This window comes from Taurulus bubalis (genome assembly GCF_910589615.1).
Source record: "Taurulus bubalis genome assembly, chromosome: 12".
Taxonomy (NCBI): domain Eukaryota; kingdom Metazoa; phylum Chordata; class Actinopteri; order Perciformes; family Cottidae; genus Taurulus; species Taurulus bubalis.
In genome coordinates, this window is record NC_136600.1 from 8,608,591 (window position 1) to 8,751,140 (window position 142,550).

At 41.1% G+C, this 142,550-nt stretch overlaps 14 protein-coding genes and 1 long non-coding RNA gene across 18 annotated transcripts in view; 5 read left to right on the forward strand and 10 right to left on the reverse strand.

The window, feature by feature from the left end:
* Positions 1-6,645: 6,645 nt before the first annotated feature.
* Positions 6,646-13,649, reverse strand: zhx1 (zinc fingers and homeoboxes 1; the record flags this gene model as incomplete). Its single annotated transcript, XM_079228167.1, has 8 exons — positions 13,542-13,649; positions 12,248-12,559; positions 11,681-12,144; positions 11,226-11,432; positions 10,813-11,028; positions 9,867-10,031; positions 7,693-8,925; positions 6,646-6,927 (listed from the first exon to the last, which is right to left on the reverse strand). Exons 2-8 carry the CDS (start codon positions 12,438-12,440, stop codon positions 6,646-6,648), a joined length of 2,760 nt encoding a protein of 919 aa, XP_079084293.1. The 5' UTR covers positions 12,441-12,559; positions 13,542-13,649.
* A 1,319-nt stretch (positions 13,650-14,968) lies between these two features.
* On the reverse strand, positions 14,969-34,335 carry atad2 (ATPase family AAA domain containing 2; the record flags this gene model as incomplete). The annotated part of the gene is made up of 30 exons (XM_079228137.1): positions 14,969-15,144; positions 15,944-16,072; positions 16,285-16,418; positions 16,594-17,316; positions 17,400-17,561; positions 17,733-17,855; positions 17,970-18,129; positions 18,250-18,446; positions 18,890-19,025; positions 19,209-19,394; positions 21,586-21,772; positions 22,004-22,136; positions 22,314-22,450; positions 22,604-22,781; positions 23,069-23,159; positions 23,312-23,471; positions 25,092-25,180; positions 25,398-25,572; positions 25,942-26,057; positions 27,642-27,750; positions 27,980-28,081; positions 28,532-28,546; positions 28,795-28,915; positions 31,460-31,624; positions 31,787-31,871; positions 32,026-32,113; positions 32,283-32,469; positions 32,596-32,651; positions 33,084-33,238; positions 34,132-34,335. 30 exons carry the CDS (start codon positions 34,333-34,335, stop codon positions 15,112-15,114), a joined length of 4,536 nt encoding a protein of 1,511 aa, XP_079084263.1. The 3' UTR covers positions 14,969-15,111.
* A 920-nt stretch (positions 34,336-35,255) lies between these two features.
* psma2a (proteasome 20S subunit alpha 2a) lies at positions 35,256-39,971 on the reverse strand. The gene is made up of 8 exons (XM_079227235.1): positions 39,919-39,971; positions 39,323-39,399; positions 38,903-39,035; positions 38,448-38,570; positions 38,243-38,324; positions 37,161-37,234; positions 36,320-36,377; positions 35,256-36,229 (listed from the first exon to the last, which is right to left on the reverse strand). Exons 1-8 carry the CDS (start codon positions 39,957-39,959, stop codon positions 36,113-36,115), a joined length of 705 nt encoding a protein of 234 aa, XP_079083361.1. The 5' UTR covers positions 39,960-39,971; the 3' UTR covers positions 35,256-36,112.
* A 677-nt stretch (positions 39,972-40,648) lies between these two features.
* On the forward strand, positions 40,649-42,353 carry mrpl32 (mitochondrial ribosomal protein L32). Its single transcript, XM_079227012.1, has 3 exons — positions 40,649-40,795; positions 40,979-41,178; positions 41,700-42,353. The coding sequence occupies exons 1-3, from the start codon at positions 40,693-40,695 to the stop codon at positions 41,949-41,951; spliced, it is 555 nt and encodes a 184-aa protein (XP_079083138.1). The 5' UTR covers positions 40,649-40,692; the 3' UTR covers positions 41,952-42,353.
* Positions 42,354-43,724: 1,371 nt separating this feature from the next.
* LOC306744929 (uncharacterized protein) lies at positions 43,725-44,980 on the forward strand. Its single transcript, XM_079227633.1, has 2 exons — positions 43,725-43,988; positions 44,243-44,980. Exons 1-2 carry the CDS (start codon positions 43,855-43,857, stop codon positions 44,583-44,585), a joined length of 477 nt encoding a protein of 158 aa, XP_079083759.1. The 5' UTR covers positions 43,725-43,854; the 3' UTR covers positions 44,586-44,980.
* A 366-nt stretch (positions 44,981-45,346) lies between these two features.
* Positions 45,347-48,402, reverse strand: ccdc127a (coiled-coil domain containing 127a; the record flags this gene model as incomplete). Its single annotated transcript, XM_079226983.1, has 3 exons — positions 45,347-47,348; positions 47,452-47,696; positions 48,273-48,402. The coding sequence occupies 3 exons, from the start codon at positions 48,400-48,402 to the stop codon at positions 46,902-46,904; spliced, it is 822 nt and encodes a 273-aa protein (XP_079083109.1). The 3' UTR covers positions 45,347-46,901.
* A 783-nt stretch (positions 48,403-49,185) lies between these two features.
* sdha (succinate dehydrogenase complex, subunit A, flavoprotein (Fp)) lies at positions 49,186-59,139 on the forward strand. Its single transcript, XM_079227115.1, has 15 exons — positions 49,186-49,267; positions 49,927-50,010; positions 50,316-50,477; positions 51,155-51,298; positions 51,786-51,950; positions 52,045-52,193; positions 52,324-52,448; positions 55,316-55,484; positions 55,571-55,766; positions 55,879-56,050; positions 56,290-56,408; positions 56,544-56,655; positions 57,449-57,579; positions 57,703-57,816; positions 57,925-59,139. Exons 1-15 carry the CDS (start codon positions 49,205-49,207, stop codon positions 58,009-58,011), a joined length of 1,992 nt encoding a protein of 663 aa, XP_079083241.1. The 5' UTR covers positions 49,186-49,204; the 3' UTR covers positions 58,012-59,139.
* Positions 59,140-62,442: 3,303 nt separating this feature from the next.
* Positions 62,443-75,784, reverse strand: LOC306745074 (proline-rich transmembrane protein 1). Its single transcript, XM_079227808.1, has 3 exons — positions 75,561-75,784; positions 73,748-73,960; positions 62,443-63,673 (listed from the first exon to the last, which is right to left on the reverse strand). Exons 1-3 carry the CDS (start codon positions 75,747-75,749, stop codon positions 63,518-63,520), a joined length of 558 nt encoding a protein of 185 aa, XP_079083934.1. The 5' UTR covers positions 75,750-75,784; the 3' UTR covers positions 62,443-63,517.
* Positions 75,785-86,007: 10,223 nt separating this feature from the next.
* On the reverse strand, positions 86,008-98,449 carry fxyd3 (FXYD domain containing ion transport regulator 3). 3 transcript variants are annotated; one of them, XM_079227073.1, is made up of 8 exons: positions 98,316-98,449; positions 90,576-90,638; positions 89,577-89,609; positions 89,152-89,175; positions 88,868-88,942; positions 88,714-88,750; positions 88,583-88,626; positions 86,008-87,095 (listed from the first exon to the last, which is right to left on the reverse strand). In XM_079227073.1, the coding sequence occupies exons 2-8, from the start codon at positions 90,607-90,609 to the stop codon at positions 87,076-87,078; spliced, it is 267 nt and encodes an 88-aa protein (XP_079083199.1). In that variant the 5' UTR covers positions 90,610-90,638; positions 98,316-98,449; the 3' UTR covers positions 86,008-87,075. The 3 variants fall into 3 exon arrangements, with proteins under 3 accessions (XP_079083199.1, XP_079083201.1, XP_079083200.1); XM_079227075.1 differs by lacking the exon at positions 98,316-98,449 and adding an exon at positions 96,042-96,172; XM_079227074.1 differs by lacking the exon at positions 98,316-98,449 and adding an exon at positions 91,419-91,508.
* Positions 98,450-99,811: 1,362 nt separating this feature from the next.
* LOC306744511 lies at positions 99,812-102,681 on the reverse strand. Its single transcript, XR_013771101.1, has 5 exons — positions 102,644-102,681; positions 100,778-100,822; positions 100,462-100,494; positions 100,169-100,183; positions 99,812-99,886 (listed from the first exon to the last, which is right to left on the reverse strand). It is a non-coding gene; the product is annotated as an uncharacterized lncRNA (long non-coding RNA).
* Positions 102,682-106,290: 3,609 nt separating this feature from the next.
* On the reverse strand, positions 106,291-110,700 carry LOC306744848 (uncharacterized protein). 2 transcript variants are annotated; one of them, XM_079227542.1, is made up of 7 exons: positions 110,625-110,700; positions 110,436-110,507; positions 109,687-109,801; positions 108,847-109,085; positions 108,376-108,523; positions 108,105-108,227; positions 106,291-108,017 (listed from the first exon to the last, which is right to left on the reverse strand). In XM_079227542.1, the coding sequence occupies exons 3-7, from the start codon at positions 109,769-109,771 to the stop codon at positions 107,968-107,970; spliced, it is 645 nt and encodes a 214-aa protein (XP_079083668.1). In that variant the 5' UTR covers positions 109,772-109,801; positions 110,436-110,507; positions 110,625-110,700; the 3' UTR covers positions 106,291-107,967. The 2 variants fall into 2 exon arrangements, with proteins under 2 accessions (XP_079083668.1, XP_079083669.1); XM_079227543.1 differs by having other exon boundaries at positions 110,436-110,626.
* A 1,967-nt stretch (positions 110,701-112,667) lies between these two features.
* Positions 112,668-114,872, forward strand: LOC306745228 (cell adhesion molecule CEACAM6-like; the record flags this gene model as incomplete). The annotated part of the gene is made up of 4 exons (XM_079227982.1): positions 112,668-112,695; positions 113,188-113,490; positions 113,729-113,950; positions 114,502-114,872. 4 exons carry the CDS (start codon positions 112,668-112,670, stop codon positions 114,870-114,872), a joined length of 924 nt encoding a protein of 307 aa, XP_079084108.1.
* Positions 114,873-116,820: 1,948 nt separating this feature from the next.
* Positions 116,821-121,394, reverse strand: LOC306745230 (igLON family member 5-like; the record flags this gene model as incomplete). Its single annotated transcript, XM_079227984.1, has 9 exons — positions 116,821-116,884; positions 117,254-117,332; positions 117,691-117,987; positions 118,114-118,377; positions 119,307-119,512; positions 119,919-119,950; positions 119,999-120,141; positions 120,693-120,898; positions 121,360-121,394. The coding sequence occupies 9 exons, from the start codon at positions 121,392-121,394 to the stop codon at positions 116,821-116,823; spliced, it is 1,326 nt and encodes a 441-aa protein (XP_079084110.1).
* A 3,344-nt stretch (positions 121,395-124,738) lies between these two features.
* On the forward strand, positions 124,739-137,243 carry hpn (hepsin; the record flags this gene model as incomplete). The annotated part of the gene is made up of 12 exons (XM_079226941.1): positions 124,739-124,775; positions 132,231-132,338; positions 132,479-132,520; positions 132,915-133,044; positions 133,131-133,250; positions 133,449-133,489; positions 134,291-134,456; positions 134,580-134,770; positions 135,904-135,999; positions 136,248-136,390; positions 136,642-136,806; positions 137,199-137,243. 12 exons carry the CDS (start codon positions 124,739-124,741, stop codon positions 137,241-137,243), a joined length of 1,284 nt encoding a protein of 427 aa, XP_079083067.1.
* Positions 137,244-139,844: 2,601 nt separating this feature from the next.
* Positions 139,845-142,550, reverse strand: part of LOC306745231 (B-cell receptor CD22) — a gene marked incomplete at both ends in the record, with an annotated part of 15,805 nt that continues 13,099 nt past the window's right edge. Inside the window, 4 exons of the mRNA XM_079227985.1 lie at positions 139,845-139,923; positions 140,937-141,006; positions 141,126-141,413; positions 142,518-142,550. The exon at positions 142,518-142,550 is cut by the window's right edge and continues 240 nt beyond it. Of these exons, the coding sequence (XP_079084111.1) occupies positions 139,845-139,923; positions 140,937-141,006; positions 141,126-141,413; positions 142,518-142,550 (470 nt within the window). The remainder of the gene's footprint in view (positions 139,924-140,936; positions 141,007-141,125; positions 141,414-142,517) is intronic.

The window sequence follows — 142,550 nt, forward strand, 5'->3', positions numbered from 1 at the left end:
TGTCTATGAAAGGTCCAGTTCTCAAGGGAAGTCAGTCACACGCCTGCGCACTTCAACACTCACACCTGTTTATCAGTATGTTGACATTAGTGAAGCAGACGGGTCGTTGCACGGTCCAGTCTTGTGAGAAAAGATGAGAACATGGGATTCTCCTCCTCTTGACAGGATAGAGCCAATCAGATGTTAGGACGAGGCGAGACGAACCTGTGACGATAACCTGTGTATGAAAGGCCCCACTTCCGTTTGGGGGGCAGTGGTTCTTGACCCAACCTGCGTATTGGCTGTACCACTCACTGCTTTTGCAATTGCAGCGCTGAGTACTTTGCTTGTGATCATTTAGTAAATAAATATAGAGAACGAGAGAAGTTGTTGAACTGAGTTCTTCTGGAGGCTACACCAGGCATCCAATAATTAGCACGCATTAACAAACCTGTTTTTCAGATGCTGTTCTTCAGAGACATGTGTCTTCCATAGGCCTGCAGACAAGATGAGCCATATAGCCAGATAGGCCTATCTCCCTCAATTACATTCAAATGACATGTTTTGTAGCCTAGTTTGTTGCAAACCACTCCAGTTATTGAATTGTTTATATAGGCTACCTTTAGGAAAAATGACACCATGTCAATTTAATAGGCCTATAATTATTGTTAAGCACTGCATTAACATTTTTCTTTCAATGAAGTTCCACTTAAATGTTGTACCTGCTGAGAAATGACTAAACACCTTTGATACTTTTATTTTTTATATATATCATTATCAGTCATAACCAGTGAACCAGTCATAACCTCCCCTTATTGAAGTTCAACAAAGATCCTTTAAGTTAAACTAAACTGACTGACTGGTAAAACACCATCATTAAAATGTTCCCAAAGTCCAGCCATTATAAAGGATATTGAATAAATATCAACCTTGTATACATATTGATGCATTTGCTGTCATCTCTTTGAATCTCTTATGGCTAACGCAGGCTTGTGGTCATTTTCGGCAGGTCGCGTGGTTGCGAATTGCTCACAGTGCTGAAACATGCGCTCAGAAAAAAAAAAGTGCTCAGTGCTGAAAAAAATTAGAGGGAACATTGCTCACAAGCGCACTTCTTTTGATCAAAATTTATTGGGTTTTGTCCTCAAACAAGTATAAAATATAAATCGCATCTAAATCAAGCGAGAAATCAAACCAGAGCCTCAATAGAAGCTGGGATTTTAAATTAACATTGTACAAATTGTCTGCCTCTCACCTGTTAGCTACAAACTGATGCTTGAGGGACCACAAAAGGAATAGTTAGTTTTCTAAAGCAAGCCTGGAGAGGCGAACGCACTTACATACCATGTTTAATCAAAGCTTATGGCAGGTACTCTCAGTGTTGAACACATTTCAGATATACAGACACAGTGTAGGAATAACTTAGTGTGGATGGAAGTGTCAGTTCTGTAGACACAGAATATCCCCAATTTGAACTTTTTAGCTGAGGAGCTTTTAGGTCATCATTAACAAAGGACTCTTTGCCTGCAACCTCGAATAAGTCACTTTCATATTCCATTCCAACATTTATTAGGAGTAGACAGTTAGATCATTGTACCCTTCCTGCAGGATCTGTGTCTACGGAACCAACTAACTTAATAGAGGAGCTGAGAGATCACCGTCATTGTTCAGTAAAACATCGAGAAGTAAGAGTTGTACTGGAGCAGGAACAAAGTGGAACATGTTAAAAGCAAAGCACGCCCTTGAGAAGCAAGTACTTGGGGGTAAAAACTGTCAAAAATTACAGCAGAAAAACCAGAAGGTGAAAAACTCACAGTAAAAAAAAAAAAAAATCATCAAACAGTATATTACAATTCTGACGTGTTTTTCTTTTTTTTGCCAAAAAAGCTGGCTGCTCTATAGAGAAAACATTTGAATCTCTGATTGCTGTAAGAAACATTCAACCAACTAGCTGTCTAAATAGAGAAAACAAGTGAGGACTATAGCAGAAGTAGAGCGGAGGTTACAGACATGACATGTGCACAATAGGACATCAGGTAAACTACTCAAACACAATGGTAGCTCTTAGCTACACTGCACAAAGTTAACTGGGATACATGATGACTGTTGGATGTAAAACCACAACTCAAGGAGCAGACATGTCACCTCAGCAACCTGGGAAAAATATTTAAATGCATGATTCATATTTAAAATAGAGGGTAATGCCACTCCATAAAGCTGAGGGGATTTACGAGACATTTATGAGCAGAATGTTCAAATTGTGTGCAGCAGAAGCTGAAATGTCCAAAATATTAAATATATTTTTATGATCCTGACCGTTTGTCTCTAGCATGGCTCAAGCTTTTACGTTTCCTATAATCTATTATTCGATTTTCCGAAACTTCTAAATTACCATATTTGTTTCAAAGCCCACACCTGCATTTATAGTGCACAAGTCCGAGTAGTACTCCTTGTGTCGAGTAAACTGCTTTTAGGATTTAAAATCATTTCACAGTTACATTTAATGTACCTGTATAAAACAAGTTCTCGACTAGAGCCTTCACATTCGGACACAAGATTAGCAAATAAAAACATTTTCCCAGTGCTCCCAGGACATTGCTTACAGCCATTCCTTCATCCAGGAACATGTCTTTTCTGTTGAGTTCTGATTCTACACGTTTGCAACCAAAGTACCAAAAAGCCACATGAGCTGAACTCTAAAACTGATTCTATTTCTTTCTTTTTTTTAACACTACTCTATTGTACATATTGAATGAGTCTGCCTTGTTCACAAGCAATCCACTGATGTCTGGAGAGCGTTGTAAAGACGGTTTTCATAGATAGAAACATACAAAACCATTCAAAACAGACTGACTATAGGAAATACAGAGCATACTGTAAAATACTGTGGACTGGATACCCGGATTAAGCCTAACCTGTGGATTAAAACAAGCAAATTGTAGACAGACACTTTGAAGCGTGTACAAACTAGCATACATATTAGCACGTGTAGTTCCAGGATTCAACAAAAGGGCACAGAATGGCTGCTGTACATTGACTGCAAATGTGGTGATAACGTAGTTCCAAGCAAAAGGACTACAACGTGTCCATTACTTTAAAGAAAAGAAAGAAGAAAAAAGAAAGAAAACAGGTCCATAGTTGCAGCTGACTTGGTAATGAAAAGAAACTGGTATTATTAAAGAGACACAAATAATGAATCCCAGATTAGGCTTCTACTGTTCCAAGTATACCAACCCAAAATATTGTATGTACAAAATGAGCAGTTGTTTGTCTTGGTTATTGCATGCAGTATTAGACAAAAAGGTATACCTTTACATTTTGAATTTGTTATTTTTCATGGTCAAGCACTTGTCACATTACGACAAAATGTATCACGGTTCCAGCTCTCCTGCGGCTGCTGGGAACTAGCTATCCGAGCAGACAACACTGCTTTCACAGCTAAATGCTTTCTGGACGGCTAAAAAGGGCCAACATGTAGTGTGACGAGTGCTCGGCGAAAGGATACAGTACATTTCGGAACGCCGAGGTATCCGTTAAAGGACTCACAACTGATGTTTCCAATGTCGGCGTCAGAGTATCGAGGCATCTTCTCGCGTCAGCAGGAAGCAGAGCTCGGCCATGCATCAAAACTTAGTTTGAACAAGCCTTCCTCACAAATCCTCAAACAGGATGCGATTCCCAGAGCGTTCACAAATTCTCTCTCATCTTCCGTCAAGAATTGGGTGAAATTCTGTTCCAACTGGTGTACAAGCCATGTAGGCACATAGGTTTATCTGCAAAGCTTCATCCGAGTCTCTCCACTATTTCTGAAGAACTGCGGTCGAGACAGTTTTCTGTCCATCGTCCCGTTTACTGCAGTAAAGCGCAAGGAGAACGGTTAGAGAGAGGATCGATATTTGGTAGACGTCCCACCACAGAGGGAATGCTGCGCGGTTTCTTCACGCATCGAAACAATTCCTTCCACGAGAGAAAGCGAATTTTCCAAGAAATGTCTGTTTTAATTTGCGGAACAGTTTCAGTCTTTTGAAGATGTTCGTACAGCCCTGCCTGTTTTGTAGACAATTTAATGAGACAGAACCAACAGGACACTGCTTACATTTACAGAAACATATCTTGGGAAGTGCACATCATGAGTCGAGGCATTCATTTTACAAAAGTGGACTGAAGGAGAGGTGTAAAGAATCAGACGGGGCTATTTGGGAGGGGAGGAGAGATGGGAAACAATTCAAATGGTTTAAAGCAAGAATACAAAACATGACAAGTATAACGCGTGTGCATTTTTTTCTATTGGATAAAAGCTTACAAATGATGCTCAAATTGTGCAATATAGCGAAAGAAAGTGGTGGGTGATTGTTTGACTAGTTTTTTGAGCCTTATAAACATCCAAATATGAAACAACACATAGTATTAGAAAAGTGGATAAATTGATTCCTCCTCCTGAAAACACATCAAGGATTAAAAAAAGGCAAAATACTGGTGCAGTTTGTATACAAAACAGAGTCGGTCTCTCAGAGCCATTTCATGGTATAATAAGAGAATAAGGTGCCAAATCAGGATTTAGTCCACTATGCATACAAGTGGACAAAGTGCTTTTTTAAAGTTTACTTTAGGTGCTTCATGTTTGTCTCTTCAGTGCTGACTTGGAGTCAAATTATTATTTGAAATACTGCTTAAAGGTCTTTCTTAAAGTACGGGTCAAGATCATAAAGGATCACAGGCCTCATTTGGGACACGAGCCCAATCCTCAAGGCAAGGTGTTGGTGATAACTTGTGGATTTAATTACTCTAAATTGACACTGGAGCTGCAGCTGGCGTTACATTTACATGGTTTGGGTAAAACTCTGCAATACTGCATTATTCCCCATCTTAAAATTAGACCCAATCGAGACCCACTTTGAATAAATTCTAAGCGAAACCCTGCAGAAAACAATTTCTATTTATGTTATTATTTCAGTGGACCCAGATGTCTGCCTCACAGTGGCCATTATTTAGTTAAAAATAGTGCCCCTGACCCCCTGTACCCTTTCAATTAAAAATCTATAACACTAATGAAGCAACAAGTTGCTGTAAAGGGAAGACTTGATCCTGTGTTTAAGAGCATCATGGCATTCAGCAGTAAGGTACTTTTTTTTACTATTGTTTTTTCTCGAGATAAAATGCCTGACTCTCAGTGTAATTATCAATCCATGTTAGCTCAAAGAACCTGCTGATTTATATCCAGTCCTTTTGATGAACTTCACAGGTGCTTGAAAAAAAAAAAAAAAAAAAAAAAGATGCTGTCATATGTAGAATCAACCAGTTCCACAAATAGATGTATGCTAGTTTCATTGGGGACATTGCTCAGCAGTGACATCTAGCTGTGATGTGTGTGTGTGTGTGTGTGTGTGTGTGTGTGTGTGTGTGTGTGTGTGTGTGTGTGTGTGTGTGTGTGTGTGTGTGTGTGTGTGTGTGTGTGTGTGTGTGTGTGCGTGTGCGCACGCACTGTCAGTTTTGGACCAGGGATAGAATATTCACAACATTGGAGATTAACGTTTGAATTTAGGCCTGTGCTCATAGCAGGCTCCAAGTACCTTCTCAAGGAAATGCAGCATAACTGGATAAATAAATCTCCCTTACTGGCTTCATTTGAGCAAGCAAGGAGTGCAACTTTAACAAGGGGGCACGTCGACATAACATCTCTCATACAGTCAGTATTCATCAATGACAATCGAATGTACAAATGTGTCTGGATCAGTGTTGGGCAGAAACGAGTTACTCAGTGACGCATTACTGTAATATTATTACATTCCCAAGTAATGACTCATGTAAGGGATTACATTTTCCTAAACATTAGTTATATGTACAGTTATTATTACAAGTAATGCTGCCTTACTGCTTCACCAGGGTAAGCGCGTGTTACGATGATGTGAACACACGGCAGGTTGGGATGCGTCTTTGGACAATTATCTGTGATCGTGCTCTGAGAGAGGTTGAAAATTTGAAAAACTCAGTTGAAAATTGAAATAATACATCCCACTGAGGACTGTGTGGCCTTCTCCACTCGCGCCTTCTATTTTCATGTCACGAATATTGTAGAATATTGAGTTATAAACCAGTCTGATGTCTGTATGGTTATTTTGTAGCAGATTGGTGTCTTTCTTAGTTGTTACCATGTCATTGTTACCTTTCAAATAAGTGTTAAGTAAAATGTAATTTTTTACACTTCCTGAGTAACTTGCTCAACACTGGTCTAGCTACACCTTTTTTTAGGGGGGAGAGGTTAAATATCTAATCACAACAGATTTCATCATCAGCTTGAAGATTGCACTTTATGGTATTCCTTTTGTCAAAATATTGTGTAACTTTTCTTTAGCTTTATCAAAGTAAGGTGTCTTAGGGTTTTCTAAAAACTCATACTTTACCATAATTCTTGTGAGTAACTGTTACACATTACTTACATTAAAATAAGATAAGTATCGATAGAGTGAGCTAAAGCTAATAGTCCATAATGTTAGTCTCATGTGGACGTGACATCAGCAATAGTTTGAAAATACAGTGAATTCATGTTGCAAATGAGTAAAAATCAGTGGCAAAAAGACTTGGTTTAGCTAACTGTCTTCCAGCATTGATCATACCGATATTTCTCTTGTAACATTCTGTAATGTGTCACAGAGTTTTCCACAATCATTAGTCTTCAGAGACTGACAAGGACTTCCTGACGCTACGTGACGGCTCCCAAACCTCACTGTCGTCTGTATCGTCACCGCCGTCCTCCTCATCTCCTTCATCCTCATCCTCCTCTTCTCCCATTCCTGTGCCGGCCTGCTCCTCGTTGGCCGCAGACACCTCTCCCTGCGCCTCCCCTCCCGCTCCTGCTTCGCCCCCGTCCATCCTTCCTGCGGCCGCCTCCAGGAAGGGATCGGCCCCTGTGTCCAAGCGTCGCTGGACCTCGGCAAACCACTCCCTCACCTTTGGATAAAGGGAAAAAGGAAAGTGTATGAATGTGTGTGTGTGTGTGTGTGTGTGTGTGTGTGTGTGTGTGTGTGTGTGTGTGTGTTAATCAAAACTTTTAGTGCATGTCTGTGCATGCGAGCGTGCCCTACTGGCTAGCTCACAGCCGCCGCTGTGTCCTGCACTCACAAAACTACCGCCGGCTCAGCTATTGTCTTGTTGAAAAGCCCTTGAGAGGCAATTGGAAAATTCCAAACCCTGCATCATACCCTGTATAATGCACAATAAACATTTGTTTGTTTCAGGCAAAAAATTGAATATATCAAAATTGTAAGTATTTTGTGCCAAAAGGAAGCTGCTTGATATCCTCCTGGATCCACCTTACAGTCTAGGAATCATTTTTGTCATGCGATTGTCATTACTTTAATTTCACAATGTTGATTATTCTGTAACACATCCATTGCACGTCTGCCTGTCCGCCCGTCCAGGGAGAGGGATACCACCTCAGTCGCTCTTCCTGAGGTTTCTTGCATTTTCTCTGCTAATGGTTTTAGGGGAGATTTCCTGATCAGAAACGAGAGCCTCAAGGATAGAGGGTGTCATATGCTGTACAAATTGTAAAGCCCCTTGAGGCATATTTGTGATATAGGGCTATATAAATAAATAGGGGTATGTTTCCTGATAATATATAAATAAAATAAACTTTGATTTTACACAGTAAAGATATGGAGGAATACAATGACACAGAAATCCTCCCATCCCATTGAAAAAGCATGTAATTACCTGTTCGTAGCTCATGTTGGTCTTGGTGACGAGCTCATCCAGATCTTGCTCATTTAGAAAACGGTGCTTCACGTAGTACTCCTTCAGAATCTCCCTCCCAGTCTTGAACTTCTTCGACGGGGGAGATCTATCGACATCTGCACTGGAGGAGGCCGACCTTCTTGGCTGTCTTCTGGTTCGGGACCGCCCCCACCCACGATTTCGGCCGCGTCTTTTTCGACCGGTACTGCTGCTGCCGCTGCTGCTGCCGCCTCCTCCCATTTTATTGCCTCCTCCGCCATTAGGCCCTTCGACGTTGCCACTTTGGTACTGGAAGAACCATTTTAGGTTACTGTTCTTCCACGAGTACCGAGAGTCCCCGAACCAGCTGACTATGTAGGACCGAAGGAGGCCGCTCTCTTCAGCTAGCTGGTCGTACTCCTCTGGCGTGGGCCACTGGGTCCGCACAAAGGCACTTTTCAGAATATGAAGCTGCTCTGGAGTCTTTTTACTCTTATCTTTCATGTCTCTGTTGCTGCTGGTGGGCAGCTGCTTACTGCGACCACCGGGAGGTGTCTGACTACCTTTACGAGAAGAAGAGGCGGAAGAAGAAGAAATGGCTCCTCCGCCTCCTTTTGCGCCGTCTGTCGTCATCTTTCCTCCCTCTGAAGAATCCGGGGAGGAAGTACTGACAGATGGCATTTTTCGTCTCTCAGTGAACCAGGCATCAATCTCCCTCCGTGTCAGTTTGGTCTCCGTCCTCAGGCGGCTCAGTTCTTCATCCGACGGGATGCTGCACTTCTCAAAACTTTCCTCCAGCACCACCAGCTGCTCCGGAGTCCTCTCCTTAAACTTCTGCAGAGTGAAATCTGGGAATGGGTTCCAAGTTTTGGACCGCGTCTCCTTGTCCTTCACAGGAGGAGTGCGTGGAGGATGGGGAGATGTGGGGGTCTCATCGCTCGAGTCGATAATAATGGTGGTGCTGGCATTGCTGCCGCAGCTGCCACCTCCTCTGCCCCCTCCGTCATGGAAAACAATGACATGGCTGTTCTTGGAGTTGCGCTGGTTGTACCTGGTGTCACTGAACCATTTCTTGATCTCTCCTTTAGTGAGGTTGGTGATATTCATCAGTCGGGAAATTTCTGCATCCGTGACAAAGTGGTTTTTCAGGTAGCTGTTTTTCAGCTCTGCCAGCTGCTCTTTGGACTTTTTGGGCCGCAAACCGAATGCGTCGGCGCTGAGGGCCGAGTTCTCCTTCGAAAGGGGAGGGAGATTTACATGTTTAATTATGGGTTTCTATAATGCCATTATGCCTACAGAAGAACCAAAGATCTGCTAGGACGAAGACAAAATGGCTACAGATGAGATGTGTGCAACCATTCTGTGTTCAGACACATTACATACAACCGATAGAGACACAATGCTGTAATTGTGTGCATTGTAGGGGTGGGGGAAAAAATCGATTCAGCATAGTATCGCGATAGTTTGTGTGGCGATATTGTATCGATACACAGAAGCCAAGTTTCGATCTTTTTTTTATGTAATCAATTATGGGAGGCATCGGAGAAAGAAATGAGAAATGCGCCGTCCGCGTGTAAATCAAACGACTTCCTGTCACTCGTAGCGGCGCTGCTGCACAGCTGTTGCAGTGGACAAAGTCCGCGACACCCCGCTGGTCAAAGACGTTAACTCAAGCATAAATCAAACTGGCTGCTGGTGCTCTCGTAGCGCTGGAAGCGGCCGGTGTTACGGATTAACAGGCGGCCGTGTTAACTGGTGACTTCCGGCCGAAAGTCGCCAGTTAACACGGCCGCCTGTTAATCCGTAACACCGTCATCCGGACGCAGTTCCTGGAGAAATAATATTATGAACCCAGACACAACGGCGTTTGATGCTCCGACGTCTTTTGGATTTCCACAACAAGTATGAAGCAGAAATAGTAGTTATTTTCATGGTGGATGGCAGAAATTGAAACTCTTTGCACAGAGATAAACCACAGAGATAAGCCCCGGTGAAAAAAAGGGAATAAAATCGCACTACTCAACATATCGCAGAATTGTGATAGTATCGAATCGGGACCCAAGTATCGTGATCAAATCGAATCGTAGGACCTCTGGTGATTCCCACCCCTAGTGCATTGACTGAGATAAAAAACTTTTTTTTACCTGAAAGGCAGCAAGCAGTTCTGTCCCTACCTGTGGAGATAGAGAAGGGGGCTGGATTGTTGTAGCCCGTTTCAGCTCACTGTTGGTTGGGGTGGGCTGGCAGGAAACTTTGCTGGAGCTCTGGGACTGACTGGGCAGCCCTGCCACGGTCAGAGTGATGGGACTGGTCACTGGAAGGTGCCCTCCTGGGCCGACCTAAACAGAGTCAGAAAATAATGACACGGAGAATGTGAGGATGGGACGGACAGCCAGACAGGAACATATTTGTATTTTAAAGTGACCGTAAACATTATCTATACATTATTTCTATTGGCCAGCCCGACTGCAAGGTCATTCAAATTGAACTAGAGAAAGATCACAAAAGGCTAGACCGATCTACCAACAGAGAACCAGCATTCTATGACCTTGAATGACCTGGTAAAAAACAAACAAAAAATCTGTCTTTAAACTGTCCTATAAGAAGGCCAACTATTTACACAATATTCAGAAAAACAACATAATGGAGAGTGCAGGGACGGAGAGTCAGTGACGAACAGCGGCAAGCGAACGTCACTCGTTGAGAAGCTGATAAACTATAATTATGTTTTTTTTTCTTCTTTTGTCAATACCTAAGTGTACAAATATATATAATGTATTTTTGGAGACTTAATACTTACAATATGCAATACTGCTGTACTATACTGAATATTGTTCTGCTACTACTACATTTCACTTCATAATATTACACTTATATGCCATAATATGTCAAATGTACCAGCCTTTTTATTTTATTTTGACCATATTATGTCACATTGTTATACCACTTTACTTTGAGGAGACGGCACTGTTGGTGAAGATAAACACTGGAATAATCTTTCCAACTTGTGAATAGGAGTTACAAATAATTCCACCACAAGCCTTAAGCTAACTGGGTTCAAGGCAAAGTAGGTCCAAGCCGAGTCCTGTTAGACATGGCGTGTTTTCTTTCCTTACCTACCTGTGTGAACACCAGGCCAGGCTGGCCCACTATCTGGCAGGTCTGAAGAATGGACTGCAGGCCGTTGGCAGCTGCTGAGAGCTGATGGGCTGGTATGACAGTGATGGTCTGGGGCACGGTGTGCACCGTGCCATTGAACTGTTTCCTCCTGGCCTCCTCAACTTCTTCAGGAGTCCAGCTCACGCCGTGCTTAAGCCGCTGGGCTGAGAACCACACCTGGGTGGAGATCAAGTACATTTGACTCCACCATTTACAAAATAAGCAATATTTAGTAGACCTTAATTCTCAATCAAGATTGAGGTGTCTTTTAACTACCTAAACATACCGTGTAAGGAGCTTATATTTGTAGTGTATTGATGAACACAACATCCTTTGACAGCAGAGGTAAGCTACACACAATATCTTTCCCCTACCTTGATCTGCTCCTCTGTGAACTGTGTCCGTGCGGCCAGGCTGTTGATCTCGGCCATGGAGGGGTAAGGAAACTTCTTGTATGTGTTGCCCAGCAGGGGGTTGGTGTCCATAGCAGCGCTGTAGGATGGTATGCTGCTGAGGGGAATCAGCAGCTGAGACTGAGCTGCTGCTGATGCACTCTGCTGGGCCTGGAAAGCAGAGAGCACCTGAAATAAAGGGAGACAGGGAGGAGATAAGAAAAGTGTGGACTGAGGATGCCACACAGTGGCGAAAGTGAAAAAACTGACCGCTCAAGCTCTTTTTGGCAAGCTCTGCACGAGACAATGAATATCTATCAGCAGCTGTAGCTGGAGTTTACATCTAACCTCTCTGTTGAGGGAAGGGTTATGGAGTATTCTACACACATGCTACTGCAATGAGGCTTGTAAACTCCTGTATAATCGAGACGTTCTACCTGTGCCAGGCCAGCAGGCAGAACTGTGGGGTTTAAAGTGGCTGCTTTCCTCTGCTGCTCGGAGTACTGGCTGACCAGCAAGCCGCCTCCCCCGAGCTTCATGGAGTCGTGCAGCAGCATCTCCACAGGCGTCATCGGCCCGAGAGGAGCATCGATAGGCTCCTGATCTCCCTCCATATCGCCCTCGCCACCCCTTCCAAAACCCTCAACCGCCTCGTCCGTGGATTTCAGGGAAACGGCGATCCTTTTGGGTTCCGATTTGGTCTTCATCCTCATGATGGGGGTCTTGCTGAGGGAAATGGCCGCAATCGCTGCAGGGTCTGCGCCTCCCTCTTCGGGTGCATCACACGGTTGTTCCTGGGCCGGATGGTCGCTGCTCAGATCCTCAGGAGGGTTTGCAGCGCTGCGCTTCAGCGAGGGAGCAAGGACTTCACTGTCTTCTACAGCGGAGACACTGGGCTCATCTGTGATTATAATAACACATTCATTGATAGTTTATGTATATGTCGAGCTGACAAAGTGCCATTGTCATCTACACATGGGAGACTAGGCCAAAAATAATCTCACCTGTATCTGGAGGGGTGGGCACAACCAGCACTGCCTGATCCAGCTCCTCTGCACTCGGCCCCTCCTCTGCGCCCTCTTTCACCTTTCCTTCCTCATCCTCCGCCTCTTCCTCATTTGTCCTTTCGGTTTTCTCCTCCACTACATCCGAGGGCAGCACCATGCACGGCGTGGTCGATTTCCGGCGACTCGACATTGTCCAACCACACTCGGTTTACTTCTACTAAGGGTAAAGAAGATCTGGGACCGAAGTGTCGGGGCTCACATGTTTTAGGTGGTTTTGTTCACATGCAAGACTTCTTGATTCATGTATTTCTGGTGGAGGAAACCAAACAAAAATGCAAAGGTCATGGAAAGGATTTGTGACAAAAAGAGTTAATTGCACAAAATGTTTGGATGTTTTATTCTTAGATACTTCTTCCATAGATTATCACATTCTCAAATGCTCCCGTTGACGACTGGCCTTCCACAGCTCAATCGTATAATAAAAAGCAGTTTCACAACTGTGAGGACCAGTTCACCTTTCGTGCTTCTTATCTGTAGAAATTTTATACCTTTAGGAAATATGACTCACTTAGACAAAGTAAGTGTTTCTAAGCTAAAACTGTACATCTGAAGACAATCAAATATGTTTTGAACTGTTGGTCAGACACAAAAAGCAATTTGAAGATGTGTCCTTCGGGAGCATTTTTCAGTCTATCTTTACATTGTATGCAGCAGATACTTATCATTTGTTGCAGCCACTACATGTTATAAAATCCCAAAACAATATTCCACATGAAGGACATTAACTACAGTACCGACTTGTCACCCAAACCTTCATACACAGGGCAAAATCCACCAAAAGTCAGTTTATTGGTATTCCAACACCCGCAGGGCCCAAATTATACCACTAATTAATTCAAGCAACAGCAGGGTACACTTAGATTATCCAACTAACGTCACACATTGCCTGGTAACTGTGAACATATGTGTAATTCACCTTTCAATACACCGCCGTGGGCTTCGTGACTCACTGCCGGTAAAGTTGAATAGATATCACAGTGGTAACAACAACGTTAACTGTACTTTACGCACTGCCGCACTGCCATCGTGAGATCGTTTGGATGAGCAGCTAGCACGTCAATAACAATGTGGAGGTGTGCGCTAGCTCCGAATGACCAAAGTAACGTGAATAAATGAAAACAGGAGGACAATTAATGTCGCTGTCCGGCACCGAGCACGTCTACGAGGCGAGCCAACTAGCCGGTGTTAGCCGGGGCAGTCGGTCTGTGGTCGTGTCTGTGGGTGAACTTACTGGAACTACTGAAACGTGCACCGTGTTGCTACCAGGCGGTGGAGGAGGAGTGAAGGTCCCGGGAGCTTCGGGTTCAGTCCGTCGGTGTCTGTCCTTCCCCCGGTGGACCGTTCAGCCTCAGCCCGGCCGGTTCGAGGCACAGTAGCTAGCTCGCGTTTACGTTTTTTTTTGGGGGGGGGGGAGGCTTGCGGGTCTCCAAGCCCCGACGGAGGGAGGTGACAGACGGGCAGACGGGCCGGTCTAACGGCTACGGCTACGGCTGCGTCTTCTGAGGCTGGAAACACCGGACATCTCTCGGCTCTCCGGAGCAGGTTACTTTGTGGAAGTCAAGTCATCAGAAACACGGCGGTCTCTCTCCTCGCACTGCCGCTGACCCGCGTTAGCTCGCTGACCTAATTCTCTGATATTCTTTTTTTTTTTTTAATGGCAGTTTTTTTTTTTAATGATCTAACGGCGTCATCATTCAATGCGATACGTCCTGACGTCATTCCTCGGCGACTCTCGGTGCTCGAACAATTTAGGAAACCTGGTATAAAATAAACAGTATTTGTACCATTACTGTGTATTAATTATGAGGTGGCTTGAGCAATGCGCTGCCCAGAAGAAGAAGAAGAAACGCGGCATTGAACGCTGCTTCGAGACCGTAACCTCGTTGGTTTCCCGACCGGCTGTCTGCCAAGATGTCCTGACGTGACCCGTCAGGCGGGAGAAGAAGCTACTTGAGGACACTGGCGGTACAAAGTTTCTTCTCCGAGACTTGATCCATCTTTTGTTGCAGTTCTGTTGTTCATTTCAACTCCTTCCTCCCACACATTATAATTATTATCAATATAATGTGTGTGTGTGTGTGTGTGTGTGTGTGTGTGTGTGTGTGTGTGTGTGTGTGTGTGTGTGTGTGTGTGTGTGTGTGTGTGTGTATATATATATATATATATATATATATATATATATATATATATATATATATATATATATATATATATATATATAACGTTATAGCCATCACAGATGAATAGTGACATTTTCTTTTCACGATGATCAGGAACAATTTATTATTGCACTTTCATTAAGTTTGGCTTCTGTTGCAGGGGACAGGCTAAAGAAGATGGTCAAACATTAAGCAGCAGATGCAGATGTATACTGAAGCTTCTCTAATTGGGTGAGACTTCAAGATCCCTGGGTCCTACACTTCCCCCAATGCAACTCTATAGTATCTTTGGAGACGCTCCATGTAACAGGAGCCCAGTGTATAACACCGGCTGTTAAAATGTGTGGTCCCTGCGCACAATACAAGATAACTCAAGTGATTCTTCCAGGAGGAAATCTTGACCCTTTGTAATAGAAATCCCAGACACACTGTAGTGGCCAAAGGTGGTGCAGCAAAGGTGATGTGGTGAGCACATACAAAGTCACGCCATTTAGAGGAAACACATTTAATTAAATATAAAGAAACGAGGTAATATAAACAACATGCAGAGAGGTGCCTGTAGATTTCTATGAAAATAGAAACAATGTATATTTACATAGTTGAGGATGAGTATGCATATAAAACATATTTAATTGAAGAAAATCAACAGAAGTCTTCAATCTCTTGTTTCAGCTCCTAATCAAATGAGAAGAGAAGGAAAGGAAAGGACAATAGATTAGAAACAGTAAAGTAGGTTCGGCAAAAGTAATCATCTACTGTATGTTAATAGTGTACAATATTAATTTAATTACTACTGGATAACGATGGCAATATTCCATGTTCAGGCTACAAGTAATCATTACATCTCACTCGGATACCATTGCAATTATCAAACATAAGGCTGCAATACCAAGAGCCTCCTTTACTGCAGACATGTTTTACACATCATCTTTAAGGTAATTAGTTTGTTATACATGTGCCTAACTTGTTATTGTCTTAAAAATAATAATAATAATACTAGACTCTTCTAAACATCCCTTTTGGTAATACGATGGCTCTCATACAAGTATGTCTGTAGTACATATTTATCCCCACTGCCCACCATGCAGGGCGGTGGGGCCCATGAACTACAGTCACTGTGGCAGCCATTTTGGCCAGTGAGGTCCACTGAAAAGGACACACTGAATTTGACACGGCTGCAAAAGTAGAGACTACTATTTAGTCTATTTCATAATCGATCAAGGGCCTGTTTAAATGTAGAGGACTGAACTTCAAGACATGTCATTAATTGCTAAATGTTACTAAACACGTACATTAATAACAATTCAACAGTGTATTATTTTGTGCATTGGTGTCTCATTTACCTGAGCACAGACATTTTTTACACATCATCTTTAAGGTTATTAATTTGTGATACATGCCTGTCTTGTTATGACATGTCAATATCTCCAATAAGAAAGGTTTCATCTGCTCATCAGTACAGTCCAATACTAACCTGTATTAGTGAAGTTTTGTTGTAGTCTCGTCTGTGTCTATAGATGCTCTGGCAGAGCAGAGCATAGAGTTTCTCCAGCTTGCAGACCTCGAACCCTTCAGTCTTGACCACTACTCTCTCCAGCAGCTCCTGAATAAAATGAGGAAGAAAGACAAGCGAAAGAGGAAAGACATCCAGATTTTATCTTTTTAGTTGTCAAAAAGAAAGAGACAAAGAAACTCGGTCTCTTGATCTGTTTATAAAAAAAGCCTTTTAGGAATAAGGTCAAGATGAAGAAAACCCTTCTGACCACCAACTATAAAATGTCAAAAGAATAAGAATAAGCCACAGATCCCACACACCTGTAATTTGTCTCCGTCCACTACCAGAAGAGGAGTTTCCTGGTGCAGGATCTGCAGAGCTTTGTCCACGTCGACCACCTGCTGCAGCAGCACAGAGCTTTTTAGAGCCCGAGTTATGCGCCTCGCGCTCTTCTCTGGAGAGACGGAAAACATGCAAAGTGTTTAGACCAGTGTACTAGATGACAGTCTGTTGACATAATAACTCTGAATTATTGCAAGTGGCTATCTCTAGAAACACCACTGCCTTTCATTAGCTAAAGATTTAGCAGATTGGAGCTCTGCATTACTCTTAATATTTTCTCTACAAACCTGGGCCTGTGTCTTCTCCTCTGATGGCTGCAAAGGCGTCTGTGGTTGAGGCATCTGTTGCTTCCACCTCCATTGGTTCAGCAGGGCTGTTCTGCTCTGACTCCTCTACAGTAACTACTTTGTTGTTCCTGTCGTCTGCCTGTGTTACAGTTTGACATTTCTCAGTTTCCGTCAGCTTTTGTCTATCAGTTTCAGCACTCTCCTCTGTGTTGCTTGGCCCCTGGGTATCTCGTTCCGTCTCGGTGTGGCTGTTCTGATTAGTGTTCACTGAAATGGTTTCACTGTTCTCGTTTTCTGCATTTGTCAATGCTTTCTTTTCCTCTGACTTTCTTGGTTGATCTGTGACAACTTCATCCACCTTTTCTTTTTTATTCTGTGTCTGGTCATCTGCTTTTCCTGATTCACACTGGATCAACGAATCTTCAGCAGCTTGACTCATCTCCTCCCGTCCCTCCCAACTGCCCTGTTCCTTCAAAGTGGGCCCATAGCTACCTTCCTGGACCGGTGCAGGCCCCGACTCTACATCAACCATCATTGGATCCTCCTCTCCTCCAGTCCCCTCATCATACTCCGCTCCTCCTTCCTTCTCAACCTCCTCTTCCTCGTCTTCCTCATCAGACCCCAAGTGAGCTTCATCTCTGGACATGTGAGGAGAGCAGGAAGACTTCTTCTTTGGATATAAGCCAGCGGCCCAGCGACTCTTTCGCCTTTTCTTCTTCTGGGCTGCAGGAACAAAAGACGTTAAAAGAACTATCACAAAATATTTAAGTAAATAATTTAATTTGGTTAGCTACAGTAGTTTTTACCTGTGTTTTTACGCGTTGTAGAAGCAGAGGCACTTGTGTTGGGAGTGACTGCAGGTCTAACCGCCTCTCTTTGTGGAGTTATGTCAGTGGCTTCAGCAGGAGATTTGGACTGTTTGGGAAGGACGTGGTAGAAGGAGGGAGCAAACCGGGCAGTGGAGCAATCTGAGGTAGTCAAAACATAATTCAAGTTACACCTTTGTGACACACTATTCATTCCGAAAATGAAGGTTTCATTTTAGTAGATGCAATTGTGCAAATGTATACTTGAAGAGAGATAGGTGAGAAATGAATACACGCTCAAGTTACGCTCAAGTGTTATAACACAGCATTTACCTCTGGTGCTGCGTGACGCTTTGGTCTCCACACAAATCTTCTCAAAATCTTCATCCAGTTCATCTTTGATGATGGCATGGACGGTGTCCTTCAATGCACATGCTTTGTGGCGGATCTGACGGTCTGAAGGAAACGCACAAAAGAATGGCATTACACTTATTGGTTATTCTGAGTCTTAATACTGCATATGCTTCTGTGAGGGTGGTGAGCATGTTTTTTGCTGCTCACTGTGTGTACCTGAGGGGTCACTGTCTGGGTTGTATTCGAGGGCATTCTGCCAGATGAGATCCACGTCCTGGAGAAACTCCTGGACCGTCCCATACTGATGGCGGTCGATGTTAGAGAGAACTGTTGACAGGTCCATAGGCTTCTTGATCACCTCAGTGTAATCCGGCACCTAAAATACATGACAAAGAGGCTCCTATGAGTGCAACAGTGGAGAGAAATCTGAACACTGGATAGTAAAGCTTTATGAGGGAATATGAAATGAGACAATATAATTTAATGGAACAGCTACCTCCTCCAAATCCACAGGCTTTGTAAAAGCCTTGAAACGTTTGTCTTGGGACAGGCGGTTGGTGACATCCCGCAGGAAGAGGCGGAGATCTCTGAGGGTGTCTTCTTCCTGCTCCTCCAGTTTCCGGGTCTCCTCTTCTGTCAGCTGACGTGGGGGAGGTGGAGCGGCGACAGGAAGCACCTCCAATGCATTGAGTACTTCAGAAAGTGGAATGTTGATACACATTCATATTAATATAATCATATACATAAAAACATAAACTTTCAGCATGCAGCCATCTTCCACCTAAATTGCCTGTATTTGCTCTATTTGGGCTGAATGTGAATACCTGCATGTTCTTTTTCAACCCCAAAAATCCCTGACACATTATCTTCTGTTGCCCATCTTCCCAGTTTCTCTCTTCCTCCATGGCAGGTTTGATGAAAACATTTCAGGTATTTTTTAAGCCAATAGGTGGAATGGGTACGTCACATATCAATGAAATGTAGACTCTACTGTGCTGCCAAACCAATAAAAAAAATAAAAATAAGTATGGACCATGGACAATGCTATGCTAGCCTTGAAGTTAAGACGGACTAAAGCCCCCTTTAACAACAGATCAAACACAGCTAGCTAAGACCTCCAGAGTCATATTTCTCACCAGCTTTCTTTTTTGAGGCAGGGGCTTTGGCAGCCTGATTAAGGATTAGATCCTCAAAGAAGTTTCTTCTTTCTCTGCTGGTGGGGACCTTGACATGAAACACCTCTCCGTACTCCATCCGAAACAACTCCTGCACCTGATACAAGAAAAGTGAAAGGGGAGAGAAGACTCATAGATGAGCATTGTGTCCTGTCGAAGAAAACCCCTTTTTGAATATTTGACTTATTGACATTATTTTCACACCACAACAATGTATTAAATGATGTGTCCTCATGTGTCACCTCTAAGAAAACAGAAGATCACTCCTATTTTTCCATACCTCCATACTCAGTTGGTCATACTGCAGGTTGCACGTAGCCAGAAGCAGTATCGGGGCAAAGGGAGGGATGGAGCTGAGCAGGGAGAGGAAGGTGGCTCTTAAGGCCGGACCCACTGTTTCCCACCACTGTCCGATGTGAGGGATGTACAGGACACTGGGAGAGGTCCGCTTTGCTTCAACAAAGATCTGCGGAACATATGACAGACACAATAATGAATGGGGTGTTTTTTTTTGCTAAATCTGAATGTAAAACAACAAATGAGCATACAGCACAGTTGCACTTTTCACAGAACATGATGGGATGATAAAAAATAAATGCAAAAATCAAAAAAGGTACGGTGAGGAAATTAGAGATTGGCGAGAAGACTGCACAATGGCAGAGGCCCCACTAGTGACTGCTGAAAAAGTTCCTCTTGAATCTGCAGGATTTCCTCTGATTTCACCAGAATCCGACCCGGTGGTACAGTGACAAGCATTTAAAATAACTATATAGAAATAGCCAGCTTCTCGCTGATGGTCTCGTTTACTTATGTTGGTCATATAGAGGCATTTCATAACCACTTAAATGTTCTGATAATAACTTAAAGTAAAAAAACAAACAAAAGAAAACATTTCCAGGTTACAGCTTCTCTCGAAAGTGAGGATTTGTTTGCCTAACTCCATTTTATGTTACTGTAAATGTAATACATTTGGGGTTTCTGACTGAACAAAAGAATACTAGACTCTTCTAAACATCCCTTTTGGTAACAGATGACTCATTCACCACTGCCACAATGGCTGCCACAGTAACTGTGGCAGCCATTTTGGCCAGTGAGGTCCACTGAAAAGGACACACTGAATTTGACACGCCTGCAAAAGGAAAGACTACCATCTAGTCTATCTCATAATGAATCAAGGGCCTGTTTAAATGCAGAGGACCAAACTCGAAGACATGCTAAGTCATTAACCCTATGCCCACGGGGGCCGCGGTATGACACTAAATGTTTCTCTACATTTCTAAAATATTCTTAGCGTCGCGATAATACATAGCAGAAATATCATTTTACGTCTGGCAGAAAGCAGAGATTTCCTGCTTCCGGTGCCTGCCCAGACTAAGCGCAGCACTATTTTAAACCCATAAGACAATCAAAAGGGCAGCAGTGTGTCGTATGACGCTGTGCCCAAAAAGTTTTGTCAGACGAAATACTTCCCTAGGGCGAGGAAGAGGACTCCCGTGACCACGAGGAATATGCAGACAGGAGGGATCCATTTGAAGATGGGTAAGTGTATTTAGATACTAAACTTTGTGTTGCAATAGCATATTTACGCTAGCAGAGTGAGCATGTTTATCTGCTCCCTTTCTGCTCGAGTCTGATGTAACGCAGGTATTCACGTAGTCTGTTTACGTTCGCAGTTAGCACAGTTATCTCATGCTCTGATCATAGTCCCTGCTGGATCTTTGTTACTGTTTTGGTGTGCAATCGTAACTTTCTTTCAGTGAACTTAGTAGTGACCAGTAGTCATTTATTTTACAGAGAGGGTCCACATCTGCAGCAGTGGACAACATGCAGCTTCGCTCCAGCCACTACCAGCACCTACGTCGTCGTGAAAGACTGACGATGACCCAGACACTGTTTACCAGGTAACGTAGGTACACAGCTCCGCTGCACATGTACACCTGTGAACTGTTCAAACTGTGTGTAGTTAGTATTGACTAGTAGTCATTTATTTTACAGAGGATTCACCACCACCAGCCCCTCTAGCACAGCCATCCCCACTTCTGAACATGTATATTGTGTAAATATATATTTTAATTTATAATACATATTTGTATTTAAAAAAAAATTCATTTGCACACACACCCCATGAAGCTTTATCTGCAGCATGAAGTCATTTCTCAGTCCCATTTTTATCATTTTGGTGAAAGGTGTGACACCACATTTCTGCTCAAAAAAATTATAATTTTTCTTTTAGTTTTAGACATTTATTTACATGTATCTACCATTTTATTCATATACTTCACTGCTTTTGTCCAATTTCCATCACCAAAACAGAGTTACCGCCTGAGTAAAGTTAGGTTTTCACAAGCGACATGAATAATTTCCAAGAATCTAGATTCCATTTTTCAGCTTTAGTGTCATATTGTTTTTCTCTTTACACTTTTGCCTTATGACAATGGTGCCTCATTGTATAGATAGCTGAGATTGTTCTGCAATTTATGATGTAAAACATGGGTATGTATCTTTTATGCAAGTCGCTTAAAAAGGTGAATTTAAGAAATTATGTCAAATCGAGAAAATCGACAGAAAATGACCTCAGTGTTGGAAGAATATTACAAAACATGTACATTAATAACAATTAAACAGTGTATTATGCTGTGGACTGGTGTCTCATTTACCTGAGCACAAGTCTCTTCAGGTGCAGTTGAGCTTGCTCCAAACAGCACGGCCATGTCCAGTGTGTACACAGTGAATTTCTCCAGCGCGTGGAGGACAGCAGGAGCCAGGTGGGAGCTCTGACCTGAACCCAGTCTGCCCTCCAACAGCAGCCTGGGACGGTAGGAGGTTGGGTGGCTCAGCACACTCCTACACACCGATAGCAAAGATAAAGGGAAAAGAAGTGAGACAACTACAAGACCCAGGAGTACATAGTGTGAATAGAGAACAGTTTTCCCATAAATAAAATAACAACCAACATTTTGATTGAGATATTATGTGAAACAATATATTTCATAACAAAGACAGTAATAATCTGAAAGGATGAGGAGACAAATTAACCCCTGCATAACACTCCTTCATGAAAAGCTGCTCACAAACCTGTTGAGGCTGATGAGTCCCTTTGCAGCAGGTGTTATGAGTTGGGAGTGAGAGGTCTGTCCATTGGAGCAGACTTCTGAGTCCTCCTCCTCACTAAACATCAGCTCATCCTCAGACACACCACAGGCCGCATCTAGGAGATAAACAGTGTAGCAGTTACTCCGGCTGCCCCAAAAGGGCTTGTCAAATCAACAGTCAATCTGTAATTACTTATGGACAAATAGGAAATTAATTTGCCATATGAACAAAACAGACGAGCAACAGAATAAATTAATGCAAAACCAGAGAAAAAGACAAAGCAAGACTGCACCTTGTTTTCTCTTCTTCTTTAAAGCCTGCTCAGCATGAGGGAACAGTCTGCTGACCGTATGGAGGATGTTCTGTAGGGTGGCGCTCAGAAGAGGACGACTGGCCGGTATCAGGGCCTTGGCTGGTGACACTACTGCCCTAATAATCACAATTAGCATCATATTTACTTTAAGAACCATAGGCAAGAACCAGGCACTGCAAATGTAAGAATATTTTTTTATACTTAAAAAAAAAAAAAAAGCAGACAGCACTATCATTATTTTTTAAATTTTACTGTTAGTTTGGTTCTACCTGTGGGCAGCAGGCACCATCTTGGACTTGGCAGACAGAAAGTCTTTGCTGGTGATAGCGATGGACTTGACGTCAAGCACAAGTTTCTGAGATGAGAAGTAGATTTGTGGGTAGCGGCGTCGTAATGCACACAGGGCAGCCTCTGAACAAACTGCCTTAATGTCTGCTCCGCAGTAACCTGGAAAAACAAAAGACAGACAGATTGGAGACAATCAGTATACAATCTGTAGTTGTGGGTGTTTCCTATTTAAATGGATGGAGATAGTTCAGGTTCTGAGACACAGGTTTTGTCCTGGGCTCATACCAGTACACTTCCAGTAGATTTCTCAGATTTTTAACCAGCTATATAGTTTTGACAATTTAAACTTAATGCAATTTATATTTGTACTGGCGGCATTTAGCAAGATGTGTATTTTTTTCAAGCTGATGGACCACTATTTCTGCGACATTATAACGGACACATACCAACACATGTATCTGCCAATTCTTCCAGAAAAGTGTGGGAGGGTGGTGGAGTCCACTCTCTGGTGTGGATCTTCAGAATATCATTTCTCGCCTGCCATACAATACAACATCACAGAGAGTTCAGATCATGTATTTCCAAGCTGAAAGGTTTTGACTGTTTTAGCACAAATATTATTTCAGTGTCAATTTTCTTTCTCTCATTTAATTTCTGCCAAACATTAAAGGAAATCTAAAGTTTCTCACCTCTCTGTCTGGGAGGCCGAAGAGGAACTCTCTGTCGAAGCGCCCTGGTCTTCTCAGTGCTGGGTCGATGGAGTCCAGTCTGTTTGTCGCTCCTATGACAACAACCTCTCCTCTACCATCTAATCCATCCATAAGAGCCAACAGGGTCGACACAATGGAACTACATGGAAGGGAAAAGATTTAAGATTAAGTTTTCCAATCGGTCAACACTATCTATCGGTGTCAAATACAACCGCTTATCCGGGTTCATCATCCGCGAACAGCAGAGAGGCGATCCCGAGACTCCCGAACCTGATTTTCTCCGCCTAGATATCCTGTTCGTGAAGATTACGAACAGGACCGGTGATAAAGGGCAGCCCTGGCGGAGGCCAACACCTGCCGGGAACGTGTCTGACTTATTACCGAGGATACGATCCCAGGACCGCTCCGGTAAAGAGCTGGTCCACTGTTCCACGGCCGGCACGGAATACACACTGCTCGTCTTGAATCTGAGGTTCGACAAGCGGTCGGAGTCTCCTTTCCAGCACCCTGGCATGAGCTTTCCCTGGGAGGCTGAGCAGTGTGATACTACGATAGTTCGAGCACACTCTCCGGTCCCCCTTCTTGAAGATGGGAACCACCACCCTGGTCTGCCAGTCCATGGGCACCGTTCCCAACCCCCAATGCGACACTGAAAAGGCGTGTCAGCCAAGACAGCCCAACAATGTCCAGCGCATTTTACACACTAGTCTACAGCTGCAACTAACGATTATTTTAATAATTGATTGATTATTTTTTTCGATTAATCGGATAAAAAAACAAAAAATCCCAAAATCATTCATTTCCAACCCTTTATTCAAAAACAGAACTAACAGTGCAAAACATCTTCAGAAAGCACAAACAGGTTGCTCCTTGAACATCCCTGAGCTAAATAAATAAAAAAATTGACTAACACTAAAAACATACACATGTATGCTTTACATCTGCCAAATGTGAGCCCTTTTTACTGTAATTGATCTCCTTGGAGCACAGGCTGCATTTAGCATGCCCTGCTTTATCAATATTTATGAAATACTGGGACAGTGGGAAGCTGCACTGCTCCTCTCACGTCTGTTTGGACCTCCAGCTGCCTTAAACTCTTTCATTCACATCATCTGACCAATATCTGGGTCTCTTATGACCACGACATCACGTAAGCCCAACTACGTGATTTGCTTCATTCTACTTTGAGTAAAAAAATAAAAACCTGCAGCCAGATCCGCCAGTGTGCCGGTTTAACGTTAACGAGTGACAGCACGAACTGAACCAGACCGGGGGGTGACGGCATGTTTCATCACGTTACGTTTTTTTACAAGCAAGACTGAACTGTAACGGAACATAACGAAACTTTAACGCAAACACAACCCAAACACGTTAGCTAACGTGATAGCAAGCTGACTAGCTTCCATTAAAAACAAGTTTGAGGGAAATGAAGACCCTGAAGACATCTTAACTCTGATTGGCCAAGACTCGACACGTCAAAGATGTTCTATTTTTGCGAAGATCACGATCTAAACTTTTCTCAGTGTCTCACTCCAATCTCAGACACGCTGGCAGGCCAGTTGCTCTGCTCCGCTTTTTTTCTTCTTCTCTGTGACTTATTGACCGGCGTAATAATCGCGCGACACAACGAATCGATAATGAAATTCGTTGCCAACACTTTTGATAATCAATTTTATCGATTCGTTGTTGCAACCCTACACTAGTCTCAGTACAATCACCAAAAAATGTGCTGTAAAACATAAACAGGGGTACTGCTCACCTGTGGATCTGGTCCTGACGACTCGACCTGACTGGAGCCAAACCATCAATCTCATCGAAGAAAATGATGGACGGACGCATCTGGTACGCCTAGAAACCATTCAATAAGAATTCAATCAATTAAAGATTGCATTATCTTTAGACCTGATACTTGTTAATGTGAAGGAATTTAATAAATTTATCCTAATCTACAAGCGAGTGGGTTGAAATCTAGTGAGTTAACTTGACAACAGGAAGACGGGGGGGAAAATGTACACTCCATCAAGCCCTAAAAGTGCATCGTATGTTGATGAGGAGTTTGGTTTACCTGGTCGAAAAGCAGTCGCAGCTGTCTCTCGGATTCTCCTACCCACTTACTGAGGCAGTCAGCTCCTTTCCTCATAAAGAAAGACACCTTTCTTTCACCCTGACTGCACTCATTGGCCAGCGCTCTGGCTACGAGGGTTTTTCCTGTTCCTGGAGGACCGTAAAATAGACAGCCCCTGAAGACAAGAGAAAATATGACAAGAAATTGGGATTTTAATAGGGTTTACCAGCCATTACAATCGAACCATAATCTTAAATGGTAGAAAAGAGACTAGAAAGCCTCAGACAGAGAAAGGGTTAGATAGCTTTGAACTAAAATTACAACATGGGACGTTTGATATACAACTTATTTGACATCATAGGTCTGCTCTTTTCGGGTGTTTGATTATTTTTTTTAACATAGTGAATGAAATAACAAGTCGCATGAATGTAAAATAAAAGCTTAATCCCATGTTACCTTGTCAACACACACACACACACACACACACACACACACACACACACACACACACACACACACACACACACACACACACACTATTTACCTGGGAGGCTGTATCTTGAACCTCTCAAAGACTTCTGGGTAAAGGAGAGGAAACACCACCATCTCCTTCAGCGCTGAAATGTGTTTGCTCAAACCTCCGATGCTTTCAAACCGCACCTGGATGACAAAAGGAGTTATGTTTAGATTGTTTGCTCAAAATATAACTACTGACTGTAAAAGCATTCATTTATCAATATTTTAATAGCAGGAATACAAGCTTTGTTTTTGTCTTCAGTAATTACCATACAAAAAAAGTGTTGTTGGCTACTTTTTTTCACAGGCTTTGAGACTGCGGCTTTTACCATAGGTACCATAGATTTCCATAGGCTAACTACCATAGTGCAGTGTTTTAGGTTTTAGAACAAGGCCTTCAATGACATGTGTCCACATCAGGTGCAGACTGGGGAAGAAAAAAAAAGTGTCCCGGGAGTTCCTGTCTGACCCGTGCATGTATTGAACACGGCGCTGCCCACGACACGGCGCGTTCATACAGACTGTCATGTGTGGACAGCAGACGCTCATTCTGCTATACGGCCGATTTCTTTGCACTATTACAGGCATGGAGGTCACACGGTGTGGACCGACCTGCGGAGCTGTTTTAACCTTATAAGCACCAAGACGCATATGGTTTACCATTTTGTATTTCCCCCTATTAGCAACTATAAAGTCACAGCCCCCGTGAACAGCGCACCCTCCGCCTCTCCAGCGCCATCTGCCTTCTCAGATGCAGCACCCCCATCTGCATCTCCAGCAGAACCTCCAACAGAACCTCCAGCCAGCACCACCCGTGGCTGGAACCATCGGGCTATGTTAATCCCTTTGACAAGAAGAAAAGGCGCGGCCACTGTTCCATGACGCAGTGCTCGCCTCGCGATGTTGTGCACCATGTTGTCCAAATAACCACCAAACAACCAGTCACATTTAGTAATAACGAAACAAGCCAAGAACATTAAAACACTGCAGTGCCACACACACACACACACACACACACACACCCAGCCAGCCGTCTGACCAGCCGTCTGACCAGCCGTCTGACCAGCAGCAACAAAAGCGCTGTGTATAATTAAATACGACTGCAGATTTATTTATTTTAAGTAACACAGCAAGCATTTAACTCACCACATGCCCGTAATCCTCTGTGCGAAAGGCGTCATTAGTAAAATCCACCAGCAAGGTAGCTTCTAGGTTCTAGGTAGCAGCTAGAAGTTTCTAGTAGCTTTGTGCCCCTTTGACCAATCACAGCGCATGTTAATGGTCACGCTGGCCCGCTGACCAATCATACATCTACGCCACCTCGCAGGCTCTGCACGTCAAAGAATCCGCCCAGTTTGTCAAACTAAAGATCTGATTTGTTGAAGACTACGGCGTAGTGTAACGTCCGCAGGAACGACCCGCAGACGTTGGTTGCGTAAACTTGCAGGTTTATTGCACGAGTGTTCACAGAGTTGGCAACAGGCTCTTTGCTAACAGCAGCTCCGGCGTAACAGCTAACAAGCTCAACTAGCAGCCCCACTTTAGCATAACATCAACAACACAACGTCACTATATATATATATATATATATATATATATATATATATATATATATATATATATATATATATATATATATATATATATATATATATATATATATATATATATATATATATATCAATGCAACTCTCTGTTTGCGCAGCCCCACCTGTAGATGCAGCTTACCGTCTTGTCAATGTGCATGGGGTCCACATCAGCAAGGCTGGCTCCAATCTTCATCCTGTCCTTGTGGACACCCAGCAGATCGTCTTTCAAAAGGTTCATAGGCAGACATCTGCAGGAAAAACATGAAAAACATAAATACACACTTTTCTTCGCTAATATAGTGAATTTTTACAATGTACTATATTCTGTAATCTTTTATGGTTGAGAACTGTAAATGTGTTGACATTTGTTCAAAAGTTGCTTTTTAAATCTTCTGTCTCCCGCCTTTGCTTTCCACCCATGTGCTGAAGAACACTTTCTGTTGTCTACCTGTACCATATGACAGCTGCTGCTCTCACCTGTTGACTGACAAGCTCCTGTTCTTACTTCTACGTCTCTGGAATTTATCATCGTCTGAAGATGAAGAAGTGGAGTCACTGCTGTGGATGGCGTGTTTCCTTCTGCGAAGGCAAAGGAAGCAACATTATCTCTCGCCCTATCTGCATCATTAGGGCTATCAGCTCATCAACAACAAAGAATCTCAACCAAATTTAGTTAATGGTTGTTTATTTTTTCAAAATATTGTTTTGTTATGCTGTCCTCGGCAAAAACAAAAAGGTCAATGCCAATGATTGCTAGTGAGTACAGACACAATAGTCACAACAAAACACTATTACAACTCATTAGTAAGTATTGCTGTTTTTCATATAGAGTAATATGTATGAATTTAGAAAGAAAAGGTCAGTATTTGATTATGTTTAGTTAAATCATCACCATGCATGAACAATACAGTAAAATACTGGTAAATAAAAAGTCAGCTTTCAAACAATGGCTGTTTATTTGTTGCAAGTTCACAACAGTACTAGTAAGGACAAACTAACACCAACATGGACAAGTTGAGAGGGTCTTACCTCTCAGAACTACTCCTGAGGGCGGGATGAAGAGAATCAGAAAAAAAAAAGAGGGGGAAAAAAGCATTTTACATGCAGTGATAATACCAATGGCTACTGGAGACAGTGCTCCGAACCACAGGAGGGAGATTATTGTGATTCTTCGAACGGTATTTCATAATGTATTTTATCAGAACATCGAGTGTTGCTGAGAAAACAGATCCCTTAATAGTAGATGTTTTGTTTCTCAATGGCTGATGGCAGGTGTCTGAGCTCATACTAACCTGATGGTTCTTCTCCTGTTGTAGGGGCTCCTGGGGGCCGTGGAGCTGAATCTAAACCTGCGTCTGGTAGGAGACGAGTGGTCCTTAAAGTACATGCTGCTCTTCCTGGGCTCTCTGGGTTCTAAGATACAATGACAAACATCAAACTTGATCAAATGTATGAAAATGCGAAGAGGTTAGAAGTACAGTATTTAACTGGATACATTCATTCAAAAACCATTAGTAAATTAATCAACAAAGAAAGGCTAAGTATTGAATGTCATTTATATTATTTATTTTTTGACAAATCTAGTGCTAATTGCCAAAGAGGGGTATGCGAGATCTCCAATTAAGTCATTAAAAACCAACTTGAATGCTATCAGTTGTAATATTGGTTGAAACAAAGAACACTAAATAAAAAAAAAGCCCTGGTGGAATTTACCTAATTTTGCATTTACGACCAACTGTCATTTTCATGTGTTTCAGGCAGCGTATCTGCTCTTATGCCGTGTTCACACTGGACGCGACACGAATTTGCGGCGCGACCAGTTTACATGTTAAGTCAATCCACAGACGCGCTGCGGCGCGAATTTGCGGCGAGATAGACGCGTTGGATGCGGCGCGAAGAGAACGTTTGACCTGGGGCGAACAAAGCGAAGGACGCGGCGCGAATTCGCGTGAGTTGAATTATCCCAACTCTGGCGGAGAAATCGCGTGACGCAAAGTTGCGGCAGCCAATCAGCGTTGAGAATCAGCGTTGAGAAGCTCCGCCCGTCACCACCGCCGTCTCCCCGTTTCTGAATGAAACTGCTGCTGCTCTGCCTGAACCAGCGCTGGTAGCGGCTTCATTGAGACGCTGTTGTGGGACTACGGATAATATTATGAACCCAGACACCATGGAGTTTGATGTTCTGACATATGTGGAGTTTACACAAAAAGTATAAAGCAGAACTAGTGGTTACTTCCATGGTGGATGGCATAATCGGTATCGTTTTACGGAGATACGCGAGACGCAGTTCCTGGAGGAGTCGGTGAAATTCACCGAGCTGTGTGCGGCTACGGATGATGTTATGAACCCAAATACGAGGGCGTTTCATGTTCCGACATGTTTGGGACTTCCACAACAAGTATAAAGCAGAACTAGTGGTTATTTATTCCATGGTCGATAGCGGAAATGAAAGCTTCGTCGCTTGTCTCTCACAGAGGCAAGCAACAGAGCTAAGCCACGCCCCTTTGGTCGCGCCGCGAATTCGCGTTTGGTGTGAACACCCTCTTTCTACTCGCGCGAGTAAACTTCCGCGGTGGATGCGGCGCTGCAAATTCGCGTCGCGTCCGGTGTGAACACGGCATTAGCGTTCCTGTACAATTTGAGGAAAAACGCCTATCCAGGTATACCCAAAGTAAATTGGAAGCTGTACTTGAACTATTTGGAGTAAATGCATGGTCTTGGTCTCTTTTGAAAGGTAACAATCTGAAGCTTTTTCCCGCTCAATAGTCAGAATCACTTTAAGTGCTGCTGACACTGAGTTATATAAGTTTGAACACACTAAAGTATAAGGTTTTTATTTCCGCCTGAACATTTCTTTGCAAATAGATGCCTGTAGATGACTATAAATGGGACTTATGGACTGGAAAACACAATGGGACAATAGCCTGAAGCCTTATCTAGTCTAAGTAAAAAGCAGATAACAATATCTTAGAAAATGAATATTTTACATGTTTTTCTAATGAAATGTCTAGGCGTTTTTCCATTTTGAGACTGAAAATATTCATGATATATATACTATATACCTATTTAAAAGGCGTATAGTCTTGCAAACGTATAGAGGTACTAGTCATATTTACTACCAGTATTGCTGACACAGAGTTCAAGGCCAAACTGAACCTCTATCAGCAGCTGTCTCTTCTCATCAAATTGAAGGCTGTTGGGATTATTCCCTGCCCCCTCTTCCTGGTATTCGTTTTTTAGGCAATTTCATTGGCTGTACGAAACACCTGTCATCTGAGCTGTATGACGTGACAGGCTTGATCCACGTAAGGAGACAGGGGTTGACTCTGTTCTTCAACGTAGCTTCTGGTTGGGTAATGTAGCCTGTCAGTCAGGACATGAAGCTTCTATTGGTTCAAGTGGGGATCCAATAGAAAGCTTAGATTTCGGCGGTCATTTTGATACTGAGTTTGTAGTTGTGCTCTCATGCAAACTTGCTTTTCTGCTAAAAACAAAGCTGCTTTCTTTCATATCTTCCAGCTGATATGAAATGATGCAACGCCAGTTGGTGGATATTTATGGATGTAATCACGTGTTTTGGACTAAATCTTTTATGGGATTTTTTTTTGTTGGACCTTTACGACGTAACAACGCCGTTTTTGTTGGAATGTTATGGATTTATGGATCAATATGAGGCGTCATCAGTGAGTTGCCTGGATTTTGCTATCGTTTGTTTGTTGTTGTTGTCTGACAAAAGTCTGGTTTGTAGCTGCTGTGGTAGTCTGATCTTGAAACGGATTACACAGCTGGAATCACAAGAATCGTAGGTTTCCAGAAACATATGGCATTCGTACCGAACTCGTACCAAACTATAAATAGGGGGTACAGTGTACACTAGAATGTCCAGTAAAAGACGCCTGCGGTGGGGCAGAACGTTAACAGGTTAAACAATATGATCGAGTTGAGGAAAGGCATTACCATCCAGTGGTGCCTGGTAGCGAACCACAGTCTTTCGCTGTCGGAAGTCATAACGCCCCTGACTTTCTTCTTCCTCATCCTCTTCTTCTTCTTCCTCCTCCTCCTCCTCTTCATCCACTTCTACATCTTCTTCCTTCGCTTTGTTGTGATCATCCTCATTCCCTCCTGTGAATTAGGAAAAGGGGCAGAATTATTATTTCAAACAATTTTGTTTTTGATTAGGTTATAAAGGGGTACGTCTGAAATATGCCCTGTAGTTAGTGTAGTAACTTGAAGCATGCAGCTGTATAAAATTGATTTTATTTTATTAAACCTAATCCATCTCACCTTGATTCTCTTCCTCGGTGGCTTTAATCTCCACATCTGTCCTCAGAGACTTGGTAATTCTGCTGCTGGTGTACACACTGAGCTGCTGAGAAGAAGCAGGTCAAATGCTGATTAATTCACAGTTTAGAAGCTTGTTAAGCATCATCAAACAGCAAAATCACCTGCCGTCTACATACACACGAGGTGTGCACAACACAACATAGAGCTTGAAATTACGTTTATTGTGTTTTTCTTTTTACCTCTTCTTCATTGCCCCTATCTCTGGTCCTCTGTCTACGTCTCTTCTTTTTCATGTCGTCCATCTTCTGGAGAACAGCTTCAGCAGTGCTGAGAGAAACATCAGAGGAAAAACCTGTTAGAGTTTATCAAATTGTATCTCTCAACTACTTTGTATGTCAATATGTTTGTTAGAAGCCACTGTGATAGGCTCAGCTTTATTGTGAACTGAAGCAGTGAGGTAGGAACCAAACGAAACTGGAGTGATTGTTGAACTCACTTGGTGATAAGGCGGTCGTAGAGCACTGACTGCTTACGGGAATCCAGTTTGTATCTGGTGATTCGGGAACTACGTCGCACTGAGCGATCCTCTTCTTCCTCCTCTTCTTCTTCTTCCTCCTCTTGGCTCTGGAGATCAAAGCGACTTCTCTTGGGAGTGGATGAGCCCTCCACCTTATCTGGAACATCTGGGGCAACGGGAACATTTATTATCAGCTTAGTAGTAATATTGACTCTCAAACACACCAAATGCTGCTAAACAAGCTTCGTCTGCGAAATAATTGTCATAATAATGACACTGAAGCGAACTGTACCTGCTTGCTGCTTGCCACTGGATGTTTTTCCCTCTCTCTGCAACCTGGAAGATTTCCTGAAAATAAAAAAATTAAATTAAAAATGTCCTCATGTATATTCTCATTATTTTAGTTTGAAAAATGTGCATAGTAATGTAGTAAATTATGCATAAATATTATACTCCATTCAAATGTTATATCGTAAGCATATATTTGGAGAAGTTATTCATCTTCATAAAGAGTCACATGGTTAGCAGCCAACATACAAAATTTAGAAAATTATCTTGACAATTAATAATATTCAGGTTTCAAGGAATCTTTTGACTCACATTTTTCCACAGTAAAACAACCTTAGACATGCTCGCAAAAGTAGGCCGAGCGCATTTCATGTAAAGTTTGCTGGGAAAAATCTCCACTCTTTTGACTGCCAGGACAACAACACTCGTACCCCTATAAGAGCAGCTGGTTAAAACGTATCAATAACATCTAGGTGAGTGGGCTTGTATTACCTGAGGCATCCTTCTACAGAGTTGGCTTCATTCACAGGGGAGCTGGTCTTTGGCTCCATGTCGGCAAAAGAGACCTCTAGTTTAACTCTCTGTCCTCGGGTCCTCAGAGAGTGATGGAGTCCACTTCCCGCCTCCTGCTTCATATCCGCATGTCCCTGCCACAAAAAACATTGTGAGTTAAAGGTTTACAGCATATGCACAACTGATGAGTGTCTGCTTGATTGAATATGAAATTCCCATTAGTCATGAACTGAACTTCTAAGTCTGTGCAAAACTGAAGTGTACATGATACACATCATTTTTGTTTTACTGTTCACAGGTGACATTATCAATAACCTCATTTCTTTGTCAATTTCTTGATGCTTTTGTATATTGGATTTGAAATTATATTTTAACAATGTGTAAATGTTCATTCAACATACACGCATGAACTATTCTTAATATAATATATATAGATTGTTTAATTACTAGAAATACATTCGTTTTTCCAAAATATATAAATATATTCATCTAACTGCAGAGACCAGACTGCACATCTAATAATAATAATAATACTTTAATTTTATATAGCTCTTTTTGAAATACTCAAAGACGCTTTACATAGAACGTCAATAATTGAATTTATATTATGAAGTAACAGTTAAGCCTGATACGAAGTTAACAAAAGAATGAATTAACACATACATCCCTCCATAAAAAAAAAAACACATTTACCAAAACAAACCACAAAAACAGACACGCTTTACTCGGCAACCGAGTAAAGTAGAGGTATAACATAGGTGTAGAGGTATAACATAGGTGTATGGCCATGACACATAACACTAAACCAAACAACACAGTATAAACTGTCTGGCTGTGTAAATCGATAGACATGCGAGTTTGAGTAAACTATTAACTACAAGCGGAACCGTTAAGTGACAAGGTGGCTAGTTAGCTTAGCACGCTAGCAAAACTAGCACAGCAAAGTTATGCTCATCGATCATTTATACACCAACTAATTAAATGGCAATCTAGTTGTTTAATCAGCCGCCTCGGTGTTTATCCTCACATTCAGCATGTTGCTTTCCAAACTGCTGAAGCTGTCATCCATGGCCTGGGAGGACCGGGTCAGCTTGGCGGACTTTCTGTGCGACGCGGGAAGCAGGGACAGAAACTCGGAGCTCGCGTCCAACTCCATCGACCTTCTCTTCGGAGTTGGTGCCACCGGCTCAGCTGCGGCACTGCCGCCGCCGCTGCTGCGTAGGATCACCATCTTGACACTAAACCGACCTTAGCACGAACGACGGGTAAGTAGCCGCTGCTCTGCCTTGAGCTTCCTAATGTTTACGGTGCCGCCAACATAGCACAAATAACGGTATACACCCGCCAGCTGACGAACACGAGCTCCTCACTAAACCCTTGATTTCTGGCGCCAGAAACGTCATCAGAGGTTGTGCGGTAAGTGCCTAAGCACGACCGCCAGGAAAAATAGATCTCTTGGCAAAATTGTGAAAGAAGCCTATGTTATATGTTTAAGTGGTAGTATGTCATACTGATTTGACCACATCTACGACGCAGCTCATTTTACTATTTGACTGCTGTTTTCATTGTATCAGTCGTGGTATATGTGTTTAAACAGAACATGAGCGTAGGGATACAAACACAATTTGAAAAGGTGTACCGGTCTATGTTAGAGCGCGTTCTTCACTAAACTGCGCACTAGCGCGCGCTCATTATGTACACAATGTGGAAACCTATTTCTGCCACTGTAATGAAAAAAATAAGTTCCTGTAAGTCATTATTATAAGATACTCAGAATTATGACTTACTATCTCAACTTGTGATAGTAGTACCCATCTTACTACTATTCATAACGTCTGTTATTTATAGAAACGGTCCGTTTTTTCATAACAGAGCTCTGCTATGAGATACAAAGTCATAACTATGATAGGCTAATTCTACTGGCTTCCCAACTAGCAAATAATACAGTTAAAGATTTGTATAACCTGCAAAGCCCTTCACAACCTCGCACCTTCATCACTTTCTGACCGCTTGCACCGACATCTCCCGCCTGCAGTCTTTGTTATTGCTTCTATCGTTTCTGTTTTTATTTTGAAAAGTGCTTTGAGTACCTTCATTGCTATAAACTGACACTCTCCAATAAAAGCATTGTAATTCAAAACAGAGTCAATACCAGCTTACCATCTTTTATTTGAACAAGTGACAGATACCAGAAGAGAAAATACAAACTCTAGAATTGCTTCTAGCCTGGAAAAAAAAAGTACATTGTGTAAAACTGCTGTACAGGCAACCAGATCCTAACTGTAAAATCACAACACTTTCCATTGCATCCTCTCTTTTGTTGAACCTAATTACAAGTGTTTGAGGGATACTAATTAAGTGCAGTCAGGAGAATAAAAGAATCACTGTTCAGGATGAGTAAATCCCCCCAGACCAAAGATCTTTCTTGTCTTTAATAACTGTTCGCCTCATTACCATTTTAATGTTGTGATTTTTTTACATGCGTAAAGCAACAGTTATTGATTTGTAATCCGATAGCATTGCCTTTGCAACAGTAATGAGAAATACAAAAATTGAAGGATTCAATGAAAGACTTGAAATTTCACTCATTAGAGGCCACATTCCTTGTCATATACACAGCAGCCAACTGCCACATTTTACAGTACCAGGGTATGAGTTTGACAACAAAGCCGATTAGTTATGTGATAAAAATTAGTTTGCCATCTCACAGCAACTAATTGAGTTTGGTCAGTTCAGTTGTGAGTGGCAGCCCAAGAGCTGTGCGCACAAAGGCTGTCATTTCAAGCAAATTAGCTCTGGGCATAATCCCAAAGAGGCTGTCTGATTCTACCAGCTCACATTAATAATTTTGATGATGGGGAAGTTATAGCCTCTTGTGTTTTCAGGACAGAAACACATTATGGCCAAACTCCCTAAATAACTGGTCTACAATAATGAGACACTGTTGGCTACTGTGCTGTTAGGTCTTGAAATGTGGCCATAGAGCGCCGTCATCAGGGAGGGTGTGTTCACGCAATGGCTGCCAGGTAATCTTTCACCTCCGCTGGGGTGAGTCTTTTGAAGCCGGCCTCGTTGCAGATTCCCACCTCAATGTTCTCCTCTGTCATCTGACCCTCAAAACTCTCCTGAAACACAAATACAGGATAATGTAAATCACTGATGATAATAAAATGAGATTCAATACCTCAGGTATTATTTTATAACAAACATCATACCTTCAATGTCAAGATGGCTGTGTGGATGGCATCTTCCAGTTCCAGATCGTTGTTGTACCTGGAGAACAAAACCAAAGTGGTCAACAAGCAATCCGTGTAGTGTGCTTCAAATGAATAACTCAGTTGTGAGCCCACTGTCCCAAGTTTATTTATTTATTTATTTATTTATTTATATATATATATATACACAAAAAATTACATAAAATTGAATATCACCATACCCATCACAACACAATCAGGTAGAGGCAAAACTGTTCTGACATTGTTGCCTAGCTAACTTTCCCTTGGATGCAGTGATTGAGTTTTTAAACCTAAAAAAAGTGGAGTAGGAGACAACCATGCGCTAGTAAAAGCGCCAAAGTGTGCGTTGAGGAATTATAAAGAGAGCTGTAATATATCTACTATACTTATTTACTTTTGTCATGTATTTGGCAAGATGGGCCTCTGATTATTTATTTTTTTTACAATCAGTAGTGGGCCTTAAGTCACAAAAGGACATTTATTGGGAACATGCTTCATTAGAATCAGGTCAGAGTAAAGCTTTTCATGGTTTTCCATAAGTGTAGTGAAGAAGTTACCTTCCTGGTTCCTCTTCATTGTGTGCCAACTACAAATTAATTGGATAGTAAAGCTTCCATGCATTATTCAGTGTTTATTTATAGATCACACTGGGGCTGTAAATCATCTGCATCATCAAATTGTACAAAAAGTTTTTTTACACTTGTTGACAATTGATTGTTGGAGATTGGCCACTGACCTTACATGAATACATTTGCTGTCCGAAAGAAAAGGTTATTATATTCATTAAACAACAAAAAAGTTATTTACTGTAAAGTCTTACCTTTTTTCAAGGAATGTTTTTCCATTAACGTAGTTCTTTCCCATGGCGGTGGCTTTCCATGCAAAGTATGCACCCTGCCAGTCAAAAACAAAAGGATAAAAATTAAGCTTTTATGACGACGGCCCCTGATGCAGTCCCAACACCAGATCTGGAGCACCTGGAGTCAGAGCTCCACAGAATATAAAGGCCAAAGCTTCCAGTGTTGTTCTCTCTCTACCCTGTCGGCACCTGCTGACCCTTTTGCTTTACTTAGCCTTTTTCTTACACTTCTTACTCCACAAATCCCTCACACTACATTATCCAAGCACATCCACATGAACACTGCTCATTTCACTGACTAACACACCTCACAACCAAATTCACTTCTAAATTGTTATAATAAATAGTTTGGATTATTTGGGATTTTGTCATGACCTGTGGGTTATGACACATAACAGCATTATGAAAAGTTAGGATCCCAGCAGACTGAGGCTACGTCCACACGTTTTTGTTCCAAAAAAACAAAATGACCGCATCCTTTGAAAACGCACATCACCATTCACATACACTGGGCATATGCATGACGGTGTAAACAGGAAGCAGATTTTCTTCACACTGCAGTTGGTTTAGTTGCAGAAAATACTGCAGAGGATGAACGGCAATGGCGAGAAGACTAGAGTAGAGATTTCTTTACTCAAACTGTTGCTGGAAGACCTGGCCGTTTGTTTTCTTCTGGAAAAGGGTCATCTGATCAGGGCGCTACAAATCAGGGAAGGATACGTCATGACCGCTAAGACCCAATAAATTAGCGAACGCGGGTGAAAACGTCATTGTTTCCCAACTTATCCATTTAACCAACTTAGCCCGTCCACATTAGAACGTAACACAGTTTTTGTTTAACTTATCCACCCTCAGTGCTCTAAAACTTTGGCGTAGTGTGGATGCTCATTGTAAAAGTAGCAAAAGATATGTGTTTTAAAATGGAAACGTAGTAGTGTGGAAATGGCCTCAAGCTCTTTTAAAATCAAACAATTAAAAGAACAAAGTATTTGAGGACAAATGTTGTTATTCAACAAATATAAGAAAATAGTAGTACAACATACAGAGGGGTCCGACTGGAACAGGTAGGGGTGGTCTTCATCCCATCCAGCTATCAGCAATGAAACACCAAATGGACGCACCCCACTGGAGAAGAACACACATTAAATTAAACACAGATTAAATAAAAAATGTATACTGAATACATTTCACCTCTGAAATATAAAAGTGATGCAGTGTGTGTATTGGTGCATCTTTGTGAATACCCACCCAGACTGTGTGTACTCCTGCATTACAGAGGCCACTCTCTGGACAAGCTGACCAGTGGGGATAGGCTCCTGGTAAACCAGGAAGTACTGTTGTGCCAACTTCCGGGCTCGTCGCACCAAAACCCTGAAAGGAAGACATGACTCATTAACTTATCTGTTCGTGAGGTTCAGTAGTCAGACAAACTCTGGTGGCATCTCCTAGATGTCTCACATGTGGAGCAAATAAATCGTGGTTGACGGTAAAATATGCAAACCCTCAACAAACAGATATAGACCTGATGCTATATTACTCACTACTGCTATTATATTGTTTTATCTGCTTATGGACAGTCAACCAAAAGTTTGCATTTTAAAAGTTGATCATCACACAGATTTTGCTTGTCCAAAGTTAGGAAAGACAGCAGAGATGCTGGCCCTCTGTTTTACTTCCAAATGCAGAAACAAAATAATCCCCACCTGTAGTCGGGCCCCATGCCGCTGTAGACCATGCCTATGTGTTTGGTGATGGGCTCCACTTTGTGGACGCTCTGCTCATCATACAGAATGGACTTCTGTTTCTTCTCTGTTGCCAGGACAACTCCATTGGAAGCTGAAAATGAAAGAACAAGTGTTTTCACAAAATCCTGGCCAAATGATCAAATGTCAGGAGAAACGCAGCTCACAGAGAGTCGATACAGCAGACATTGTTTTCATCCAAGTCAAGATTTCATTTAGCATAATACACATTCCCCTGCAGAGTCTTGTTGCATCCTCTGAAAACAAATCAGACAAACTAATATGGCTGAATTCACTTATTATGTCAGTGATGAAATATTCTTAATTCCTGCTGAAGAACCAAGAGCTGTATGTGATCCCATCGTGACCAGCACTCTTTACCTTTGATGCCGACTGAAGGAGCTCCGGCTGCTACAGCTGCCAGGGCATATTCAATCTGGACCAGTTTACCCGAAGGGCTGCGGGAACAAACACGTGATGATGTTGCAGTACAATTCACAAAGCTACATGCAAGTACTAGTATAACAGTTAGTGCATCCCGACAAACGAAGGCGAAACTGAAAGCACAGGGTAAAACAACCGACTCATCTGAGCTAACTTGGCTAACGGTGAGCTAACGTTAAGTCTCACACGTTAAATCACATATAACGTAGAAACAGGATTCGTTTCGGTCTATTCGGTCAAACGCTCAGGAATAAAAAACCCTGCGGTGACATTTTATCATCGATATGAAAAGAAGAGAGTCGCTAGACTATTTCATTTAGAAACACGCTAGCCGACAGGCTAACAGTTATCATAGCCGATTCATTCCCCGGCAATGACAGTGCATCGACTACAACACGGACCCCAACAACCTTATTTTCACATAGAAATAGAAAACGGTGCAAACTGTTTGAAAAGATGCTAATCAACAACATCTTCAGGATGAAAGTTTGCATGCTATTTTAAAGTTGCATGGCAATTTTGATCAAGTTTACCTAAATGTGGTGAGGGAGAAACTATAGCCTCGTTCCGCCATCTTGTTCTTCTTCTTCTTCTCTGTGTTGGCGGAAGAATTGCAAATCCACTTTAGGGGCTTATACTGCCACCTAAAGACTAAACACTTTTTTTGTGGTGGATAGTAGTTCAAAATTGTATTAATTGAGGAAGCATATGGATAAGATATCCAATGCTTATTAACTATATTTTATATGCATAACTCTGAATCGTCAATAATATTGGACCAATGCCAGCAATCAGGTGTTACAATACGAGAAATTACAAATGAATCTGGATCTTTGTTTACGTCCCATATCAACTTTATCAAAGTATTATCTGAAATAAAACAATATATAATGAATGTCTCTATTAAAACACGTATTTATTGAATGACTTTATTTTACATCCTAAAACACATTGTAAAATGTAAATCAATGATATTGCTTAATAGGGTATATGTTACAGTGGATATCACAGTATGATATGGCAAGCTATTTAAAAAACATCGCTTAGGAACTATTACCAATAGGGACAATATACTATGATAGTTCAGACAAAGTACCGTCATGTTTCATTCAATAACTGTAAAAACACTAAAGAGTGAAGTTTGACATTTGGCCGCTAGGTGGTAGTAAGACGCCGGAATTCATCTTGCCTGCTGGAATTCAACAGAAGAAGTGTGGTTTGTTGTCGCTGTTTGATGACGTCTGAATCTCAGTGACCGTGAGCTGTTTGACATGTTGAACGGGAAGGAAGCGTGCTGACAACAAAACATGATGAATATAGCTGCTTTGGTGAACAGCCTCAGATGCTCTTTGCTACACATTGAAAGCAGACTTCTGCAGTCGGCCGGACTGACGTTAGACAGACAGCTGGGTGAGTTTACTGACCGCAGCTCAGGACGGCGTCTAACGTACAAACACACACACACACACACACACACACACACACACACACACACACGCACATACGTACACACACCCCTCTCTCTCTCTCTCTCTACATTTGTATCCTTGGGTTGCAGCGAACAGCAGGTAACAGTGTTTTTCCTGTGTGCAGCTCCGGCTCTGGCAGTGAATGGCCCCGGCCTCCTGCCTCAGCTCGACAGGGAGGATGAGCTGGAGGAGCAGCACCGCGACCCGCAGCAGTCTGCTGGCCTGCTAGACGGCATCCTGTGGATGGCAGTGCCCAAGAAGAGGCGCACGATAGAGATTAACCGCACCAGGAGGAGAGCCGACAGCAACGTCCTACAAGTCAAGGTACAATGTGGATCCTCCCAGTTCACCTAAAAACCTAACTTTATATACATTTAGTTCTTACTATCTAATATATATATATATATATATATATATATATATATATATATATAAATAAATAAATAAAGGTAGGGGGTATCAGCTGTAACTCCCCCTGTAAATTTAAACTTTAGTTTGTGTCATGTAAATCTTTAAAAACTACATTAACAAAACTCAACAGAAACATTCTGCTGCAAATATAATCAAATGTGTACTCGGATAAAGTTGAGTAGATGCAGCACCAACAGTGTGTCAACAAATTACTTTTGGTATTGCATACAAACACAATAGAATATGTAAAGACTTAAATGTTATTCAATTCAATACAGGGAAGGGAAAACTATCTCCGAAATGTTTGACGGCATGGCGGTATTACCGGCTGATACTTGCTGCTCGTTGGCTGAATACACGTATATCAATATTGTTTAGAAACAGTCTTGGCCTTCCGTTGTTTCATCCACCGTTCCTCTGCCTCCCTCTCTCAGAACAACACCGAGCCGTGTCCAGAGTGTGGCCACTTGAAGCAGAAACATATCATGTGTGGCTTCTGTTACGCTAAGGTGTGCAAGGAGACGGCTCTGATTCGGCAACAGATGAAAGCGATGGAAGGCGGCCCGCTGGGGGCCCCGAGCGTGGAGACCGTCGTCCTGTACGAGGGCGAAACACCAAGTGAGCTGGACAAAGACAAGAGGATTGTGGAGAGGGCCAGGAAGAGGCCCGTCTGGTTCAGCCAATGATGCTGAGATTAATTAGAGATTAATGCTGCGCAAGATGTAGACCTTGAATTTGACACATGGCTAACACACACACACACATACACACACACATTCTTTATATGATGTAGGAAGCAGCATATTTTGTCCAGTCTGGTATTCAGTAAATGAAGGATGTTGTAGCCGTTTTATTTCCAAAGCAATGATTTGATCAGCACTGATACCAGGAGCCTTGATCAATACTGCCCCGTCAGACATGTTTTCACTTATCTGTGAACACACTGTACTATAGCAACGCTGTGTTGGTTTAGGGACACAAAGTCATTGGAGATTTTCAGTATCGGACTCATTGTATTAACTCATATTTTCGACTGAGAGAAATTTACTGTAAATTTGGTTGTTTGTCAATAAATCTATTATCTGAAAGATAAATATTGTGCATCTACTTTATTCATCGTTTAAATATAAGTGAGACCATGCAATGTACAGGGCAATGGTTGCATTAGTTAAATAGTTGAAGGTGAATGACTGCTTTCACTTCATGATACAATGAGAAACGGTGAAATATATATATTTTCATGAACTGTGCACCGATGTTATCTGCATAATAAAGGGGGATGTAGAGTGTCAGCATCCTATAACTATGTATGTATGTATCTCAATTCCAACTTTTTAAATGGATGAAAGTTTAATGGAAAATAGGCACAGGCTGTTTTCTTTAGTGACACAAATGTGTTTTCAAGGATGAAGAAACTACACGGCATGTGATGTCAAACATTTAATTTAGAAACCTGTGCAGCTCATATTAAATAACATTCATTCATGTCGAATATCATTCCTTATTAAATTACCTGGCTAGTGATGGAAAACTAGTCAGGACTCAGCACCAAACTCAAGTCACGAAGTTCTGGCTCTTGTGTGTCGGGAACAGACTGTTTTTGCTGGGATGAGTCCAGCATACCTTCCAGTGCCTCAGTGACACCATCATATACCCTCTGATTCAGTTTCACCCTCAGCTTTGATGAAACTGTCGCTGCCAGCGTCCTCCAAAAGAGACAGAGTGATCAAGGTTTCAAATGAGCTTCAGAGCTGTGAACTACAACATATCATTAAGTCAGTAAAAGGTCAGAAATGTAGCGTGGAATCAAATTGCTTTATCAGCAGTTACACATACAGAAGTCAAGCAAGGTCCAAACCTTTCCCCACTTCCTTCCATTATGAATTATATAAAAAGACCCCGGTAGCACATCTGTAGAGACTCTACTCACTATCACTCATTATTCCACATTCGCAGAGATGTATGGAATAACGAGATACAGCTGAGAGTAGACCTATCGCTAAACAAATGCACTGTGTCTATGCTGCTAGAGAACTTTGCTAAATACTCAGTCAGTCACAAGCATGTATTTTACAAGATGTGGTTTAGGATTAATGAGTTGGATTATGACTGTCAGTCAGTGATCTGATTGCTCTCAGCTGTTTCCTTCCTGCGACATGTGGTCTATGTGAGAGACATTCGAGGAGCCGGAGGATATTTGTTTTGACCTAAATCCATGTCCAGATTGGTCATTTCATATTCCAGTCAGTATGCACACTTATAGTATGGATGCAATCTGGTGGGCTCGCGTTATGGAAAGAGCCAACGCACATTTTCACATGAAAACCAACCTTCAGGATGCCTGGAGTGATGACATTCACGACAAAGTGATGCAGAGGATTAAAAATAGAAACAAGGCCGGGTATTTAAGACATTGCAAAACGCACTCACATCTCAAGACTACTTGGTACACGCATTGATGATGACATGTGATTTGATCGCCTTCTGAATCCGTTTCTCTTGAGTCAAGTCAGAAAGGAGCGAAAGTGGACGTTTTGCCTTAGGCACATGCTCACTCACTGACATCTACGCGCTCAACACAACAGCACCATGCACTGTGTGAGCAGAGGAGGCTGCTACCTGGTGAACTCCTACTGTGAGCTGCAGGAGGAAAACCAGTGGAAGAAGGAGAGCTACCAAGAGTGCTGGCTGAGCCTGGTCCTTGAAACGAGGCCGCAATACAAGTATGTTGTTCCCACGTTGGGATTCATCTTTATTCTAGATTAAATTCTGTACGAGTCACTGGAATCTTTGTGAAGTATATTCATAGATCTATGTGTGCTAGTGCTCAGTATGTTGTGACAAGCAGCAGGATAGAGAGGGTCAAGGACAGCAGAGCAGCATGTGTTCTCATTATGTACGCTGTATTTTGATTTGGAGCGTAAAATCCACACAAAAAAATAATAATGTTTTGTCTGGTGTGTGTAATGTGTTCAAGGCTCACTCTATCAGAGACGGACAGCATTCGAAGAGAAAGTTACAAGCAGCAACAGGTGGCCGACTTCCTGGTGGAGAGGAGTCCCAGCCAGACACTGAGGCTGGGCAGCAACAGCAGAGTCACGACGGAGCACCGGCTGCCCTTCTTCAACACCAGCCAACTACGTCCTGCTCCATCCACCTCTGGGTGCACAGAACAGCCAGTGGGTACATTACATAACGGAGTGGGGGAACAGGAAGTGACTGCCACGTCCCGGGAGCTCGGGAAACCAGTGAACTTCAGAGCCTCGTGTCTGATGTTCTCACCGAGGGAAAGCTGTCATCGGGTGCAGAGGAGGGAGTGAGGCGAGGAGCTTGAGAGTATTTACGAGTTCAGAGTGTAGTGTGGCCTTTGTTGCCGTAATTTACACACTGGTATGAAAAAAGAAATGTTATTTAAGGTGTATATTGTGTGACTACTTTAACTGTGACATTGACCTTCTGATTTATGTAAGTAAAATATATCTAGGTAATATGATGTTTTTAGTATCATCCAAACAAAAGACATAGACTTAAAAAAAGAAGGATTTTCTCATAATTGAATTACTAAATTATTTCATTTTAAAATTTGGAATCATGCAGAATTGATGAATCTATAAATCATGTGCGACACTTTGCAAAATAAAAAAAGTGATGTACTGTACTCAAGATGTGAACACATTCTGACACAGATTCTTTGTTCATCCTTAGTGATTTCCATGCTGAACAAAGCTTCACGAAACAATGTCTGGAACCTCATTTTTCTTACCGACTTACACAACATTAAAGTTAATAAAACTGTCCTTTTAGAGAAAATACAACAAATCCCTTTTCATAGTACATTGGCTCTGATAAGGTTGGGTAGATAAGTGTTCTGTAATTCACCAATTATTTCCATGTATTTCCTGTTGCATACTGTTTATTATGAGTTTCCACATAGCTTTCATAATAAATGCTCATTCTTTAGGATAAAAACACAGCAGCAGCTCCACCCTGTGGTAAGACAGTGGCATTTAACGGGACCAGATACTATACTTTGCTAAATGTAGACGTACACGATTCTTAAAGAGAAAGCAAGAACACAAAATTAAGTTCTTAACCCAAGTATTTATTAGGATGATTTCACAGAGTGATCAGAGTCAGTACATCTGAATTCATGGCATCATATCCAGCACCTAATCACCAAGTCATCGTCCAAATAAAAACACAACAGCATAGAGAAGCTTGGTATAGAAATGCTACAGCTTTAGTTGATCCTTTCAACACACTAGTGAAGTGTGAAGTAAAAGGGTGCTATTCCACTATTTTAAAAGAGCAGTATTGTGGTAAAGTGTTACAGTACTGACCACTACTTTGTGCTCTATTCCCTTATTTAGATTCACATGCACCTTCAGTGTCCCGTCTCCCTGATAGTTAAAAAGATCCCGCAAACCTGCATTGAAGACTATAAATTAAAATCTAGTGATCAGAGACTGATGCACTATTCTATTGTCTTGGGATCATGTATCATAAATGGTCACACACACTTTGGAGTGCAATGAGAGATGTGATACGTGGAAGGAAACCTGCAGGTCCCACAGATATCAAGATAACCCCCTCCAATAGCCCTTCAACGTATTAATGTGTGGTGTCAACACACTACAGAGGAAGACAACGATAATGTTTTCCATCAAAATAACATGTCCTCTTGTTAATGATTCCTGGTTGTATTGTTTAGTTTTCATTGTGATTCATTTCCTTCCTGAAGAAACTTGCAGCAACAAAGGGGTGTTACACTACAATTGGGAACACTTAATGGGAACTCTAAATTCATACCCAAGGTCTACATCTTCCAGCCCAACAAAATATGCACCGAGCAGTAATTCATGGCACTCAAAGAATGCGAGTTAAATAGTACATTTTGTAAAAAAGAAAAATCCACCTGAATGACCCATGTACATTTTCATCATTACACATTTTCACACAGTTACTTTAAAGCTAATGAGTCTTAAAAGGCAGGGTTGGTAATCTTCTTCAGAAAGATTTTTTATATTTTTGTTGAAATTCTCATTGCATCCCAACAGCAATCAATATATAAAATGCTCTGATACCAGAATCTGGTATCAGTGGCGGGCTACCTGCCTGTGGAGTCTTCCACAAGATGCAAGCTTTACAGTCTTGAGCACCAACGATAGCCATGTTCGTTGTTTATGTTAATATGGATATTTTTTGTCAGTGTTGAAGACCTGGCGACTTTCTTGCTAAATGTAACAACTTTTGGAGCTAAGGCTGCTTGCAACTCTCATTTGAAAAATAGTTGGCAACACTGGGCTGTGTTTTTCCGTTGGACAATATTTAAAAATCTAGCGTCCTCTTGCTGGTATGGCAAGATTACCAACCCCAGCTTTAACTGAGGCTTCTGAAGTAATGGCACTATTTTTGCATGCTCCAAACCTGACTTAATATCCCTTCTTTTCTAAACACAGAGATAACGGCAGGAACTTTCAGATGTTGAACATCACCTTATTGGGGTTACTTCTTGTGTGTTTCCATGACATCCCAATCACGTAAAGATAATAAAAACAAAACAAATACATGCATTTTCCATTTTGGATCCACATACTTTTAACATTTGTCAAAGTCAAATGAAAAACCAAGGTTCGTCACTTTGTTTGAGACTGGAATTTTCCTCCAAATATAGCCTCTTCGGCTCTCTTGTGTTTCTGGACGGTGACCTGCTGCTGCCAGTACTTGAGGTACACCCACATGAGGCTTCCATTCTTCCTCTTGTCCACGTTTAGCAAGTCCGCACAGTGCTTATCTTTCCTAAAAATATCCTTCAGGTCGGACTCTAGATCCAGTTCCGTTCCGATGGGGTCCTTGACGACTTTAAGCAGCATGTTCTTTTCCATCTCCAGCCGCTGGTCCCGAGGTTGGATGAGGGAACAGTAGGCATTCTGGCGCTCCACAAGCTGACCCTCGAGCTCCTTCAGAGTCGTGTTGGCTCTCCATTGCCAGTCGTTCTCTCCTTCCAGGGCGCGATGCAGCACAGCCCCTGCAGCGCCGGACCTTACCTGCCTTTGCTTCTCTTCCTCCAAGGACTGGCGCTCCTTATGAGGGAGAAGACAGCGTTTTGGTTTACGCAGGAGTGGCTACAGTTTTAAAAGGGAAACATGCACAATAGCACTAATGGTTTGCAAGTCAAGATTTTACCTGATGCAACTGTTTTCGTTCTTCCATCAGCATTTGGCTCTGTGAGATCAGGGCCAGCTTGTAACCTTTGACCCTCAGTCTCTCCTTCTCTAGCTCCAGCTCCAGTGTAGCCGCTGCCCTGCGCCTCTCTGTCAGTGTGTCCCGGTACCGTGCCTCCAACTCGCTTTTTAGGGTGGAGACGTCACTGTCATACTGGTCTTTAACTTTCTGGATCTCTCTCTGAGACTCCCTGGTCCAGATCCAACCTGAAGGCATTGTGGGAGTTGTTGAGATATTTAGGTAATTTTTACGCATCCCCTTTCCGTTTAAACCAAACCCTGTAGCTTTTTCTTGGATTTGTTTTGTTTGTTTGGGGCTGGTGTGAAAGCTGTCAATCAAACCCTGGTTTGGTTCAACAATCTTAACTGAGACCGCTTGAAAAGGTTGGTCTCAGTCCGCTTTCAAACGGACTCTGGTGTTGATAGTTTGCGGTGTGAAAACAACTGAACTAAACACAGGTATTTAGGGTAACGTTAAACTACAAACAAATAAAATCCATCAACCTAACCCTGTCCCAGGTCGGTGTTAATTAAACCTTCGGAAGAAGGAGGACATGTTTTCTGATAAAGTCAACCCTTGCCATTTTACAATCTCGTAAAAAAAAAAGAGACAGTCCCAGTGAAGATGCATACATTTATACAAGACTGTACACTTCCCAGAGGGTTAGTGTCTCACACAACCTCAAGCAGCTTTGCAGGAGCACAGTCATATACATGAAATAGCTCACATGTTCTCCGATGTTCAATTACCTAACCACAGACACACGACTTTGTGTAACTTACGAAATGCAGCCAGTCCCAGCATTGGCACCAGCAGGGAGTAGCTCCATTGGTTGCCATCACGGCCCCCCGCCCCCCTTCCTCTGGGGTCTGGTTGGATGTTCCACCTGGGGGGGTCATTCAAGTTGTTCATGGAGACTACTGTGACACACAAACAAAGACACACAGGGGAGACAAACACGTAAGGGATAATTGACTCCTTTGAATTTACAATATAGCTAAGTGTGAGAGTGCCAGTCGCAACAAAGTTACAAGGTGGCTTAGCTATGAACATAACCAGACACTTTTTATTAGTTAATTGCGTAGTCTCATGTTTCAATAAACACTGAAGGTCCCGCGTATCCATTGAATTAGTTTCACCAAAACAGCGCGACAGGCAGCAAAAATAAAACCGCTCTGACGTGAAGTTTGACATTCCAGCTCACCATAAACAAGGCTAGCTGTGAGCTAACATGCTAGCTGGCGTTTAGCTTGCTGGCTCATGCTCTCTAGAGTATTTAATACACAAACATAACACGGGACATACGGATGTTGTAAGTCCGACTACAGGTCGGCGTACGTCTGTAAGATATATGGTGCTGTGTCTCACCTTGAATGCAAAGTCTAGGTCACTTATACATTTGTTCCCTGCACACTCTGTTTGCTTATACAATATTACGCTCCAGCAGTCCATTTTTACCGACTGGGGGTATTTCATGGAACGTCACTATAAAAACCCCATTACGTGTTATAATTAAATGTGTTGTGGGTTTATCTGGAAGCATTGTGCGAATACAAGTACTGTCTGTTCAGTTTAATTACGTTGATACGGGTCATAAAGAATACCCATGAGGTGGGACATAAGTGACATCCCCGTTCTCGGACAGTGGTTTCTCCCATTGCTACGGAATATCTTATCCCCGCCGTGACTCAGAATCGCCCCTTCAGCTGACAATATGGCGAGTGTTCGCGCTGCCTCCCAACTCCTCTCCAAGAGGATGCTGTCTAAAACCAAAGCAGTGAGTATTAATATTTGGATAGTAAAGCTTTCATATATCTGTATGCGATCTGTTTTTGTGTGTTTTACGCTGAACGGAGGAGTTCTGCTGCACAGCTTTCGTAACTGGCAGATTCCGACTTGCGTAACCTATGTTATGTAGTTAGCTGAGGGTGTTTCAATGTGACACCACAAAGAAAAGCTATCATGCCAGTTCAACAAGTAGTTATATGTAGCTGTGCCATCTCTAGTTGTTTCTCTTTACACACAGAAAGTAATGTTTTCATTAAGCTGTCCACATTCCTGTGGTTTTCCAACATGGATGTCCCTTCAGTTGCCCTTGTGGAAAACAGTTGTAGCCGCTGCGTTAGCTAGCCATGTGTTAAAGGAAACGATGCAAAACTACCCAAAGGCACCTAAAGGCAAACTAATTTGACAACCATCAGATCATTGTTAGGTACAAACGTCCATCAATTACAAAGTGCGCTAACTAATTACGGATATGAATGCTAATGTATGGATTGTTATGCAAGTGTTACAAGGAGTATAAATGTAACGTTAAAGCTTTCTTTTAATATGGGAATAAATATGGCAGTAGTTATATAGGCGGGTTTTTAAAGGCGTGGCAATGGTGCTGCTGTTGTTTGATTTCCTCATTAATATTTTTTTTTTTTGTGCCAGGTCCCTGCCGCTGCAGTTCAGGGATCCAGAAATTTTCACTTCTCTATCTATGGCAAGAAGACGAGTACCAAAGTATCAGATAATGTGAGTTACGTTTTCTCTTCTTTTTTTTAAATGTAAGATTAACATGTATTAGGGTGATTAGTGTGGATGCATGTTAAGGTACAGTATTGTACATTATTTGCTTTTTTTAATCGTAAAACTCTGAGTCTGTACGTGTTTATTTTGCTCATTGGATGTCAATATTAAAGTTTCTACATTTTGTGACTAAACAATTATGGACTAAACAATTATGGTCTCAAACTGATCTTGAACTATACATTCTCTGACTAAACGGAAAGCTACTTAATTGGATGCTTTTTAGTGACTTCTCTCCTTTTTGTTTTCAGATCTCTACTCAGTACCCAGTTGTGGATCATGAGTTTGATGCTGTGGTGGTAGGAGCTGGAGGAGCAGGACTCAGGGCAGCTTTTGGCCTGTCCGAGGCTGGCTTCAACACGGCATGCGTCACCAAGCTCTTCCCCACCAGGTCTCACACTGTCGCTGCACAGGTATAATAACTCATTTAAAGTGTTCAGAATCAGAACTGTTTATTGCCAAGTATGTTACATATGCAAGGAATTTGTCTCGGTGATTGGTACAATTTTAAAAATGAAAAAGATGTAAATGTCAATAAATATATGGTAAACAAATAACAGTGATGCGCTGCAACCTGCCCTTGTCCTTGTCCTTGGCGGTGGCTGCAGCGTACCAGACGCTGATAGAGGAGCAGAGGATGGACTCCATGATGGCAGTGTAGAAGTACACCATCATTGTCTTTGGCAGGTTGAACTTCTTCAGCTGCCTCAGGAAGAACATCCTCTGCTGAGTCTACGTTATGATGGAGCTGATGTTTAGCTCCCACTTGAGGGTCCTGAGTTATAGTAGAGCCCAGGAAGCAGAAGGATTCAAGCATCAACGAGGGATTCACACAGGGTGGGGGGGGGGGGGTGTTCTTGTGGAAATCCCCAACTATCTCCACTATCTTTAGAGCGCTGAACTTTAAATTGTTCAGTCTACACCAGGACACCAGATCTGGTTCATTGTCTGTCTCTCCAGAATTTCATGAGGCTCACATTCTGCATTTATTAGACGGGGCTTTAACAAACTCGCAATACAGATGTCTTATGCAACTCCAAAGCGTCATGATCAATTGTATTCAATTATTGAATATTAACCTGATTTACAGGGTGGGATCAATGCAGCTCTGGGGAACATGGAGGGAGATGACTGGAGGTGGCATTTCTACGATACAGTGAAGGGATCTGATTGGCTGGGAGACCAGGACGCTATTCACTACATGACGGAGCAGGCACCTGCAGCCGTAGTGGAGGTAAGGGCTCACATACACATCAGTGGTTGTTTGCTGACAGTTGCTGGCTTTTTAGCACTAAAAGAGAAGGTAATTCATTAAATTAGAATATACAACATTCAATTTAGATTTAAAAAACATTTCACACACAAGTACTTCTCAGTCCAGGATATGAGTTTGCGTTTCATAAGATATGGATATATCCTTGTTAAATCTGCATCTAAAATTAAGAGGTTTGTGAAGAAAGCAACTTAAACCAATGCACACAATATACCTTCTATTTGACTTAACACTATGTAGACGTATGTGTTCGGGCTGGGACAATACAGAGGAGTTACGGTTCGGCAAAGGCCCTTATCACTGGGCGATACATGACAGGAACAAACAGTTAGTACGAGTGTTTTTCTTTTTTTTTCATGAACACATTTTCTTTCTAGCATCACAAAGGCTTTGTCCACAAAAAATACGACATTGCCGCAAATCTCAACAACATGCTGCTCTTTTCCAGCTGGAGAACTTCGGCATGCCGTTCAGCCGCACTGAAGATGGGAAGATCTACCAGAGAGCTTTTGGAGGTCAGAGTCTGAAGTTTGGAAAAGGAGGCCAGGCCCACCGCTGCTGCTGTGTAGCAGACAGGACAGGACACTCTCTCCTGCATACACTTTATGGACGGGTAAGTCCTCACACTTGTTCTCCATCATTTCTTCCACTCAGCTCATACATTAAGTACCATGGTTTACCCTTTTGACCTTCTGTCTCCTGTTCAGTCACTTCGTTACGACACCAGTTACTTTGTGGAGTACTTTGCCCTGGATCTGCTGATGGAAAATGGAGAGTGTAAAGGAGTGATTGCTCTCTGCATGGAGGACGGATCTATTCACCGCTTCAGAGCCCAGAATACCGTCATTGCTACTGGGTAGGTATACCATTCACTGTTGCCGGAAAAGAATACACACACTTTGTCTTCATTAATCACCCTTACTTCAACTAACTGCCATAGTTTGAGAGTCAATATAATATAATTGAGTTGTATCTTTTCCTTCCAGGGGTTATGGAAGAACCTATTTCAGCTGCACATCTGCCCACACTAGTACAGGAGATGGAAATGCAATGGTGACCAGAGCTGGCCTGCCCTGCCAGGATTTGGAGTTTGTACAGTTCCATCCTACTGGTAAGAAAAATAAACGTATTAACCCAAGTCATAACATTTCCCTACTGAAGCGTGACGGCTGCAGAGTAAAAGCAGAATCTTATTTTGAAAGGCCACATAGCAGCAGCTACATATATACTTTAAGGACATGTCTAGATTATTTATGACAGTGTCAACTAGTCAATGAATTCTATCAATGACCGTTCAAAGTCCGTTATTTTATGTCTGGCTGTAAAGGTGTGATGAGACGAATGGTGTCAACTGTGTTTCATTCTCGGCCTTTTTGTCCTCATGTTTGAAAGTTATTGCCATTCTCTGTTCCTCTTTTCGTTTTAATTTCACCACATACTTATTAAGAGTCACTTAGAGGTGTGAGCACTAATGAATAGGGTTGGGTACCGAGAACCGGTGCCATACTGGCTTCCGGTTCCTGTGCCTGAGCCGATTTAAATCCTTTTTTTTTTTTTTTACACTACTCTGTAAAGTTATAGTAAAGCAGCAGTTTGTAGAATCCAACAGTGTCTGAGTTCTGTTGCACACGGTCCCATCAGGCCACCTGACTGTTCTTTTTTTAAATATATATTTTTATAGTTTGAAGTTAAAAGGTTTGAAGCTGCAGTTTGAAGTCAAGTGTTTTGTATGTACTTATTTATTCTCTAGTATACTTTAAACAGTTCATAATATTGTTCAATTTGAAAAAAAAAAAATTGCCTTGGCAATAAAAAAGTATCGGTTCAGGCACCGTTTAGGCACCGGTATCGTTTTAAAAGTATCGGTTTAGCACCGGTATCGGAAAAAACCCAAACGATACCCATCCCTACTAATGAACTCTGGTGTAATGCTTGGACAACTTGTTAGTGCAACAATTCAATGCCTTTTGTCCCATTTACTATATGGGACAGTAACGTTTCTGCTTTATTTACACTAGCAGGACTTTTAGGTTAATAGGTCAGTCTGGCATACATTTATTTCAGCTCTCTAATTCTGGACTGATCCATGAGTCTGTTCAGGACTCCCTGTTTACATTGAGCTGTTGGGTAAAGACAAGTGGTCATCTTATTTTGGTTCCTGCTGGACATTTGACACCGACTCCTCAGTCCCCCAGTAATGTGGCCTGTCGGAGGTCTCCAAAGGCTCAGCCACTGCAGAGTGGTCTCGCCTTTTTATATGTGGTGCACCAACTTTGCAAGTTGTTTAACATAAATGCAGCATACCTTCTTAATACAAGTCCAATCTTTTAGGGCAGGGGTCGGCAACCTGCGGCTCTTTAGCCCGTCTGTTGCGGCTCCCTGAGGCTTTGACGAAAAAAAAAAGACGTTTTTTTTTTAGCCCAGTGGAAAAACCTTCAAAGGGAACTCCTCTTATCTTGGAGTTTTAGGTCATATTGGGTCACTGAAAATAAAAATAAATGTTTAAATATTTATTTAACTAAAATGTGCATCACATCCTGTTACGTCGCTGTCAAGCCTCTTCCCCTGCAGGTGGCTACTCGTGATTCAGAGCCTCGCCCTCGCTAAACTATCAACGGATAAATAAATAAAAATAAAAGTCAAGAAGAGCGTTTAATTCTGCGTGGACATATTAATTTGCTTTCACTGCCAACGACGCTGGCTGACTTGTATGCTTGATATGTGGCGAGAAATTAGTAAACAACAAAACATTTAATGTTGAAAGACTCTTCCAGAACAAGCATCTGCTAAAAAGTATCAAGCTGCAGAAGAGTGATTCCTCAACTGCTGCAGCAAACTGAGCAAAGTAAATATACTTTACTCAGTTTGTATAAATGGATCCGTCCTCCTCCGTTTGCGGTGCTCTAAAAGTCCAGCGTAGTGAATAATAGTAGTGTAAACTAAGCAAAAGATATGCGTTTAAAATGTAAAACTCACGTGAAGAGGACAGGTATCGAACCTGCTACCTTGTGGTTACAGGACAAACACTTGAGCCACAAATATAGACAGTATTCAAGATCTGCATAGTTGTGCTTTTAATGGACCTTAATGTAGCCGACACATGACTATTTTTTGTTTGATAGTTATAAACAGGTAAAATAGCAATACAATGTCAAAAAATGTCTTTATTCTTGTTCTATAATTTCATAAATACAACAAGCTATAGTTTTTTTGTATGTATAATATGACTATATAAAACTTCAGAAGCTGTGATATCAAATAGCTTTTGCGGCTCCAGACAATTGTTTTTTGTGTGGAAAAAAGGGCAAAATGGCTCTTTGGATAGGAAAGGTTGCTGACCCCTGTTCTAGGGTATCCATAAAAGCCATTGACTAATGAAGAAAAGGTTATCAGAATGATGAAGACTTTCTCATTAGTCATTTCTTTTTATTGTGGAACATAATGGAACAATAAAAAACGCTTAACAAGTAGTAGCTAAACAAGGCTGACTGGATTCTTTATTTAAGAACGATCTTGATTTCTTATGTATTCCCTTTTCTAACTAATGCATTGAATAAATATGAGCACGAAAAACAATTCTGGTCCTCTGGAAAACTTAATTGTGTAAATGTCAACGTGAATACACTTATCACTGTTAAGTAAATAAAGCACACACATTAGTTTTTATCGAGACAATATTGTGTCATACCGATAAAGCTTTGAGGATTTTATGGTCACAATGTCGACCGTAGGCTTCTTTGTATTGCAATGCGTTTCAAATCTTTGATATTAATCATACCTGGGATGAAGTTAGTACTATGAAGGATTTTCTTTGCATTTTCTTTAACACAATTATCTTAAACAGGATGACATTTAAAGTTAGCAAACTACAACACAGCTATTTTGTGTCTGCAATATCTGTATTGACAAAGATTAACAGAACTGTGTTCCTTATTTCTGCCAAATGCGAGTCCCTTTTTAACACATGAACCTTTACAGGGATCTACGGTGCTGGCTGTCTGATCACAGAGGGTTGCCGTGGTGAGGGAGGGATCCTGATCAACAGTGAGGGAGAGCGCTTCATGGAGCGCTACGCACCCAACGCCAAAGACCTGGCCTCCAGAGACGTGGTGTCCCGCTCCATGACCATTGAGATCAGAGAGGGCAGGTAAAGAGATAGAACTGTGTATGCAAAAAGTGATAATTCATGCACAGACTTTCATCGTATCTTCATATTTGACTTTGTTCCCTCAGGGGTGTTGGTCCAGATAAGGACCACGTGTACCTGCAGCTTCACCACCTGCCTCCCCAGCAGCTGGCCACAAGGCTGCCTGGTATCTCCGAGACAGCCATGATCTTTGCAGGAGTCGACGTCACTAAAGAACCCATCCCTGTCCTGCCCACCGTTCATTACAACATGGGAGGAATACCCACAAACTACAAGGGACAGGTAGGCCATGTGTGAGCAGTCGCGTAGATCCACACACATTTACTTCTCACTCTCTTTCATGTACTTCACCGACAAAGTGACACGTCTTTTCATTTTTTCTTCTCCCAATCAGGTGATAACTCATAACGAAGGAAATGACAAGGTAATTCCTGGACTGTATGCCTGCGGCGAGTCGGCATGTGCCAGTGTCCATGGTGCTAACCGGCTGGGAGCTAACTCTCTGCTGGACTTGGTGGTGTTCGGCAGAGCCTGCGCCCTCACCATCGCTGAGGAGCACAAACCCGGTGATGACCTCTGTTCATTAGTTTTATTAGCATGAAGAGTCTCTTTAGCGCTGCATTGTTTTTTCATATTTGACACTACAATGTCTGTATCGATCAAAAAAAAGATGAATATTAGCTATCAAATAACACCACTACTTTGTCAACATCTGCGTGCTTTACAGACAGGATATCTGACATCAGTAGTACACTTTACTTGCTTTCTGCACAGCTGACTCTGGTTCTTGTTGTTTGCCCTTCAGGAGAGAAACTGTCCCCTCTGGCGCCCAGTGCAGGAGAGGAGTCTGTTGCCAACCTGGACAAGCTAAGGTTCGCCAACGGAAGCCTGAGAACCTCCGAGATCAGGCTCAACATGCAGAAGGTACACACACAAGCGTGCACACAAACAACATTTTTAACAAAAGTGTAGGTACACGGGATCAAACGCCACAAAAGCACAGATTAAGTCACTGTACATTACACTGCTGTAGCCGTCTCTTCCTGCCTTCCCCTACAGACCATGCAGGCCCATGCTGCAGTGTTCCGTACCGGCTCCGTTCTGAAGGAGGGATGTGACAAGATGGACGCCATTTACGAGACCTTGGATGACATCAAGACCTTTGACAGAGGTAAATCACCAATGTGTGTGACTGTCCGTCTGTTTACAGTTCTTTCTGCAAAGAGGTGCCATAGTATTTGTCATGGCTTTATGTTAAAAAATCTTTGGGTGGTAGACTCGAAGAAATAGTTCTGGATTCAGTAAGTTATAATAAAACAGATTTAATCAAAAGTTGATGGTACAGTGTATACGAAGGTGCACAAAACACAGCGTCCACAGCCCACCAAATATCTAACGGCAGTTAACTGTCTAGCCTTCAAATTCTATCAAACATTTGATATTATAGATCAATATAATGGGCGTCGTCGCCTCTCATTGGCTTAGCTATACAGCGTGCAAATGGTTATAAGTTTAACAGAGGTGGAGGCAGCATCTGGGTTGGTTCAGAGGTGGTACCTCAGCACGCTCTGCTTCCTGGTACTTGACGTCATCTCTCCACCCCTCTGTAACTGAGCACAAGTTCTCTCCCCTGGAGAAGTTGTTTTTCAGTACTGGGGGTACCTGGCACGGCCCCCATTTTGAGCAAAACTATGGCTCATCTTGATTTCACATTCCCGGCCTACCTACAACATCTCCTATGTGAACACACTAACTAAACCTTCCCCATGATACGAATACACAATTTCACAAGGTTCACTTCCCCTTATTGTTTATATTCTTAAGTATCATAGTTTACACATAGACATTCCTTATTTACAGTGTAAGGCATAGTAAATTATTATACATCTACAGCTTTCAGTCATATGTTTAAGCTCAATGCCTATGGGGACGAACTTGATTACCTTCCCCTCTCGCTCCTCCAGGCATTGTGTGGAACACAGACCTGGTGGAAAGTTTGGAGCTGCAGAATCTGATGCTGAACGCCGTCCAGACAATCCACTCTGCTGAGCAGAGAAAGGAGAGCCGGGGAGCCCACGCCAGAGAGGACTTCAAGGTCAATCGTACCATACTTTATCTGTGTATATGTGTTTCTTTGTCTTTGCGTTTGTTGATAGCGGAGTAAATAACTCCTCACTCTGTATTGCAGCTGACATTGTTTTTCTTTCCTATTCTCCAGGACCGCGTCGACGAGTTTGACTACGCAAAGCCCCTGCAGGGTCAGGAGGCGGTGCCCTACGAGCAGCACTGGAGGAAACACACCATGTCCTACGTTGACCCTAAAACTGGAAAGGTACAATCCCACTCACTGTGTGTTGTGACACTTATTAACCATTATTAACTTTGCAGGCCTAAATAGTCAGTAATGTATAATGTATCCATTGTTTTTGTCTCGTCACAGGTGACCCTGAAGTACCGCCCTGTTATTGACCACTCTTTGAACGAGGAGGATTGTGCCCACGTCCCTCCTGCCATCCGCTCCTACTAAGAAGATCTCCATCTCCTCTAACCCCTTCTAAGCAATTCTTTCATTCATACCCTATTTATGAAGATTATTATATCTTGGACAAGCTATGCTTATGGTCGCTCGTGTATCCATTTAAAATGGTTAAATACAAAACTGTCTTGTCTTCAAACTCCATACCTTTGTCTCACCTTCCTTGTTTCTGTGTTTTTTGCCTTGATTTAATCTGCGTGCAGCAAATAGATTTCGACGTGGATCTTGTATATATATTATGAGGCACTCGCACTTGTGGGTGACTTTCCAGCCGCCAGCTGAAGGACAAGAAATATGTATGTGTGTTGCACCAGTTTGGCTTTCTGTGATGACACCATAGTCTGATTTTCAAATCTTGTGTTGCATTCTTCAATTATAACTTCTCTCCTTTCGCTTTCTAAAGTGAAGAGATTGTGGAAATGATTTCAATTTGAAATGCACAAGCCACAGAGGGAAGTTTTAAGTCTGTAAATATTGCTTAAATGTACAATAAACATCACGAGTTATACTTGATGTATGAGTTAGTCTGTCCTCACTCAGTATGGCCTTCATTTTTTGTGATACTTCATGCGTGCGGTCCAAACTACCAAGTACATCATCTATTTTATGCGCAGTACATAATCAGCTGGTAGACTTAATTGACGCTCAGTTATCTGTAGTTCTTAAGTTAACTGAATAAAGCAGCATAATGAGTGTATTTCACCAAAATACGGTGTCACATCTGTTGGTGCAATGGCTTCTTTATACATTTGGTGTTGCTGTGGCCTTCTCTGAAAACAGAAGGTTTGGTGTGGGTCAGGGATGCACACACATTGTTTTAGGTTGCTGACCAGTGTTCTTCCAAAAGTAATGAATTGTTCTGCTCACCAACATTGCCACCAGCTCCAAGTACTTCAAGAGCACTTGAGATAAGGGTGTTTTTTTTATTAAACACAACTGTGGAATTGATGGGAAATATCAACTAACTGGAACTCCACAAATTACTTTGAAGGATACACTCTTGACATATTGTACTGTACTTAACCGCTGAAAGGGAGACTTCATTTATTTGCCTGTTTTTAAAAAGGTTTGACTTCATTTTCCATTTGTACTCATTTGCATTTGTTCAATAAAGCATAGAAAGAGTATTTGTCTCGTCTTTGAACAATGGGCAACACAGACACCTGCATATTTTAATGTTATGCAGTAATATAGCCCTTCCCTCAATCCCACATTTACTTAACCATGTTACATTTTGTTTGACTATCTTAGACACACATTCAATATTTTACTTTTCTAGTCTCAAAGACTTGGTTAATGTATCCAATGCTTGTTTATGGCCAGTGAGAGGCAGCAGACAGCACGTTGTTGAGCCAGACGCGCTGCAGCGGCTTTATAGGCTTGTTGACATGTTCTCTCTGGCTGCTCCTTTGTAATGCCTGAGCGTTATCTTTTCACATCAATAGTGTTGTGTAACATTAATCCGATAAAGGGCAGTATGATGGTGAGTGGTGCAGTCCTGTTACCGCCCAGTTGTTAACCAGGTTTTTTTTCTTACTGGAAGTTCTGCAGGAGGAAGTCGATCATCACTGAACACACAATGAAGTTAACTGATCCCATTTCATATCCTGACCATCTGTAAAAGCCAAGTGCCAGTGTCAGTGCTGAAAGGGATGGAGGTAGTTAAAGAAAGGAAAAAGAAAACTGGGTTTACCATTGTGCCATTCCCTGTGTGGTTATCAAACCATGGTCTCATAACTGAAAACTCAGTACACCTCCCCTAAAAGCAAATATTAGTAAGAGCACACATGATGGAAGTCACTGCAATGTGGCTTGAGCTTCACAACATCAAGTAGGTGCAGAAAATGGATGTTTACAGCTTGCACTGCTATGCGGTCAAGTGAGCCCACATCCGCCGAGTGAGCCGCCCGCATGAACATAAATGACCGTCTATTCCTGGTGTTACGGTATGGTGGTGTACGGTGGCATGGATAGCACAAAAAGCAGCGTTCAAACTAATAGATATTCACAATTTCACAATATTCAAACAACTATAAAAACAGATCCTTAGATTTTTATATTGAAATTCCACTGCAGTACTGTTCAGGGGGACCTCTGCTGTGTCCACGTGCAAGGCCTCCAGATATTACTGTACAGTTTTGGAGAAAATTTAATTCAAAGTCTGCTTAAATTTCATAATGATATTCACAATTTCACAATATTGAAATAGCTATAAACACAGATCCTTAGATTTGTATATTGAAATTCCACTGCAGTCTTGTTCAGAGGGACCTCTGCTATGCACATGTGCATGGCCTTTAGATATTACTGTAGAGTTTTGGAGAAAAGTGAATGCAAAGTCTGCTTAAATTAAATAATGATATCTACAATTTCACTAAATTCAAACAACTATAAAACAGATCCTTAGATTTGTAAATTGGCAATGGATTATTGTTCAGGGGCACCTCTGCTATGCCCATTAAGACGTCATATAATACGACGTATTATCAAATTGATTGCCGAAATTGAGAATCTACACATTAAGCTTAATGGAAGTGTTTGTCTTTTTAGTCATTTTGGACAAAGATACATTAATATTCATAGTTATATTGTTAGGGTTCGGCTTTGGCTGGGCCCAAGCGCAGACACAGGGACGTCAAGGTAGGGTGACGGAATGGACTTTATTTACTAAACACAGATGATTTGGGTATAGCAGGAGTTGAATGCATGTTGAGCGGTGAAGTGACATGAGCCGTGGCGGTTGGGCAGGAATGCAGGCACGGAATCCTGGGCACAGGGAACAGGAGTTAGTAACAATGTAAAGCATAAGAGTAGTCTAAATCGTTGAGAGGACTAAAAGAGGCCCAGAGTCAACATACTAATTGAAATGGTGAAATAATCTGGCAACTGGAGAGATGGAAGCCAGGGGTATTTAACAGGAAGGATTTGATGAGATGACAGGTGCTGAAGATGATGTGCAGGTGTGGAGATGAGCCCAGGTGCTGTAAGCCCCGCCCACGGCACGCACAAACACACACGTAACAGAGAACAACAGGAGACACAAGACACATGGAAAAACCGCAAAAGGACCGGACTATATCTAAAAAGAGCCCAAAAACCACAAGAAACACAGTTTGTTTATAGAAGAAAAATAAAAAAGTTCTTGAGAAAGAGAGACTTTCATTAAAATATGAATGCTTGCGTACCGCCCCCGTCTGCCCCCCGTACCGTAACACCTTGAATAGAGGTGCATTTAGAATGGCAACTGAGACTCACTCGGCGGATGTGGGCTCACTTGACCGCAGTCTTGCACTCAGTTAGGCACGACCAGTGGTTATAAAGTGCTAAACTCATATATTTTAGGATCTTATGATAAATATACAACACAGTTAAATGTGAAATAGAAGCTACACACTGCCATGACATTTATAATGTAATGTAACTCTTTTCTTTAAAAGTATGACTTTTGCAACGGAAGCTTTCTTATTAAAATATTAACTATTACTATACGAACAACACTTTATTGTGTCAGACATTTCCGTGAGGGGCTGTGTGAATGTTCAGTGTTACAACCCCAGCGCAGTTCGTTACTACACACAGGTGGTACTTCTCAAAACGTTTGCGGTTGTACTGTGAGAACCTGTGCCTCCGCAGCACCTTGCTCCTCTTTGTCAACTAGTTCACATCATCAGAAACAGGGCACAGTCAGCCTGTGCTGCATCATATAAAGTTAAATGACAAGTCCTGTCTCGTGTGTAATTATGCGAGTATTCTTCTTTCTCATTATTGAAGGACTAATCTAATCATGTCCAAGGAAGCAATGAGGGAGAGGCTGAGAGCGGGAAACCGAGTTGAATCATTTACCGAAACAGCCATCACTTTCATGAGCTCTTAATGACTCACACAAACATTTGAGGTGCTGACTTCTCCAAACCTCTTCTCTAATCCGCAGCAGCAGTGCTGCGGATGTATTACAGTCAAGTCGGTTCTTTCTCTGACACATTGTGGGAAAACAATTGTGTGTTGACTCTAGAATCATCCCTGATGCAGTTATAATGTCTGCACTTTAAACAACAAAAGGGGACTTGCAGCTTCAGGCTGGCCTGAGATGTTGACTGAACAAAAGAAAGGAAAACGATTCTTCCATTACAAAAGCAAGTTACTTTTAACACTTATTAAGACCTTTTAATACCACACAGAGTGCAATGCAATGCCTGCCAAAGTATTGAAATGATTGAAAACCTCCTGGGAAGGTGGAGCCCAGAATTGTTTATTTTTACATCAAATACTCTCAGTGCGTCTCTGAAACCTGAGCCTCTACCTGAAACTTGTTGTTTTTCTCCTCCAACATACTTCTGAAAGTGATTTTTTAGTTTACCAATTCAATGTTTCAACTGTATACACAAGCACTACTACATGCGATGACAACTTGAGTCACCAGTATGGAAAGTATTTGCTTGCACTACAAAGTGCACATTTGTTGTCTGATACACTGCCTGAGACCAGCAATCACATGTTTGATGGCTGCAGTCAAAGTTCAACAGCGCCATTCCCAGAGAGTTGGACCGGCACTGGTCAGATATAGATCATCTCAACAGAGTAGAAAGCACAAAGTTTCCCTCTCAATATACTCACTTTATTTATAAAGAAATCTTGTATACAGTAAATCTTACTTTTTCAGCATTCAGCTTGGTTTATAAAAGAGCATACACACATATTATGACACACAACACAAATACACATAACAACATGCTTTTTAAAATAGATGTGTGTCAGCCATATTGGCCCCGGTGTTGCTAAATTTCAGCAGATTTTATGTGAAGCTGTGCATTCCTGTTCAGCTGGAATGAGGAGACAGGACTTGCAATTCATAGAGGAATAGATCACCTTGTTGTGTGCACTCTCGGCTTCACCTTTCTTCTTTTCCTTCTTCAGCAGGAGCTAATCAAAGGCAAATCTTTTCTTCTGTGAGTATTTTTGAAATGGCTAGTAGTATATTATTCTGTATGAGCAAAATATCGTACAATCAGACAAATCTTAATCTTTCAATTGCAAAACTGAACAAAACTCAGCTCAAATTAAAATCTGACGCACTACAAACTGTGTATTGATAATCATTTACTATTCAAACATGGATTATAAAACAATGTGGATAATACTACATGTATGTTGGAGCAACACTGACACTCACTGGGTGAATTTATAAGGCATCAAAGTTTGAAAAATATTTTTTGCGAGGATTTTTGATGTTTGATAACATAGAAAGCAAATCACAAGCTCAACACATGTTTAAGAAATATGAAATCTTTGGAAAGCTGTACTGGTTACTCTCTACAGTGTTGAAGAGTAATGGATTACATGGCCATCTACTGTGGATTAAAATATCAATAACTTTCAGCCAATCAGGAGACTTCTGGGTTCCACATTTTCAACAAAAAATTATTCCGGGTGACCAGTAATGTCCCTCATGTGGTCTAATTACCTGAACTAGAAATATGGGAAAGACGAGGAAACAGGTTTAATTTGAGAGCGAAGTCGCCACAACCACAACGTAAACGATGGAGAGGAGGAAGCACCCGATGCCGAGTCCCAGGCCCACGAGGTTCAGTGTCCTGGCCATCTTGCTGCTCCGCTCCGCCGAAATCTGGTCCCCGGTATGGTTGGCTTCACGGGCCTGAAAAACATTTTGAAATAGATATTAGAAGTGAGGTTAGAGAACAAAACATGCCGAAAAATGTAAATAAGCTTGTAACATTAGCTAAGATTTATGTACCGAATCTGTGATAACCAAACATGTACTATACTACAATATCGAAGTATGTAGTATAGTATGTGCTACAGCCCTCTGTGGAGTAGCATGCATTCACCCTACATAACATGGCATTAATTGTGGCATTAATTGGCCATTACAGGTAAATGCTAAACGCTAAAACGTAGTGCAATCCAAACCTCAGTGATACAGCATTATCTATCTTCAGTCTGTTAACATTAGCTAACATTAGCCACTATGAGCTACTGGGCATACAAGCCCTAGTGTGGCTAAAGCAAGAAAATGTTATGTATGTTTATCTCAATTCAATATTAAACTTAACTCTTATTTAAAAAGTTACACAATCGATCTAAACTAATATGAACATTGACATGCATCGCCTTTTAGTTTGGTATGACGAACAATTTATTGTTTATTTACACATCAACAGGTAAGGACGAACATTAGCATTCATTTGGAGTCACCTGTCGAATGTAAGTCCAATATATTCAAAATGTATTAGTACTATGAATGCAGTTAAAAATAGATTCTTTTCACTCAACTTCTGCATTCCATCTTCACAACGTTTGTGTTTTATACTTTGAAAGCAAAGTTTGTCAAAAAATTTGCTGTTCAATTTTCAAAATAATTTAGCTTTGACGACATGATTACGGACTAACATGTCTGTACAAATATTCCGTAGTATCCTCTTAGTAACGCGAAACCCGCGTGTGTGGGAAACAGGGGAACAGTTCTGCTATTTTCCGACCGCTGAGGAGAGGTAAAAATAGTCATTACTGGTTTCATGTTACTCTGCATGAACTGAAATCTGTCAGATTTAGAAACAGGTTTTGTGGAGAGGATTTGGTATAGTATATAATGCACACAGTCCCTTTTGATAGAATACAAACGGAGCAGGTGAACACAGCTTTAATAACTTATTTATTTCCACTATTCAAATACAAAGACTGAATACAGATGTTTTCAGATAAACTGACACCCGTTGTCTAAAAAAGCACCTCAATATTTGGACATTAAAAAAGATAAATTATAAAGGTGGTTTCACTGGTGTCCAGTTTGATGTGTTAGATTTGATCATGAAGCAAGAGGCCTTTTTCCTGTGAGGAAAGGGAGCCCTGTGCCTCTAACAAGAGAGCCTGAATCTAATCAAGCTCCCACGCTCACTACCACAATGCTGTATGGTGCTGCAGGAATGATGTATTTATGGAGGCCAGCCCCTGAAAGTAGCAGTGCACTTTTCCCCTTGACAAAAAGCCAATGGGATTTTTCCAGTGGAATTTGGATTATGTAGAAAATAAACTCTATGGCAAACAAGAGTTTATGATACTTACAGGTTTTTAGTCAGGAAGATAATCTTCACAAATGAACAACGCTTTCATGATTTTTGTCACGTGAATGCAATTTTAAAGTTAAGAGATAACTTTAGGCCATAAACAAACCACACCACGGTCACATGAGCACGATTGCACACAACAAAGCTGTGAAGGCGGACTAGTCTGCCGCTTTGTGGTCTCATTCAGTCTTAAATAAGTAAAAGCTGCAAACTCACGACTGAGGAATTTACCGACATATTATATATCGTAGAGCAAAACGTTGACTTTGAGACGAGGGAACCAGAAGTGCGAAAATTATAACTCTTTTCGGGGTTTCAGGACAAATTCAGTCATATACACAAGAGAGTTCTGCAGGAATGTTTATGTGAAGACCCTGTCTGCTTTAGTAAAGCTGGTTGTGATAACCGGCAGCTGTCTGGCTACACTTTCAGCCACAGCTGTGTATCCTGTTGTAAAAACCGTGGCTCTGTTGCTTTCGGTAAACATATATATTTGTTTCTGTTTCAACAAGATTAGATTGAAGCACTCCTGGCAAATAAATGATTTCTGAGATAAGATAGAAGTGTGTATCAGGGAAAGATGCTGTCTGGAGCTGTTAGCCATGGGCTCAGCACCGTCACATCCCTACAAGGTTTATTTAGGTTCATTGTTGTGAAATGTTATGGAATTTGGCTAATAAATAAAACATGTTGTATATACTGTGGGCAATAATTTTTTCAACCGTTTGATGCTTCCTTCTACTAATGACAACATGTAATCTAACTTAACAAAAATAACATAACATTGCCTTGTAAATAAATGACATGCAACCTCCCCTATTGTCCTCCATCTAGATTGTATTTTGACATTGTTTAAAGATTATAGTTAACAATGACATCACTGCTACTTCAAATTAGGGCTGTCCTCAACCAAAGAAACTCAGAGTCAACAAACACTCAAACGATTTTGTGGACGAATCAATTAGTTGTTTTCATCAACAGGTCTGTAAAACTGAGTATCTCCAAAAAGAATCACAAAAAAGCACCACTTTAAATCTGTAATAATTGAATTAACAATAACTTTGGGTTTGAATCGTGCTTTGGGGGGATCTTAAGAAGTGCGGCTTGAATGCATCTTCGGATCATTAAATTATATTATACAGACTAAATTTGATGCTTTCTCACACACAGAGACAAAAAAAGAAAGCCACAACGGAGGAGGAGTCAAGCTTTGTTAATTCAATGTGGCAAATCTTCTACTGTTTCGCATCTTTCACTCTGTCCGTCTTCGCTTCACTTTGACTATTTGCTGGAACGAAACATCACGACGTGTCGTTAGCAGCATGGCTGAAGACAGAATTATCTCTGAACTCTGCAGCTCCTCTCTTTCCGATACAGCTCCCAGGCCATTGTGTACCCAGCACCTAATGTCACTGATGCATTAAGCAGCTAAGTTAATATTTATTCTAAATTCATTAAGACACAAAAGTAAATTCAATATTGAATCCACATCTCTAAAGGAGCGGATATTGCTCTGTGGGTAAATATGTATATGATACTGTTTGGTACCACGTTCAACATAAAGCCTTCAGAAGATGATTATATGTTAATGTGTTGTAAAATGGTGTAGTTCTAACATAATCTGGTTATTTTTGTTCATCAGGCGTAAATATTTCAATAATGAAACTCTTGTTTTTGGTAAATGTAGTGTGTTAACAGAAATCTAACACTGCTAGAATACCTCAGAGTCCAAGCCTTCCAGTAAAGAGATATGATTATGATCACTTCCAGCACGCTCACTCTGCTGAGTACTTCATGACCTCACAGACATCTTGACTGGCAGGCAGCAGGTGTTTCTTGTTGTTGCCTGCAGCTCGGTGGTTTAACACATCCCTAAATCCCTAAAACTGGCAGTGGTACAGCATGCAATGCTCTCTAGAAAAGCAATGCATTCCTAAGGGTTATAATATTTGGATTCATTCTGATAGGCAGCTGGGAAATGGCTGTTTGCAATATCTCAGGAAATGGGGAGTTGATTAGTGTAGCGTGTTAAGAGGAGGTTATTATCTCATGTTGCAAGTATGGTGAAATGATCCCTCCCGAAATACAACTACAGCGCCTTCTGGACCATGATGTTAGGCTATTTCATCATTTGGAGAGTTAGAATTTGAGTTGCATACTTAGTCGGACAAAAAAATAATTTTATTTTGCATGTGAATTCTTTTGTCTATAACATGTTAAAAGAAAACATGAACCTAAACATGATTGTTTTTTAATGGTTTATTTAATAAGGGGCAGTGTACATTAATACAAATATTTCTGTTAAAAATGCCAGAGTTAGCCAAGAGAGTAGTCCCGAGAGGCAGATGTTAAAAAATTAAAACAAATCTAAAAACAGAAATACAATTAAAGCTGCGAGCAGCTGTGAGCGGGTCCTCGCTTATCCCGGCATATTTGGGGTAGCTGGCGGGTCACTGACTGGCCTCAGAAGGAAACTGGCCAAACCCATGCATGGTCTCAACAAGAGCAGGGACCATCAATTAATGTTTACAGTTTAATCCTGGCAGTGCAGTAGAGCTACTTAGGTTTCAGTGTCACTGGCATCCATCATGGTTCCAAATTACACGGGCGAAAGGCATGCTGGGAAAGACTGTCTCAGCGTTGGGCGGCGAACAGCTGTTTGTGTGGCGTGTCTTCCGGTCTGTCTCTTCTTGTTTTGTTTTGTGTGCGAGCGTTACCCAGCATGCAATTGGGCGCTGTCATTTTTATTTAAATCCGATGCTGTTTGGCTGATTTCCTTTGGCCAGTAGGTGGCGCTAGTAGGTTACTATGAATATATAAGTATCTTATATTTAAGCAATAAGGTACCATGTGATTTACTGATCAGGCGGGTTGAAAGCAGAGTCGAGGATGACACACACACACACACACACACACACACACACACACACACACACACACACACACACACACACATCATGTTTCTCTATGTAAAGATTACACCAGGTCATTTAAATTGCCTGTAAATGGGATGCAGTTTGGCTGATTTCCTTTGGCCAGTGGGTGGCGCTATGACAATCTGAACATTTGGCATGTACATGTCCTCAGGCATGGACCAGTATCATGCATGAGGAGTATTGGGGTAATAGCATCATATATGGAGGAGTTACAGCAGCTTTCTCTCATATAGCGGTTAGCTCAAAGTAGGCGCGTCTTTGCGTCCCCGTAAACGTCAATTCCCAAAAGTGAAAACGCGCACGGAGCACAAGCCATACTTCTGAGGGTCTTGATATCACTTTAGAACAGAATTTAAGTTGATTGTCTGAAATTTGTAGGAGGAGTGGTATTTGGCGTAAATGCAAATATATGCTAAAATTAGCATAAATGGGCTGAAAATGGCAAATTGGCCGAAGTACTGTAGCGCCCCCTATTGTTCAAATTGTACGCCTGATTTATTTCAAGTTAGGGGATGCGATGTGCACATAAACCCCAAGTTTGGAGTCGTTTGTCCAAATAGTTTTAATCTTATGAGTGTTTAAAATCAAGACACGCCCCTAACAGGTTGATTGGTCGATATCTCCTTAACGAAATGAGATATCCAAGAAACTTCAATGCAGCATTGATGATCCAGTGCCATTGATGATAACTACCAAGTTTGGTATGAAACGGACGTAGCAATTAGTAGAAAAGTGCAAAATCGTAATTTTCACTAAATCCAAGATGGCGGAAAATATTCATAGGCGGACTTTATGGGTCTGAGAGGCTTTTTTGTAGAGCAGGTGGAGACGGACATGTGTGAATTTTTTCAACTCAAAAAAAATTCTGGACAAGGGGCGTCGCCGGTCCAACTTGTAGGGGGCGCTAGAGAGTCATTTTTTGGAACTTTTTTCCCCCGCTTTGATACATCCCTATTTTCACCAGGCCTGACAAGTGTTCTAAATTTGGTGAGTTTTTGAATATGACAAGTCCCCAAAAAGGCGCCCAATGTATAAAAATAAAAATCAGAGGAATAATAATAATAAGAACCCTTTGTATTTCAATAGGGTCTCGGGACTGACTACGTCAGTCGCTCGGACCCTAATTAAATATACAAGGTGAATTTCACTTCACTATTGCAGCAATGTGTTTTTCTGCAGAACAGGAAGTGCAGATCATGGATCAACACTGTAAGGAAGCCCTGCAGGTTACTGTCTGGATGTTCATCCACTGTCAACAAGTGCTAAACTTTTAGGAAAATCTCATGCTTTGGAACACAAAGGACCGTTTGATGACGCTGTAACAGAAGGAAGGAAAAGCTTGAAATGAGACACACAGAGCGATGATGTTGGATCTCGACAAAAGCAGCTCTTGTCCGGACTCTCCAGTAGCTGCTGTGTTGAGAGTTTCAACTCTCAATTCTCATCCCGAGTCCAGCAGAACGTTTCTTCTCTTCATTATCAAAGTCCCCCAAGGAGAAAACTGACAACGCAATGGTGCAATCAATCATCGTTCTCAGAATCAGAATCACTGTTGCTGAATTACATTGATCAAGTATTGCTTTTCTCAGCAGAAAAAATAATACTTGAAATGAACATTAAGTCAGTTTCCAGGCAGGTTTGCTTGAGAAGTAACTCCCCTGTTGTCCATCGAGGCTGAAACGCCTGAGAGATAACGTTAAGCGAGACAGATTCCAGCAGCCAGCTCCATATTTCCCCACAACGGCCCCTGACCTTATTTGTTATTTCCTATCTTGTTTCCGTCTCTGCCACCCTTTTCTGGTTCACTTTCTTGCTATGAACTCTGATACAGTCCGATACAATCCCAAAACAAAGACATGACTGTCCTGGGCTTCTCTGCTCTCAAAGTCTTTGATTCTTTCTTTCAGTTGCTTTTCTTTTCTCTCTCTCTCTCTCTCTCTCTCTCTCTCTCTCTCTCTCTGCCCTCCAGTTCATCCAGCTGCCGTATCATGTCGCCACACAAGAGAATAAAGTGGGCACAATGTTTGCCACTTATTCTCTTTTTACTTTTCAAGGGAAAATCCAGGGAAGATCCACAGTACTGGTGCACTGATTATGTCCTCAGGACCGTGTGGTAGCCACCACTCACACTATCTAAGATACTATTTATAGATCGAGGCATTCCAGAACAGTCAGTGTTTGTAAGTAGAACCTCAAACTACCGCCATTGTGATACAACACTGTACATATTACTTTGTGAAACACCATTTTCCTGAGCAACAGCAAACCCTGAACAAATGTGTTGTCACGGAAATGAAGCAAAATGGAGAGGTGATCCACTTCCTTCCTGTCTGTTAAGACATTTCCATAACGAGTGTTTCCAAAGGTTGCAGCAGGTCGGTGTTTGTGCTCCAGCGGTGTTGCTTCACGTGACTTTACGTAAGTGTTTGAGTGGGCTCAGTATGCAGGATTTACTGAGACAAACAGAGGGGCAGGGAGGGACAGGCAGAGAGCTAGAGCAACTGGACAGGATTCAACAGTAGTCCAAGTCTGATGGACAGGAAACACTGTAGGGACAAACAGCTAACAATGACGCCGTACTGAGGGTCAACAAAAGGTTCAACTGTTCAACAAAGTGGACTTCATTCTCCTGCTGATTACGTTATTATCCCTTCATATCCCTTCGCTTACCTACCGAGAGCCAGCATGAGGCGTGTAAACGCATCATGGAAACTACAATCTGTTACAGCTGTGTACATAACAGCCAAGGTCCTCCAATATGTACACAGCTTATTAGTGTTTCTGTTCTCGTTCCAGACCGCCAGCGGGTAATTTAATTCAATTTAATTCGCTGTGCATTAAGTGAGTGGAACCACAGGGAAACAGACATTTTAAAGTGTGATACAAATTACCTGCCAAAACACACTTTTGATACCTTGGTAACAAAATACATTATATATGTTCAACTTAACAGCAATGCGCACTGTGAATTAACTCATACTCGTCTTTTGTTGAGTGACTGCTATTCATTCATGCCGCGATAATCTCACAAAAAGCATGTTTTGTCTGTCAGAGTGTCAATCTGGAATGGTTCTCTTACAGAATAATTTCATTTTTATTTTATTTTCATGAAATAGATGCTATGGTCATGGCCTGTTTTTCCTGTGGACCCTTGCAAAGGTCATTATCATTTCATACATTTTACGTGTTATCATAAGATCCAACTTGATGACAAGCTTGTGATATATCAAAACAACTGTTGATAGGAGACATTATGTGCAAGATTATGAGACCAATGTAACAGAGCAGTAGAGGAGGAAACAGGCCTGCCCTTTTGATTCAGTGTTGGTTGTAGAAAGAGATTCTGCCATAGCTCAAGACTCTGTTTGTGTCATACAGGAATGCATGAATAATGCTTGTGAAATATGTTAGAATGTCTGATATTGCTCAATCTGAATGCATGTAGGTTGAGAAATGATGAAGATTGGGAAAGCATAGCATCTGCATTGTAAGAAAGTCATACTGGGATGATGCTTGAACTTTGCCTTTTTTTAAAGGTTCAGTTCACTTAAATACCCCAAAATATGAAAAAATGATGTTTCAATACTGAATGCTAATAAAATGTTCAATATCTTGTTTCAAGAAATATAGAATTTCTCCAAAAAAGTCCAAAGTGTAAATATTGTAAGCAGCCAACAAGATCTAAACATTTCACCTCTCTTGACCCAGTTGACGAAATCAAATCTCTTTTTCTCAGAATCATGCCAATGAATCAATGCCTGGACCCTGCACACATGCTGCTGTAATGACATGAGCCAACTCTTTCCAGTGGTTGTGTATTTTTCTTTGTCCATCGTTGATAAATGCTCATAAATCTGTTTAGACATCACATATACAACCTCATAACATCTGATCTTATATAATGACCAAATGCTGACTTTACCTCAAATGTAAATTAATCAGCGCAAACAGAAACTGCTCGCTCCAAAATGTCAACAATGTGTGGCTCAGACGTATCGGTCATGGTGTGCATACCCAAAACCTAAGTTGACATCATCTTGCATAACTTTCAGTGAGCTGAGGGTCATGTTCATTACTGTAACAACGCTACAATGCTGGCTGAATGACAGTATTCTGTCTCTCAACATGCAGACACTGATCAAATGATCTGCTGCTGGACCCAAACTGACCGAAATGGACTTTGCTCTACATATAAACCAGAGAGAGCTGAGCTCTAGTCTAATGAAACAACAGAGGCTGTTATTACAGATCACAGGACAGAATATAGAAACAACATGTGGGACTCTGCTCTGTGTGTGTTGCTCTCAAACATCAAGGTAAATAGAGAATACTGAATGTGGAGTAAGTCTTAAAATAAAGTATAACAACGGCTGCCGCTCTAGAAGGTATGCCACAGCAAGTACAGCAGGTTTGCAGTGTATAATACATCATAATTATTATTATTAGTTCATAATTAAACATTCCTCACCCAACACATTGCACGGAAACAAGCCAAACCACAGAGTTTACAAAAATAAAAGACATTTAAAAGGACAATTAAAGCTTTAAAGCTTTCCATGTGCAAGTAGGGCTCTCGTTAAATATACTTGAAGGCTCAGGGTCAAATACATGTTATATTTGGCTTTGAATTTGTTTTAAGAATTGTGTAGGAAGTTGCACAATAAATGTTCCCCTCTGAAGACTAAACATGGACCACATGGAAACAATCAGCCTACTTTTCCTCCTGGAGAAATGTGTGCTTTTTTTTTTTTTTTACGACATTCCACTTCAATGAGACACAGGGCAAAAACAAACTCACCAACTTTTAAAGGAACACACCCAACAACCATACAGGACTACCTATACACTGAGGTAATGTATGACTTAATACTAATCTTCTCGAGTTGTCATTAAAGGATGACAGTTTCACAGTACACGTGTAATAATTTGTGTTTAATAATTAATTTCCCCCACAGTATCAGGCAAAGCAAAACATGTTCATAACCCAGGCCACCAAATGCTACATTTAGGACTACAAAATGTCCTCTACATTTTATTGTTGGCAGCATGTTCCCTGTGCTCCCTCGGCTCCCTCCCTCACAGACCGCCACCCCTTCCAGTAAATGTCATTGAATTCCTCAAACTTCGCACACACGCTCATCCGCTCATCCGCCCACACACGAAAAAGTTTGTCCGTGTTCTGTATCCTCTATCAATTATTTACTTATTCACCTGAGACAAGACGTTAAATTGTTTCCTCATCATCTGGTCTGCAGCTATAATACATACTGCGGCAGAGAAGGTGGAAAGCTCACCGAGATATTCCTTAGCTAAGTAGAGGTGACTTTTTCCTTTTTTACATTTCAAACCAATCTCATGAGTCCACTGTCCTCACCACGAGACCACAAGTACTTTCATCACTAAGTGCAGTATCAGCGCTACTGGAATGATCATTGATTGATTTTGCTCATTTCATATTCAGACCTTTTGGTCAGTGCTTTTTTTTTATCAAGAAAAGTCAAACAATACAGAAATATGTGGTTCCATCGGTTTTTCTTAGCATATCTTACTTAATAGGGATTCTTCATCATTAGTTTGATGTATTTCTGAAATATGCACAGTTCAGCTGTGCTATGGGCTATGGAATTAAATTACTTTAACTTGGGTTGGTGGACATTTTGCTTTGTGTATCCACTGACAATTTCAATACATTCAGTGCATCAAACTCACCGAGATGGAGTATATGAGTGCAGCGATTCCAAGTGGCAGGCAGCAGCACATCATGGTGAAGATGGAGTAGCACAAGTAGTCATTGACGGGCACAGGCAGCGGGCCTCGCGTCACGTACACGGTGGGCTGGACTGTGACCGTTGCTGGCTGTCCTCCTGGGTACTGCTGCTGCCCATAAGCACCCCCATACTGCGGCGGCGGAGGTCCATAGCCCTACAGGCCACACCAGGGAAATATGATTTTCAGGTACAGGGAAAACCAGTTTTGAATGGGTATTGGATGCATTACAGATAACGGTACGATTAAACCCCAGCAGGCCTCAATGTTGAAATATATATAAAGAGAGCTAATAAAAACAAGTCTGAACTGGAACTTGTTTTGTGACTGAGCAGAGACGTTTCTTGAACAGATTTTCCGGTGCCTTTAGGGACAAAAGAGGGTCTTCAGCTTACCATCAGCAATTACTGCTGACTTCTTTATAGTCAGTGAAGAAAAGAGAAGGGACTACATATTAATTCAACTTCTAGATATTTAGATACATTAAAGTACAAACTGTGTTTATCGTTGGCTGAATTTCATTGAATTACTATTGATTTCTGTAATGAATCATTTCGCAGAGATTAATTAATTCACAGTAAACACTTATCCGTCAAGGAAAATAGGCTAGTAGCCTACTTAACATAATAATAAAACATAGCATGTTAGCTACGTGTTGAGAGAGACATGAAAATCAACGTCTGGCCATTTCCAGCAGGCCCCAGCCAGTGCCGGTGGTGGTATAATAATGACAATATCTCATACCTGGCATCAGCAAACCCCAGAGGGCCTTTTTGGCCGCCCTCCTATCTTTTACACCTCAGGACATGTCACATGTCTGAGCTGCCATGACCCAATATTGACCACAGATGAGTTAAATGACTATCCTGTCCACCAATAACTTTTCCCTGGCGTCTTTTTGATGGGGAATAAGGCTTATGAAGGTTGCCACCCACTCCAGACTGATTTATAACATTACTTGTTCTTGTCAGTTGAAGCCCAAAGGGGTACGCTCAGTTGTGTTTACATTTTTTTAAACGCAGTTGTAGAGTTGGGAAACAGCGAGACAGTAGGCGTAGTTGCAGTCGAGATAGTTTACTCAAGCTCCACATAAAATGTACAATACTTGTGCAGTACTATAGCGGCAGCGCAAAACCCCACGCTTCCCGGAAACAAAACCAACCCAGACCCCGGAAACCCCACCAGCTCTTAAAGGCACTGTGGCCCTCAGGTGAATGTCTCTCACAGTCCGTATGTGGGTCACCACACAGTCATGATAGTGACTTCCTGACAACAACAAAAGGTTTACGAAATGTTTAAGGATGACAATGTTATTGTGATGTTCAACATACTACATAATGCCCGATATCTAACAATTCTACATGTAATTAAAAACAAATATACAATATAGTTGCATATCGTGTGCTATCTTCTTGTGTTATCCAAAGTTTCCTTTCTAATATTTGTATTTTAATTTCTAAATTTGACTTAAATAATTGTTTATATAATTACATGTATATAATCAACATAAATGTAAAAGTAAAGACTTCACCATGACAGGCCACCCTGGTTTTATTTATTTAACATGTAGATAAAACGACGAAGATGCACTTGTTTCGCAAAACTTGTTTCGCAAAACTAAGTCTCTTTTATTTCTATTTCACATTATTAAAACACATGAAGAGAATACAAACATTACAATGTGTTGTCATTCATTCTGCAATGAAAATATTAAACTTTTTTTTGGATCGAGTGCGGCCCGGTGCTGGCGTCCTACCTGCTGCGGTGGTGGGTATCCCATGCCCGGCTGAGGGTATCCCATGCCCGGCTGAGGGTACCCCATGCCCGGCTGAGGGTACCCCGGGTGCTGGTGGTCCTGGTAGGGCGGAGGGGGCGCGTGGCCCATAGTGGACTTCTCACCGGCCCATTCCGGCGGAGGAACAGTCCCAGACTTCGTGGGGTCCATAATGCAACAGCGTGGGCTGTCAAACTAAAATACGAATGTTCTTGATCTAACTGCTGCTGCCACAACGTGAATTATTCAAATTCTGACTCCGATAAGGATTTCTCCTTTGTGTGAAGAGACGCAGAGAGGCTAGGGCAAATCCGGTCAAGACTTTCAAAGTAAAAGCTCAGTCGAACGTGTACTGAGCTTTTTGATTGGCCGAATAGAGCCAATGTGAAAACTAGATTGTACTGACGTTACATTATGTCATAATATGAGATGAACTAACATGCGATATGCCTTCTGTGAAACGTGAGAATGCAAAAATAAATATAATACAAGCAATCTAATACATAGATTATGGGGAAATATTCAACAACAGAATATAGACTTTTTCCAAAGCAATTAACACAAGTATCACAGTTGTATTGTATCATAAAAGAGATGACTAAATATTCAAAATAATTTGGAACTACAGTCATTTGGCCTTAGAGACACTAGACCTCATGCTTCAATGTGCAAGCTTATTTGTGGGATGGGCCAAACATTTTTGGGTTCAGTCCCTTGTCTTTCAGGGCTCTGGCCAATGTCAGCATTCGACTTATATTTCTGTCTGTCCATTCCAAATATATGTGTTTATGTTTATATTCACATCATCCACACTGTCATGGGACTTGTTGTGAGGATACACTCATTGATTTCAACCATGTACATTTCAAGGAGGTCTTTGAAACACATCAACAGACAAAGGACACTTTTTAAATTAAATAAATACAAACAAAAAAGTTAATTTTTATCCTCAGCCTACCACACATAACTCAAACACACCTGCAATTATGAAACAAACATGAAATACTGCGAGGGAGTTAACTTGTGAAACATTCAAAGTATAGCTTCAAAACAGTCCATACACATGACCAATATTCCAGAAATATTTTAGGCTTTTATTTTTAATGCAGATTTGTCTAATTTCCGGTACTATTCTGGCCACCCACGGCTGGCGTGATAATGCCTCGTCCTCACTACAGACTTTAGGGCACCGCAAACGGAGGAGGGCGGATTTGACTAACGGACGCTTCACTGTCTCACGAGCTGCCACACAACCAGCAGCAGTAGTGGAGTTTAGAGACTTGATCCACTTCCGCTTATATATATTATGTTATAGAAATCAGTGCTCAGTTTGCTGCCGCAGTTGAGAAATCGCTCGTCTTCGCTCATCTGCAGCTTGATACTTGTCAGCAAATGCCGTGCGTTGTGTTGTTTGCTAATTTCTCGCCACATATCAAGCACACAGGTCAGCCTGCATCGTTGGCAGTGAAAGCAAATGAATACGTCCACGCAGAATGAAACTCTCTACTCTTCTCCGTGACTTTTCTTTCTTTTCTTTTTTTTATCCGTTGACAGTTTAGCGAGAGCGTGGCTCGCTGCTGGGAAGCTCAAGTGTCATAATAGGATGTGACTCACATTTCAGTTAAAAGAATATTTAAACTTTCATTTTTATTCTCAGTGACACAATATTACAGGGCTCTCAAGTTTTTAAGACAGGTAAGAGTGACATATCCTCCTCCTGACCCCTGTGTTAGCCCTTCCTTCAACTGACTCTTTAACACTCATGCAGCCTAACTCTGCCACAGACATTCTCCTCTCTACTCTGTCTTCCTCTCTTGATTCTCTCTGTCCTCTTACAACAGGAAAGGTCTGCAAGTCATTTCCGGCCCCGTGGCTGTCTGCTCAGAGAGACACATCAGAGAGCATCGGAAAGGAAATGGCGAAAATCCAAACATGCCAATGACCTGCTCGCCTATCACTCCCTTCTCTCCTCTTTCTCTGCCTCTATCTCTGCAGCAAAAAGCCTGTTCTACCAATCCAGAATTGAATCCTCTTTTTCTAACGCCAAAAAACTCTTCTCTATTTTCTCCAACCTCCTTGACCCCCCCCCCCCCCCCCCCCCCCCCAGCCCCCCTCCTCCCTTCTACCAAACCACTTTGTTCTGGTTCTGGACTTCAGGCTCCTGTATCGTCTGCCTGATGACAGGAGCGAGAAGAGTCTGTGCTGGGGGTGTGTTCTATCCCTGATGATGTGGTGTGCTCTCCTGGTTACTCTGGTGGAGTAAATGTCCTGTAGAAAGGGGAAAGCTGCTCCTGAGATGAACTGTGCAGTTGTTATCACACGCTGGAGTGCCTTCCTGTCCTGCAGTGCAGTTTGCATACCACACTGTGATGGAGCTGTAAGGACGCTCTCGACCGAACATCTGTAGAAGTTGCTGAGAATTTTGGGTGGCATGCCAAATTTCCTCAGCCTTCTTAGGAAATACAGTCGCTGCTGGGCCTTTTTGATGTTCTGCAGTGTGTTATGAGACCAGGTGAGGTCCTCGCTGATCTGCGTTCCGTGGAATTTAAAGGCTTTCATCCTTTCCACCTCTATCCCACCTATGCAAAGTGGTGTGTGCTGCACCCTCTTCCTCCTTGGGTCGATAATCATCTCCTTGGTCTTGTCTGCGTTCAAGGAGAGATTATTATCCCGACACCAGGCCACAAGTTCCTCCACCTCTCTTCTGTACGCTGTCTCAGCTGATCATTCCAATGACCGTTGTATCATCCGCAAACTTGATGATGCTGGTGTTTTCCTGGGAGGCCACACAGTCGTATGTGAAGAGGGTGTAAAGCAAGGGACTCAGTATTCATATGTTATTTCATTTGTTTACTCTGCTGTGATTTAAAAAAACTTTCTGTTATATATTTTATTGATTGCTTTATTTTTTTAATTTGCTTTATTTTTAATCCAGGCCATATTTTACTTGATATGAGAGAAGAACATGTATTTATTACGAGAGTATATTTATAATTCGTCCAGTTCAATTTGAAAACTGACAATAAATATTTTGGAGATATTATGTAATTTAACTTTCTTTATTTAATTTGACAGTGCAAAAGGTATTGAATGTGAATAATAACAGGCAAACATTAAAATTTGGGAAACATAATGTACAAAGCATGGCCTGAATCTGCAGCGTCACACACACTCTTTTATGTGTGAGTAGAAACATAAATAATGCAGATGGTTGAAGAGCTAACTGAATGGTTTGATGAGTATAAAAGCATAATATAATAATACATATGATGTCCACTAGAGGGAGACAGAGCTTGTCTCAGACACAAATGTCTCTCAAGTAGTCAGACATGTTTTGACAGAAAAAGCACAGGTGTGACCTTGAATGGTAATAATAGCACCGGTGCTTTTCCTGTTATTACAAGCTATCTGCATGTAGTTTATATGCCATTTTATGTATTCCTATGTTCTATGAACAGATTTGCTTTCATTGCACTCAGGCTTACACACACATACACACCGTTTTATGTAATTAGAGGATGAAATCCCAGATTATGTCAATAACATTTATTTAAAAAGTAAAATATTAGGCTCATCTCGCAGAGCCAGACCAGGTCTCTAAAGCACTGTGTCATCGCTAAATAAAGGTCTGGCTCCACACATTATCCTTCTACTGAAAAACACTCTGAATTGTTGTATTTCTTCGTACCAATAACAGTCTTATTTTGAGAATCCCTTGTCATGCTAAATGTAGGCAGGTGAAATTTGGAATGACACCATATACAGAGCTATATTCAGGGTTCTTTATTTCTTGACTTCAATTATTGTTAGAGTTTCTGATACGTGGCAACTTCCACTGCGAACACAGAAATCTCACTTTAACACATTCTTTTCCACTAACTCAAAGTGCATACATCAAGTGTATAAATAAGGGCATGAATAAAGTGCAAAAATAACTGCAGTGGCAACTCCTCTGTTAAAACCAAATAAAAGACAACAAACAATACCACACAGTTAACTCTGAAATTAAACACAATTAAACAGTTGGTCCATTAACAAACAGAAATGATGCAGTACATTACAATATACTCACTACATACTATCTTGGGCTAGCTCACGTGCACAGTGGCGGCTATAGGCATTCATCCCATACAGCACTAGGGGTGGGAATCACCAGAGGTCCCACGATTCAATTTGATCACGATACTTGGGTCCCGATTCAATACTATCACGATTCTGCGATATATTGAGTATTGCGATTTTATTCCCTTTTTTTCACTGCAAATTGTCCACAAAGAAAAACTTTGTCAACATATTGTATCTAAGAAGAAACCATTTTCAGTCTGTTCATCTCACTTCAAATCATTTTTATTGCAGCAAAATGTGATTGTCAAGCAGACAAACTGACCAACACTTTCATAAATGTTGCACCTGACAAATTGAACTGCTTGTACAGTCTGCATTGTCGCGTTATTCGAGCTGGACGCGCCAGAGAGGGGGCGGGGCTTATCTCTGTGGTTTATCTCCGTGCAAAGAGTTTCCATTTCTGCCTCCACCATGAAAATAACTACTATTTCTGCTTTATACTTGTTGTGGAAATCCCAAAGACGTCGGAGCATCGAACGCCGTCGTGTCTGGGTTCATAATATTACTTCTCCAGGAACTGCGTCGGGATGACGGTGTTACGGATTAACAGGCGGCCGTGTTAAGCCTAATTTATGGTTCTCCGTCAGGTCGACGGTGTACCTACGCCGTCGACGCAGACCCCTACGCCGTAGCCTGACGCGCACCTCCAAAAAATCCTAACTACGCGTCGGGTTGACGCGGACCGTAAGCGCTGTGATTGGTCCGCTCAGAACGTAATTTCCGGCAGTTGCTTTTTCCCAGCCTCGACCGGTTTAGTGGTCGTACAGACCACCTCCGCAAACGTCTTCTCTGTCGCCTGCGCTTCAACATTTGCAATATAAGCATTTGCTCTTCAATATTGATGAGCTCCAACTTTAATGCAGCCGCTCCAACTTGGTCGCCATTGTTTACTGTGACCGGAATTCGGCTATAACCCCTGAAACCACACAGACACACCCTCCTGGCGGCATGGCGGTTAATTGCAGAGCAACGCGGTCCCTCGACGCAGAACTTCGAATGCTCAACGACGGCGACCTGACGGAGAACCATAAACTAGGCTTTAACTGCCGACTTTCGGCCGGAAGTCACCAGTTAACACGTCCGCCTGTTAATCCGTAACACCGGCCGCTTCCAGCGCTACGAGAGTACCAGCAGCCAGTTTGATCTATGCTTGAGTTAACGTCTTTGACCAGCGCCATGTCACGCATGTTGTCCTGTGCGCCGTGCAACAGCTGTGCAGCAGCGCCGCTACGAGTGAAGTCCAGTCGTTTGATTTACACGCGGACGGCGCATTCCTCATTTCTTTCTCCAATGCCTCCCATAATTGATTACATAAAAAAAAGATACTATCGATACTATATCGCCACGCAAACTATCGCGATACTATGCTGAATCGATTTTTTCCCCCACTCCTATACAGCACATGTAGATATCTGCAAACATAGGACCAATTTGAGTCACCATCGGCGCATTTAGCGACATATAATACATTTCCGGACATCTATACAGTCATATTAGTGAAAATATTAGTGAACTATCATTTTAAGCATATTCACCAACCTGGAAAACGAACGCTCCACAGAAAGTAAAGGATTTCACTTTGTTTGTTCCTGACGTCTCGCTGGCTCCCTGAGAAACACAGTGCCCTCTAGTGGCCCCAGCGGTGACAACTCCCCTCCCACTGGGTTACATAACAGTTGTTGGTTCAGTGTGTGTCTTTAATGCAGTTTTCTATGTTTAAGTTTGGTAAGGTTAGTATTTTGCTAATGTGATTTCCTCTACAGATCGGTAGAAAGACACAGCTTGACACCTATTTTTTTTTAGATTGGGTAACTCAGAAATGTTCATGTGCTTTTGTGGTGTTCGGGTCTCTGGAACCCGTTTTAGTTTTTTATCAAAAGAAAAATTATACGATTCATTATTTTTTCAAACTCAGACTCATTGGCCTGGGCTCATTTTCTGTAAAGAACATTCATCAGAACACATTTTCAATGACCACACTGTATCCCCCACTACACATTTATATTACATACAGGATATTCGGGTCCACCGGACCCAGGGCTAATAAGAGTGTGGAAATTGCATAGAACCTCAGGGTTTTATGCTTTAACCTCAGGGTTCTATGCTTTGACCTCAGGGTTCTATGCTCTGACATCAGGGTTCTATGCTTTGACCTCAGGGTTCTATGCTCTGACATCAGCTAGTTCCAAAATGAAGATGAGCCCCAGGACCAGCCCATCATCAGCTAGCAAGTGAAGAATTCTGGATATTAAAAAAGTGTGACATTGAACGGTCTTCTTGAATAAAGATCTGGCTGCCTGTGATGCCACTTCCTTGTATACTTGGAACTTACACGTCTACACAGAGAAGTCTGATGGAGGAGCCACTCAGATTAAATCAAGGAATGAGAATTGTCCTGGACATGACTCAGTGTACACAACATCACATGCAACACATTTCTTTACGCCACAAAAGCTGTGACAGGAGCTCCTTAAAACATGTCTATAATAAGGTCAAACAGATCAGTACTCTTCCTGCTACTCATCTCATTTCCCTTTTCTTTACAGATCAAAATTATAATCCGACTACAGGCGTCATTCCCTGTTAGACAACGTTTTCTTATTTGTTTTAAGTGTATGTGCTTGAAAAGGTGTGGTTACATTTAGAAAAATATCATGGTTATTGTAGATGCTTATGGTTGAAATTAAAACTACAGTAGGGTGGGGTCCTGTCAGCTCAGAATAAACATCTTCATCAATTTCACATCACGTTGGCAACATAATAAAACACACTATGAATAAGTTAAATACAACCAAATACAGGCAATGCAACCAAACACGAGCAATACATTCATATATAGAAATATTCTGCAAAGGCAGTAAACCCAACCAAATACCCAAAAAAACCTAGTTACAAAATAAAAGAAGTTTCCTGGAGAAACAACTGATACGGACTGTTGTAGGACTGTTGTATTATAGGAGACAGTTTGCTGTAATACAATTGTCCTGCAATAAAACCTGCCATCATGAAGGCTACAATGTTCAGGTCCGTGCTTAATGGCAGCAACATCTGTGCAATGCAATACAGTTCAATACCAACCCAAACGGCATCCTCCAAAAGTGTACTCAAATGATTATATTTATTTAGAGTTCTTAAAACAGATTTGTGTTTCTGTTTTCTTTCACTTTAGGACATTTTATTTTTAACAGATATATCTATTCTCATTTTCAATTAAATGTATTTTAATTAGCCCAAAATTACAAATTTGCCTCCGAGGGCTTTATAATATGTAACACATGTCTTGCACCGGAACTCGGAAGTGGTACATTGTCTCTATACCTGTCACAAACGTCAACCATTGTTTGAGCAAACAGGATGTGCCCAGGGGTGTACCCTATCTTTGTGCCAATGTTATGTCAGACAAGCACAATGGTCTTTGAATGGGATACAAAAACAACACTAGTTATTTGACAAGGTGGTTCATAAATCAAGCAGCTGTTTGTGCACACAAGTATAAAAAGGATTGCTTTCTCTGCATGCAGATCACAGCTGCTTCCAGGGTGCGAGGGAGCTACAAGGTAGGTCTTTGATCAAATTGCTGATCCACTTTATTCTCCATGTGTCATTTTGTCAGGAGAGAAATTAACTAAATCAGGTACAACTTTACACTTGATGTATCACAAATACATCTAACGGTAATCATATTCTGCTGAAGTTCGTGTAGGGAGGAGGTCTGGGTGGTGACAGCGTGGGTAAGTAGCCTATTAATCATGAATGTGTAAATGATCATCGTTTTTAAGATCTGAGGGTCTGAACGTGCTCTAACTATTGACCATAGGGCCATATGAGGTTTTGTGGCCTGTGTTTTGTCAATTTTTGTCTTATTGTTTAATCAAAGACAATTCAGACCAACCTCTTCCCATCCAGCTTTTAAATGAAAATCAAATGACCCGGTGCCATTTCGACTTGCATTTTATGTCAACTTTTGATTTCCTCCAAGGATCATGGATAAGATACACAGCTTTAATTTAGACTGTTACGGTGGAGTTCTCAAAAAATGTTTTTGCGTATTATCTATATGTATGTGTAGAAAAGTATATGATTAATAACATAACATGAGTATGAACCTATTCAACAGGATGATGTCTCCAGCTGGGGTCTTTGTCTTGTTGGCTGTTCTCGGACAGACATATGGCCTTTTAGGTGAGACTACTCCGTTCAGTGGTTCAGTCAAATTATTGATATTTTCCTCAATTCATTCCAATTGTAGTATATAGACATACTGTATGTAATATGTATGTAATATCTTTCTTAGTGTATCTTCAACATCACATGCCATAACTAAACACTGCTCAAACTTGTGATTTGTATCAAATAAAGTGCCAAATAGATGACTTTGAGCAGAAGTTATATTAAATATGCTGATTATTTGGTGGCTTTGGTCAGATCCAAACATGTAATGTTTCTGTGCCTTCTCCAATCTTTAATGATAACTTTTGTGAGTTCATCTAGGAACTAATATTGCTCGAGGTGGAAAAGTGACTCAGTCCTCTGTGGGGTGGGGTGGCATTCCTGAAAAGGCCGTTGATGGAAACTGTGCTAGCCGATATGGACACAGATCCTGTACCCACACACAAAAACAAAGACAGCCATGGTGGAGACTGGACCTCCTGAAGACGTATAGCATCAACACCGTCATCATCACCAACAGAGGAGATTGTTGACCCAATAGGATCAATGGTGCTGAGATCCACATTGGGAATTCCCTCAATGACAATGGCAACAATAATCCCAGGTAACCCCACTTTCTGATTGATATCATTTTTGAATATTGTACATTGCTTGTGTAAGTTACAGGACGTCAGTGTACAGGATAAGTACATTGTTTCCTGCCAGAAACCCAAATGTTTCAGTACAACATCATCATCAGTATCTGAATTAGATTCAATGGGGAGAACTAAGCATTGTTTTACTCTTGTGACACCTGTAACTGAATTGAATTAAATGTAGTTTTACTCATAATTCAGTTTTCTTTGTCGTCAGATGTGCTGTCATCATGAGGAAATTATCTCTAACTGGACCTGGTTGAATTGTAATTGAATACTCCTGCTTTAGTGCATGCCTGTTAAAAGTTAAAAAGTATTGAATGTGAATAATAACAGGAAAACATTAAAGTCTGGGAAACATCATGTACAAAGCATGTCCTGAGTCTGCAGTGTCACACACTGGTTTATGTGTGAGTAGAAACATAAATAATGCAGATGGTTGAAGAGCTAACTGAATGGTTTGATGAGTATAAAAGCAGAATATAATAATAGATACAAGAGCTTGTCTCAGGCACAAATGTATCTCAAGTAGTCAAACATGTCTTGAAAGAAAAAGCACAGGTGTAACCACCTTAAATGGTAATAAGACCTGTTATTACAAGCCATCTGCATGTAGTTTATATGCCATTTCATGTATTCATATGTTCTATGAACAGATTTGTTTTCATTGCACTCAGGCTTACACACACATACACACCGTTTTATGTAATTGCGTTGATGTTTTAATGTTTTGACCAAAGATTTGTCAGTTTAATACTCTTTTTATGAAGAAATGTAATTGAATAAATTAAACTAATGTCTCTTTGTTTACTGTTGAAAAGACGAACAAAAGGCCAATTAAGCTCCACCTTCAAGCCCCTACCCATGGTGTACTCAATGGTGTTTCTACTAACTGTGTCTGGTTAGACCGCCTCTCTCTGCAAAGAAAGCTGTCAAAAGATGAATGTTATAGGTTGCATAACTTCTTCGCTAGAGACAAACAACCTGACCCAAACCCGACAGGTTTGTTTGTATGGCTCTCAAATTTAATAATAACAGGACAACTTTAAAGTTCCAGCAACTGCAGTTAGTCTGGGCAAGCTACTGCACAAAGCATGGCCTGAGTCTACCTCACACATTTGTTTATGTGTGACTGTTTTTGTTGAGGTAGCGCCATCTCATGGTGGGACCCTGCAAGTGAATACATGGAGTTTTCTGTTGAAGTGCATTTTTGCTGCTGTTTAAATTACATAACTGTTCATTCAATGCTAGTTGGGCTTGCACGTTGACCTGTGCAGCTGACAACTTCTCACCATCACCAACATGCCCTTCTTTCTCTCTTCTGGCCCGTGTACAAAATCACCTTCCTCCTTTTCCCCCAAGATTAGCATGTAAATGTCATGCACACTCACACATTTGCGTACAGCACGCTGATTCAGCTGACCAGTTCATTTAACTTGAAAAAGAAACATTGCTAAGAGCAAAGAGCAAATATCAATTATTTTATTAATAATAATAAAAAGCATAACTTAATCTACCCCAGACAGAGCTCTATCGGTTAAGCCACGTCTCAGCAATGCCCTGAACCTGAAACCACCACGACTTCTAACACATTTCCTGTTTCACACAATACTTTAAGCCTTAAACCTTTAAACCTCAGAGTTTAGGGTACTTGCATCAGCCATTTTGTTCTGGTTAACAACCACCAATGTTCATTTTTTTCTGTTGATTTCTATCTTTCTTGCCTTCTTCTCCCAATCGCTCTCGTCTGGGTATTTATTCCATCAGATATGAAATCCATCAGTCTCACCGGCAGCAATATTTCAAACATGGACGCTTCATCACTGGGCCACTGTCAGAGAGTGGTGGTCGGTGGTATCCCACTCCCATTTCACACACACACGCAAATAAAATCCCATAGTTCATAGTTGTTGGTTTCAACAGTTCTTTTATAGAAACATGGCGGAGTCTTGCTGTAACTCTGAACAGTGCAATCCACTACTTTCCTCCATAAAGCTAAACATGGGAATTAACAGATTATCATGAATTAACAACAGCACTCTAAACACTCGTGACTATGTGGATTTCATATATGTGACATGAAAGCACGGACAGTGGGTTAGGTTGGTCACAGCACGCGACTAATATCTACATCGATGTTTACCTTACACACACACAATACAGGCAACGAGACGTTGACGGAAACTTGAGGAATTTTTTGGTAATACGTTTGTGTTAGCTATTGCATGCGGTCACTTTCAGATCAATCAACCGTGAATGACAAAGCCTTAAATTCTCAAAAGGCTTCATATTATAGACCATTTTTCCAGTTGATTGAAATGAAAGTGACAACTTGTGTATATAAGTGTGTGTGTGTATGTGTAAAGGTGCGGGCTGCAGCTCAGTAGCTTAGTTAACAGGCAGAAAGCATCACACCTCACAGCCGGTTCACACAGACTACTTTCTGTTGCTCCTAAACAATGTAAAAAAAAAGAAAATCTCCTTGGATGTATCAAATCCCGCTGCTGCTCCTCCATATTATCTGTAAGTTGCAGGTTTGGGAAGTCAGTGTGTGTTCTGGTTGACATCTAGCATTCGCAGGAACGGCCTGCAGAGAAGCAGACGGACAGAAAGGGGAGTTCCCAAATCAGATGTTAATTTGCTGCTTGAAAATGGGATCCGGAACATGACACACTGGGTTATACAAACAAAATGACAATCATTAACGCATTAGCAACATACATTCTTCATGAAAGGTGAGGCTGATATTTAAGTTTGATTTGCAGTGATGATATACACATTATAATTCTCTGTATGTGAAAAGAGAGAGAATAGAGAAAGAGAAAGAGAGAGAGAGAGAGAGAGAGAGAGAGAGAGAGAGAGAGATCCCTTGTATGTGGAAATTGCCAGTGCAGTATGTCCCTATGGGCCACTGCTGAGGTGTTTATATACTGTCCCCTCCCCCACACACAGTGTTTTTCCACATGGGCCACCTGTGTATTTTGTCTTAACAAGGTTAACAAAAAGCATATGTCATCATGAGCACCATCATCTGGCTTGAGATCGGCTACACATTTATGAATATCTGCATTTTAAAACTCAAGATCTTTTATGGCTGCAACATAAACACTAAAATAATGCACGGCCAACCGGTCAAGTTGCAGTTTACAACATGTCTGTCCAAAATCTCATTACTTCATTATTTTGTCTGATCCGACATTTGTGTGAAATTGTCATAATCTGCACATTCATGCTTCAGTTTTGGTCAGAAACGTGTTTTGTGAGGTCACAGTGACCTTGACCTTTGACCACAATCCGTTCATCCTTGAGTCCAAGTGGACGTCTGTGCCAAATTTGAAGAAATTCCCTTCAGCCGTTCAGGAGAAGGGGACGGACGGACGGACGGACGCACAACCAGAAAACATAAAGCCAAAACTGTCGGCGAGTCATAAAAAGAGTATGGTTGCCTCAAACCACTCTTCCTCTCCCTACGCCCCTCCCCTCTCTGCATGCGAGACACCCAGAGTCCCACCACCTGTTGAACAGCAAGGTCCATGGTATCAGAGTCCAGCACTACGGGACATTTCCATACTGGGTTTGTATGTGCGTGTGACACAAGGCTGTTAACAGGGAAACAGATGGGCAGAGTAAATATAACTTTAGACCTGAGCAGGACGTCAACTGGGTGATGAAATCTTAGGAGGGATAACAACCTGTTATTTTGCTACACACGTCTGAATATGTATGCAGCAATGGTTGGTTTCTGAGGGGAGGGTGGCCAAAAGACATGTATTGGAGAAGTGGGAAGACAGGTCTATCTATTTAAAATAATTGAATTGTGGTAATGTGAAAAGGAAAGACAATTGATTTGCTGGTTTTAGCGGTCGATGCTCATGTCATGCGTCTGTGGTTACAAGTGATCATCCTCTCTGTTGACATTTACAGTGAACCACAACTGCAAATATTGTTTTATTAAAATGATTAATACACATTTTAGTGGAACTGAGTTGTGTTAAAGAAGTAAAACCTAGTCTTGGCTGCTGGTTTTTCTTTTAGATATAGAAGGTAAAGAGCTGGGAGGTGAACATGTGTTACCTTGGTCGGAGAGCATCTGCTGAGCATTGCTTCCTGTCCTCCTCCTGCAAAGGGCAGAAAGGAGAGAGTCAGGGACATGTAGACTTCTATGATCACAAGTGCTTTAATGCTGGACTGTATGAAGGATTCACCTCTTGTCCTGGTTGAACTTGCACCTGCAGTGGCCACCTGGAGCAAGAGGAAAGAACAGATAGCTTTCTTTACATCTGTGTATTTGTGCGTTGTTCGAGGCGGTTTATGACTCTGTATGTGTGGGTAAGGGTGTGTGCATGCTTTGCATCTTACTGAACAGGATAGTGATGCCAATGAGACAGAGGACAGCAGCTAGGATCAGGCCTCCAACACGCAGCCTGTGGTAGTCTGCAGAAAGAGGTCAGGGTTACCGTGTGAAAATGTATTAAAAAATAATGCATCCGAGTAAAGAAACATGCAAGCAAATTAAATGGGAAACACCGTTATATACATGTTAAAAGTGATCTACAGCCCTTTATGTCAATCACACAGATCAGCTCCCAAAGGCCATGAACTTCTCAATAATAGTGCAAATATTATATAAAATAATAGATTACCAAAGGTAAAAGGGTCCTCCTCCACTGCAGGAACAGAAAGAATTGGGGTCAGTTGAAAGTTGGTATGAGCAGCAGATAAGAGAGGATATGCAGAAATATCCACATATTAGTGACGTAATAAAGTCAACAGTACGAAGATGATGAAACACAGTGACCTAGTTTGAGTATCTCGCTGATGGCATAATCAATACATTTCAACATAAAAGTGACATTTTATTTAAATTTGTATAATAAATGTAAAAAAACAACAACACATGGCTCTTATGGTTATCTTATCTCGTTATTGTAAAAATGTAGATCTGATATAATAATAATAATAATAATAATAATAACATAATAGAGATATATTCTTTCTTGGATGAGACATATTCACCATATTACTCAAAAATTGACAGTAGTTGGGAACATCATAATAGTGTACTTACAGTTCTGTTCTTCAGCAACCACCAGGGACACGACTGCAAGAGTTCAGAAAGAGTCAAACTTTAATATCTCATTGTGTTTATGAGGGGTCATGAGCGTGGAAAAGCAAAATATCTCCCTGCTGTTGGAAATTATAGATTCATGTAACACTTTGAATAGTTTCACTCATACGGAGTTAGTGCAATTAATATTGCAAAAACATTTGATTTTTGTATTCTATTTTTGGCTGCTTTTGAGGAAAGACTATTTAGACTCGTTGACAAATAAAACTGTCAGAATCAATGAATCAAACAGCTGTTAAAAAGCTCCTAAATCTTTCTGCATTTATTGAAAATCCAGATCTGTTTAAAAACGTGACATAACACTCTGCCTGTTTTATCTCTCTTCCTCCTTATCCAGCCCATCTTTTCTCTTCTACAACACCTGGAGGAGCTGTGGATGTTTTCAGGACGGAAATTGTACAGCACTTCATTTTCCATCTTACTTACAGTGTTAGGGATTTGTTTTATTTCTACACATAATCAAATCAGACGTCCAGACGGTTTAACATCTCAAGTGAAGGGTCAACCAGACAGCCAGTGACAAGATTATCTCTCTCACAACTCACCCCCTCTGTCAGACGTGTTATAGTGTCACAAAAACATAAATACTTCAGCAATGTGCAGAGGAAGACAGACCTGTGACAGAATTCCCCCAGTAAAGAGGAAATGGAGCAAACAGATCACAGTACTTAGTGGTACATTCCGGCCTCCTGACTAGGAGAGGTCTTTATCACCCTCCTTTAATTGTGTCTCCACTGGTCAGTGCCAGGTTGTCTTAGCGGTCCAGCATCGTAGTTTCTAGACCTCGTTTCCTTATCTTAGCCTTTTCCGAGCGTTTTTTGATACTTTAGGCTGTCTTAGAGATGCAACATTGATGTGTTTGGTGACTAAAACTGAATGGAATGGATTTTTAAAGAAGGCCTGATTAAATGCTCAGACTTTAAAAAGAGTTGTACTCACATGTCATCAACACCAAAGCACCGATCTTTGACATCTTCACGCTTGAGGTTGTTTACTGTTTACCTGCAGAGACAAGTACAAACACGGACATCATCAACAATCAAGGAGGTAACTAAATTAATTTATACTAATAATAGTTTTGTATACAGCTTTACATTCTAAGTTAGATACTGTAGCAAAAATCCTCAGTGATAAAAAGTGATAAATGTGCCTTTCCTTCTGTCGATTGAAACCAATAACTTCTAACTGTTGTGCATTGCCGGCCATTAGAGCAAGACTCCAGTTGTATCAACATGGGAGTAAATTCCATTATCTTCAGTCCTAGTGGCTCAAATACTCAAATTCTAATGTGTATGTGTGTGTGTGTGTGTGTGTGTGTGTGTGTGTGTGTGTGTGTGTGTGTGTGTGTGTGTGTGTGTGTGTGTGTGTGTGTGTGTGTGTGTGTGTGCGCATGTTAGAAAGTGGATTACAATAGTCCAAACTGGCTTGCACTAGCCACAAGTCAACAGAGAGCTGATGGAACATTTAGCCTTGCTGTGTTTTCTGACGGGCACTAAAAGGACTAAAACACACACAGTGTGTGCATCCGTTCCCTCTGAAGCGCACACAAAGAAATCTGATCAAATTTAGATACGGTACAAAGTGGCCTATCCCGCTCTCTTTCACACTCAGAAACTCGATCTGATGTTGATGCGTACAAAGTGCTTTAATGGAGCCTCAACAGGAGAACTAAATCACTCTGCATAAAGCATGACACTGCTGCCACATTTCTCTTCTTCCCTCTTTCTAAGCTTTCCTTTGCTGATGAAAAAATCCATGAGAATAATATTAAAGTGCACTCACCCAAAGCTATTCTCGTCTGTAATGCTAGTTTAATTTTATCGCAAGCATTAGTGTGTAGATGGTTAGCGCCGAGCTTCTTTTTGAGGTTCCATCAGTCGAGGGAGATGTTTTTATTTTCCAATCCCTGCTAATTATTAAAAACTGACAAAAAGCGTTCTCATCTTATAAACACCTCCAGGCAGAAATCTCTCTCAACAGTGAGACAGGATGTTAAATAATCCCACTTTTCTGATCATTAATGAACAAGTACATTTCCTGACAGCCGTAATTGCATCCCACACAGCGTCTGAGGGACTCCGTGTCCGTGCAGCAGCAGAGGTAACGTGTGCTGGCAGGAGACACACCTCAAGTTACGCAGCAGTGATTTTCCACTTATTGCCCTTTCCCATCCCACCTTCAAACTGCCATTCACATGCAGTCACGCGTGTTTGAGAAAACCTGCGCAAACACATCCTGCCGAAGCTACTGCTAAACCTGCAACAGTATGATTGGCTCAAATGGGAGCTTTATGACAATGGTTGGGGGACAGTTTTAACTTATTTTTTCTCGAACAAACAAGAGAAAATGGTGTTGTAGGATAAAATATATGTTTACCTTTAGTTTGGGCTGTTGAGTAGTTTCTTTTTTTATTTCTGGGTGCCTGTTTGTGTCAATGGTTTCACACTATTCCACTGATCTACAGGTGGCTCTGATGAGCCAAGAAACACACTAATGTTGTAACAAAGGCAGCGAAGAAGAAGACTGCCACCATGAATACAGGATTCAAGCTTTTCAGTCTTTGATATTGTTTTACGAGAAAGAAATGCATTCAGCACTTTCAATAGAGCTCGAGGATACAAGCAATATGTTTCTGTAATTAACCCTAGATCACAAACATCGGGGGATTTTTACCCGTGTGATTGTGGTTATGTAATTTTCATTGTGTTGCTTTTGTCTGAGTTGCGTGGGTCCTTGTGTAGCTTTAGACTGCTCACTGACGTCATTGAAAGTAGGTGTGTCTCCCTGCTCCAATCTCTAGTTTTTTCAACAGGCACGTGTTCGGGTGATTTTCCCCCGACGATAGTGATAGAGGATAAAAAAAAAATAGGATGAATATTACCATTGAAGGGAGACGTTTCCTTCACAGAACAAGGCTCACATTGACAATTCCCTAATTCTTCACCCGATTTTCCCCATGATACCGTTTTTTTGTTTTATGAGAAGTTCGGTAAAATAAAAGAAGAGTACTTGTCTTGTATTGTTGTATTTTGAATATATTTTTTATCAGGTACATTATATTGGGGAAAATATACCCGACGTTAGTGACAGTGTTACTATTTGTAACGTTAGTGTTCTAGGGTTAATGACAACTTTTGCCCTATAAGGCACATTTAAGCTCTATAGAAGAGACTGACAGTGCATCTGATGGGATGATACTTTTACAAGATGCTACAGTTCAGACTCAATTCCCAGCATTAAGTACAATGTGTAGCATAGTTTTCAAGAGTATCTTCAAGCACACACCACCACCACCAACAACAACAACAGTATCCTCCCAGTAAAGGAGTATGTGAGTAAAACAATGTGTTCCCCTGCTCGGCTGTTGGTATTTTGGAGTGCAGTAGAAAGGGAGAAAAGACAAGAGCAGGACGAGTGCACCTCTCCTGGTGCCTCTCCACAGCAACCCATGGCGAGGCAGGGGAATGTAGAGGATGGGAAACAGGCCAACAACCACTAGAGAATGGTTTACCTCAGGAGAAAGCCACACAGAGAGACGCAGGGCAAAGACAGGAGAGAGAAGGACAGGGACAGAGAAGACGACCAAGGGGGCAAACTGAGAGTGGGACTGTTAGAAGGGGGAGGCAGAGGAGAGAAGAGCGAGAACGGGATAGTGTGAGCAACAGAGAGGCCAATATACAACAGGTTGGCGCTGCCCTGCTCCTATTTGAAGATCATATTCTAAAGCAAATGTTAGTGTAAGGCGGAGCCAGGAGGTGAGAGCTGGAGGTGTGCTGACAAATCATTGGGGTTATGGATAATTAAGAAGCCAAGAGCACCCTGGTGGATAAGCATGGAGTATGTAACGTGCTCACGAAGAAAAGTGCTCCTTCAACACAACATCAAATGTCTTTAAGGCCTGCAACTAACTATTTTTCATTCATCTGCTGATTTTTGTGATGACTGACAAATAGTTTTCTCTAAAATGTGAAAAAGTAGTGAAAACGGTCCAAACGTCAAAGATATTCAGCATACTAACATATAAGACAAAGAAAAGCAGCGACCACTCACACCAGAGTGGCTGGAACCAGCAGATTTGGGGCATTTTTGCTCGAAAGACAACTTAATAAATGAAAAGACTATCAAAATAGTTGCCGCTTCATTTTCTGTCAATTGACTAAACAAATAATCAACTAATTGTGTCAGATTTAATTTAGTTACAGTTTACATTTTTACAAAACGAACAAGAATCCTACAGGGTTGCAGCAAAACGTTTTATGAACAGAAGGCTGATACCAAAGAAGGTTTTATGATTATGAAAATAGCCAAAGCATTTCTGAAGTAATCTATTTTCCCCTTCGTACAAGTTCCCTGTGAAGCCTCTTCTCCAGCTCCGCCTGGTCCAGGGATAAAGAGATGTCTGTTCTGGCTCTTCCTGTCTCCAACTGGTCCTGCTTTTTTTGTTTTCAACTCCTGCTGCATCTCTTTCTTTCTCTTCCTGTCTTCAGGACTGCTTTTCTACAGTTTGTCTCGTGCTATAATGTCTCTACATCCTCTGCTTCTTTCCTACTCCTTTCCATTTTTGTGAAAAGCTTAACAAATTGCCACTGTTTCACAGTGCTCTTCTGCTTTTGTTGCGCTGCTGTCTTCTTTCCCATCCTCTCCAGCCTCTTCAGAGCTCTGTCACACCTCTTCATGTCAGTCTTCACTCTCCTCTCCTTTTGTTAAGTTGTTTCCACTCATTAATCCCTTTCCTTTCAAACTCCCTGTAGCACAGGCCTTCTAGGCGCTATGCCCGTCTCACACTCAGACACTTTCATCTTCTCTTTTACGCCCCACTCTTCTCTCCCAATCTCATCCAACAGTCAGGTTGCACAATAAGCTGCAGAGGCCGCTAAAGAGTCCCAACTCTTAATGCAGCTACGTAGCAAAGTTTGATGAACTAACATGAAACTTCTGAAACAACCACATTTAGCCATTGATTCTTAAAACTGCTTATCCTGTTCAGGGTCAGGAGGGAAGAGTCAAACCAACCTGGAATATGAGGAGTATGAAACATAGATGTCATCATGTTTAAAAAAAATCAACACATCTTTACCTAAGTGTGTACAAATTCTTTATCCCAGAAACCAGAAATAACATTTTGTGCTTCCTCTACTTTGTGTGCACGTGACTGTGTGTTGTGATATGTAGTGTGCACAGCATGTATGTGTGGCTTAGTCCCTGTTGCAGTTTCCACTCCCCCACCCGACCCTTTGAGAGCTGGACACTAGTGCGTTTGTGTGTTCCTGTACTGCACTACAAAGACAGCTGCCTTTTCTCAGTGGCATTTTTTATTCTTAAATTAGCAGCACTGAATTCCAGTGTGCAGTATATCCTTTCATGTGACACACGCACACACACACACACACACACACACACACACACACACTCACACACACACAAGTCTCTGGCGTTGTCGACTAACCACAGTGTGAACCTGCTTTGCAATCTGGGAGGAAATATCTGCATTTATCTGTTGAATTTATCTTAAGTTGTTCCTCCCTTCACTTTATCAATACACTCACAAACGTATCATTATATGACTCGAGCACATCATGTTTCTGCGGAACCGAATGTCTGGAAATGCGATTGACAAAGTGCATGACGAGGGTTTTCTGAATAATTTGTCTCTGCGGCTGCTGAGCCAAGTGATAACATCCAACAGCTACGGACCAAGATGGGTTCCGACAGGGAAAAGAAGCATGCGAGATAGAAAGATAGAGACCGACAGGTGTTGGGGGGGCAGTTAACTAACAAAGAAAGGGAACCAGGGATGGAGAAAGTACAAACAAGATTAGTTGGGTGAGCAAGAGAAGGAGAGACAAGGAGGAAGAAGTATTCAAGCCTGGGGGAAGGAGAGAGGGAGGCAGGAAGACGAGGGAGAGGGCGGTCGGGGAGCGAGGGAACGATGAGGGACACACAGACGGACAGAAGGTACGAGGGAGTGGAGCATACTAGAGCCATGAGTCACACGGCAAGCACAAGGCTCGCACACACACTTCATGAGGTCCGTTGGTTAGAACTTCCACAAAACTAAACACAAGCGCACCGATTCACTGGCGGCTTCTCTAACACACTTTGTAAATCCCTGAATCTACCGTTGAGAGACAGATGATTAAAGTCTTCATTTCAACGGTTATAACCTAACTATGGAGGTGCAAATAACAAACATCTGGACTGGTTCTCCCAGTAGAAGTCTCTGCTGGGTTGTAAATGAAAGGTAACACGGGGAATGCACTGAAGGTCACTGGCACAGTCAAAAAATCAATGTCTTCTTGTTGAGGTTCTAGATTTGTGTTTGTGAGACACCGACGTGAAAGTAGAGGAAAGGTGAGGAGGAAGTGTGTCTCGCCTAAGAACGCTGCCCCTTTCCCCCCCACTCACTCTTGTTTTCTTTTTTTAGGAAATATGGTCACGTGCGGAGAGGTGAGGACAGCAGGCGAGATTTCTGTCCCCTGAGAGAGCAAAGACAACTCTGTCTGTCGCCACCTTCGCTCACCCTCCCTCCATCTCTGCCTCTCAGCCCGTGACATCTCTCATCTCTATCCACCTCCGTTCTCTCCCTGAAGAACTGGGCTCATACCAGGTGAACTAAAGGTGCACGGAAATCTGTCAAAAGCCCAAAACAGAAGATATTCTGCAGTCAGATAGGTGCGAGTTTATTGTGCGAATCCATCTTTGCCACCCTGTGCTCAAACTTATTCTCACAGTATGTCGGAGCACTAAAATATCCCAAAACACATTTGGTGCTGAAGTTCGTGTCTCATTTTTTGAAGAAACTCTGAAATCAAATCCGTTTGTTGCTAAGCAATCATATTCCTGCAATGCGTGGCAAACTATTGATTTGTCTGGGCAGAAGTGTTTCTAATCCTTATTGTGAACACAAATGCCTCTACATAATTCATGCAGCCTAAGAAGACTAACAGGCATCTCCTCTTGCACTGCTAAACATCATCAATCTTTGACATACGTATATTAGTAATCTTTATTTACTATGACGAGGACGGCTGGTTTCCCTCCGCGCCCTGTTTACTTCAGTTACTGGTGTGCAACATTTTAACTCCAACAAACCACCACAGAAAGAACATCCACTTACATGCACAGACAAAGTGTAGATAGCTTGACAAAGAGTGTATGAGCTTTGCAGAATGCTGAAGGTCATGGCAGCACCACATGCTCCAAACACAATAGATGTTACCACTGCAGTCGTCACTCTCCGCCTCTTGTACCACCCATTTCTCCCCGGACACCAAAACCTGACGTTTACCTCTGGCTTCTTGTTTATTACACATGTACCCGTGGTGACAGATACACATTCATAATGTAAAAACACAACAACCCCACAGCTGTTTCAACTGCTCATGCATCTCTATCGTCTCATATTCAGTTCATTGCTCATGGGATTCACCCACTTCCATAAGCTTTGTCAGAAAGGATGTGGAAGCCAGCCTTATATTAGCGCTGAGATAATAAGTCAAAGCTAATTGATGGATGTCAGTTTGACTACCCATTAATCATTAACAGAGTTTATTAAGTCAATACGCAAAATTCTTGCAGGTTACAGCCCCTAAAAATGGGAGTGTGATTGTTTCAATTGTACATTTGGAGGCTAAATGACTTGATTATTCCAACAAATGATAATTATAGCAGAATTTGACGCCTCCTGTATCTGTCCTTGTCCCAATCTGTCCTTGTGTCACATAGTAGAAAATTGTTATCGCCAGTGTTCTTATCAACTTGCCTTTACACACACACACACACACACACACACACACACACACACACACACACACACACACACACACACACAGTATGTGGTCAATAAAGCATGTGAGAGTATGACAAGATTGAATGATTCCACTGCAGGAAGTCTTCATTGGTACTGTGCATCAGGAGTAAAATGCGTGGCTTTTGAATAACGTATCTAATATTGTCTATTTATTTGAAACACATGACAGCAGCGATGCCTGGCATCAAGACTAAAGACCTCCAACATCTGTCTGTTTTTCTCGCATCTGGTCGGTTAAACAAGAACTTAAGGTACCAACAGACACAACGCACTTTCTTTCTTTCTTTCTTTCTTTCTTTCTTTCTAATGTCAATGGGAGTATTTAAAGCCTGCTGCGTACTCCCACAAATGTTGACGTGAGCATGTGCTACCAAAGCGCGTGAGAGAAGACGACCCTCGCCGTTACGCACGTTGGCCCGTGGGCGCGTGCGGTTCCATTGTCCTGGCACTGGTAGGGCTCGAGTAAAAATGTCAGCCGGACAACGTTACAGGCTTATGACACATGTTGCATTGTACATTCACATTTTACTGAATTATAGACTTGTTTCTGTAAAAAAAGAAGAAAGAAAAAAAACGTTTCTAAATTGAATTCGAGGCTCTTTGAGTTTTATGTGACTTTACAGGCCGGTTCCTAAGAAACACAGATATTTAACAACAGTGTCCATCGCAAACAAAGATGTGAGGAAGCGAGCTCAAACCTTTCTCTAACATTATCCGTAGTTCGCTAAACGGAGCTTCTTTGGGCTGAAAGTATGCGTACGCGCACAAATGAGACATTTTTACTTCATCAACATCCTCAGAAAGAAAACACCAAAGAGAACGGCGTTTAGTGAGATTTTAGTTTTTTCTTTTTCTTTGTCAACACTTACCTCTCGCACGCAGTGTTGAGCAACGACACAAAAAAAAACGAGGCAATTTCTCCCGAGAAGGCGGATATCTGACCCAGAACCAGATACTTTTCTCCACACAGAACGCCAACACCCTGCCCTCAGCTCTGTGACACTCAACAGGTTGGCTTGATTTTGGAAAAGGGGGCTGAGTTTGGAAACGCTGGGAGTTTTGTCCGTGAATTCTGATCCTGGATCGGTTTCTGTCATCCGGCTGGCGGCTGAAGAGCGTGAGGCTTGGGGATAAGCGGGGCGTGGAAGCTGATCCAGGGTCGGGAGGACTGAGCGCCGGGAGGGAGGAGTGAAGCGTTAATGTTTGCTTGTCGAGAACGAAGATGTCGAAGTTTGTCGAGTTCGTAGAAACGACAAAAACGAATTAGTTTCGAACTAAAGATTATCGTATAATAATTTAGGCTAATCTTTGGTATTGCAATGCATTTACTATTATAATAATAAGATAATATAACGGCTGTAAAATTCAAGATCAATAACTGCCCTCCATTTTAAAAGCTAAAGTCATTAAAGGTCATAGAGTATGACAAGCTGACATATATATTATACATGTGGAAAAGCAACACTGACATAATGGCAATTTGGTTCCACAAAGTGATATTTATTTTCATTTTGGATGTGAACACGACAGGTTTCTAACCATCTTCCCCTCTAATCTTATCAATGTTGAAATGGATGACCACATGATTAATTTAGTCTTATCTAATCTAATCAAACTAGTTCATCAACAACAGGCCATAATGATGAAAATATGTTCCTAATAATGCCCTAATAACAACATACAACATTATGGTAGTGACTAAACTAATTTTTAAACGGACTAAATATGTGGAGACGGTCATGTGTTTTCAGGGATAAACATCTTTGTAAACATAAATCCCCCTATAATTTAAACATCAGTACAGATTTCGGGCAAAATGGATACATACATTCACACCTTGCATAAGTGGTCTGTCTTTGCACAGGTCTTTATAGATAGAATCATCTGAGCAGGTGTGTTTCCTCCAACCCCCCCAAACACACACACCACGCCCAAATCTCTCCACCCCCATGCCTGTCAGCTCTTCTTCCTGGCCGAAACCGGTTTGTTAGGCACCATATCAGATTTCACTGTTGTCGTCCTCCACTTTTCTACAAGGTGTGAGAGGAGGGAGGGGCGTCGGTTCGCACGGCAGTTTGGGAAAAAAGACAGAGACAGAGAGAAAGTAAGAGGGAGACAAGGGCAACAAGTCAAATAGTGACAAAGACACACACCCATTTCACAGTAAGTATATGAGATGAAAACAAAACGTACTTGTTCTTCATGGAGCACCTGTTATCTGTGAAGGCAAAGCAGGATGTGTTACCGCGCTTTATTGCCACTTACCTTTCTAATATTAGCATTCATTTGGGATTTGAAAATCAATTGAAATGCTTTCATAGGTTTCCCATACAGGCTCATTTATCTGTGCGGTTTCATAACTCACAAAGTAAAATGCTGAGTCCTCCAATAAACAACAAGCTGGCACAGATCAGGCCTCCGATTCGTAGCCTTTCATAGTCTGGCAGAAGTTAAGAGGGGACAGAGCAAAAATTGAATTGCAAAACAAACATCCTATAATTAAATGCACTACTATTTTATTCATGCCTTGTCTAACAGACAGATCATTTTATTAAATATTGCTTTTTGACGATCACATTTGCAATTTGCTCTTGTCGAGGGGCACATGCGATTTGCAATAATCTAAGTAAAAACATGAAACTCTGCATTTATAATCCATATAAAGAGTGAGATGCTGTCGTGCAGATTATAATAATTAGGAGATAAGAGTTTCTGTACTTACTGTAAGCAAATGGATCTGCAGAGCAAACACAAGAGGAGGATTAGAAACAAGAGAGGGGGAAGAAACATTAGTGACAAGAGTCACTTTAACTTCAATGGAGGGTTCAAGATGTCAACATTTTACTCCAACAAACTATCAATATGTCTCTAGGTTACGTTTAATCTTTTTCAAGCATCCATTTTGGAATAGTAACAGTACAATTGCTCTGCATCTAGTTTGATTTCTTCCTAAACCAGTTTCTAAAACAACCAGTCTCAAAACAAGACGAGGTGAAAGGATAGTTGTGGCCTTACTTGCTTCAGTTTCCATGAAAAGGGTGAAGAGAACTGCAAGAAAGTCAAACAAGTGAAATGTTAATTTTGTTGAGCAAGCGTTGACTTTAATGCAAACAGGCGGTGGCTCTACTAGAACACACTCACAAAAGAGTTTTTAAGATATATGGTATTTCTTTCTTTAAAAACATGTTCAATCGTGTCTGGAAATTGTGTCAATTGTGTCTCGGTAACGGGACGCTTTTTGAACAAGTGAGCTTTTGTATGCCCATTCATTTCCTTGAAAATAAAATATCTAGGATATTTTGTTGACTTGTCTTTTTTATGTTTTACTTACCTGCCATAACGGCCACAACAGTAGGATGTCCCATCTTCAACACAACTAAGGGTCAGATAGAAAGAGAATCCGATAAAGACAGAGAGAGCGGGTGACAACATATGATTGTGAGAAAGGCTAAAAAACTAAGTGGAACATTTTGTTTCCCATCACGTTGCCTTTTGTTTCTCACACATACACACACATGCATGCAAGCAACAAAGCGCACACTTCTCCCTCTCTCCCCGGGAAGAACGTCTTTGTTGTGTGAGAGGTCAGTGTCTCGACAGCAGGGATGCATTCTGGGTGTTTGGAGAGTAAACAGCGGAGCATTTTTTGTCTTGGGGTGAAACCCAGCTGCTTTCCAGACAACTTTCCTGCAACCTTCACTTTACTCCAGAAAAAAAAAACATCGCCTTGGGCCAAACACAATGGTGTGCTTTACAGAATCCAAATATATTTCATGATTTGATGACTTTCTCTTCATTCGAGCAGTTGGATGTATTACCTACTTTAAATAAAGTCAGTAATAAGTTTATAAAGTCAGTAATAAGTATGTCTTGTGAATCCAAAATACAGCTTTTCCTAGACTTTGATGACTTTCATATTTTAAAATAGATACATATAGTCATAAAATATCAAGTACAGTTGTTTGTTAAACTGGCAAATGTACGGTAATTACAAAAGACAACAGTCTTCTTTAACCCTTTTTAAAAATAACAAAAATAACACTAACATAAAGTGCCCCTATTGTATCGTCCTCCATATGTTAGTAACTTTCTTTTTCAGACATTAAAGATGTATACTGAGAGTAGGAGACAAGTGGACATGCAACAGGACCTGTCAGCAACCTCACTGTAACCTCTTGTTGATCTTGAGCACCCTTGGGCCTCCATAGAGGTTTGATTCACTGCATTCAGTGCCCATCCTCTCTTTTTTTGCATCCCTCTGGCTCAAACTAGTTCCCCATGCACACATGTATCTTGTGCTTAAACCTTGCATAGCAAAAGCACAGTGAACCTAGCAGTAGATAAACACTTTCCTTGCTTTTTTGCAAATCTGATTTGATTCTGCATGGACTATCAAATAGAAACGAAGACAACTCCTTATCATGCAGTTTTTGTCACTTATCCTCAATCATGGCCTTTTATCCTCTGTCTAAAATGTAATTGCAGCTATCAGTTAGCATGGCATTAGCCAAGGTCAAACTCTGTCCCATGTCTTACAATGTGTCCACTATCTCAGATAACACAGCAGCGGCAGACGGAATAGACTTATGCTTGGATTAAATAAGATTTGACAAAATAATTAGGTTTTGCTCGCTAGAGTGGATGTTACAGTTCAGTGTCCTTCACAGATTACTGATGTTCTGACAACATCCCCATTCGTAGGTCTGCATTCTTCAGTGAGCCAAATCACTGCAGTGCTGGACTTCTTAAATATTTAAAATTCCTGATCCAGTTTGGAAAATGTACTGTTGACTGAGGTTAATTTGAAGACAGCAACATGTTGCTTTTGTTAAGTCAAGACAAGCCAGAAATCAGCCCGTATGTTACTATAGACTCGTCATACAATCTCGTGGATACAATATCATAAAATATAAAACAGAAGCTCCACATGCCATAAACAAATGGACACTTTAACATATAATATATTTTCAGCACAAGCGTTTTATCTTTTCAATTTGTGGTCACTTTTCTCCAAATCTCCAAAGCAATTAAAAAGCTCCTCTTTCAGTAAAGTCCTCACATGGACTCTACCTACCACACGTCTATCTTCAATACTGAAAAACCCAAACACTACAACCAATGGAATGTTTCACAGGAAGGTGACCTTGACCCCTAACACTGATGGCATTCTATCTTGCTCCACTATACCTGTGCTTACCTGAGCTGATGGTTCAGAAGAGGAGGAGTGTGTGTGAATGTTCCAAGACACTGTCTGGTCAAAAGTGTGTATTTTCTATTTCACCTGAATAAGTAGCGCCTGCTCCTCCTCTTTGTTTGGGATATAAACTTAAGCGTGCGCGTGACGTTTACGTATAGACGAGTGGCTTGTTATTCCATAAACATCAGCGTAGTGAAAGTCATTTGTGATTTGCTTCAGAGGGACCATTTTGAGAGCCATTTTGAACTTTTAAACTTACACGAAGGTAGAGATTCATACATTCTTATTATAATGTTAAATTTGCGTTACTGTGATTCACCAGAAAGACTGCTTTGACAGAACAGTGATGGTCAATAAAGCCTTTTCACTGTGTTTGAACAACATATCAAAGTATCAAACCCAGAGGGGGTGGCGGTGATGGAAAATAAGTCGAGGAGAGAAACTGTGAGAGTTGTGTCAACTTCTCAATGCTGACACAACACAATTCACTTCAGTTTGTATTATTTTACAAGTCCATATCAAAGCCCCCAGTAGACACAGACAAGAGGAGTGTGTGCATGTATTGTTCAGTGTCTTTGTGTCCTTCTGTATCTCATTTCATTGTTGTCTCCCCCTCTGAGGCTCTGCCAGGTTTCCCAGGTATCCGCAAGTGCTCCCCTCCCTGTGGACTAGAGCTCTCTGTTGGTCTTATGGTTGACAGGCATTTTACATTTTTTTTTCTTTTTTCGCTAACCCTGGTTAGAAGGTAAAGATTTTTTTTTACTGTAACCTATCCCAGGAAGGATCGATTCAAACTCACAATATTTCTTAAAAAGGAAATTATTTTTTTTTAAATGTGAGTTCAATCATTTGTATACCCCTTAAATACCAAACAGGTGGACTTTGTTTCTGGTACATGCTGTATTGTACCTTGTGGGTCTCTGTTGGTGTTACCCTTGTATGCACGATACATGTGTGCAGAACTATGCAAGTCCATGCATGTGTCACAGTGGTGATCAGTGACTATTAATATCCTTTTCCTGTCACACGCTGACAAAGCCAAGGCATACATCAGCCTCTCAACAAATGATAATACTGTGAGAGCAGAGGAGATAGAGAATGGCAGAGACACAGCCAGTAGTTCAATATATGTGTGTGTGTGTGTGTGTGTGTGTGTGTGTGTGTGTGTGTGTGTGTGTGTGTGTGTGTGTGCGTGTGTGTGTGTGTGAGTGATAATACAACAATTTGACAGCAAATTAGAGCAACAACTGGCGATGACAAAGCTGAGAGAGCGAGAACAGAGATAAGATTCACAGTGGCTTATTCACTCCCATCACATTTTGAACATTAATTTGCATGGATTACTCTAAATGCATAATTTTCTCAAACTGATTTGTATCCTGTTTAAAATTCCCATAACGCACAATAATGAAAGAGGGAAAAACTCTGTGTCTGCACTGTATCTGTTGTTCCCGGTATCTGTCTGCATGAAGCAACATTGTTCATGTGAGGTTGAATAAAGGTCACCATGTATTCCATGTCAATACTCTGTCACTGATAGAATTAGAGAGCGGATGCTCAGTGTGGGTTTTCTTTCCGTATATGTGTAGGTTCTAGGGTGCTTCTGTTCGTGGTGATTACTAAGATATCGTTTTCCTCTCAGCAATGCATCTTGTCATATCTGTAAAAGTAATAAAAGATGTACACTACTGAAATTAAATTAAATGTAGCCTAACAATAACATTAGTGTTATAAAGAAATACAAGGATCACATTTGTACAGTAACATGACGATCTGATCCATCAAATATAAATGTTAGCAGTTGACAAAAGTGGAAGAAAAAGTCCTGTATTCTGTTTAGTTATCTTGCTTTACTGGTTTTGTCTTTTGTTCTTTTTTAAATGAAAAAAAAGAACAAAGACAGCAGACAAGGTCTGGTTATAATAGAGGTTATCTGTAGGTCAGTGAAAAGGATTCTACAAGTTGTAAAGCCTATCTTTGGCTCTACTGCTAACTTCACTCAATATGTTCAACTTGTCACTATTTAACTTGTTTAACATTTCCTTCAATGTTTCCTCAGGTAATTAAAGGTGTTGCAAGTTAAACTGATCCCTTTTCTGTTTGGGTCGACTTGAGAACACACTGAACAATGTAGGTTATCAGTGGTCACTTACGCACGCACGCACGCACGCACGCACGCACACACACACACACACACACACACACACACACACACACACACACACACACACACACACACACGTCTTTGTTATGGTATTTAGGATGTTTGTCCATAAACAGTCAAACTAAAGGTCAAGCTTACATAGCAGTGAATGAGATCCAGTTAGTCAGCAGATAAGAGAGCTGCGCTTAAGATCATATGGAAATTTCTTCAACCTGCAGCTAATAGATAGTAATGCTTAATGTCATATTTGGAAACTCTATAAAACTTAGTGCTGGATCCTCATAGGACAAGTGTGTTGTGTATTTAGACACGTTATATTGGTCCTTTTCCCCCAAATTAAGAAATGACGAGCAAGACGTGACCCGACTGACTCCTACTGTAAGTGCACTACACTATTGTTTCATCTGAACGTTTAGCACGCAAACACCAAGTAAGGCTTCTTCGCCCGTGTTGGAGAAAGGGAAGAAATCAGACAGAATATGACAGGAACCTATTATGGGTGAACCGAGGTGTAGCGCAGCAGCTGAGTCAACACGTTGCTCCATACTGCCTCTGTTGTATCAACTAAAAGACCAGGCTGAGTTTCTCTCCTGCTGATTTAGTGTGTGTGTGTGTGTGTGTGTGTGTGTGTGTGTGTGTGTGTGTGTGTGTGTGTGTGTGTGTGTGTGTGTGTCGTTGGCTGTCCATGCTGCTCTATCAGGTGTCACAACACACAGTCAGAGAAATGAAAGACCACAGTAAAAAGCACATTGGGGCTTGGTTTAGTGTATCATGGTTTAGAGTCACATGAACAAATTAGTTTCAGATCATCTGATCATTTTGAGGGAAAGGGTAATTCCGTCCATCTTATATATTAATTGCATGTTGAAGGCTCATAACTTATATTGTTTCAGTTACTTTGTGCAACATACCACCAATAAGTTAAGATCTGTCTGAATACAGGCACACACAATTATAGACATAAAAAGTGCATTAAAAGCAATGCAACATAATGTAATACAATAGAACAACAACAACAAAAACTATAAAATAAAATGAGAAGTTAGGAAAAATTGTAAGTAGGAGAACATTAGAAAGTTAATAGGGGACTTTACAAAAGCCATGAGGCCCCCTCAGACTAAACCAAAAGAAAGCGAAACAAGGTGGGTCTTTAAAATTGGTTTAAAAATGTAATTGTGTAACATTTGTGAAAGGGTGGGATGGGTCAAACCCATAACACAGCGAATTACTGTAATCACACCGGAAAACTGTTACCATAGATGAGATGACAACAGCTTTCATTTGGCTTATATTTGATATAAGCTGATACAACAGACAGGAGGTTTCAATGGCAGCAACAGCACAAGGCTGCAGAGGTCTTGTTCCTGACGTGTCAGGAGTTCACCCCCAGGGGGAAGCAAAAGACATACCACAGTTGTGATGATGTGTAAATCACTGTTCATCACTGGTCGCTAGTCTACCGAAAAAGCATGCAAAATAACAAGAAAACGTTTATTATGACGCAGAACCATTACATTACATTTCATTTAGCTGGCAGTTTTAACCAAAGTGACTTACAATAAGTGCATTCAACCATGAGTAAAAACTCAGAACAACAAGAATCAAGAAAGTACAATTACTTCAAGAAAGCCAAACTACAAAGTGCTATAAGTAAGTGCCATTTAAGTGCTACTAAAGTGCTGCTTTCTTTATTCAAGGTATAGTCGGAAAAGATGTGTTTTTAGTTTGCGGCGGAAGACATGGAGAAGATGTAGAGAACCAATGTAAAATCTTCATGCAGCAGCACAATGTTGGTAAAATTGAAAAGGACACCCATGTTCTTAAGATGAAGGGATGTAGAAATAAACCCTCATTTGCATAATTTATAAACGTATATTAGAAATGCCAACTACCAGACAACAAAGTGTGAGAACCAGTTGAATGCTGCTGTGTGTATTGTAGCGTTCACTCTCCTGAAACATTCAAACAGGATAGTACAAAGTGGTCCAAATAAGCACATTTAAATAGAGAGTCAGGCACACGAGAGGAACTTTGAATCTATACAGTTGACAGAATTTTCTCAACTGTCAAAACAATGATACTGCTAGTTTTTGTTTTGACATCATGCTGCTTTAATTTGGCCACACACTTCCCTTCATGCAAAGACAATGACTGCGTATCCACAAGAGCATCATGGCTATTTCCTCCAAACATATAGAATTACTTAGACATCTAACTTCCGCGACTGATTCCCAAATAAAGCAATTCATTCTTCAGAGTTTTTATTGAATAATAAGGCAAATAAAAGTGCAACATGCAAGAAAGGAAACAGAAACGTAGTTTTTTGTGTTTGGTATTTAGAATGAGTTACTACAGTGGAACAACAACTAAGTGGCTTGTAAACTGAGCAGTGAGTGCTTCCCTCAAGTGGACAAACTGGGAAAGTGTAACTGACTAAACTGGTATAACAAGCACAGCTTGGACCGCACTAGTCAGTATTGAACCGTCTGTAGTTTGTTGTAATACAGCTGTGAAGCAGATGTGGAGGCACAAAGGGCAGCTACTCGTCTATTCAGACAATCAGCACTTTCATAAGATCAACCACTTACAGCGATGCAGCCAGTAGCTCAACCTGCGGGGGACACTTCCATTGTTCCCTTTCATAAGAAAAGAAAGAAATTATCCTTTATTAATTCCCTTGGGGAAATTATTCTTTGCATTTAACCCATTCTAAGAAATTAAGGAGCAGTGTGCTGCCATGAGGCGCCCGGGGAGCAACTGGGGGTTCAGTGTCTTGCTCAAAGATTATTCGACATGTGAACTATGGGGAGACTGGGGGCTCTACACACACTCACACACACACACACACACACACACACACACACACACACACACACACACACACACACACACACACACACACACACACACACACAGACAGACACACACACACTTGCACACTTGCACACACCCACCCACGAAAGATATCGTGTGAAAGGTCCAGTTATTGAGGACAGAAGAAGGAAGTGAAGATATCCAGAATGGATCCAGCCTCAACAGACAACTAACCTACAGACCTGAAGACCTAAACACAGCTGTCTTTTCAATTAGATTGCTGAAAAAATACAATGTTATGTTTTCATTCTCTGTTGGTTAGAAGTTACAGAGCAACCGTTTCCTTCTACTCCTTTGTTACCATTGTGTTAATATCATCTTGTGTTTCTCCCCTCCCTGAAAGCACAAACACATCACAGATTACTTATCAGTTTTCAGGTTGCGGTCAATGCATTCACCACTGAATTGAGGCAGCATACTTACAGAAGCACCTCTGGAGGGTCTCAGATCTCCTCAGAATGATGAACGATAAACCGAACACCAACAGCATGCCGAAGAAGCCCCCAATGGTGCAGCCAACGATGATGGCATAACTGGTGCCACTATCTAGGGGTGAGGATAACAGGACAGAGTGAGGGAGGAGCATTTACCACAGATGTCAGTACTACTTGCTATTTTGTAGAATTATTCAAATATGTATTAATGCTTTGCCAAACATGATATATATGTTAAATTGAAACAGAAGAGTCTTTACCATAAACATATAGGATGGCAGCAGTTGCATTTGGATTATTTGGCTGCTGACATATGACTATCGTGCCGTTGTCGGAGAAAGAAGTTCCCTTGAGGGTCCACACAGCTAATGACTCTTCGTTTTTCATATCACAACTTCCATAGAGAGCCTGAGGAGAGAGACAGGGAAGGGAATGAAGAGGCCTTCAGATTATAAAGAATACCAGATTTTAAATAAGTTTGTTGTGAGCTGGGCTTATGCTCTTACCTTGGTAGAAATGTTAAACAACTATAATATCTTTTGAAATCTTATAGCGAGTTAGAAAACACAAGCAACTTTCAATTCAAGTCAGAGTTCAACTGCTCTGAGAGATGTTGCTTACTTTCTCAGCTTTGTGACAGTGTGATAACAAGATATTGTTACTGAGGAGAAGAAGATGAGGATAAAGTGAGGCATCAGAGTAAATACGGAGGTCGACGGCGGCCACCTTACCTGGGGGATATCTTCCACGTAGCCCAAGGGGCATGTGAGGGTGTAGTTGGCTTGACTCCTGAAGAAGGTGAATGTGACGTTTGGAGAAGCTTTGGGAACTCCACAGCGAAACACAGCCGGTTCTCCAACAGCCACTGTGACGTTAGCTGGGTGTGTGCGGTAACCGAGAGCAGGGTCTGCTGCTGCTGCTGCTGCTGCTGCTGCTGCTGTGGTGGAGGTGGAAGTGTTGGTGATCTGAGCTGAAAATAGCATTGTGAGTGGGAGAGAGATTAGGAAAGATCAAATTGTGGGAAAAAATATATATTAATTAAATTAGATATTTAATTTATTTAGAGACATTTAAAGGCGTTAAAAAAAAATCTACTATAACTAATTTTCCATTTATTCAAATAAAAAAATAAAAAAAACACATCAGGAAGCATTGACATATAATTTGTTCAGAGTACTATGGATGCTTTTTCCAGGCAGTTTGGAGTGATCAGAAATGTAGGAAACCAATGAAGGAACCAAATACAGACCCAACAGATCAGACAGCATCAATACTCAGATAATTGTTGAGCTGAGTTGTTGTTCTATGCAACAACACATATCCATCCTTGTTGTGTTTTGTTTACAGGAACTGGATGCGACATTAAGCCAAAGTCCTTCTACTTAAACATTTGAATATTCTAATGAATTTCTTGGAAGAGTGGAAAGATTTGTGAGGTAAAAATCTTACAGACTGCAAAACATTAACCAGAGTCAGGGTAGTGTCTATGTATGTTTTCAGTTTAATTCCAAAGCGAGTAAGCACAACTTAAATAAATCTCATACTTTGAAATCCTGGACGTGGAGAGTTACCTGAGGAGGGCGAGGTGATTTGGAGCAGAGCCAGCAGCTGCAAGCAGAGAAAAGAAACCTTCCTCTTCTTCCCCCTCTCCTCCATTAGTTCTCCTCTCAGTCTCTCTAAATCAATCTGGAACATTTGAACAATGTAACTTTACTTTTCCATCAACAATATACAATACGCTTGCAGTAAAAGTACAATACTCCTTGTGTTTTCCTTTAGATTACATGTGTTGTGAATGAATGTGAAAGTTGACGACTGAAGGCAGATAAACAGTCAATTTTTTTTTCTTTACACTTTTAGATACACATTTAATGTGAAAAAGGTAAACATATTTAAAATGTTTTGAGAAATGACTATCGTCACTTTAATCATTATTATATAAATATTTTAAACCACTGATTTGTATTTCATTCCATCTATTGGATGAGTGCATTTGGCCTGAGCAGCGTATACGCCATAGAATTATCAGATTTAACATTCATTACGTATTTCTGAAATCTGATTGCAGGCCTTGTTCTTATCTTTAATAGATAGACAGAGCAAATGTGTTGTATGTTTCAAAGCAATCATTGTATCACTTACATTTCATTTACAGAACATTTGTTGCTGTTTTAATTTTATTTATTTATTTAATCTAAATCAGTATTCTGTCACCCATAATCTTGACTCTTTGGTCCCCAAATTCTGACAAGGTTTTTGACAAATAAAGTAAAATAGAAAAAAGTTTCTTGAAACGTAAAGAAAGATTATTGACACAAACCCATAAAGTGAACTGGAAATTCCACAGAAGGTCTGCAGGCAGCTTCCTTATTCGAAGAATGTGACGCAGCTCCTTTGAAAAGAAATGTTGCTGAAATGAACTTCTCACAAAACAACTTCTGTATAAACTGTTTGTCTGAAATATATATACTGCCTCAATAAACGATGAATAGACCGTCTCTCTCTGCACCTCACTCTATCCTCCCGCTCCAACCAGGTGGGAAATTGAGATCAACAAAGGCATGTAGACATGTTCCTGATTGAAGATGGATTTCTATGATTGAGAAACAAAAAACAAAAAAACAGGTTGAGCAGGCCTGGCCTGAACCAATAATAGCTGCTGGAGGAAATCTCTCTCTCTCTCTCTCTCTCTCTCTCTCTCTCTCTCTCTCACACACACACACACACACACACGCACGCACACACACACACGTTATCCCCTAGTCTCCCTTACTTCACAATTTCACTTTCAAATAAGTTCCCTCTGACGAGCAGATCGACCTGCCGACAACAAAGAGGAGATTGCATCACTTTTCACTGCATACTTGCTCTTGTTCTTGTTTGAACGGCCTGTACCAATTACAGTAATTATTGCGTTTTTCATTGTTTGACATTGAGATGAAAGGTTCTATGAAGTGGAAAGAGATGATTATATATTTAGGCTCTGCTTCTTGCTTGATAACAAGACTAGAGTGAACCGCTAGCGGCTCTGCACAACGGTGCTTTGAGCTAAATGATACCTTCAGCATGCTAACATGTTCGCACTGTAAATGCTAACATGCTGATTTTTAGCAAGTTCACCTATTAGTTACCCAGCTAACTTGCAAATTGACACTCATGTACAACTAATGTTGATGGGATGAGTGTTGCAGGTATTTTGCAGGATAGATGAAAAGTCAGGGGCTCAAAAAAAGCCCTCGAATATCTGTAGCAAATGCATCCAACAGCTGTCCAGAGACGTTTGACTGCAGATTCAAAGTCAAGGGATCACCAAAATCAGACTACATTGTGTAGGAATCATGTATGTCTGTACAAACGGTTGTGCCAGTTCAACAAGCTGATTTATTTTTCTCTGAATATCTGAAAACGTTGACCTGTTGGTGGGGCTAGACTCTAGCCCCACCAACAGGTCAACGTTTTCATGTACCTTTTTGGAAGCATATATCTGTGAGAAACCTTTCTTGACTATGAATTTTAATAAATGCAAGTACAAATCCAGGCTTAGTGATGCCCATCGTGAAGCTGTACTCAGGGTTTCACTGTGACCTTGATCAGGGTCAATGTGGCTCAGCTGTGTGAGCAGAAGCGCTGCCAGGTGTCTGGCAAGAAATAGAATAAAGTACAAATGTATTCAGGGATTGCATTTGTTGGTTCGGTGTCGTTTCAATAAGTTATTTTAAAAAAACAAACTATATTTGCACTGATAAAAACTAATATAAAAATGTATAAATGCTGGTTGCCTTTTTTTGTTAAGTATAACGAAAATATGTCATGAATGTATAAAATAAATAAGTAAACTTTGCGCTTTCTGTGTGGCCCTCCGTTGAGATTACAATACCAGCGGTGGCCCCAAGCCAAATTGAGTTTGAGACCCCTGGGCTAGAGGGAAAGTCAGTGGTTCCTCCTCTGGGGATCAGAACAACATGTCATGGCAATCTGTCCAGAATCTCTGGCCCAGAGACTGATGTTGCCAAAATAATAAATAATTGTAGGAAACTACCGGACTGAGACGTAACACATAGTGATAAACATCTCAGTGTTGATGTTGACATTTGAGTGGGAGCTATTCTCAATGTTGAAACAGTAGACTTACTTTTAAAAGTCTGTCTTGTGTCTTGTGAAACACATTTGAGAAGGAAAGAAACACCTCAGCGTGCAGTACACAAACACATGCAAACAAAGTCTCAACCACAAGTTCCCCATTTAAAGATGACTATTTTCGTTTTTGTGCAATTCCTACTTGTTCTCTTATTCTCTGCTGTAGATACATACTTCCAGTAAAACGTTTTCAATGACCCATCATACCCTCATTCTTGCTTATACGGAAATGTATAAATGTATGACGTGGTAGCCGCAAATGGTTGTCAACTATCAGATGCTTGTTTGGATATCCCCTATTCACAACTTTCCTCCTGATCTGTGCTGTTCGCTGTGACGCCAATTCATGAGAGATCAACTCTCCAAATCTCATATCTATCTCTAAACTTTGTGTTTTGCGTTGAAGATGCTGGCAATGCTAGTGCTTCTGATCCTGAAGCCAGGTAAGGAGTGATTCTTTTTTAAATTTGGTTTCAACACAAAATGCTAGGCTTAAACTTCTTTCCATAACTGCTGTTTATATTAATTGAATTGTTGTAATTCACTTTTATATATATATATATATGACATTTGAATGGGAGCCATTCTTAACAATTAATATATATACATCCCTCTATTTTGTTCACATTGCATTGTTATAAACACTTCAAGCAAGGGCATAATTTAATTTTCACAAGAGATAGGGGTGAGACAGTCTTCACTTACCCAAATTCAAATGTTTGCAACCCGACCAACGCTTTATCAAACATATGGTCTTGACTTTTCTGATGAATTCACTCCCTTTATTGCTCTCAAGTCTCATCTTAAAGTTAAAGAAATATGTCTTTGTTTAACTCTGCATCTATAGTGATATGACAAAACTAATTCAAACACATTACATGATCTCTCTGCAGGGACTGTAAGTGCCAGTTGGTCTGTGACTTTTGAAAACGCAGATCCTTGTGCTTTAAATGGAACGTCGGTGGAGCTCAGCTGCTCATACAACTACACAGCTGAAGAAACTGTTCGAAAGACTTCATGGTACAAAGGGGAATTCAAAAATGGCACCTGGAGACGTGTTGCGCTCTCAGACCTTCCTTCATATCAAAATCGTTCTGAATATCTTGGGGACCACCAGCACGACTGTGGCCTGGCAATTCATGACTTGCAGGTTAATGACACCGGATATTACTACTTCAGGTTCGATACAGAGACGTATGGGAGGCGGAGTAAAGGGTCAGTGTATCTGACTGTCACAGGTAAAATGATTGTTCATTGAGTGTGACTAATGTTTTCAGCTGTTCTCAATATAGTGGCAAAGTCCCGCCCCTTCTGGTGTCAACTGTCAACATGCAACTGTTTTCATCAGCCGGAAAGTGAAACTAACAAGGCGCGTTATACGTGTGAACCTAAAGGTCTCATCTCATCTAAATTGAAAAACTGTGTAATGTGTGATTCATGGCATTGACTTGGTAATTTTTGAACTGACCAATGCAGAGCTGAGTGCCAGTGTTTCCTCTGCCAGAGTGAGAGCTGGAGACTACGTGACTCTTACATGTGAAACATCCTGCCAACTTCCTGGAACAGTTTGGTTTAAAGATGGACTTCCTGGAGCCAAACCAGAATTCCAGGCACAAGCAGAGGATGCTGGGAAATATGTTTGTGCTGTCAAAGGACAGGAGTCAGTACTATCTGATCCGGTGGCTCTGGATGTTCAGTGTAAGTTAGTTTATTATGACATTGTTGGTTGAGAAACTCATATTTCTGTGATGTATGAACAGGAATAGTTCAGCAAAAGACATATAATCCTGCTTGTTACTGCGTATTGAGTTAGAAAAGCAGATTAATGCCACTTTCATATCTCCCCATTAATAAAAAGCTACTGCCAGCAGCAAAATGATGAATTATGTCTTAACATTTGACGATTAGTCTAATTTAGCCACTTGTTAGCATGCACCTCTTTTAAGACTGGTAAAGCCTTCACATTTCACAATAGGTTTATCTCCTGAAGTAAAAATAGGTCGTAAGAATAAGACTTTTAAATCATCTAAACTTAAGCAGAAGTTGCATTTCAGATAAGAACATTGACTTTGAGACGAGGGAACTGAAAGTGCAGAAATGCAAACTCATTTCCAGGTTTTAGGCTTCAGCATTCTGCTCATGCTTTGGCTACAAATGGTCGGGATTATGTATGAATATTTTCTTTTAAACTTGTAAAAAATGCATTCTCTAAGTGTGTAAACAGCACAGTGGTTGTGTTTTTGACTCAGATCCCCCGTTGAACGTATCTGTTGAGGTGAGTTATTGGGGCCACCTGGGCAGCGGTGTGAATCTGACCTGCAGCAGTGCCGCTAACCCTGCAGCAGACCTGTACACCTGGTTCAGGAGTACTGGTTCCAGTTCCAGCTCCCTGCTGCAGGTGGGATCAGGACCAGTGCTGTCTCTCCCCTCTGTGGAGGCGTCCCACACTGGCCTCTACCTCTGCCAGGCCAGGAACCAACTGGGGGGAAGCAACTCAACTGAGGTGCTGCTACCAGTGGGCAAAACAGACAGTGAGAATGCAGGAAAGATACGCAAGTACAACCTGTTCAGGAATTGTATTGATGTGTCATCAAGAAGCTCATCTAATGAGGAATCATAGGTGTTGTTGCAAACTAGCGTGATTTTTAGGGGGTTAGGGAAACAACACAATTGTATTAATCTTGTATGCAACCATAAATCTCGAGTTGGATTCAAAACTGCTGGTAAAAAATATTGCAGAAAATACAATAAACAAAATGTTGTTTTGTTGAACATTTATGACTATCTTTGAAAGTTAGTTTAATTTCTCACCCAGTTTTTTCCCCATCTCTGCTAACAGTAAACCGTGTCGTCCTCTATGTTGGTATTGGAGTCAAAGTCTTTATTGTCCTGTTGCTTCCACTATTTATTATTTGGTAAGTTAAGTTATATCCAATACTCTTGATTCTGTACCTGACGTTTCATACTGTGACTGCATGAAAAGAATAAGAGTTAAATGTTCACACTTTTCTTTTTTAATTGTTAAAGGAGGCTGAGACGTAACTCTGCTGTGAATGAAGAGGTAAGAGGGACCTTGATCTGTTTCAGTAAAATGAACGACAGTAAAACACAAAATGTATAAAGTTGTCCTGTTGTATTCCAGGGGAGCTGCAATGATTATGAAAACGTCATGCAGGCCTAAATAACTGGGTTACAGAAGGAAACGTGTGAAGCCTGCCTCGGCCTGACGACATTTATACCAGCATTTATACCACTGTACTATACCAGCAGACTGTATCGGGAATCATTGTCATAAAATCTGGATCTGCTGCTCCCTTGAGTTTAACATACGCATGTGCATTATGTTCTGGTAAACTTCTTCAATAGCCTAAATAAGTCCCATTTAGAGCAAATCTCAGGTGACATACACTGTAGCTTAAAACAGCAATGAGAAGCTCAGTATTTATGATGGAATCAGTGGCATTACAATATGTAGAGCCTCTCCACATTAAATCATCAAATAAATGTAAAACAACTTCCAGTAAATGCACCTGAACAGCTCTCGAATTGACGTGGATACATTATGTGAAATGTTCTTCTTTACTTTATTAGCATGTGTGCAGCCCTTTAGCTCAATTAAATATGATAAATCAGGCATAAGAAACATTCTAAAAATAGACTAATGAGATGAGGAGTAGATTTTCAAGTATTTTTAAATGGAAGTCCGAGTCACTGTCCTCCTGGTTGTCATCCTAAGGCTCTGGCCATTATCTTTTAGAGCCTTATCACGCTGAAGAGTTTACTCAAAACCACACAGACGAGGCCCCATCCTAACTGCAAACTACTTCTAATTGGATCCTTATGACCGTGTTTTCCATCATCATCTTCATTCTTATCATCATCACCAACAGGCTTCAAGCAACAGCTGTTTCTTGACATTGCTTATACAGAACTGGGTGCACTCTGTGGCGCGCTTTTAAAATCTGTGGCAGCGGATGTCCTCTGTGGACGCCATATGTGATGAACCATGGAGGGTGTGTTCACATTCACATCTGTTCCTGCAACAGTTCAACCGACTAGAGGACTTTGATGAGAACAGGGGATTTTCCGTTTATTATCTCTGAAACAATTTTCTTGAAGTTTGCTTGGTTAAATCCTGACAGCAGCATTTAGTTTATCCCAATCACACTTAATAATGGAATATATTCTATATAAATGAACCATTTAGTCTCTTAAAGTCTTCAGTGTTCATCCTCGGGTTTATTGAAATCCAGGAATTAAGGGTTTCAGGATGGTGTCCTCCTTGCCTGATCTTCGGGTTGTCACACTGTGTGAGTTGACGCCACTGCAAACCGTCTTGTAAGTTGTTTTTCTTCTGTGTGCATGATTTCAAGCAACCCAAATGTACAGCAGCATGTGATGCAGTACTAGTTTGAAGGTATCTGCATGTGTCACCAGGGTTTACTTGGAAACATGAGTGCCTGAGGGTTTAAAAAACCCATTCTAGCTATGCTGAGTTACTTTAATGAAATAAAAAAGGTCTCTTCTGGTGGTTGCACTTTGTTGTGTATGTTGTGCTGAATGAGTCCTTAAGGTGCTGAAGCAGTTGTCTCAGTGAGGACATACGACTGGCGTCTGGATGACTTCTGTCTCCTGAAAGGACAAAGAATGAATAAAAAAACACTGACACTTACATTATTAACTTATTTTGATCTTGATACATTTGTCTTAAAAAACAACAACTGAAGATCTTTGGCTATTATTCAGACTCTACTGTGGGCATCACCTCAACCTTTTATGACACATTATAGTCACATCTTATTATTGAAATACTTCAAGCACCAAACATGTGAATAATAAGTTCATAATATGAATGAAGCATCAGAAGGTTTCAGACACAGCATCACTTCTTGTGGATAATATAATCTTAAAATTCCTGATGCTGAAACGCTGATAGAAATATAACTAAATAAAGACGTACTGTATAATACTGATCAGCTGTAAGAGAAGCAAAGAACTCACCTTGACAATAAAAAGGCCACTAAGGCCATAATAGCTAGTAGAACAGCGACGGTCACTCCGATAATTGCCAGTCTTCCTCCTGAAGAGTCAGACGGGGTCACTGTCATGGACAGAATAGGGATTAGACCCTGAACAAACTATCTCAGGCAGTAGTCTTTAATGCAATGTACAGAACTGTAAAACGTGGTAGGTAATGAATGGCAAAATGGGTCAGCCATTAATTACAGGATTGGTGGCTCAAACTTCTCCAACGAATCACAAATATCTCCCCAACCAAGTCACTGTATGTACTACTTTTGCCTTTGTAATACATAACAACACACACAACAGGTGTTATTGTGGGACTCTTTTCTGCAGGATTGAGGGGGCAAATATGTTTGCCACTATAAACTGCAAAACTCTTGTTGGTGTGAGTGACAGGCTCGTCATCGACCTACCTTTGGTACCTGTGAGGGTTATGCTTTCGTACTGAGATCCGTGTCTGTTGCGTGCTACGCAGCAGTGCTGCCCATACTGCTCAGCGGCGAAGTTAGCACTGCTGAGTGTCAGGCCTGTGGGTGCAGCCGGGGTTTGCCTTGCTTGATGGAAGCTTCTGTCTGCTGTAGGGAGACACGCTGCACCCTGGTACCAGGTGTATGTGAGGACAGGCGGGTTAGCGTCACTGCTGCAGGTAAGAGTCACAGGAAGCCCGACCTCTGTCTGAGAGACTGAGACAGCCGTGTTTCGAGGAGAATCTAGAACAGGAAGGAGATGAAAGGTCAGTGACCTGAATATTCTCGTCAGAAGCACCTTGCTTAACTTATGTAAAGGTTACGCACAGCAAACGACAGAATGACTAAATCAAGAATGACTTTACTTACACTGCACGTCAATGTGCAACTTTGTTGAGTTCTGCACTTCATCTCCAGTGTGTATCTGACAGTAGTAGCTGCCGGAGTCATCAGATGTAACCTCATTGATGTTCCACACCTGTCCAGCGTGTCTCAGGCCGGTGCTTGTGCTCTTGTACCATCTGAAACAGGACTGTGGACTGGCCGCAGGGCTGCAGCAGGCCAGACGTAAGGCTCCGCCCTCCGTGATGTCACTGGAAGGACTTGCGGACACTGTGACGGCACTGGAGGAGTCTGGAGAAAACGACGGTTAGGAAAGAGGACAAGTGCATGTGTGGTTAGATTACTTACTTAGATGGGTGGTTAGATATTCAGGTAGATACAAGTCATCATTGAACTGGATAATCTGCATTGTAGAAATACATCCATTCAGTGTTTTTGCTTTCTTTTAATGATGTTTATTCAGGACTGTTTCCAGAAGTTTATTCATTTCTGACCAATAATAGTATGCCACCTATTATATATATTCTTTCTGATAGTATAAAAGCAGGTTTTTTTACCCAATTTTGGTGAAACTGCTGTATTTACTCATCTCTCTAAAGCTGTCAATAAAATAACAATAAAATGTGACATGACAATTGAGTTGAAAATCGTTCAGCCGAATACAAATATCCAGCTTTTTTTTAAATAATAAATGTCTGTTCTGCTGTACTTTACCATTTAAAATATATATTTTGACCCAGTATGGCACAGACACAGTATGGCAGCAGAGAAAAAAAGAGGAAAACAACCAGTTTCACTCCTCACAGACGTTTCTCAAACATTTCTTCAGACTATCTTTGTGGTGGAACAAGACCACTGTTTCCAAACACCGCACAATTTAATAAGATTGCTTTTCAACAGGCGCTAATACCTTAAATTGTTCCAAATCCCGTGATTTAGAAAAGTTCAGCAAGACTTGTTTACAGTTTGTCTCTACATGTTTGTCTGTGAGCAATGACTTTGTGAAATGATTATACATTATTTACCGTATGCAGTCAGTGGTCAGTTTAAATTCCACTTCTCATAAATAGTACAAAGTGTCAAACGGAGTTGCATTAAGGAAGTGGTTCACTTCTAGCAACAGTGCCAACACATCAACACTTGTTATTGAAATATTGAAGAACTTGCAAACTACAAATATTCATGTTGATTATGGTCAGTTGTAAACAAAATATTCCCACCTGCCACCAGGAGCTGTATACCGCTCTGCGCTGGCATCTTCTGTGTAGGGTGGCTGGTGATGAGGTAAAACACGTACGCTCCGCTGTCCGACTCTCTCACGTCAGAGATCCTCAGGGAGCAGTTTTGTGTCCCTGGTTGTCCCAGGTACTCCACCCTGTTCTGATAGGATGGATCTAGGAAGATGCCGGCGCTGTGGAAGACGTAGCTGAGACGGACAGAAAGACTTAGATACTTACTTTTTTTGTCTCAACCCTGTGGTATGAGAGCTTTGCCTCAATGAATCACAAGGGTTTCAGTGCGTCTCCAACAATACCTTGATGTTATACAACGACTGTCTTCAAGACACCACATCTCAGACAAAACTTTGTACTGTTGTCCTCCTCCTCCTCCTCCTCCTCCGCCTCCTCCTCCTCCACCCTAATAGAGACAAATTGACACATTTGCACACAAATAAAGAAAATTAGGATCTCTTGTACTAAAACAGTGCAGATTAGCAGATGCTTATGCTGATGTTACCCTGTCTCTAGAAGTCCAAATCACTAATTGCAAGCTTAAAATAGTTTAAAGAGGTTTAATCAGCTGCACGTTCTTTCTGATTACAGATTTGAAACCTTGCAGAGAAAGTCTTCTGGTTGAAGGCACACTGCAAGATGTATTGCAACGGCTAACAAAGTCTTCTTTATTGAATTACCTGAGTAGAGAGCCGCCCCTCTTCCTTGGTTTCATTAGCACCTTGGGGATAGTCATAGAAACAAGGGAGAACCACAGAGGAACCAATCACAGCACAGATAGGACTGGAGGGGAGACTAACTGACCAATCACCTGCAAGAACACCTGAGGGGCAGAGGGGACGTGTTACAAATATATCATCAGCACCATATATCATCAGCACCAAGTTACATAACAATGGTGTTAAATTAACTCAATTAGTTACAGGAAAACAACCAGAGTGTGACTCCTCACAGACGTTTCTCAAACATTTCTTAAGACTATCTTTGTGGTGGAACAAGATCACCATTTCCCAACACCCGACAATCTACACACCCAAAAGATTGCTTTTCAACAGGCGCTAATACCTTAAATTGTTCCAAATCCCGTGTTTTTGAAAAGTTCAGCAAGACTTGTTTACAGTTTGTCTCTACATGTTTGTCTGTGAGCAATGACTTTGTGAAATGATTATACATTATTTACCGTATGCAGTCAGTGGTCAGTTTAAATTCCACTTCTCATAAATAGTACAAAGTGTCAAACGGAGTTGCAGAAAGGAAGTGGTTCACTTCTAGCAACAGTGCCAACACATCAACACTTGTTATTGAAATATTGAAGAACTTGCAAACACAAATATTCATGTTGATTATGGTCAGTTGTAAACAAAATATTCCCACCTGCCACCAGGAGCTGTATACCACTCTGCGCTGGCATCTTCTGTGTAGGGTGGCTGGTGATGAGGTAAAACACGTACGCTCCGCTGTCCGACTCTCTCACGTCAGAGATCCTCAGGGAGCAGTTTTGTGTCCCTGGTTGTCCCAGGTACTCCACCCTGTTCTGATAGGATGGATCTAGGAAGATGCCGGCGCTGTGGAAGACGTAGCTGAGACGGACAGAAAGACTTAGATAATTACTTTTTTGTCTTAACCCTGTGGTATGAGAGCTTTGCCTCAATGAATCACAAGGGTTTCAGTGCGTCTCCAACAATACCTTGATGTTATACAGCGACTGTCTTCAAGACACCACATCTCAGACAAAACTTTGTATTGTTGTCCTTCTCCTCCTCCTCCTCCTCCTCCTTCTCCTCTTCCTCCTCTTCCTCCACCCTAATAGAGACAAATTGAAACATTTTCACACAAAAAAAGAAGAAAATTAGGATCCTTGGTCCTAAAACACTGCAATGTTAAAATCACTAATTGCAAGCTTAAAATAGTTTAAAGAGGTTTAATCAGCTGCACGTTCTTTCGGATTACAGATTTTAAACCTTGCAGAGAAAGTCTTCTGGTTGAAGACACACTGCAAGATGTTTTGCAACGGCTAACAATGCCTTCTTTATTGAATTACCTGAGAAAGCCTCTCTTCCTGAGTTTCATTAGCATGTTGGGGGTAGTCATAGGAACAAGGGAGAACCACAGAGGAACCAATCACAGCATAGATAGGATTGGAGGGGAGACTAACTGACCAATCACCTGCAAGAACACCTGAGGGGCAAAAGTGATGTGTTAAAATATATCATCAAGTTACATAACAATGGTGTAAAATTAACTCAGTTAGTATATTTGACAGGTGAAAGATAAGGGAACATATGTTTCCGTTATCCAGAGCAACTGACACATCTGAGTGCAATCATATTATAACTGTTAACTGCTATTGTAACTACAATGTGCAATACTGCATTTCTGAACATTTAAAAATACTTATACCGAAATAAGATTGTTTCTGCTCAGAAGGATTTGGTCTCTAGTCATTATATTTATTTTTTTGGTACAATGTAAGAAAGCATAAAGAATAGATACATTCACGTAGTTCTGCTACTGGTACAATTGTATTTGTGGCAACTGCAACTTAACAATTGGGGAAGGTGTTGCACAAATGGCGCTGTCATAATCCTCCAATCCGTTGTGACCACACGTCCGCTTTAAATGCTGCTGTATCAATGTCACTCTAAGAATGAGCTGTCCAGCTCAACACTTCCAGTTATTTATGTTCAATCAGTGTTGAGACTCCAGACACATGCGGTCATCTCATCCTCCCAAGGCTAAATGCTGTCACCATTAGGGTGACCAGATTTGAGTTTGTGAAAAAGAGGACACTTCGTAGCATGGCGTATATGAATATATGTGAATGCATACAAATCTTTTTTTGTGGCATTTAGTCCGGTGCTTCTTTAATGTGTCTTGTCCATATATTGAAGCAATAATGATAACAAATAAAAAATTCTAAATAATAAATACTTTATATAGCCACATATTAAAATAAGAAAATAAAGACACTTTATTAGTCCTCCTCATATATTAAAGCAATAATGATAACAAATACAATATTCTAAATAATAAATAATGAATTCTTATTATGGCCACATATTAAGAATACGTTTTATTTTATTAAGAATAAAATACAAATATTAGTGCCTGCTATGCATGTCATGCACTCAGCTTCCGAAGCATCATGGCCTAGACGAAAACATGGGTATTTTTTTTTAGTTCGTCCGTGAACTTACATTTACGTTTCGGCATGGCTGCAGATGTCATGTGCTGTGGTAAACAATGCAACTAGTGGAGGTGGCAAGGTGCTCAGTGTTGCCAGTGTGATTCCCTGCCGTACGTATTTTTTAGGTCTTGAAAAGAGTCACCATGGATGTTGCCGGTATCTCACCTTTCAGAGAGAGTGTGAACATCAGCCAGCTGCAGCACTGTGCCTCTCGTCCACCCATCTTCTTCTCTTCCTGCAGTGGCTGATGCTTGTTTTTGCTGTGATCTTCTGACCTTCCTTTTGGCTTTGTTTCTCCTTCTCGTCTACCGCTGTGTGACTCTGTCGACCAGTATACCTCGCTCTGTACTCTTTAGTTAAATCAGTGAAGTCCCTGCTTCTCTTCCTACAGAGCTAAGACCTTTTGGTCAGATTGACCAACTTCCCTTTTATTGTCTCTGCTATTGAGGAACTGGGAGGATGACTTGGCTTTCATGTCAGTAAAGGTACCTCACTGTAAATAAATGTGGGTGGTGGTTGGGAGACACTGTGTTTACTGGCCCAGTTAGAGACATGAAGCTTCATTTACATTAGCTGAGAGCAGCAATCTCTATACAAACAACAGCCGACATCCTTAAATCAGTTCCCAATCGACTCAGTGCCCGTTACATGATGTTATATAACTTTGTAGGACCCTGTGTTCACCTGCAGCAGGTCTGCAGCGCGCGAGGTGTCTCGTGTCCCGTGTGTTCCGCTGACGTCACTCGTGCCCCCCTCGTCTGCGCAGCAGAGCGCTCACAGGACGACCACTCAAAACGAGAAAAGTTGGGATACACTTTCACTAACTTTGTCTCAATTAGTCCATTAGTCTTCCAAATGTTTCTCTCTTTTTTATTAGAAACGGGCGTCGGAGGTTTTGGTTGACAGAAACGGTCGCTAAAACGTTGCTACTTTTTTTCCTTTCTTCTTTCTTTCTTTGAGGTCAGTAACCTGTGAAGAAAGCAAAAAAAGAAAAGAAAAAGGATTTACTGCAAACTGGGATTTATCTATACTGGTGTTTGATCAGTACATTTGACTATGGCCGCCTGTTTTTGAGGCAGAACAGTCTTTTGTTTTTCTATTTGTCAAAGATTAAAAAAAGAAGATACTTTGTCACTAACGAAGGCCAGTACTACACCTGCTGCAAGAAAATACAGGTGAGTCACTTTTTGTTTCAGCCCTGTAGTTTGTGTATATATACTTAGCTATTAGCTACTTAGTTGTCAGGTTCTGGTATCAACGACGTTAAATGCTTGTCGTTAACCTGGCTGTAGAATATGTCCTACTAGTTACTAGTTAGTAGCTATTTGAAGTCAGTCAAATAAAGTAGCCAATTTATATAGTTTTAATTTTGCCGACATTAGAGTTTGTCGTGCTGAACCTTTTTAATGTCCTTTGGTCTGTTGAACCAGTTTAACCATGTCAGAGGACTAAAGACCTCTGCAGTCTAAAATGATACAAATATCATTAAAAAAGTCTTCTCATTTTAAACAGCGTTACCTGTACAATATAGTCATTTGCGAAAATCCTTTCCATAACTTTCTATTAATTAATATTAATAATTAATTAATTATTACATGTAAGAATGCTTTGTGACCATTTTCTCCCAGTGGCCTCATATCAAGTGCCTTTGGTTAATTAAAAAATACAACAGTCTTTTATAATAAGAAGCTTGTTCACGTGGAATGAAGGTACAGATTTCGAGGAAAAGCTGTGTGTGTGTGTGTGTGTGTGTGTGTGTGTGTGTGTGTGTGTGTGTGTGTGTGTGTGTGTGTGTGTGTGTGTGTGTGTGTGTGTGTGTGTGTGTGATACAGATAATTAATAAATGAAAACAACTGCTCGCAAACAAACCTGTGATGTAACCTGCCTGTACTTTGGAGCATATTGATTATTCATTTGAAGTAATATAAAAGTGTAGTGCATACGTGTAGTATAATTATTAATTAGTATTTTAGTTTGTGGCAAAACAATTTAACTTGGTCTAACTGTCTTTGTGACAAATGTTTATTTAAAAGATACAAGTGTTACCTACAATATTGTGTTTGACTGTCACTATTATATTACCAGGCAAAAGTGACTGGCAAGGCAATAGACCACCTGCCCTCAGGAGTCAAAAGGAGGAGGAAGGAAGGAAGAAAAAAAGGAAGAAAGGAGGGAAGGAAGGACGGAAACAGATCGTTGTCTACTGTTGCCCTCGGCTTCCTATTGTATATAGATGTATTCTGAGAAAGTTGTGACAGAGGGGAAGATGGGTGAGTTTCACATAATGCATACACTGTTGGTCATGTTGTCATTCACACACACACAGACACACACATTCACAAACAACAAATTAAAATGCAGTGCGGGTCACGCTGGAGCGAATGCTGCCTGTTGTCAGTATTTGGGACCAGACATCAGTGCACTTAACAGTTAACCATTAACTGGCTTGTTCAAAGCTGACTGTCTGTCTCTGATGTCTACAGGGTTTATTGTTGAAGTTTCTCTTTCAGCTTGAAAAAAAAAACATGAACTTAGATTGGTTATACAATTTCTTCTTCTAATGCAAAGTCATAACTCAAACAGATATGTGATGTGTTGATAACTGGAGCCAGAAATAACCGCTGTCCTTGACTCCAAATTACACTTAATTGTAGCACATTATATTCACAGCAATAACAAATCTCTCCTAGCAGTCATGAACAAACAACTCACTGTAGCTCTCAATGAAGCTCTCCTACCTGATCCCATCGAACACACTCCATCAGTGAAACACACATTTGAAAGGAAACCAGAGACTTCACATCTGTTACGTGGCACTAGTGTTGGTCAGCTGTGCAGCTTTATGGCTCCTAATGAGTTTACTGCTAATTATATGATGTTGTTAAGGAAGTAAAGATAAGATTACTCGCTCAATTTGACTGCAGCTAGAAAGAGCTTCTGTCAGTGTGAACTGTGAAACCTTTTATATGTTCGTACCCCACAGCCCTGTTCGACAAAAGTACACCTACCTTACATTGCGGGGACAAATTAAGTGCAATGAAGCCAGTAGTCTCCCATTAAGTGAAGTCTTCAGTTGAAAACTGACATCTCCAAATCTTCTGCTGTTCTTCTCACCAGCTCTTCTGGTTGGGTTGTGACCTACTTTCTGTGTCTTCACATGGTCAGCTGTGGATTTGTAGTTTCTGTTGCCCGACTGAAGGGAGCCCAGCCAGATGCAATGATTCAGGCTGTGTATTTGGTGTGTGTAATTACAAGAGAAGCAAGGTCTAGTCAAGGAGTGGCCCACATGGTGCGGTTTATTTTGTTTGAGTCTGCGCTTAGATTAGGTGGGACATGATCTACATTCAGAAAAACGAGCTGTGTTTACCTTCAACATGACATGCGTACAGAGTACATGTGTGAGCAAGTACAGACACACAAATATGCACATTTACACACATTTATAGTAATCAGACTAGTATTTACTGCACAGCATGATTGTGTTTATTTTTACTTCTCTGTCATGACAACTACGGTACTACAATTATGAGCCAGAGCTTCTGCTGTGAGTGTGTGAGAGGTTGTCTCCTGTTTCTGTGTTGTTATATTGGCTTCATACTGCTCTAACCACACCACGGTTCACTAAAGTCTACTCAGGAAGGACATATTCTTTAATATAATTTTTATAATTCTGTCCTTATTGGAGTGAGATGTATGTTGGATGTAGCTCAGCCCTGTTTTTGATGGATCAAATACATAACAATCTGTTCTTCCTGGTTTGACACTATTGGAATGTGTTTCCTAAAATCTAAATGTCAGTGGACGGAGGACAACGCAGCAGAGACTAACTGTGCAGTGAGGTGTGGAGTGGATCAAGAGCCATAGTGAACATCAACCTCATATGTAAACAACTAGGACATGGACTTTGAGTTTGGATTATTTTGTAAAACCAGTACTTTCAAGGTTAACAATTCAATTTCAAACCTAACTTTTAGATCGTTGTCACTGAACATGCATGTAAGGTCCATCTCCGTGACAATGGAGCAAACTGTGTGATACAGCAGGAAGCTTTGGAAAAACATGAAGATGATCTCCAGAGTGTTATCCACAGAGAAAACTGACTTCTGTTCGTAGCTATGACTTCTATTACCTTGTACGGCAGCTTGATTCGTGCGATCCATCATCCATCATTACAGGCTTCAAGTAATGTGATTGTGTCGGTAAGCCGGTGCACGGTCCAATCGGCGTTCTCTGAGGAGTTGCTGAGGGCGAGGGCTGAGGGGTTGTTTGTTTTAAACAACAATTATAGACTTCTACACAATTAAACACTCTTAAAGAGCTTAGCGTAGATGCTGCAATAGCATCAGGATGTTCATTCTCTACTTGGGTAGACATTACCCAGTACTATGTACTTTTTTTACGTAGCAAATAGTTAATAAATGCTCTGAATGCTAGATACAGCTCCTTGAAAGGAAATAAATAAATATATTTCCGTATCTTTAATTTCAGATTAACTTCAGTACATCGTAATAGAAAACTTGGCTGATTAGGAAGACAAAAAGACACGCTTTTCGTAATACAGAATGTGTTGTCTTTGTGAATTTTCATACTTTTCTCTCTTTTTGGTGTGACGTGGGTGTGTACATCCACATATCTCATCTGGTACACAGCTGCTTCTTTTCACCCAACAGCATGGTGGTACAGTGAGAGGGGGTGCGTGCAAAAGTAATGTTGTGACTCCCAGACACGCCTGTGAATGAGTAATAACACAGTGAACCTTTTCCATGCTTCTGCCTGGTCATGTGACTCATGGATGAGGATAGAAATAATAACCCAAAATAAAGATGCATGTGTGTGTGGTGTGTTTTTGTGTGGATGGGCTACAAACAGTAAGTGATGACTCATTCTTACCTCTCGCGCCAGCTTTATTTACCACAGCAGCAATAAACATGGCAACAAACTATCCAGTCCCGCTGTGGGGAAGCCCTAAATATTCAATCCCTTTGTACCACTTGTTGATCCTTTTGCTGTCCATACATTTAGCTTCAGTAAGTTTGTTTTTTACAAGCTTAAATATGATATATATTTAACAGTATCGTGACACATTGTCTTCAAGAAACTTTTGTTCGTAGATCACATCTTTTGAAGTTTTCAAGTGAAGTTCACTATTACACAATAAAAGGTATGCAACATGCCTATAATGGGTACTAGTACCATTTTCACTACCGCAGGGTACTCGCCGTCACATAATACCACAGTGATTGCAGGTAAATCCCTGACTCATAACACACACATGCAGGCACGCACACACTCAGGAGAAGGTGGTCTCAGGTAGAAGTGGACACAATAGATTGTTTGTTCTGTCCGGCAGTTTGATCGTGAAGAGCGCTGTGTTGGGGGAGAAGAGAGAAGATGAACAGGGGTGGGCAGCTCCGGCGCAGTTGGAGTTAAAGTGTGTGGAGGGAATGTTGGGGTATTTCCTGGAAAACACAATCTGAACAAAAAGAGCCTGGAATGTCCCTCTTATAATATGTTAAGTGGCCTTCATCAGATACTTATCATGTTCACTGTTTTTTGTTTTTTGTTTTTTCTATCTCGGCTTTCCTCATCTCTTTCTGACCTTTGGGTCCCCATTGTTAGACAGAATGTAACAACCCAAGGAACAATAACCCCCATTATTATGCTGACTGAGAGTTTGGAGGAGCAGCCTGAGGAAGGGAGGAGGACGAGAGGACAGGTACAGAGGGAGAGGAGGAGCAGACAGGAGGCACAAAGAGGGGAGGAGAGGCATGGGTACAGAGGGAGGCAAGGAAAGTAGGGACATTTAAGGGAAATGCAGTCAAGGAGCAGATAGGGTTGGCCAGGGAGAGGCTGTAGTGCAGGGGTCTCAAACTCAATTTGGCTTGGGGCCACCGCTGGTATTGTGATCTCATCGGAGGGCCACACAGAAAGCGCAATTTTTTTTTTTACATCCATAACATATTTTCATCATAAAAAAGGCAACCAGCAGTTTCTATACATTTTTATAATAGTTTTTAACAGTGCAAATATATTTGATTTTTTAAAATAACTTATTGAAACTGCACCGAACCAACAAATGCAAAACCTGAATACATTTGTACTTTATTCTATTTCTTGCCAGACACCTGGCAGCGCTTCTGCTCACACAGCTGAGCCACATTGACCCTGATCCAGGTCACAGTGGAAACCTTGATCCAGGTCACAGTATAGAAACCCTGATCCAGGTCACAGTATAGAAACCCTGATCCAGGTCACAGTGAAACCCTGATCCAGGTCACAGTGGAAACCTTGATCCAGGTCACAGTATAGAAACCCTGATCCAGGTCACAGTATAGAAACCCTGATCCAGGTCACAGTGGAACCCTGAGTACAGCTTCACGATGGGCATCACTAAGCCTGGACCTGTACTTGCATTTATTAAAGTTCATAGTGGAGAAAGGTTTCTCACAGATACATGCTTCCAAAAAGGTACATGACCCGACTGATCACTGTTGTCAGCTCAGGGAAGGATGGAGGCAATTCTCTCAGAAATGGTCCATCATGTCTGGTTCTCCTCTGAGTTTAGCTTTTAGATCTCTGCTGCAAGTCAATAAGTTCCATTTGCAACAGACTCTGGACTGAGGAATGACTTTTTACTACAGATCAAGCTTTATGGGGTGTGTGCACATGAAACATTAATATTACAACAGTTTTTGTTTTCAAACAAAATATTTACTATATATATTTGAGTCAAAATATGTTGTATAGAAAAACAAACTATTTAAATGTTTACACAATGTGCATGTTTCAGTTTCGTTTTTTCAAGAACAGTTTTCAGAACAAGAACAACATATGTACTCTGTATGTATGTGTGTACTGTGTACTCTGTATGTATGTGTGTACTATGTATGTACTCTGTATGTATGCATGTGTGTACTGTGTACTCTTTACCAGCGCATGGTCGTGTGTGTCTAGCACAGAGTAAAACTGAACAGCTGAGCGGAGCAGAGCTGCCGTCTCTCTGTGGACAGTGTTGTTTTTTTTAGTACACTGCAAGTTTTTTTTTTTGCTCAGGTGGTAGTGTGTTGTCTGTCTGAATAAAAAACAGTGTGTCTTTGCAGCGTATGTGGATGGGTAGGTCCTCAGGGATTTCCTGAGTGTTCATTGGGTAGTTTCACACAAAATGTCGACTCACACCTGAATCAACAAATCAGGTGAAAGGTGGAGCTGGACACAGCCAGAGACGTCTGTGTCCAGCTCCACCTTTCACCTGATTTGTTGATTGTTGATTGTAATAGAAACGTCCAGTAAATGTTATCTTACGGGGCCGCGCACGCAGACCTCAGAAAAACGTGCGGGCCGCACTAACACTAAATGTTGATGTCAAGTAGGGGGTCACAGTTTGAGTTTGAGACCCCTGCTGTAGTGTGTGTGTGTGTGTGTGGGGGGGGGGGGGGGGGGGGTATGTGAGGAGATAGCTTTGAAGGAGGTTAAGGTCACTGGATTAGTGGGTCTACTCTTTCTCGATAACAACGTAGAAGTTCTGCAACTGTGGGACCAAACGGTTAAAGTGGTTCCTTGTTCCTTGTCATTTCTTGAGTTGTTCTCTGGCCCTTTAATGTCTAAAGAAGAAAATCAAAATTGCCTCCTCACTAACTGATTTGGGTGCCATCCTATACAAAATTGTGCAGCAGCACAAACAATGATACATGTGACATTTGATAGGTCTAACTTTATAAATCCACCAAATAATTTAAACTGGACTTGTTTTGGTCCTCGAGTCGTCAAATGAGGACGACAGAGATGTGAGAGAGGAGCGAAATGTTAGAAGGAGAAAGTGGCAGGAAGGAAACCAGGCATGTCGAATGTTTTCTTTGATTCGATTGGAAACATTTTCTTACAGTATCTCCAGTTGTTTCCTGGCACATTGATGGAAAGTATACCATTACAGTCCAATGCCGTGTAATGAACAGAAAATCCACTCATCTACAAAACAGCTAACTTTTTAGAAGTTACAGACACAGTCTCTAAGATTATTTCTAAGGACTTGACTAAGGGTTACATTAGCCCCCTCAGAATGGACACCTTATTGTTATTCCTTCAGCTATCAAGACAAACAGAAAAAAGTATCTATACATTTAATAAAAATGACCGATACTTGAGACTACTCTAGGTTTTGGTTCCCAGGTTCAATTTGTCACGTTTTACAGCTGGAAACATACAGGCGTAATCAATCACATAAGACAGTCTGTTATTGGTAACACCTGTCTGCACAGGTGTAAATAAAACAACTAATGAGGTCTGAAATCCATTGAGCTGCTTCAGTGTTATGCATGCCAGCACACTACCACACTGTCGTGGCCTACCGGGACACTTGAATGTAACGTGGCCTTTGTTAATGTCATTTGTAACACCTGTGCGTTTCCTTGTGACAAGTCAAAATGTCTGCTCTAAGAAAGGTTTGAAGTTTTGAAATATTCATCAATATAATCAGTCGGGTTGGGCTGGTTTCAAGGATTCTGTGTCAAGAAGTGTAATCTAGCCTCCTGCTTTGGTCTGCACTGCTCTAACTTTGATGATGATGATGACTACCATAGTCTTATGTAAACGGTCGTTACTGTATAGGGACGTGAGCTGAGCTGTTCTTAATGATAAGGGATGTGCATGGCAGGATGACCGTTCACATAAAGAGACATACTATTTTCTCCCCCCCTCCACACTAGTTAAAGATATTCTGCCTTACAGGTACAGGACAGGTGGAAATAATCAGTGTTGGCTCTCTACCATCACAAGTGACCTATTAAACCCTGACAGTTAGCCAGCATGCTTCCTGTAACTGACACCAGAATGGATTTATTCATGTTAATAATCAAACATGTGTTGTCCAATCTTTTACATGTCTGCAATAAAGTAGAGAGGATAAGAGGGGCAGAAAGGGACACACTGGTCAACACACATATATATACTGTACATGCACCACAGGACAAACGTGGCTATATCCTAGTTTAAAACTTTGTTCTTGCTTTGTGGAGAAATGCTAGACTTTAGACTATTGATCCAATCAGCCTTCACCAGAAAATGTGCAGCATGCCCCTTCACGCTGGGACACAAGCTGATACCGGTCATTGTGCTGATGTTTGTTGTAGGGCGGCTGAAGCATCCAAAAAAAGCTCAAATTACCAGCAACTAGCTTCAGCCATGTATTCATTCATTTGCCATAAGTATATTTGTCAACCACAAAAAGGATAATTTTTGTTCACTGTTATATCAGTTATTCTTTTAATTTCATCTCCTTAGTCTTCTTCAGCCATCTGTGTTTGCTGTTTTCTTATGTGACGTTAAGTCTTGAGTGCTGCTGGGTATGTGCTTAATATGGAATGTTTCTACGTGACATGTTACATACTCTGTGTTTATAATCATGTCAAAATTAGTCTGGGAACGATTAATCGATTAGCTATCAACTAATTGTTAAAGTTCTCAGATTCCAGCTTCTTAATAAATGTGAATATTTTCTCATTTCTTTACTTCTCTATGACCGTAAACTCTGTATTCTTTGAGTTGTGGACAAACCAAGACATTTAAGGACATTATCTTGGGCTTTGGAACACTGATCACCATTTCATATCAAACAACTCGATCAAGAAAGTAATCGACATATCCATTGACAGTGAAAATACTCGTTAGTTGCAGCTCTAAATAAGTGTATGTACACTCATTTCTATGTGTGCGGTTGTCTGTGTCTGCAGGGAACAGGGGCATCTCTCTGACCTTTGTGTTGACCCCCTGCCGTGTTCTCGGGGTGTGCATGACACTGATGACCTTGGGAGCCATTGGAGCAGCCGTCTGGGCCGTAGGTCAGACCGCATGCTTTAACACACACATAGTGACACACATTTTTGTCAAACATATGACCTTAATAAGATATTTAAAAATCTGATGATCAGTCTGTCAGTATTTGCCATGATGTTATTGACTTAAAATTCTCCTTCTGTAGTCACGTATTGCACAATGGAAGAAGACATGGGATTGTATGATGGTGAGTAGAGGACAGGATTTCTGATAATACGTTGTTTGTCTGTCTGTCTGTAACAGAAACAAAACACAAACTAAACTGTAGTTAATACATATATCTGATTATGTCTACAGTTTATGTATTTTGACACAGATCCAGTTTCAGATTCTTTTTTTTTAAATGGATATAATGAAATGAAATAACAAATGTAAAATAGGTTTTATGAATTAATGTACAAACAAGCAAAGAGAGAGTTTTGTTTGTGGTCTCTTCTTTGTGACATGTTGCTCAAAAGGAGCTGGTCTCATAAAAATTACACATATGATGATCATCACAGTGAGAAAAGAAAGACGTTAGCGGCAGTGTGTGCTATTGTACCCACTGTGTTTAAAAGGTGACCCTGTGTCATTTCCTGCAGTCCAGGTAAATTCTGCTGACCAACGTCTCCGAGTCTTTGACTCTGCCCAGAGGAGGTGGCGTCAGGTGTGTTCCTCCTCAGCCGATGAGCTGCTAGCTAGCATCAGCTGTGAAGAAGTGGGCTTCATCAGGTGAGACATTCCTTTTTACAAGTATATCTCCATGTTTTCATGCAGCGCAGTGGGACACAGGACTGAAGTGTATGCGTCTGTTTCAGTGTGGTGAATCACTCCGTCACGTCAGTGCCAGAAGCTGGCGGAGATGGCGGGGAGTTCTTCTGTGTCAGACAGCAAGAGCTCAGCTATGGCAAGAAAATCAAAGACTCCTTGTTCCCATGGTAACACACACCTGTCTGTTTGATCTGGCACCTGTCTCACAGCAGGATAACCTTCTACCACACTGTCCTCTCTGTTGCTCCTGCTGCCTTGTCTTGCACTTGCCTACTCGGTGGACAAAGAGAAAGCGGAACCGTTACGTGTAGCTGTTTCCTTTTTGTCTGTCAGGCTGACGCTAACTTTGTCTGTCTTTGTTTCAGTGACTGTGAGAGCAGGGAGGTCCTCACACTGTTGTGTCAAGGTAAGATGTGAACTCTGATCTATGTGCTGGGCTTGTCCTCCTGCAATACACCTTGATATATGTGCTTGTTCTTCTTCTTTCTTTCCTGCTGCTGTCGGGCTGCACAACCAACTAAGCTCGCAGTAGACCACAAAAACACTTAAAAACACTTCAATCACTTTGGTTACTGTAGCAGGTTTTCCTTAACCCAGTGAGTCGACCCTCAGCACAATGACACCAGCACACCAGGGTTCAAGGTTCACAACAGCTTTATTAGGTCCTGCTGCGCTAACGGACCACCTTGCGTCGGTCTGCCCATCTCTCGAGCGTCTAGCTTACTCCTGCTTATGTAGGGACAAACACACAATTAGTACAGCTGAGGCCAATTAGGCCTCTTCCAGGCACCGTCCCCGAGCCACCCGCCACCACAGTTTCTTTAACCACTTCAACTAGTGCAATATAAATACATGTGTTATCTTGTCTGTATATATAATACTGCTATTGTGGATTCTTGACTGTTTTTATTTCTATTTTACTAGTTTTTACTTGTTTTTTTTAAATCTTATTTTACTATGTGTCTATTGTGTGCACTTTACCTGTGTGCTGCTGTAATCCTGCAATTTCCCCACTGCGGGACTAATAAAAGATTATCTTATCTTATTTAATCTTCTCACTGTCTGGTGTTTTATTCAGTCTCTCCTTCTTTCTGCTCATCTCACGCTCACTTACTTTTTTTTGTTGTCCTGTCTATGATGTTAAATGTTTGATTCTCTCACCTACAATTTACCCAGATGGTACACGCTCTCCTCTCTCTCCTGGCAGACTGTGGCAGGCGTAGTTTTGCAGCAGACCGTATAGTTGGCGGCGTGGTCGCCAGGCAGGGCAGTTGGCCTTGGCAGGTCAGTTTGGAGTACGACGGAGTTCATCAGTGTGGAGGAACCATCATCTCAAACCGCTGGATTGTCTCAGCAGCTCACTGCTTCAGAGAGTCAGTAATCCAGCCTGATTTTATTTATTCCTTTATTTATTTTAGGAACCGTATTTTATTGTCAAGCACATTGTGTGTGGACAAATTCAATATATATATATATTTGTTTTTATTTCATTCCAGCCGATATCGTTTTGTTAATCACTGGCGTGTGCTGCTGGGCTCCATCTATAGTAAACCAGTCAACGCCAACGTGATGGAGGTGAACACCATTGTTTACCACAGCAGCTACCTGCCTTTTGTTGATCCTAGCATTGATGACAACAGCAGGGACATCGCTGTCCTGGCCCTCACCCAGCCCCTCACTTTCAACGGTAGGACACACGGAGGCATGCGCACCTATTCATGAGACACACTCATCGACACACACCTGAATCTTTCATTGCATGATGACAACGATTAGCAATGAGGAAGAACGACAAAGACCTGGAGAGAACCAGATAGACACAGACAGGCAGTCATTATAGTCATTTGTCTGCTTTCTGTCTCCTGTTTCCCAGATTGGAGTCAGCAGGACAAAAGTTCTTTTATTCAACATAATTATATCAGCACTGAGCAGTAACTACCGGTTCCTCTCGGGTTCGAAGCGCTCTTTGTAATCCCAGGACTCCTCTAGTTAAATATCCACATTTTGATAGGGAGAAAGGTAAATGCGCTTACAAGACTCATCTTTCTGTGTATGTGGTTTGCACTGGCTTTATAGATCTGAGAGAGACAGAGGCTGGCTTTGTGTGACGGAGTTAGCGCTCTGCACATGTTTAACAGTCGAGCAACTATGTCAAACTTCAGATAACATACTTAATGGGTTTTGAGGAAATGACAAATATCTAAATGCAAATATATATATATATATATATATATATATATATATATATATATATATATATATATATATATATATATTTTAACATTATCTGTACCAACAAAGAGACCCATGCTGAGGTGTGGACATTCAGCAGAGGAACAAAGCAGTTGTTTTATGAAATATAAGTTTATTGACGAAGAGGAAACTTGAAGTAGAAACGGTTGATGCAATGTATAAGTAGTAGGTCACCTCTGACATCTAGTGTTCGTCTTTCAGAATTACAACCACAACATGACACTAAAGGACACTAAGTGTCAGTGCTGTTGATAGACTTGTCAAAAAACATGTGGTTTATAGCTTTATAAAGCAAATATGTCACATATTATACATTTGAAGTGATAGCAAGACAGAAGCTGACACATTTTCTTTTGTAAAAATAACTGAGATCTACATACATTAATATGGTATATAATTCCGTAAGAATGATGGTTCTTGCCCACTGATTTATAATGACTGACTGTATTTCACCACCTCTTGTCTCCTGACACATGTTGCAGTGATTTGGATGATTGCGCGTGTGTTTGACGGTGAAGTATTATTACATGTGTTTATTTGCATCCTAATACATATGTTTGTATGTAGAATACATCCAGCCTATTTGCCTGCCAGCCTACGGTCAGAGGCTGATCGATGGACAGATGGGAACAGTAACAGGCTGGGGAAATGTAGATTACCATGGTGAGTCGTCTGCATTTCATTCCAGCTGTACTGTAATACACTGCAGAACATTTGATGTTGGATGACATTGTTTGCACGTGCTGTCATAACAAACGACACCAGTATACGCTTTGATCTACATAAATACATAAAAAGGTAATAACGTCTTGATAATTAGATTTCTTTCAAGGACTCATAGCAATTAATACTTATGTTTTAGATGGAAAACAAACTCCAAAGTATTGTTGTTTTTGCTTTCTCACTTGCAGGTATTCAAGCAGATGTTCTCCAGGAAGTGAACGTCCCCATCATCAGTGACGCCGTCTGCAATGCTCCTGACTACTATGACAATCAGATCACCACCAGCATGTTCTGTGCTGGTTACGAGAAAGGAGGCACCGATTCCTGCCAGGTCAGAGTGGGAATGTGTTTTTTGCATGCTGGTGGATAAAGGCTTTGGGGTTTCTAATTGGGGAGCTGCATGTTTTGATATGTCCTCACATCTTGGTCTGCTTTGTTACATCTGATGCATGTTTCTGATTATAATCTGAAGGTTTGTGTGTGCCCGATGTGTATACCTGGTTGTTTTGAGTATCTTACATACTTGATAATCAATGCTCTGTTATATTGTGTGTCAAGTGCTATGATCCTCTGTGGTTTCAGGGAGACAGCGGCGGTCCTTTTGTGGCAGAAGACTGCTTGTCTAAGACCAGGCGGTATCGTGTGCTGGGTGTGGTGAGCTGGGGAATAGGCTGTGCCATGGCCAAGAAACCTGGCGTCTACACCAGAATATCCCGATTTCTGCCCTGGATATCTACGGCAATGAGGGTGAGAGCCTGTGCTCCTTTTTTTCTTATGTGTTTTTATTTTAACACTGTTTGTATTGTATTGTGTTGTTGCAAAGCTTTAATGCACAACCAAGGGAGTAGAGATAGCTGAGCCTCCACCAGCGAGTGAATTGACGGCCCCTAACTACAGAAACATAACAGTAACTTGCGTTCAGGCTATCTATAAATCACTCACTCAAATTTCTCTTCACACACACAAAACATGTATTCCTTAAACCAAATTAAGGAATCAAAATGTCTTAATGAAGGTCTGTGCCAACACCAAATACACACACGTTTATGTTGCATGCATGCTTCAGGATTGTTGTTTAAGTCATCTACAACCTATAGTTTCTTCTCGTGACAGTTTCTGCTCTCATCTCTCCCGTCCAGAACTATCACAACTCACCGGGGCTTCACAAAATGGCTCGGACATGAGATTCGTGCTCCCATGTCTCCACCTTTTCTACTCTTGGATGACAATATTAAAAGACCTGGAAGATGTCAACAGGGGGCAGCTGGACGGTTCCGGGTTGTCCTGCTTAACTAACGTTTTTATTAAGGATTTTACTTGTTCCTGAACCTTCCCACATTGTTAAATGCCCACCAAGACCATACTCCTTAATAGATACCCGGGATTTAAAATACACAGACAAACATGACGTTTTAAACAGATCAGCAAAGAGTTATTGAAGTTGATTAACATTGTTATTATGAAGTACAGTTTTGCTAAAAGTGCAAAAGAGAGAGAATTATACATTTCCTATCCTGGATTTAAGATACCAGTTTTTTAAAATATGAGATTCAGTCAAGTTAGAAATAACCACTATAACTTGAGCTAAACAGCAATAAGTTGAATTGAGACTTTAAAAGGCTCAGATTCACCTTGAGAAAATTACAGGGATTCACACAATAAGAGACTCAACTCCTTTTATAGAGATTTTATTTTGTTCCACATGAGTCATTTCTTCAGTGCCAGACTTCCTTCTGCCAGCGTGCAGAGCAAATCCCAATGAGTGCAGACGACACTGTTGGTGTGTAAGATATTGCGCAAACCCAACGCTTTTAGTACTTTTACATTGTGTAACACTAAGACACACACAACCTATAATGTCAGTAATTTATGCTAATAGTGAGCTAAAATATTTCCTGGTAGTCTTTCTTTTGTAAAATCAAGCTTTTCACATCTTAAGAATCTCATTTTATAAGTAACTTTTACTTGTTTGATCTTTTTATATGCAGTAGCCTGACTTTTGTATGCAAAATAATTATTCATTCAAGGTCTGTCTTTATCAAATCCCCACATGGAACTGGTAAAAATGATGCTTGTATTGAAATCAGTATTTTTGTTATCGCCTTGTAAATATTAGTCAATGTCTTGTTTGTGTAGATGCTTATTTGAGACATGTTTCAGAGGTCTTCATAATCCACAGATTTAAAACCTAAATCATGTTCTCAGAAAATATGTCTTTCACCCCACCACATATTGATTAGCAGATTTCAAATTCTGATGTCTCATCATACTAATGGTGTATACTCATGATCCTCCATGACCAATTTATAGTATTACATACTGAAACTCCCTCTCTGCTCCTGAAATTCAGCATAAACCACCACAAAGTATTTCAATTGGACAGGTTTGATACTTGTATAGTTCAGATTCCAGTGGCGACTAGACGTTCTCCTTACACATTAAAAGAAGAGACAAACAAAAAGAAAAAACAATTTAGGTCAAATGCAAAGTATCTGCCCTCTGGATTAAATCTCTGAGACTTCACTAGACTGTAAATACAAAGTGTTTCGACCCAATCTGTGGTCAACATGAGAAAACTCAAAAATGTAAAATCCTTTCTTTTATTTCCAGCTCAAAAGAATGTGATTTATTTTGCATTCATGAAATCTCAAACTACTCACCACTCTGAAATACAGTTAAGGCATGAACATGTATGGCATTTATGATGTGTGTGAGAGAAATAAATATTGTAAAAGTAAATTGTTGCATCGGCTATTGTATTGAAACGCTAACAATTTGCCCACAGTCATTGTGTAATGATATCACAGTTTACTTCTAAATCATTGATACCAACTGTACAGACTGCAGTGAAACATTCATACTGGAATCCATAGTATCCTACACACAACAGGAAGAAATAAAAACAGAAATCTGAGTATCGGTATTCAGTGTGTATGACTGTACAAACTAATAAAGTACAATACAAAAAATGCTTTAAATCTCTATTCAACCCTCCTGAGAGACTGAGCTTTGAACCTCATGACAGACAACATTGGTTTCTTGATGAGGATGATGATGAGAATTTAGTCAAATTCAGCTGGAATTAGCCAGGGAAGTGTGGATCACAGAGTCGTCATTCTCTCCATCTTTGGACCTGAAGAGGAAGTCATGCTGTTAGTGAGTTTTTACTAAACTGCAGCATGTGACTGCCATGATGAAGACGTGCCGACAGCAGCATTGATGCCTTACTGACAGATGCCTCAACCAAGCATGATTGTTTTATTAAAAAACTCTTTATTAAATGCACAGAATATCAGGGCAGTAGTTTCCACAGAGGTCCTAGCCCCTTTAATATGTCCTATTGGAATTAGCTGGTTTCAATGACCTGATGATAAGTTTACATTATACACAGGTGCAAATCCAATCTGATTTGGGTGATGGCATATAAAGTCAATGCAAAGATGTGAGAAATACAAATTTGTGCTCATCTGGGATGCTAATTGGGACAAATTAAAACAGAGATAAAAAAGTGCACTAATCCCAAATTATTTCACTGAGAGAATGTGAACGTTTTGTTTTGTTTTTACATTTCTTTGGTCAGTTAGGTTGTAGTTATCAATAATAATGGGACATTTAAATGTTTTTCTGTGAAGGTCAAAGGTCTTGAAGTGTTCTTTTTTTTAACATTATATACAACTGTACAGTAACAGCTGAATAAACGCTACATATGAACTTGACCGTCAGTGAGTTGAATAAGGTGCACTGTGATCAGGTCAATGTTTGGACCGTAAACCTACCAGGAGTTGTCAATGTGAAGAGAACTGGGGTTTCTGGGTGTAATGGTCCCCTTGAGTAGGTAACCTTATCTTCATGTGACCTGGGAGCCTGCGTGGAGAGGAGACGAGTCACAACAAAAGTAAGATCAAGTTTTCTGTTGACTGATCCCTTTACTTCTCGTTATTTTTGCACTGTTGGCAAACATTGGGAACTTTGGTTCAAAAGTTCCGGTTCGAAAGAACATGTAATTTAATGGCAACACCCCATGGACAATTGAGCTATCTCACTGCTTCAAATAATTGTCTCTTGCTAGAGCACAGAGCATTTTTTAAAAACATTTTTTAAAGGTTTCCTAAGTAATGCAGACGACTTAATGAGTAGTATTACATTGTTCTTGTTTAACCAGGTGAGTCATTAGGTCAAATTCTTATTTATAATAGCGGCCAGGTAAATAGATTAGATGTACTCACTTTTTTCTTTGCACTGGTCCTTCGTTTTAGCCTACCAAGACAAAAAAAAAAAAAAATCATTGATAGGAACACTGAGAACAGAACATCCTTAAATGTTTCTCAATCTTTGATGGGACATTTTAGGTTTTAAGTTGTTCTGAAACGATGGGAAATCCAGCAGCTTCCTCCTCCTATAAACTGCTGCTCAAACTGCACAAACTGACAATGGGATCATTTGTCTCACTATGTTAGATATGAGCTGTAAAAAATTGTGTGTATTAAAAAACAAATAGCTTTTTAAAGGCATTTATTAATCTATCAGACAACAACTCATGATAATGTCTCTTTGCAAATACAGTCACAACAGAATATATAGAATGATGCATCTATAATATATTTCTTGATTAGACACTATTGATATTTAATGTTTGAATCCCTTACTAAAGATCATTATTCAGTATGTTAAAACATAAAACACAGCGTCAAGTTTAAAAACTATATCAACATATCCAATAGATTAATATACCTGTACACAAAGTTTGTGGTTAAAAGTAGCAGCAGAGTGGAAATATCACACAAAACGAGCCATGACAACATTACACAACATGTGAAAAAAAAGAGAAGACTAAGAATAAAAATGAGTCAGTCACACTCAAACATCCAGTGACTCACCAGAACAAAAGCAGGGCCGCCACAAAAACCAAGACTCCTACTCCAGCTAAGATTTTGAGGGACTGGCGACCTGCGGAGAAACACACTCTCTAGTTAGATTACTGTTGGCGGATTGGAAAACTAATGCAAAATTAAGGTTATGTTTTCTAGAAGAACAAAGCAGCCGTAGAAGATGAATACGATACAAACCATGGTCCTTTTCCTTCAAGGTGAGCAGCATCTCCGTTGAGTTGCTTCCCCCCAGTTGGTTCCTGGCCTGGCAGAGGTAGAGGCCAGTGTGGGACGCCTCCACAGAGGGGAGAGACAGCACTGGTCCTGATCCCACCTGCAGCAGGGAGCTGGAACTGGAACCAGTACTCCTGTACCAGGTGTACAGGTCTGCTGCAGGGTTAGAGGCACTGCTGCAGGTCAGATTCACACCGCTGCCCTCGACAAAGTGTGGCGGGTCCATTGAAATAGAAACGTTTTCTGGACGGTCTGAAAAAAGTAAAGAAAACATTGCACATCGTAACACTTTTATTCTAAAATGAGAGAGGAATCAAAAGGGCTCTCAGAATGCCAGAAATGAAGATAACCTACTGGAGCAGTGGTATTTCAACCTGGGGGATAAATGTGAGGGGTCACACAACGATTGAAGGCATTAACATGATAATTTAAGGACTGAAAACGAATTGGCTTCCCCACCCATACCTTTCTCTAATTTTGTATTATTTCCTTTGGAAATGTTCATCTCTAGGATTCATTCAAATGAATCAATCTAAAATAGGGGAACAAAATAATCGCTGAACATCACACTAAGGCCATAACCTGAGGGGAGGGGGTCACGCATGCTTCATTTTAAGGGGCAACAGGTCTGAAAGATAAGCAACCAAAGAAATAGAGTGCATTTATTAGACTCTAATAAATATTAGATTAAATGCACTAGTCAAAATATTTCAGTCTTATGGACTGAATTCTATCTCCGTCCCTCCTGTCCGCTCACATTTCTAGGTCTCTAAATGAAACCATGTCCAGATGTCCTCTGCTTTCCCTTCTTTCCCCATCACCTGACTGCACACCCATCCACACACCTGTTCCCACTTCCCTAATCAGCTCTGCCTGACCGTTCCCGTTCCCGCTCACCTGCATCTCATTCCCTCGTCAGCCACACTCCACAAATACATATCATCTGAACTGTTGTCAGTTCATCATGCTGTGTGCTTTCTGCCTGTCGTTTATGATAAACGATAAATGCCTCTAGCTGTCTGCATTTGAGTCTAATCCCTGTTTCTCTTCACTACCAACTGTGACAAAAAAAGTCAAACATGTTTTTCAGACATTATCTCCAAATTAAGAGTATTTCATGAAGTATGTATTTTAAATCAGATACATCTCTTTAAATTATTTCCCCCCATAAGGTGATAAACTGAGCCTTTCACACATCCTGACAACAGACTGGAGCTTTGAACTGCCAATTGACTGTGTGTTACATTGTGCTTTTTAATAATTGCTTTGTGTGTGTCTAAATGGCAAGAGTCTATCCACAACACAGGTTTCTGTAACAACACGTACATTTTAAACCGGACACTTCAACACACTTACACTGGACATCAAGGTGAACCTCAGTAGAGTTAA

Coding starts and splice junctions, on each gene's coding strand:
- psma2a (XM_079227235.1), bottom strand. CDS start 39,959: ATGGCGGAACGAGGCTATAGTTTCTCCCTCACCACATTTAG. Junction 38,571..38,902: donor GGCATGGGGCCCGACTACAG/GTGGGGATTATT, acceptor TCTTCCTTTCAG/GGTTTTGGTGCGACGAGCCC. Junction 36,230..36,319: donor CAGCCATCTTGACATTGAAG/GTATGATGTTTG, acceptor TTTGTGTTTCAG/GAGAGTTTTGAGGGTCAGAT.
- mrpl32 (XM_079227012.1), top strand. CDS start 40,693: ATGATGAATATAGCTGCTTTGGTGAACAGCCTCAGATGCTCTTTGCTA. Junction 40,796..40,978: donor GACGTTAGACAGACAGCTGG/GTGAGTTTACTG, acceptor TCCTGTGTGCAG/CTCCGGCTCTGGCAGTGAAT. Junction 41,179..41,699: donor GCAACGTCCTACAAGTCAAG/GTACAATGTGGA, acceptor TCCCTCTCTCAG/AACAACACCGAGCCGTGTCC.
- LOC306744929 (XM_079227633.1), top strand. CDS start 43,855: ATGCACTGTGTGAGCAGAGGAGGCTGCTACCTGGTGAACTCCTACTGT. Junction 43,989..44,242: donor GAAACGAGGCCGCAATACAA/GTATGTTGTTCC, acceptor AATGTGTTCAAG/GCTCACTCTATCAGAGACGG.
- sdha (XM_079227115.1), top strand. CDS start 49,205: ATGGCGAGTGTTCGCGCTGCCTCCCAACTCCTCTCCAAGAGGATGCTG. Junction 52,449..55,315: donor TGTACAGTTCCATCCTACTG/GTAAGAAAAATA, acceptor GAACCTTTACAG/GGATCTACGGTGCTGGCTGT. Junction 55,767..55,878: donor CCACAAACTACAAGGGACAG/GTAGGCCATGTG, acceptor TCTCCCAATCAG/GTGATAACTCATAACGAAGG.
- LOC306745074 (XM_079227808.1), bottom strand. CDS start 75,749: ATGGACCCCACGAAGTCTGGGACTGTTCCTCCGCCGGAATGGGCCGGT. Junction 73,961..75,560: donor GATACCCACCACCGCAGCAG/GTAGGACGCCAG, acceptor TGTGGCCTGTAG/GGCTATGGACCTCCGCCGCC. Junction 63,674..73,747: donor CACTCATATACTCCATCTCG/GTGAGTTTGATG, acceptor AATGTTTTTCAG/GCCCGTGAAGCCAACCATAC.
- fxyd3 (XM_079227073.1), bottom strand. CDS start 90,609: ATGTCAAAGATCGGTGCTTTGGTGTTGATGACAT. Junction 88,943..89,151: donor GGAGGACCCTTTTACCTTTG/GTAATCTATTAT, acceptor CTCTTTCTGCAG/ACTACCACAGGCTGCGTGTT. Junction 87,096..88,582: donor GCAGATGCTCTCCGACCAAG/GTAACACATGTT, acceptor GCTTCTCTGCAG/GCCGTTCCTGCGAATGCTAG.
- LOC306744848 (XM_079227542.1), bottom strand. CDS start 109,771: ATGGAGGAGAGGGGGAAGAAGAGGAAGGTTTCTTTTCTCTGCTTGCAG. Junction 109,086..109,686: donor AATCACCTCGCCCTCCTCAG/GTAACTCTCCAC, acceptor TGCTATTTTCAG/CTCAGATCACCAACACTTCC. Junction 108,228..108,375: donor TGCCATCCTATATGTTTATG/GTAAAGACTCTT, acceptor CCTCACCCCTAG/ATAGTGGCACCAGTTATGCC.